Raw genomic sequence first — 107,515 nt, forward strand, 5'->3', positions numbered from 1 at the left:
CCTCGTGGATGTGGACATGATCTCCAAGGAATATCTGTGTCTTGAATTGAATTTATTGGAAATGGAACTCATGTGGTCAGAGCAGTTGTCCATTTAAACGGTGGTTATGTTGTCCTGTCTTCCTACATGTCCAGGAGCTGGAATTAGGCCTCACTGAGAAACACTCTCACTCTTCAAAATATAAAACCTATCCATTGGAGGAGAATGTAATTTTACATTTCCAGACAACACAGAAAATCTCAACATTTCTCAGAAAGCGCTGTGGCAACATGCTCAATCATGTTCCTGCTAGTTTTAAACTGGCCGAAACTGGCTATGTTTGGAGGCTGGAGGGATGGCAGGGTATTGAGGGCTATAGCACAGTTGTTGCTCGGCTCACTTGGCACAACTTTGAAAAAACATGCCACTTGTGGGCAGTCCCAAAAGTACATGGAGCAATCTGAAGTGCAGAAAAAAAAACACATTTTTAATGAGATTCAATATTAAAATACATCTTAATTATTGATATAGTGACTCATAAAATCCACTACAAATGACTTCATATTACAAAACACATCACTGAATCTATTTAGTAGTAATATTATTTGTTTACTTTAATAAGGGGTTGGAATTTGCGAGGGATCCGATTTCAGCACAATATTGGCTTGTCAATCGGCAGATCTCGCATTCAGCGAAGCAATTTGTTTACTCCCAGTAAGGTTCATCTGCTTTCTCCTTTTTTACTGTCTCCATCTCTCCTCCACTAGATTTGACCGTTCTTAGCCAGAATCAACCAAATTTTCCAGGCAACATTGTTCTTCAACTGAAGTAATGGAATAGCATATCTCCCAAGATGGCGCGACAGTCTTGAATTTTTCTGTTGCTGTTGCTAGTCCTTGAACTTTCCCACCCAAATAAAATGAAGTCATAGTGGAGAAAGATCTGCTTTGTCATACAGTAACACTATTAAACGTTATATATATCATTTGATAGTGTCACACACATATATATATATATATATAATAAGATTATTCAGCTCCTCTTATAGCTACTGACACTTGGAGCCCCACTGTGTCATATTTGAACGCATAGTTTACCTACAAAAAATGTCTTTTGGACAGTTTTTCCCAAACAGGAAATGGAACAATCAGACGCGGTGAATGTGCCAGCCAATCAAATCGACTAGTTATGTGTCTGCCAGGGCCATCTGGTGTCTGCTATGTCTAAATGTTGCAAAAATTCAAAGCAATGGGCACACTCATTGTTGAGTGTTAAAGCATTGCATCAACCCTCCTTAACATAAGCTGGTAATGTGCAGATGTACAGCAGCTTCTGCGCACTGGAAAGTGATAGTAAAGGGGTATGTATGATGGAAAAAGTGACTGATGGAAAAGACTCTTGGGAGTCAGTATGTGAAATGTAAGAGATTAGGATTGGTAGTCTGTACTTTTCAACCACACTTATTTGTTAATTGTTATTTATGTTCCAGTGTGATGGAATATGTAGTGGTCTTTCACCCAATCACATAGACGTTTCGCTGTGAAACTGTTGGAACTGTGGGTTGCTCGTTGCTGTGTTGCTGGTCCTTTAGTTTTGCTTTTATGTGGAAAAAAAAACAGAGGTTTGTGGTGGAGTGATCCTACATGTTAAATTATAAAGATTGTTCAGTGCAGCTGTTGTCTGAGGTTTTCACCGGTGCTTCTTTGCCATCTATGGTTTTTGGCACCTCAACCTCTTTGTAGTTAAATCTTTTGTTGTCAGCTACTCCTGTCTCTGGCTACCTGGAGCTAACTTTCAACCAGTATTCGACCAACACACATGTAGTGTCACCCGGAATCTACGCATTAAATCTTTGGAGGACTGCATCTATCTGCGTTAAAAAAATGTCCGTCTGTGGAGACTGAGGGAGTTGCAGACAGATACGTCTGAGAAAGTAAAATGGCCCCCAGCTAAGCAGTAGAATAAGTATATAGTCATTTAGCAGACTTTTATACAGTAGACTTAAGTGTGATTGCACTTTGTTAACATTATTTTTACCTTTTCACCTTATTTTTGCCTTTTTATTTTCCTAGTTAATTGTCAGTGAATTGGTTAGGTTTAGGCACCAAAACCACTAAGTTTGGTTCAGGATGAGATCATGTTTAGCTGGGGACTCGTTCGATAGTGGAACATTGAGCTTATTTGTTTATATTGTTTCCAAAAAGGATAATGTTTTAGTCTGGTAACTGGACAGATGAGTCATTATTCTGTTTATTTTGATGTGACACAGATAAAAATAATATCAATATCCTGACCATCATTATCTTCACTATCGCCATAAAAATGATAATCGCCTTCATAATGATTGTATAGTGGCCTAAGATGACTCTTTGTCGTCAACTGATGCTATATAAACAAAATTGTTTGAAATTTTCATTTAAAAAAAACAACAACATTGGCGTTATTAATGTGGTGATAATCAGTTCATCTTCACCACAATCAGCTTCATCAGAATCAGCTTCAAAAGCAGAATCAGGGACATCATCATCACCAGAGTTTAGGACATCATCATAATGGTCATCATCAACATCATCGGCATCATCTTCATCTACACAATATACATCGTCATCGGTGGCATCGTGCAGCCAATGCCAGTGATGATGTTGCTGTTTTCAGCATATTCAGTGACGAAGACGATGATGAATATCTTTCTCCATCTTTACCATACACCATCAAAATCAACGGCATCATTCTAATGTACATACTCGTTGTCTTTTTTCTTTTTTTTCTAAGGCAGTGTTGACATACTTTTTTTCGGACTCATTGCAGTCATCAAATAAAACGCGCACGCACACAAACACACCCCTCAGGTGTATGTTGTGGACAGATGGTCAACTTTTCTCTCTCTCCTTGGCTGATACAAATGGAAGATTTGTCACGTGATCCCTGGGGCCGTTTTAATGACATAAGCACCATATGGCGCGTGCCGCGAGGGTGTGGCCTCGATATGCTAATTACCCCGTCCATCAAGTGTTTAGTGTGTGTGTGTGAGAGATGCTGAGTATAAAACCAGCAGCATCCCACACACACTACTCACGAAGCTCACATCAGTTCCCGCACAGTCACACACGGACACGGACAGAGCGCGAGGGATGCACGCGGTCTGACGGATAGCGGCTTGTTACAACAGGTAGGTTTTAAACAGAATAATGATGATAATGACTTGTGAATCCCACCTGTGGCTGGTTCCACGAACTTCTGTTAAGTCTGAGTACCTGGGGGACTAAACCTAATTTCTTTTATATGCTCATTTATATTTGTATATTGATCCGTTGAAACAAAAATGATTTCATCAATTGGAAGAAATATTTCGTCTCAGTCAGAAACGGGGACAGACTCGGACAAAAATCAGCCCTACTCACTCAGGAAAAAGCTGCGACAAGCTGCAACAAGCTGCGAAATAACCCCTAGATCCTTATTACTAAATTAAATACGTCCTTTTTTTTATTTTTCAGTTTGATTTTGTTATTTGACTCATTGTCCACTTAATATTTTTCCACATTTGTTTTCCTTGATTTAAAAACAGCAAACCTTTTAAAGAACTTTTTAAATAAGTAGTTAATTTGGCTTTATCTACAGTTTTACATTTGATTAACCATTCTCGCGTGCACCTGTTTCATCTGACAGACTGTTGCAAAACGGAGCAGTCAGCAGAAGACGGGAAGAAAATAACGGATCATCAACGGATCAAAACAAATACTTTCATATCGGTTAGAAAGCATCCTCTGAATAATCTCGTATAGGCCCGTCGAAATTTCCTTTTATTAATTAAATAAGGTTTTGATTCTTAACTAAAACAGTTTTCACAAGGAGAATATATATATATATATATTATTGAATAAACTGTACTATCGCTGTCAGGAAACTTTTGACGCTGTTAAATGTTCTTGTTGGTTTTGGTTCTGTTTTTGCGGCAGCTTTATATATTTTTTTAAATGTAAAAAAAATGATCTGGGGGTTTGCATCTTGTAGAAACTGTAGTCGTCCGAGGTAAGCGAAAGCTTTGTTTGAATAGTTTTTTACACTTCGTTTGTTAGTTTGCTTGCCCATTCCCTAATTTCTTCTCAACATGTCCTGAACAGATTTTTTAAAAAAGCTGTGGATGTTTAATTTCTTTCTTCTTCTTCTTCTTCTTTTTTTACCTTAACACACTTCATTTAAATTCTTAAATATCAAACATAAATAGCCGACCACAAAAATATCTTTCTTTCCGTTTTTTCTTGTTCCAAGGAACTTAAACGTTGCAACCCTCGATCCAACGTCGCCCATGATTCTTTTCAACACACACACACACACATAATATATAAATGGACCGGATATTCTTAGCTTGAACTATAAACATAAAATCATAGATGATTAAACGTGCAAACTAAAGTAAATTATTTCCAGGCATATTATTGCTATTTGAAAGTATTTAAGATTAACCGTAAAATAACTGCCTTGTGTTCTTCCAAATTTGTCATTAATCCCTGAAAAGTGTTTGTCTGCTTGTAACTACGGACAGACCTTGAGAGGGTGTAATTTGAGATTCCCGGCGCGGCTCATCATTTTCTAATGAATATATTTCTTGTGTTCGTCAGAGAATCGGCATCATGACCAGGTCTGTGCGGGATGAGCACGCCTCAGTGGAGTCGGAGGAGCAGCAGGAGCTCCGCAGCCCCTCAGAAAGAGAGTCGGAGAGGGGAGGAGGAGGGTCTGGAGGAGGGGAGGAGGACGAGGACCGATTCCACCAGCTGGAGGAGGACGACGAGGAGGACGACGAGGAAGAAGAAGATGATGAGGAGGAAGACGGTGAGAACAAACCGAAGAGGCGAGGGCCGAAGAAGAAGAAGATGACAAAGGCTCGTATGCAGAGGTAGGGTTCATCCTCTGTGGAGCAGGATTTGAATGAAACGTCAACCATTTTTGTGCAGATCTGGTGCTCTGGATCAACGTGTTGGATGGATTAACATCATTCTAAATTTAAAAGGGGAAAACATTCTTAAGCAGGCTGGTCATCTTATTCCTGAGAGGAAAATCAATGTTAAATATCTAAAAACGTTGTCCGTTGTGCATTTTTAAATATGATAACCCAATACAGAACTTCTTTTTGAAGATCTAGCAACTCTAAATCATCCAAAAGCCTCACCAGTTCAAGTTTAACAGCAACAGTGATATTCCAGTTGACCTTTTCAAAGGATAACTGACTCATTCCTTATTACAGAAATCTCACGTTTCTCGTCACTCTTACAACTCTCACTGAAAACAGAGAAATATTCTAAAAAGAACTCCCGGCTCTGACAGCACCCATTCTGCAGAGGATTTTACCCCCAGGTGGTGGAGACCAAACAGAGCTAAAAGAGACTGAATAATGGGCTCAATATTCATCAGACTGACAAATAACAGTAATGTTGCTCTTAATATGTCAGCTCACAAGAATGTCACAATTTTAGATATGGAGAAAAATACAGAACCTGAAGGATGACCAAATTGTGACAATTCATTTTAAACTGAACTAATTCAATTGTGCTTTTGCACAGTCCTTCAGCCAGACCTCCTTGCCACTTTTAAAGGTTTTTTGAGTATGTAGGATTCTGTATTTTGCTGCATGAAACAACCATCTCACGTTATGTAAGCTAAGAACGCTAAACCAGGTTGTGACGCTATTTGATACAAAAGATGAAATGCTGCTTTGGGAAACGAGTGTAGAATCACAATATATTTAATAGAAATATTCTTAGAAAATGCTCTGGTCAGATAGATGGAAGTACAAAAGATGAACCCACCTTTCACCAAACAACAGCTTGCAGTTCATATAAAATCAAGAGGATGGTGTTGCAAACCACTGTCAGAGCCAAGCGGTTATTATCACTTAAATACGTACAGCTTGATTAACTATTTAAAGTCTGGTTTCAGTATCTCAGGCATCAATACAGAGTGCTTATAGCCTCAATTTGTTTGGAAAAATAAAACTTTCTCTATATTTTGGTTCAAAGATGACGTTGTGTCCTAAACAGACATTAGTAAAACATAAATTAAAGACAAGGTTGCAAAGTCACTGATTTCATTATATTATGTTTTTAAAACCTTGAATGTATTCAAAAGTTCTTAGGGTGGTCAGGTATTATGAATCTATAAGATTGTTGTTCCATTTTAAGGGATACGTAGCCTAATTGCCTGGGTTTACCTACCAGTTCAGTTGTCTGACATCTGTTTGACATGCAAGTTGCAAGTGAAGGCACCATTTATGATTCAAGACTATTTATCTTATGAGCAAATTTGGCTGACTTTCAAAAAACAATAGTGCAGAGTAGAAAGGATATTAGCTAACATGCCAACTTCTTATAGTTGCAGATATTTCTTTTGCATACATGCTAGCTCATAAATTATTCATTTGCACAGAATATAACTGTAACGAATTCCAAATAAGATACGAAATTGATCATTTGTCTAAAGATGAATCTGCTCTCTGTTTTGTGCAGGTTTAAGGTTCGCCGGATGAAAGCTAATGCCCGGGAGAGGAACCGCATGCATGGGCTGAATGACGCTCTGGAGAGTCTGCGAAAAGTTGTACCCTGTTACTCCAAAACTCAGAAACTGTCTAAAATCGAGACACTACGCCTCGCCAAGAACTACATCTGGGCCTTGAGTGAGGTTCTGCGCTCCGGGAAAGCGCCCGACCTCATGAGTTTCGTTCAGGCACTCTGCAAAGGTTAGAAGCACCTCAGTGCGTTCGGTCTCTTAGGTTAATAAGAACTTAAGGTAACAGGAAACATTATCCACATGGCTTATCCAGCAAGGTCTTCATAAAACGTTTCTTATTTATTTAATTGTGGAGTTTTTTTCAACTTCAGCTCATAGGTGCTAATGTAAATGCTAATGTCAGCATGCTAGCATGCGCACAAAGACATTTAGCAGTTAGCATTCTGCTTGCTGTTATGCTAAATTCATAATGAGGTGAATACTGAAGGCTATTAAATTAAAAAACAATGCATCCAGTAGTTTCAGAAACATTTTCAGAAAAATTTATGCGTACAACCTGCTGTAACATTAGAGAAAATCAGGCTATCACAGGCGCCACAAGAATTTGACCTCTGTGGGACAAGGAACATGTGGTGGTTACCCATAGTTCTTTAAATAATTGGACGCATATTAACTTGGTTCAGGCTTAATTCAATTCAATTCAATTTTATTTATATAGCGCCAGATTACAACAATTGTCATCTCAAAGCACTTAAATAAAATAGTCCAATTCAAGCCAATTGGAATTCAATTGCAGAATAAATTATCCGATTTGCTTAAAAGACAGCCAAATTATATGCACCAAATGTAATGAAATAGCAAAAAATTTCAACATACACATTTGCTGTTTTTTTTATTTTTCTTTTCACAAGAACTGATAAATGCTAAACTGTTACTTATGTCACCATTAATGAAAGCATTCAATAGTTATTACTACGTATCAACATATAATCAGCAAAAACATGAATTTACCAACAGACGTTACATATCTTCACCCACATCTAGAAATGCAAGTGTAAATGAGTATCAGTATTACATTTAGTAACTGGTATTTACTAAATACTAAAACACAGTAACCATTTTTGTCTCGCTGTTCTCAGGTCTGTCTCAGCCAACCACAAACCTTGTGGCAGGCTGCCTGCAGCTGAACCCTCGAACGTTCCTTCCAGAGCAAACGCCCGATCTACCGGCTCACCTTCCTCCTGCTGGTGGAGCTACCTATCCTGGACACTTCTCCTACCAGAGTCCTGGGTTAACGGCTGGCTTGCCCAGCCCCCCTTATGGTACCATGGACCCCTCCCATATCTTCCATCAGGTGAAAGGTCAGCCCTACGGCCCACTGGAGCCCTTCTTTGATGGCGTCTTGGTGTCGGACGGCCCAGCATTCGACCCGCCCCTCAGCCCACCCCTGAGTATCAACGGAAACTTCTCCTCATCCTACAAGCATGAGGCTGTAGTGCCGTCTGACTACGACAAGAGCTTCTCCTTCAGCGTACACTACGGAGGTGGAGGAGGTGGAGGACACGCTGCCATCTACAGCAGTGGGGGGCCCAACCCGCGGTGTGGTGAGCTCCAGGTAGATCAGCTGATGGGATTTGACGGACACTCACACCACGAGCGGCTGATGAATGCCCAGCTGAACGCCATCTTCCACGACTCCTGAGGAAGAGGAGGATGAACTACTGAAAGACTGATGAAGACAGAGAGACCGTTACACAGGAAGACAGTCGTGTGTACTTTCAGCATTTAATAGCTGTCCTTCAGTCTGTCTTTGCTTTTCTTCTTTCTGTCTGCGTCAGAATCTGCAACTACACCTACTGTGATGTCGACAGTGATGTCACACCAATGATGTAACCTTCTTTGTAGCGCTTCATCCAGCAAGAAACGCACTTTGAATGTCTTGTTATTATTCATATTATCATTTTAAAATAATCAATAAGCAATAATCTGGAGAAAACTATGCAATTTTGTTGAAAACTGAGTGATGCTCAGCTGATAATTCCGTAAGTTGAAAGAGTACAGATTTCTCTATTTTTTGGTCAGTGTGTGGGGTGACATTGGGCCGGCATTGTGCCGGCGTTGGGCTGAAGTGGTCATGTTGTTCTGTGGTTTTTACTTTTGCTTTTTATAACGTTCCTGTAGCGTTATGTTAGCATTTCATGTGATTCTTGTTCATATTTTATAAAATAGATGTTTATAAAGGCCTTTTATTAAAAGGAATACCATGTGATTGACCTACAGGACTCTGTTCATCTGCAACATCACAACAACATGACAAAACACCTTTGTTCTGACCAAGTCAGTGTCGTATTAGCTCAACAGATAGTTGAAAATACAAACCAGATGAAAATCAGTTTGAGCAAAACATTTGTACTATAAACCACATATATAAATATAACAACAAGAGGTTACGTTTAATGCATATTTATGAGTATAATAATATTCAATAAATGCTTTGTAAACTGACAGAAATTCCAATGCTTTAAGCCTTTATAATGGCACTACTGAATGGTTCATATGAATTTTAATCATAGAGAATTAAATATATGTACACAAGATATTCAAGTACTTGAAAGTTTAAATAATTTTGGTCTGTTGTACGGAAGTTAGAGTTTCCAATATGAGCTTTTAAATATTTCCCGTGAAAGAATTTTAAAATTGTAATGAGCCCATTTTTAACTTTAGATTTTATTAGACTTTAGTATGGTACACTGAGTAGCTCACAGACATGCAACCTTCATGATGAAATTCCCACACAACAAGAATGAATGAACATGAATAGGGATTTATAAGGTTTCAGTGGGTGAGATGTTTAAGCTCCAAGAATTAAACTAAACACATGGGGGAAAAATACATAATGTATTTGCTTACAAAACATTATCCCACTGTCTGAAGGACAAATCCAGGATTGCTATGTGTGTGTGAAGGGCACAGATGTTCGTTCTGCAGGCGAGATTTTAATTTATGAAAATGATCTTGTTTATGCATGAGAGCCCCACTCCAGACACACTGATGTCCTGCTGTGTGTGTGTGTGTGACAGTGAGTCAACTGGGACAATATGGTGGCCATATCCCACCATTTAGCCTCCCTGTTAAAGTGGGATGATAATGAGAAAATGACTCCAGCATAAAGATTCCTCCTTGTCAAACAGTGCACAAAAAAACTATTCATTGGAAGATTTTGTGGGGTTATATCATGGATTCCATATCTGAAACAAAAACGTCAAGTTATTTAGTCTAAATGCAGAGAAAAATTACTTTTTGCCTTTTTCAGTCTTCGCTATAAGACAGTGGAAAAGATTGGAAACAATAGGCAAGACAGGTCAGTAACTGCGCTATGATTATCTGGATGCCCAACTTCTTTTATGCATATAACAAACTATAAATAAGATATAGGGAGAAAATATTAATTAAAATTAGTAAAAACAGATAGAGTGTTTACAGCATAAACTAATCTTTATTCTAACTGGACCATTTTAATAATGTCATATACGACATTTCTTATTGCATTTAAAATACAGTTATTGTAGTGGACGCTAAAGTATCAGCAGTATTAATAGTAGTATTATCACCAGCCTTTGTGACAGCAGTTTTGTGTTTCAGTCTGTTGGCTGATCATAACACTGATTAATGCAGCTTAAACTTAGCCATCTGTCAGCAACACACACGCTGTGTGTTTCTCATAACATGGTACTTATACCACAGCTACCCTCCTCCCTTATTGGCTGGCAGGTGCATGCTAAATCTTATGTCACCGGACATATAACTAGACAACAATCAAGGTGTATTAAACTGCAGGCAGCCATAGCAATGGCAGTGATGTGTCATGCTCTTATTAATGAATACTTACTGAAGTCAGGATGGTGTTAACTGATTGAAAGTACAGCATGAGAGAGGATTTAAACACGACTCAGATAGGATCATTTCCACTGTGTCCAATCAGAAGCAGTAATGGACTCATCACTTCTATAATAACAGATGAAGTAATGTTATATAAACAATATTGTAAATGTTTTGCTTCTTAGTTCTTTCATACTTTCTCATTTCTGTGGAACTTAATCTTGATGAGCAGATGAAGAGTCTCCAGCATTTTTATTCCCAACTCTTAACATACTGACGCTTGCTCAAGAGACCTTTATATCATATTTTAATGTAGCAGGGATCCCTTAAGCATAACTTTTCTAAGGGGAAGGTGGTGATCAAAATCATCACCTTGTTTATTAAGGACTTTTTACAGACAAAAACTCAGGACTTTCACCCGGGAAGCTGAATTTTTGGTTCTGTTATTATATTTCTGTTTTACATTTTCATTTACTGTTTGATTTGGTTCAGGCACTTTAACAGAGCTATTTGGCAAGGTTTCGTAACAAGAAAAAACAGTGATAACTCCAATAAGAAAGTTCACACTTCACAGGAACCAGTTTAAAGCTCAGTTCACATAGATTAAAGCGGAATGAGTTTATGATCATAGTTCACCTTTCAAAATTCTGAAATAAGTTCACATTCCAAAAAGAAACAGTTTACATCAATTTATCACTTTTTTAAGAGAATTCCCTGAATCATCTTCTCTATATAGAACTTAGTGTTCTGGATGGCTATGGAGTACTGGAACATGAACATGAACATCAACCCACATCAACCACATGAATCTCTTATCTGAGAAGATGCATGCTCATCTTTAAATCGTTCTATTTTATTTCTAACCATAAAGATACTCAAAATTAAATTGTGATAAAAATAAAAACAAGTTTTTAGTGTGTTGCCTACACTATTTGATTTAATTTCTACGCACCAATGAAAGCATATTAACCAGCAGAGGCCCAGTGACAAATGCTTCAGTCTCACAACTGACATCACAATAAACGTAGCTTCAGCAATGACTGAAAATGCAGCTTAAAAAAACCCCAAAAACAACATGTCACATGCCTAAAAGAATCTAAGAAAACACACCAGCAGCTGTGAGACAAAGTCTGGAGTGGGAGCACAGGACACAGGTGAAAACCGTGTGCGCCAAGGCCAGAGTGTTCTTCACTGGCGTTCTGCTTTGCAAAGTCGTCTATTACATCCTTCAGCTTCAGCTGGCAAGCCTAACTGTTTATTCTTTTGAAACATCTTTCTGTTTTGGTACTTTGGTACAGTTTCTGTTTTGCTATCTGCTGTGGAAAAGCTGCTGCATATTTCTTCATGTATACATGTATACTTCAGAGTGAGTCTCCCGGGAAGATCCATTGCTTCCACTTCTATGGTTTCCTTCCGCCACAACTTCTGCAACCTGTTGCCCACCCACTTCTCCTCCCTTGTTTTTTCCTCTCTTCTGACCTCCAGCACATTCTCCTCCCTTGATGTTAATGATGCCACAGAGTCCCTCTGCTTTACACTGAGCACTGATAGTCTTTGTCCTCTATCCACCAAACCTGCTCAATCCTCCCAGTCCCATCCATGGCTCAATGATACCTCATTGCATTATTGCTTCACTAACATCGAGTACATTTCCTACTACATTCAAGCACACTTGGGTAACACCGCTGCTCAAGAAACCTTCTCTCCGAACAAGTGGAGAACTATTGGCCAGTCCCTCTCCTCCCATTTCTGTCTAAGACCATTAAAAGGGCAGTCTTCAAGCAGGTCACAGAATACCTCTCACAAAACAACATCCTTGACCCAAACCAATCTGTGTTTAAAAGTGGCCACTCCATGGAAACGGCTCTGTTGGCTTTGATGGAGATAAGTGACTTGAGATAACATTTGTTGTGATTTGGCGCTATAGGAATAAAACTGAACTGAACTGAAAAGAAGTCAGAGTGACAACTAAGTCCTCAGTACTTATCCTGCTCGATTTATCGGCTGCATTTGACACTATCAACCACGATATCCTTTGGTCCATACTCTCCAGCATGGACATCACTGGGAAAGCACACTCCTGGTTTGAATCGTACCTCACTGGTTGGTCATTCAATGTATCCTGGCTTGGTCCCACTTCTGCAGTGCACCACCTCGCCACAGGGGTCCCCCTAGGCTCAGTACTGGGACCTCTTCTCTTTGCCATATACACCACCTCACTGGGCCAGATCATCCGATCACATGGCTTCACATACCACTGCTATGCTGACAATTCCCAGCTCTGTCATTGACACCTGACGACCACACGGTCTTAGCACAAACCTCAGAATGTCTCTCTGACATATCGACATGGATGAAAGCCCATCACCTCCAACTAAACCTCTCAAAAACTGAATTATTAGTCTTCCCAGCCAAACCAACAATACACCACAACATATGCATCCAAACTGAATCCCTATCTCTTGCTCTGTCAAAGGTAGCTAGAAACTTGGGTGTCATGATTGATAACCAACTGACCTTGACTGATCATGTTGCCTCTGTTGCTTGACTGTACTGCTTCGCATTGTTAAACATAAGAAAGAGCAGGCCATACCTAACCCAATATGCCACCCAGCTCCTGGTGCGTTCTATGGTCATCTCCTGCCTTGACTACTGCAGCACCTTCTGAACTGGTCTCCCGGCCTATGTTGCGAAACCTCTACAGATGGTCCATAACTCAACGGCGTGCCTGGTCTTCAATCAGCCTACAAAAGCACACGTCACCCCTCTGTTTGTTGAGCCCCACTGGCTACCCATAGCCACTTGCATCAAATTCAAGTAACTGATGTTAGTCTACAAAATGCTTAATGGAATGTCTCCCATCTACTTGAAAGTTCTTGCAATGGGTAATGTCACGACTCCATCAGTCGTCAAAGGATTGTCATAGCAGTGCAAAATCCAGACTCTTTTCATGTGCCGTTCCACAATGACCTACCAAGCGCTACCAGAACTGGGGCATCCCTATTAATCTTCAAGAAACTCTTGAAGACCTAGCACATCAGAGAGTATCTCCTACCCCAGTACTTACTCTGTACTTCCGTACACCCTCTACTGCACATTCTCGTTCTGTACTTCCCTCTGTGCCTGCACTCTATTTCTACGCTGACCTCTGACAGAGACTGACAAGTGGTTATCCTTCTATGTAGCTTATTATTAGCTTTGATGTTAGCTGCATTGTTATATACTCATTTGTAAGTCGCTTTGGATAAAAGCATCTGCCAAACGCATAAATATAAACATACAGCTGATCAGTAGCAAGATTCCTGGAGCAACATGGCTGCTGTTCAGTTGAGGAAATAGAAAGCAACAATGTGATGCAAAAGGAACTATTTTCTACTTTGCAGTGTTCCTTGAATTGCTATGAAATGTTTGAGGTTTGAGTTGTTTTGAATGGTAAAAATTCACTCTTCTTTTGTCCCTGCTCTCACTAAGTGTTAGCTTAGCTTGGCTCCACCATAAGAATTCCTCCCTGCTTTTCCAAGCAGAAATTGATCTGAAGGTACAAATTACTCATGAGTATGCCAGACAAGACCACTTAAAAAAACTCAAAATAGTTCAATTCAATTCAATTCAATTTTATTTATATAGCGCCAGATTACAACAATTGTCATCTCAAGGCACTTAAGTAATATAGTCCAATTCAAGCCAATTGGAATTCAATTCATTGTAATCATGATCCAATTAATTCTTATAGAGCCAATTCAAAAAATTTATATCCTAGCTAAGGAAACCAACAGATTGCACCGAAACGTGTCTTCAGTCCAATCTCCCGTCCTGAGCGTGCCTGTGGCGACTGTGGAAAGGAACGACTCCCTTTTAACAGGAAGAAACCTCTGGCAGAACCAGACTCAGGAAGGGTGGCCATCCGCCTCGACCAGCTGGGGTTTGAGAAGACAGAAAAGAGGGAAAAGAGGGGGGAAAAACACCATAACGCCATTCAAAGGATATCTGTTGGAACAGGGAAACATAGGTTAATAATCACAATAATGTCACATGTACATAAAATCAATTGTGAAATTAAACAGGGGGAAAAAGAGAGCAAAGTGAGGAAAGGTGTGACAGATGAGGTCCCCCAGCAGTCTAAGCCTATAGCAGCTTAACTATGGGATGTTTCAGGATTACCTGAGCCATCCCTAACTATAAGCTTTATCGAAAAGAAAAGTTTTAAGCCTAATCTTAAAAGTGGAAAGGGTGTCTGCTTCCCGGACATTTACTGGCAGCTTATTCCACAAGAGAGGGGCCTGATAACTGAAGGCTCTACCTCCCATTCTACTTTTAGAAACTCTAGGAACAACAAGTAAACCTGCAGTTTGGGAGCGAAGTGCTCTGTTAGGAAAATATCTTACAATTAAATCTTTAAGATATGATGGAGCTCGGTCATTAAGAACTTTATATGTGAGAAGAAGAATCTTAAATTCTATTCTGAATTTAACAGGGAGCCAATGAAGAGAAGCTAAAACTGGAGAAACATGATCTCTCCTGTTAGTTCTCATCAGAACTCTGGCTGCAGCATTTTGGATCAGCTGGAGGCTTTTCAGAGAATATGTGGGACAGCCCAATAATAAGGAATTACAGTAGTCCAATCTTGAAGTAACAAATGCATGGACTAGTTTCTCTGCATCACCCTGAGACAGGATGTTCCTGATTTTAGCAATATTACGAAGGTGAAAGAAGGCAGTCCTAGAAACCAGTTTTATATGTGCGTCAAATGATAAATTCTGGTCAAAAATAACTCCAAGGTTCCTCACTGTAGAACTAGAAGCCAAGGAAATACCATCTAGAGTAACTATATAACTAGACAATCTCCCTGAAGCGCTCAGGTCCAAAGAGAACAACTTCAGTTTTGTCTGAATTTAAAAGCAGACAGTTCTGAGTCATCCAGGTCTTTATGTCTTTAAGACAGGCTTGTAGTCTGACCAACCTGTAGGTTTCATCTGGTTTCATAGATAAGTACAGCTGAGTATCATCAGCATAACAATGGAAATTTATGCCATGCTGTCTGATAATGTTACCTAATGGAAGCATGTATAAAGTAAAAAGAATCGGTCCAAGCACAGAACCCTGAGGAACTCCATGACTTACTCCAACGTGTGAGGAAGATTCTTCATTTACAAGAACAAACTGGAATCTATCAGATAAATATGACTTAAACCAGCCTAATGCCGTTCCTTTAATCCCAATAACATGTTCAAGTCTCTGTAACAGAATGCTGTGATCGATCGTATCAAATGCAGCACTGAGATCCAACAGGACAAGCACAGAAACAAGTCCGCTATCAGAAGCTAACAGGAGATCATTGGTAACTTTCACCAGTGCCGTTTCTGTGCTATGATGCACTCTGAATCCTGACTGAAACTCTTCAAACAGATTATTTCTATGTAAATGATCACAAAGTTGAACTGCAACTATTTTTTCAAGATCTTTGGACAAAAAAGGGAGATTGGATATAGGTCGATAATTAGCCAACACTTCTGAATCAAGAGTAGGTTTTTTAAGTAAAGGTTTAATTACAGCAACCTTAAAAGTCTGAGGTACATATCCTATCAACAAAGACCGATTGATCAAATCCAAAATGGAAGTGTCAATTAAGGGGAAAACCTCCTTGAACAGTCTGGTTGGGATTGGGTCTAACATACAAGTTGATGGTTTAGAAGAGACTATTGCTGTTGTTAGCTCAGAAAGATCAACTGGACAGAAGCTGTCTAAATACAATTCAGGTTCGAAAGATACTTCTAAAGCTGCTCTACTTGATGATACATCAGTGATAATAATGGGAAGGATTCCATTAATCTTCTCTCTGATAGAAACAATTTTATTGATGAAGAATCTCATGAAATCATCACTGCTGAGAGTTAAAGGAATACATGGCTCAACAGAGCTCGGACTCTTTGTCAGCCTGGCAACAGTGCTGAAAAGAAACCTGGGATTATTCTTATTCTCTTCTATCAATAATGAATAATAAGCAGTTCTAGCTTTACGAAGTGCGTTCTTATACGTTATTAAACTATCTTTCCAGACTAATTGAGACTCTTCTAAATTAGAGGAACGCCACTGTCTCTCTAGCTTTCTTGTCCTCTGCTTTAACGCACGCAGCTGTGAATTATACCAAGGAGCCAAACTCTTCTGACTGATTACCTTCCTTTTCAGAGGGGCAACATTGTCCAGTGTTGTACGCATTGAAGCTGTAGTGCTGTCAACAAGAGAGTCAAGTTCTACTGGAGTAAAATTTAGGTAGCCGTCTTCTGTCATATCAGCACATGGCAGTGAAGAAAAGGATGATGAAATCAACTCTTTAAATCTGGTTACAGCATTCTCTGACAGACACCTTCTATATGTAGAATTCTTCTCAGAAACCATGTAGTCAAGTAATGTAAATTCAAAAGTTATTAAAAAATGGTCAGACAAGACAGGGTTATGAGGGAACACTGTTAACTGTTCACTCTCAATGCCATAAGTCAGCACAAGGTCTAGGGTATGATTAAGGCAGTGAGTAGGTCTGTGAACACTTTGAGAAAATCCAATAGAGTCTAATATAGAATTAAAGTTAATATTTAGGCTGTCATTTTCAACATCTACATGAATATTAAAGTCACCCACTACAATGACTTTATCTGTACTCAGCACTAACTGGGATAAAAACTCTGAGAATTCAGATAGAAACTCAGAATAAGGGCCAGGTGGACGATACACAACAACAAACACAGGTTTTTGTGCTTTCAGAAACTTTTTCTTTCTTGCAAGAAAATGTATCTAATCTTTATTTTATTTTAGTTGAAATATTCTTCAAAAGGGAACTTGAATCCTGTCACAAGACATATGTTTTGGGGACTTATTTTATATTTAAAAGGGTTAATAGAATAAAAGTGATATGAGCAGACTTTTCTGTTTTATCCCCCTTTAAGAAAACAAACCATAATCTCAAATTACTTGATGAAAAATAAACCAAACCACTAAGAGTGACAGCAATAAAACTATTAAAAAATATAAATTCAATCACTGTTCGCGCGTTCCCGCTTGAAAGCTCACCGGAGCGCGGACGCCCTTTGATAAACACACAGTGGATCTGCCGCGCGCTCAAGCTGTTCGCCCGGTAAAGCCGCTGCCTGTCACCATAGCGACGAGACCCCGGAAATACACCGTGATCAGCTTACTGCATGTTTATCAAAGAGGAACAGACTAATAACTGCCGAGTTTGTTTTGTTGTGTTTGTTTGTTTGTCGATTGATTCAGTAAACATGTCGGAGCCCGAGGAGGTGCTGAAGGGAGAACAGAGAGACGGCAGCAAGAAAAAGAAGAAGAAAAAGAAGAAGAAAGAAGACAAGAAAGGGGAGAAGAAGGAGGAGGAAGAGGAGAAGCGTGAAGAAGAAGGACAGGTGGAGGTGGAGGAGAGGTGAGTAGTTCCTGAGGTTTCTCTATTAAACCACATGGTTCAGAACTAATGAGATTTAAAAAATGTAATACTTGAGTTTACACCGACAAGCTAAAACTAAAACTAAAAGCCCTCTACCCAGAATGCATTTCTCTTCTTTTATCGAAAACCATAAGCACCTCAAGATGAGATAAACTCTTTACAGCTGTATAATGCAGTTTAGTTTCCATCCTATTGTGGCACAAGCTGCAGCTTCCGCAGACAAAAGTAACAGTAATAAAAACCGTCTACACAACACAAATTATAGTAAACATTGGGTTTAAGAGCACTATAAAGAAACAAGGGATTACGTGTGGCTCACATTATTTGGAGAATCTGTAGTATCTTCATCACCAAACTTCGTCGTGTGTCCCTGCTTATGAAATTAAGTTGAACTGTGAATAGATATTATTGCACTGATGGCATAATTTTCTAAAATAATTGTTGTGGGGTATCTTTTGCAATCCACAAGCTTTACACTACTTAATGGTGTGTAAGTATGAAGAATTTGACTTTGCACAATTCTAACGAACTTGAAAGTCAATGTTGATATGAGCACCTTTATTCTTCAACACAGCCTGAACCCTCATACCAATAGACGTAACATTGGTTCATCCCGAGAGTTAGGTGCCTTTTTTAGTGTTGAATAATTTATAGGTCAGTGTTAAGTGGCATAACAATATATTTCTGCCTGAAAATGGTACAAGGACTGGACCTTGAAAGATCTTTAGAAAACCTGGAGAACTATTGCTCAAGACCATTTTGAAAGATTACAAGAAACATCCATAACTGTATGATGTCTGATGAATAATGGAGAGTTTCTAGGGGCAATACACATCACCAGAAACAAATGGTGTCTCCACAAATGTCAGAATTTTTAAGATACATTAAGTTTCACATTGAACATAAAGAGGCATACAATGTGTAGCCGTTTATGTAATGAGTGGACTGACTTTTCAGCATCATTATTTTTTGTTTCAGTGCAATGGGTGATATTGATTTATTGTTATATTAATTGATTATGGTGTTTGACAGCAAAAAGAAAATCCTCTGAGAAATGTATCAGTCACAGTCAGGCTGGTGGTCTGTATCGAGCATCAAGCTGGAGTTAGTTTAGGTTAGATACTGAGCAGCTTGATGGATACACTTTAATTACTTGCTTAACACAGAAGCTTGTTGTACCAACCATGATCCCCACTGATTCATGTGCCCCTCAGGATGAATGGTAGGAACACAGGCAAACCTCTGATGTTTCCTCATCATCAGATCACACATCCAGTTTGTGTTATTTATTATTTATTTGTTTAGTAAGCTTCACTTGAATACTGAATGATGACTGTTAATTGAACATTAAGTTAGAGAAATATTACACACCTTTACAAAGTTAGAGTGCAAAATTGCATGTTAGTTTGTGTAAGTGTGAGGAAATTCAGTTTCACCCCTTTAGCTCCAAGGAGTGTGTTTTTAGTGATTTATCTTGAAAAAAAATACCAAACATTTGTTGCTTTTAAATGCCAGAATTTAATGCTTTCCTTTGTCATGTGTGATAATTTACTGAATGTTTTTTGGAAAACAAAATTTCTAGTCCACCTTATTGAACTGTGCTTAAGTCTAACTAGCATTTTTTTGTTATTATCTGGCAGAATTACCATTCAAGCAGTTCGTTCATTGAACTGAATGATTAGATTAATCAATTAAAACAGTCTTCTTCCCTTGACCTCAGTCACTTAAAGGGGAGCTCCGGTATTTTTAAACCTAGACCTTATTTCTGGCATGAAATACGTTTATCTACTCACTGAGAACAGTTTGGCGAAAGTCAAAGTAGCTACTTTTATGTGGCTACTTGCAGCTATAGGAGAGCTAACGGAGGGAATTCTACACACACCTCTACTGGGACCACTTCATCCACACGCATGGCTGCAGCACAGCTCATTCACTCCGATAAGAACGTCCATCTTACTCAAAGTCGTCGTTCACGTTTTCAAACTTTGATAAATATCCTGCCATGTTGCACAAAACTAGCAGTAGCAAACTCCGTGTGAAGTTAGCTGACTGTCACAGAGCAAGGAGTAAATAAACTGTGCTCCAGGGGGGCGTGTGGATGAAGTAGTCCCAGTAGAGTGCCTGTGTAGACATTCCTCCGTTAGCTGTCCTCACCAAACTGTTCTCGGTGAGTAGATAAACGTATTTCATGCCAGAAATAAGGTCTAGGTTTAAAAATACCAGAAATCGCCTTTAATTGATAAATAAATGTAGATAACATCTGATTGGTTGAGATAAAATGTGTGTTGGTATTTTCTGATGTGTCAGTGAGAGTGTGTTGCTGCATGGAATCTTCAAAGTGGGGAAGAAGAGTCACGATGTCCTACTCACGAGAACCAGACTGACCTGGACCCCCATCATTCCTGAGAACCCCACAAGTAAGTTACCATGGGGACGGGTGTTCATTGCATTCAGTAATCCTGCCGCTGTAACACAGACAGAGTGTGTGTGTTTCTGTGTGTGTTGAGGCAGCTGGTGTTGTAATGGAGAAGTTTTGCCTCGCTGAGACAACTTTAATTGTCTTGACATCTGAGCACACACCTTTGCACATATCCACAGTATAAGACAATTTGGGTCCCTCATATGAGAGATAAACTTTGCTAAGCCACTCTACACTGAAACTTTCTCTGTTGTCAAACTAGAAAATAGAGTTTGAGAAGAAAAATTAAATACAAAATACTCTTATATGTGTATTTGTCCATGTCTGTCTTTGAGTGTGCGCTTGGGTCCATGTGGTTGACAGTGTACCTTTCATTATGACTGCAGTAAAGGGCCACAAAAGTGAAATACATTGTTACCACTGGTCGCTCACTCTCACATTCCTGTCCTCTTTTTTTATCTACATAAATCCTAGTTAGCTGATAACTGTGTGAAAATATATAAGCATTACTTAGAATGTTGCAGACACAAGTTATTGAGGGACAATGTTTTTCTTTTCTTTTGTTAAAGATGGTCCAATTGAAGTAATTTTTCCATTTTATGTGTCCTGAAATGATTTATGAATAAAAAAAAAAAATTATACATGTTGCAGTTCACCCTTTTAACAGTTATGCCTCCGCACCTCCGCTTCAAAACAATGTGAGCAGTAAATATCAGAGGTGAAAACAAGTCACTGTTTTGCAAGTCACAAGTATTCTCAAGTTATTGAAGTCTTCAATCAAGTTCCAAGTAAAGAGATGTGAGTCCCACATCGAGCCTAAATGATTAAGATATTTAGTCATTCGACTACTAGTCATTTGACTAAATATCTTATCAAATATCAAATTCAGAATAATTATAAATCATTTCCAGAAATAATAACTGCTTCTTAAAATGTGCATTTATTTACCAAAGTAAACAGTAAGTGCAACTGAATATGATAAAGAAAAAAAAATAGCACTGGGGTTGCATTTAACAAGAAATAATAACCTAGGACTACAAAAAATGTGTATTAAATGTGTATTAAAAGCCTCCATTATTACATTAGCAAGCTAGAAAATGTCCTTTGCCATTAAGCTAATGTTAACTACCCACTTATATAATTATAACTCAGGAGTACAAAAAATTTAAAAAATGAAAAGCCTCCTCTATCAAACTGTACCTTGCCATTAACTACCCACTAATCACCGTGACTGCCTTGACTTACTGTTCTTTAAGTAGTTTCAAATGTCAAACGAAGTTGGATGTTGTTGCCTCCCTGTCCGTCATTTTTGACGGGCACGTTTTACATACTGCAGTTCACTTCTTGTTAAGCACTTGGCAATTTGTGTAAGCAAACGAAATTACTGAAGGTATCATTTTTCTCAACTTGGGACCCAGTAATCTTTGTACATCTCCTCTGTGACTTGTTGTGTATGTTGTATTGGATCTGGGAATTCTGGGTAGTTGGTGCAAACGGACTGGAAATTAATAAAATTGATTGATTTGAATTTTGAGTTAGTTGATATGATTAAGGTATTAGAAATAAAAATAAAAAAACAGACAATTTAAGCTTTTTGTTTGCTGTGAAATATCAAGTATTTTCAAGTCAAAAGGCTCAGGTCCAAGTGAAGTCGCAAGGGATTGATGTTAAAGTCTGAGTCGAGTTCAATGTAATTTATAACTCTATTGAGTCAAGTCAGAAGTCATTAAAATTATGACTGGAGTCCATGTCATCTGAATCAAGTCCAAGTCCACACTTCTGGTAAACATGTGTGTCAGTCTCATCCACACATCCTGAGTCTATATGATTTTATCTGTATGTGAGCTCAGCTGATCAGTTGGGTCCAGTAAGTACCGTAGGCTCAACTAAAGCACTTGAAAAATACTGGCAAAATTGTAGCAAAACATGTGATGAATTATATTGGCTGCACTGACTGAATATTCTGATTAGATGGTTTATGTCTGAAAACACCAGAAGCCGTAATGTGACGACTATGCAGTAAAAATGAAAAAGTCCTGGGAAAGCGCTGCTTTTTCCCATACGTCACATAAGCATAGTATTTTACCTCAACAAATTAACACATTCTTATTCAAACTAGACTTTTTACAGCAGAGTTATCTCTAAGATATATTTCAAATGCAAAAACGGACGAGGTTGTTAAGTAGACATTGGATAATGTTAATACTACTTAATACAAACAAAAGCAAGAGTGGGCCATAAAGCAGCCATGCTATGAACTACGGACTTGAGCAGCTCCCCTAATCTCAAAACTTCTAAACCCATAAAACTAACCCAACTAGCTAACTTAACTAACTAATTGACCAAACTAACCTAACTGACACAGCCAAAACTGAAAACAGGACTCCTGCTAATAATGACTAAGCAAAATCTAATAAAGCAATACTGCCTGGTTTAGAATGCCAGAGGAGTCCAGGACATGGCCTTCTTTTTAAAGGCCCATCCAAGTGTATGCAGCCAGTCATTAGAAAGAAAAAAAGACAAGTTAGCCACACTGAGAACATCACAATAGTACCCTGACACAGAGGCATGGTTAAGAACAATTGATGTTCCAACTATCTATCAGGAAACGGGCAGATCAGTCAACCGGTCTGTTTTATATTTCAAATTTGTCATCATTTTGTCCTGCTCTTGTGAGCAAATTTTGCAAACTGCAGGGGCAGGAAGCCTTGGCCAGTGGCTGCGGCTTGGCCTTCTGCCCTGGACTGAGAGTCAATGAGACCCAAGAGCCAACAAGTCAGCAGGACTTCTCACACTATGAGCTACGCAGCTTGAGAATAGGAACTGCTGACGAGACCTGGGCAGCGATATGCGAAATTTGAAAAATAACCTTACTATTTGATCTACACGTCTCCTCATACTGGAGATGTCTTCCAGATAAATGGTTGGAACAGCATCGGAAATAATTGATAAGTAGCTTGTGTTAACCTCTCCACATAGCTTGCTAGCTTCTGATTTCACTGGTTCCTCACAGTGCATGAAAATTAGCCCTACAACTCCATCCTGAAGGTAGTCAGGATTAGTTCCTCCAATGTTATATGTCAGACATACTGATGTCTAACCTCACCTTTCAAAGCAGAAATCCTCTTCCATAGGGTAATTACGCTCATGATGTGTCTTGTAACACTTAAAAATAGCACCTCATTGGACATGTTAACAATGTTAAAACTTGATTTTATTCGAGGGGCTCTTTAAATACTTAACAGATCTAGCAGTAGTGGCGGTAGCAGTTTTGTCTTTATCTTAGTTAATTTTCTAAATGTTATCGTAAACATTGCTACGCTTCATTTTAAAATGAAGAGTTTGTAGAAACCAAAAACATCTGGTGATCTTTTATGTTTTGAGATGGATAAAAAACATATAATAATAATAGGACCAATAATAATAATAAAAATAATGATAATAATAATGTGTTGTTGTAAAAAAATGGGGACTATGTCTTTCCAGTTGAATTGCAATTGTTCAAATTCTTCTTTGAGGTAAAATTGAACAGTTTCCTTTTATAAATCCACTGACAGAAAATGCAAAAGTTATTTATAGTCAATATTTCATACAAACACAGCATTGAAATTTAAACTCAAACGAAATTAACAAACAAAAAGCAGAAATTGCTACTGGTGCATCTCTAGTCTTTCAAGATATTCCAACCAATGCAATGACCCCATTTTTCATTCCATGCGACACCATCACCCTGTTTTTTCAAGTATGATAATAATTGATTGCCACTTGAACCCTTCTCATGATTATAAGATTGTGAGGTTTTCTCACATTGCCAGTGAATTAATTTATGCTGCAGGTAAAGGCTGTGGACCTGTATTGGAGTATGCCAGGGACACACTCACGGTGATTAGGTTTGTTGTCCATTTCATGTGCCATTGGCAGCTTTTTTGGGGGAAGGGATGATTTTAAACAGATGCAGCATAAAGGGACATGAAATGTGCAGAAAGACATGCAGAAAAGTCAAGGTGAGGACTACAGAGGGCATTTTCCTCAGTGTGATATGTCTCCTTACCACCTCGCCATCAGTCTGCCTCCATTTTTAAAGTTTGATGCTCCAGTACACTAATGTCTATCGCAAAATATGTCACCTTCATCTTGCAAAGCTGATTAACAGATTATTAAGTTAAAATGAAACTGAACACTTACCTTAATTAAAGATGAATTGGCCCTTTTAATACCCGGCCAACATAATCCTTTATGGCATCATTAAATATCAGTTTTTCACTGGAATGAGAGTTGGGACGTGATTGTTATCTGAACCTTCTATTCTGCCCACACCCTTTCACCTAGCACAGACTGCAGGTACTGTATCGGCCTACCACCATCTCTCACGCTGTGTATCACTATATCTCTAGCTTGTTAAAACAAACACATGCTCTTTTAGTTTATATAAGAACTGAAAACGAGCCCTTTGATAGGCCCTTCACATGTCAACAGATGCTGATTTACTCATGTTGTGGTTGCATTTTGGTGTCACAGCAGTAATATTTGGCTATGTCCTGTTGTTTGGTAGATTTTTGGTTCAAATCTTTTCAGACAGAACTGGTAAGTGAAGCAGGATGAAGGTGTAAATTCAATGCGTGTGAGTGGCTGAAACCAATCTGTTTTCTTGTATTTCATCCAAGTTAATGTCATTAAGCCAGCAGTGTGTGTGTGGTGTGTGTGTGTTGGCAGTAGTAGAGAGCAGTTGGTTCGGCCCGTGGGGGGTTATTAGAGTCTCTCAGTGTGAGGAGATTAACACACACACACAAACACATAGCCAGCCTGTCAGCATGCTGAGTATGTGTGTGTATCGATGAGATATTTCTATATAAATGGATCAACTGATATTGTTTATTTCATGCCAGAGGAAAGTGAAACCCAAGCTATTGTGTTTTATAATTGTGTTTTATATCCCTAAAGCAGTATGAAAGAACTACATGCTGTATTCAAACACAAATACAAAACTGAAGTTGGAGCAAAAGAAAACTGATTTGATGTTTTAATGTGAAAACGTGGAACAAGCAGTTGGATTTCAAAGCAGTTTGACCTGTCCAGCGGAATGACAGAAACATAGCTGAAATAATTTAAATTGGTGGCCATAAAAGGAAACTCTGAGTGGCTCCTGTCTTGCAGAAATGCACAGAAAAATGCTTCTTTTTTCAGCTCTTGGATGAGGCAGACAAGTCATAAAATGTTAAAGTCAAATACAATGAATACGATATGGCAAATTAATGAAGCATTCGGCTTTTACACTTGTCTTTGACAGAAAATGGCAACACTACATAAAATCAGATTTGTGTGTAACCCTCTTCATATATGAAGCTAACACTCTTCTAGCATACTGTCAATTGTGTCATAACTCATAAGGAGAACGGTAATAATTTACAGTAAACTATGAATATGGAAGCTCTTTTTATTTGCCGTTTCTGTCTGTTTTAAAGGCTGAGAAATTAGGTTTTAGCGAATGCTTTTCAGAAAACCAGGTTTTCGGAGGTTGTTGTCAAACATGATTAGGCTTTAGAACACCTTTTGAAGGAGGTTTTACGTCTTAATAGATTAATCGCCGTGCTTCATTCTTTATCTCAAGAAAGCCTTCAGTAGTGGTTGGAAATGCACAGCCATTACCACAGCCATTACCACCAAGAAAGTGTCACTGTCAGTTATTCATTTATTCATCGTAAACTCCAAAATCTTCCGTCCATGCCAGTTTCCTCCTTGCGGTGTGGGACACACTTTACATCAACAATAGTGAACCAGTTTTTCAGAATATATGAAACTTTTTCAGTTTCACTACACTCAAAAAACTGGCTAGATATTGTATCTAAAGTACAAGTTACATCCAGTAGAAACACTACCTTTCAGGGGACAAGCCTGTCAGCTAAAACAGCATGAAGGGTAGACATTACACTGTATCCTGTAGTGTTGGACAACAATTTCTGATAATTACAACTTTCTGAGACAATTAGATAGGTCATTTTTAAATGATTGTTGACTGCACTGCAAACATGAGACACACCCCAATAGGTTTGAGAGTTAGCTGCCAACTGTCTTGCGGACAGGAAAAAAGTACAAATTTAGTCTCTTTTATTGTTGCTGACAGCTTCAGAGCTTCCATATGAAACATTATGTTTCGTAAACCTGTGTTTCTGTCAAAAAAATTAATAGAAAATTAGCACGTGCACCCCAATTTTGTGTTCCTATCATTGCCAAATGTAGTCAGACAAGGAAAATACCCACGACTACTACAGTGTCCTCCAAAGCTCGACTGAATGCTGTTTTCTCTCAAAAGCCAAATGTTAGCAGATGTTTGCAGGGTTTTGTTGACCAGTGTAAGAAGGGCTTCAGAATGGAATTCCCTTGTTTCTTTCAGAGAGCTGAAACCCTCCCAAACAGTTAAGTCTCTTTGTATGTTTAAGACTAAAGAGAGGATTGTAAAGGGGCTGTAAAAGATACATTTCTAATAAACTGATCATATCCAGGTGATGGTGCAGTTTACATGATCAGAGTTGTGATGCTGAAAAACTCTGCATTTTCCATGCTTGTATTTGTGCTTGAATCATTCGTTTAGTGGAGGATATAAATGAACAGATACACTGAGGAGCCGCCTCCTTTTAGGGACAAAAAAGAGCAACCCATGACATGAATTATTTATTTATATGGTGAAGGCTTGGTTTATAATTTAGTCTCCAGGAAATGGATGAATCGTCCTCTCAAGTGATGCAAGTACAACTCTGTGTGTGTGTTTGTGTGTGTGTGTATTTGTATGTAAACTAAGATCCACAACTCCCCACAGTGACCACATGGCCTGGTCACCATGAGACTGGACTGCCACTGGGTGTGTATATGTTGGCACAGTGGGTTGTGAGGTCATGATGGGAAACTTACTTCCATCTGGAAGCAACCAACGAGTGTGTTAGTAGCATCTCTTTAGGTTTTGTCAGCACAGATCAGAGTCATCTTTATTGAGGTGGATAAAAAAAAATCTTTTTGTCTGTGCAGTTTTTTTGATTTCCACTTCTTCTGTTCTCAAGATGTATTTAATGTGCTTTTATATTGATAAAGAATACAAAGAAAGGGCAGCTTTTCTCAATCTACAGTACCTTAGAGCTCTTTTTGCCTATTTTAATCTTGTGGTTTTTGGTGGTTAATGGTACATTTATTGTTGAGGAACATCTTTCACCACCTTTTATCAATCTTTTTTTCAGAAGCAGATTTTTTTTCATCAAGTGCAGTTTAATAAATGTGTAAATTACATTGCTGAGGAATTATTACAAAGCAAACCACAGCGAAAAGGAAATTGTGTCTGACTTAAAGTTATTACTTTACAAATGCTTAATTCAAGCCTGGCTGCTCTCGCCCTCCTCTGCAAGCAAAGTGCTCAGAATAAGGTGATACTTGTGGTAAGGCGCTGATTCACCAGATTTTATCTGAATATTCCCTTTCTTTTGACCAAGTCTTAAGAAGTGTGAGTGTAGAGAGGTGACAGCGATTTCAACTGATTATTGTTTGAATCCTAGCACCCACACACTGTCATTGGGTATTGACTACGCAGCCTGTGTCCAAAAATTTGCATCCCAAGAACAATCGAAACAGAACAAAAGAATAACAGAAAGAAGACTGTATGTGCAGAGAAATACATCTCCACACATTTCTAGTGGATCCAAAGACATGACTGGAAGGAATTTAAGTGGGAGTATGTATATGTATATTTTATGATATATATATGACGACTATAAACATAATGATGCTTCTCTGCTACTCATATCAAGTTGGCTACAGTTCATCCAGAAGTACAAAAACATTAAATGAAGAATTATGCATTTAACATAAAAACAGTGTAACATATGTGTAATTTATAGTTAATATTTTCTACTATTTGCACATAGATAAAAAATAAAACTTAGTTTCTCTTTGTTTCCATATTGGCGTGTTCTAATCTCAAATAAATTCACTGAAATACCAAAAAACACATATTTCAGTTATCTTCTGTACACATGGACACTGGTGTTTTGATAATTGCTGATTTTTCTTTGTGTATTTACCCATCGTCCAGATCCAAACAGAGTTTGGTCCTGAAACCAAACCTTTTGAAAATGGTATTTTTTTTGTCTTGCAAAATCAGATTGTTCACATGGCAGTAAACTAGCCAAGATAGTTCTGGTGCTAACCTCGCTGAGAGGACATTTTTCATGTTTGTGCACAAATGTACAGATAGTTGCCAGATATATAGAGGTATCAGAACATGTAATGGAGTACATTGCTACATAAAACGACTGGGCTAAAAACGTCAAATTCAGCTCAATTCAATTCAGTTCAGTGTAGTTCAACTCAATTAAATTAAATTCAATAATACTTTATTAATCCTCAAAGGGGAATTACATTAGTGCAATATAAATAACTGAGGAAACATAAATACATAGTCAAAATTAATTAAAAGAAAGTTGTTTGACAATCAGTTGACAAACTTTTGGAAAGTTGAAGTGTAGCAGAGAAAGGTGTGGTTAAAATCTCTGTCAAGATTATCATGAATGGATTGGGGTGTTGTTTTGTAGCTTGGCAACAATTTAGCTGTTACCTGCTGTCATTATGAGTGTCAGGTAAACTCCCTCAGTAGAAAACAGAAACAGAAACTCACAGCCAACAGTTCAACATCTGACATTCAGGGACGCTTCTTTTCAATGACATGTCAAGGATTATAACGTCTGTTGTTAACAAGCACTGAACCCCTTCATCCTTTATTGTTACCTCTCTTTCTGCAGTATCCATCTGCCTGTATAGTCTGAAATTTTGGAAGAGAGATCTTAATCATCTGGATTTGGGGTCTTATTCCTCAGCGGTGTAGATCACACATTTATTAAACTGTACTTGATGAAAAACAAATCTGCTTCTGGAAAGAAAATTGATAAAATGTGGTGAAAGATGTTCCTCATCAATAAATGTACCATTAACCACCAAAAACCACAAGATTAAAATAGAAAAAGAGCTCCAAGGTACTGTAGACTGAGAAAAGCTGCCTTCTTAAAGATTAATACCTTCTGTTGTGTCTTTGTTTGTATTCTTTATTGATATACATCACTTGGGCTTTGGAAAGCTCAGTCAGCTAATCCCACATGTAAACAACTTTCCCGTTGCCATGGTTACACATCATAAAAGATGTAAATAAGTGTCAGAATTACCAGCTAAAATCATTATAGCAGCACACCATTAAAATCAGTTCAGAAAAATATATAAAAATCAGGCTTCCACTGGTATGCTACCATTCTTGAAATCCCGACTAGACCAGTTATTCTGGCTTTCTGCAGTCAAACTACTTAATGATGCAGCCTTAAAAATGCAATAACACCTGAATACATACATTTTAGTGAATAAAAAAACATTGCTGTTTTTTTTTTTTTTGCTGCAGTGTCTCTAAGAAAAAATATTACTGTAGAATTTATAGACAGTACTATTGCATATACAATCAATTGAACAAATTGGAAGACAATATGCCAATTTTGCTTTGGTAGGAAATGTAGGCAAAGACTCTTTTTCTCACTTTAGAAGCAAATAAGTATTCAGATCAAGTTGAAATACTTGAAAATAAACTTGTAATGGTGTTTAAAACTGAAGGCACTGCTTTGTTTTCGTTAAGATTTATCATTATAGGTGCTAATTTATCAGACAGAAATAACATGATGTACATTAACTGAACACAGTGCATGGATTAAGAAGCAGCCACAGCAACAGACCACCACCACAAATACACTGTGACCTCGACATACGGAGGATGGGCTCTATGGGGTGACAAGGGTGGTTGGTTAGGGGTATCTGGTGTTTGATAACAGCAGGAGGGTGTTTCATAGATAGGAGGTTAATCAGCTATCATTTATAACCATTTCTGATGTAACTGTCTGCCCTGAGATGTTTACTCTCTCTTCCAGGTTGTTGCTGGTGCTCGCTTGTGTATTTTACTGCTGTTATTATCGAACAGTGTTAGTTTCTCAATATTGACAAAGCAGCAGCTTAATCGATCTTTTCATACTTTATAGCATACCATTCCCATTTAAGTGTGCTTTTTTTTTCATTCTATATCTGGTATAGAACTTTTAACCCATACCTTACTGCATTTATTAGTAATTGATATTTGATTAATACAACATAAAACAAAACAAAATACAATCTGATTATTTCTTATACTACTCATTTGAGGGACTCATTGAGGAATCTTAATAGACTTGGCTTGTGAATGATTTGAAAAAGTTTGAATATGTGTTGGTGTAGATACTTTTGACAAGTAAACATTGAATAGGTCAACCTTGGTTTAGGCTACATCATCTGATCAGTATTTTGTACAATATTGTGTACTGTCTGTAGCAAGGCTGTAAGTGGATTTAAATATTTTTGATGATTAAAGTGGATTGATATGTTTTTTTTTTTCCTAAGCATGCATGTTTACCATCTGCCATGACTCTTTGTCCCTAAAGTCAGTTTTAGATTCACCATAAAACCCATTTTCATGGCAAGAATACAACTAAAAAGGGTTATTTTACTATCATACAATTGATGCTGTTTGTTTTATTGAAGGAAATGATGCCTGGAACTTTTATAAATTATTAATGCCAGATAGATCCAGATAGATAGATCCAAAAATGTTGGTTTTGACATTAGATTCAGTTTCACTGGTCTTAAAACATCAGTCAGGTGTCGGTATGTCCACTAGAATAAATCTCTATAATTCTATAATCGTAGTCATTCCTCCTTTTCACACTGTTATTTTAAAAAAAAAACTTATCTTAAGTTAGTACTGGACTCTATCAAATAAATCAGCTATACATTGTGCAAAGTTAATGTTATTTTGAAAACAAACTGAATTTGTTTTGTAAGTGTTCTTCCACTGCAGTTCAGCTTAGACAGACAAAGAAAGTGTTTAACTTTAGATAAACCTTTTATTTAAGGCTGTAACGGCGCACCAATGTCATTGATTGAGTCGATTGCGCAATTTTGTCAATTTTCTTAGCATATGTTACTGCATCGCACTGCATCACCCAATCACATAATGCATCACTAACAGATTGTGAAAACACTGCACTATGGATAAAAAGGCTGAAGTATTCTAGAGACTTGCAGGTATCTTGATAATCCAGTCAAAACTCACATAGTACTTTCTCCTTTACATACCTCCATAAAACCTAAGCTTAACTATCAGTCAGTTCCCCTGTGTTGCTTACCTGGTCTTCTTTTAACCAAAATGGTAAATGACAAATGAGAATTTCCAACTATCAAATGTAAAAATAGAAAAATAAAGACTGACAATTCTGAGTCAGATATTCTTGTTAGGATATAAAACATCAAGAATTTGCAGAGAATTATTCGCTAATTTCTTTCTTTGGTCAATTTATTGGCTGCTAATGAGATTTTCCTGTTGATACCAAAGGAAAAAAGTAAGAATAAAGAATGTGAACTTCCTAATTCTGAGGTACAGGGAATGCGGCATGATTTGAACTTGAAGGAGGCTGGGCAGCAAAAACTGGACGGCTTATAGCTGGGAGTTCTATGTACCGGTACTTATTCTGCAGATCTGCTTGCGTCAAGCGCTTGGGCAAACTGTCAACAAGTTCACTCGATTACAACGTATCAGCTTGGCTTGTAATAAGAGTGTCATGGATAAAATGTGAGTGTTATGTAACTCAGTGTACTGACTGAGCTTTGCTGACATTATCCTCAGAGGATTGAATGATTATTCTGACGTGGACCAATCAGATTTCAGAATTCAGAAAACTGATTATACTGATTGATGTGACAGGTTCCATTGTGTGTTCCACTGATTAATACATTAGTGATGAAGACTGTGAATGATTATGTAACCAGTTGCAATGTGTGTATTTACGTTTTACTGACTGACACTGGTGGCTCCCACAAACTCCTCAGCAACAGTTTATTTTCATTGGTAGTGATAATTTACTTGTGTACAGTAAATGATAATATATGATATGGTCAAATTAGAGGGGTGGCTGTTTAAGAGCTGACAATACATAGTGATTAATTTATTAAAGAATAAAAGTCGTCATCACTATTCGACACATCAGTTGCATCTTAGCTAATCTACATTCAGATGAGACATATCTGTTCCATCTTTTGGTCTTGTTTGGCATGTTGTGCTCACATGCTGCGTGTCAACTCTGTCTGCAGGTGAAGTGAGCCTGCTGCAGCCGGGTGTGGTGCTGCTGCAGGATGTGTTCGCTGTGAAAGTGAAGCGGCGGCGAGCAGCGGGCCAGCAGTCGGGCGGACCCGTGCTTGGCGTGGCTCTCTTCTGCTGCAGGAGGAGAGGGCAGAAGCTGGAGGAGGACACACTGCACCTGCACAACGCCTCTGCAGAACACACAAACATCTGGTATAATACTCTGAAGGAGCTGCTCACAGGTAACACACGTGCCCAGATCATCATGAATGTGAAGAGTAAGCACAACAAGTGCCTTGAGATGACATATGTTGTAATTTGGCGCAATATAAATAAAATTGAATCTAATTTAATTGACTTGAATGTGAACACTAAAAATAAAAGAAAGGCTGTCCTCATAGTGAGATGGTATTTAATGGCAGGTTTGCAGCGCCACTCCCTGTGGAGTCCCTCACTCTGAAGGACTCATTGAGCATCCAGGCTGATAGAAAGTACGGCGGTTTGTGTTACGTAAGCTGGAACAATGGAAACATGGCTTATTGTTTCTGTGGTTGTCATCCAGTAAGATGATTATACATGCACACTGCTAAGCAATGCTGACATTGTTAGCACGAGCATTGTCTCCATCCAATAGATAGAAGGAATTGTAATACCTCTTTAATAAACTTTTTCATCCAGTGTTAATCCACTTGAATTACATTTTTAATAACGTTATCTTAGATATTATCTACAGTCATACCAGAAACAAAGAATAACAGGCAGAGATACAGTATAATCATTTTTAAGGCAAAACCGTTGATTGTGGATTATGGTGGCTCTGAGGTTAAAAACGGCTAAGCCAAAAACACAGCAAAGTTTCATGAAAAGCCACAAAAATAGAAGAGGAATTGCCACAACACTTTGGAAAAACACAAAATTTCACACGAAAAAAAAGAACATATAACAACATCTCACAGAACAAACAACACGTTTACAAAAAACCTGAAGGTTTGCAGGATCCTCTGCCATCAAGAAAAGCCAACAATGAAAGCAAAACCTGAACAGTATTTCATAAAGCACAAAATAACGCAACATGTTAGAACTCTTTAATATGGTGTTACAGTCTACATCCTGCACATGTGTGTGCATTTGGCCAAATTAAATCAAATATGAGACTAAATCAATTCCTCTTGATGAAACTTCTCAGAAGCTTCATTAGCTGTTGTTCAATTTCCAATTCATATCTTTCTGGTCAGGCTGTTTTCATGGTGATACAGTGTTGTCTGAACTAAACATAATCCAGGTACTGACATGCATCCAAACACCTTTACTCAACTTTCTAAGATGATTTGCTGTGTTTGTTTTAATTTCAGCATATCCAGATTGAAAATGTTGATATTCATTGGTCAAAGTATCTCAAAGTTCACACTAATCCCACATCAGGTCGACACGACCACAGAGCTAGTGCAGCAGGGCATCTCTGAGGATGCAGTGTCGCTAATGCTACTTTGTTGGAAACAGAATTACAGCATATTATCAGCTGTTGGAGGAATTTTGTCTGGAGAGGGAGGGAGTTCTACCATAACTACAGAGGGAGTTCTTTTATCTTCTATTGTTGTTCAACAACTCTAAACATATGTTGTTATTCATGTCCTCATACAATGAGTTTTAATAAGCTTTAATCAGGTCTAAATCCTATCCAATAAAATGGTTTAAGGACCGATTTTCTGCAAAGTAATGACATGCATTCCTGCAGTTTTCAACAGTTAGACTGTATACAAACCTGTGAGAGATTCAATTGTCAAAATCAGTATTGTAAAAGGTGCAAAGGATCAGAGGTGGTCACCACCCTATACTCACACCAGGGATTAAATATGAAACATTCTACTGCCTTGCTTTATGTAAAATATTGAGTTTAAACCTTTTTCAACATTTTCCAAACTCTGCTCCTGGCAGAAACAATTAGTCAGCACAGCAGCAGCCTGTAAGAGTCACACTGGGATATAAAACCCACACCTATGAATGCTTTATCTCTTTGAATGGCTTCCATTTGCACCATTGTGCTCTTGGTGGTTAGCTAGTTGTTAATCAGAAGCGATGCTAGCTGTTCTGATTAAAATTCTAATGTTTTCCATCAGCCTGTTCAACACTGGGTTTAATGAAGTGAGTCACAGTTACATCAGACAGGAAAGCTAATCTGCTAATCCACAGGAAAGACGACACTCAGATTACACACACAAACATATATACGTGCAGCAGTACTTACCAACAAGCAGTTGAATCATGTTGTCTGCAAGAGAGATTAGCTGAAATACTACATGAACACGTGTATGCATCCCGCTAGATTTCATAGCATTTAAACCATATTCCTCCGATTCAGGCACAAGAGCTAAAGCGAAGTCCAGTAACTAGAGTTAGTTAAGAAATTACATCTAACTATGAGAAGGAAGGCAAATAAATATATTGCATAAACCTGAAGTAATTTCCTTATTGCTGCACCACTATTTATTTTTCTATTGTAAAAGTAGAACTTGTTTTTTATTTTGATTTTAACAAAGCTGTGTAGATTATTCCAACTTCTTACTTAGTTATTTTAGTAGTGTTAGTAGTGTTACATCAGTTTATTTGTACTTTGTAAAACATATAAATCAGTTATCTCCAGCCTTCTTTTAGTCTATGAAGTAAAAACCACTTGAGAGGTTCAACATTCATCTTTTATTGCCATATTGGCTTTTCCCTCATGTTTATTAATTTAAAAGAAAAGGTTAATTGTGTGTCTTGAAAATACTTTACATGTAAACATATAAAAATGCATATTATCTGTCAGGTCATAATGGGTTAAAAGAATGCTAGTAATAATCTAATAAACTAAAGACTATCTGAAGATGAATGTGGAACATTTTTCATTTAGAAATAAATAGAAAAGAAAGTGAAAAAATAGAAAGTGTTGGCCTAATCAGGTGGAAAGAAAAGTGGCTTCACATTAAAGTTAATAGTGCTCTGTTTTATTAATAATTTGACAGTAAGAAGGAAATAGGCAGCTGCTCGCCAACATGTTAACACGTTAATGTGTTTGTAAAAAATACAATGAAAGTAGACATATTTGGGCCTCATCTGGGCTACTTTGGCACTATGCATCAGTTACGGCATTCGATGTCATGTGGACTAAATGTGGCTCAAATGTCATAAGCTAGCTTTTACAAGGTTATGAAAAGTGACATAAAGGCCAAAAGTGGCCCACACTTGCAAAGAAAATGCAGATTTGGGACACTTTTGGGTGGTTCTTTGGCTCAACGCAGCACAGGCGTCACTCAAGGCCATTTATGGGCCATATTTGGGCTAAATCTTTTTTGGTATTAGGTCAACTTCATAAAAAATTGGGCAACTTCCTCAGAAATAATCCAACTTTGTCAGCAACACAACCACCTGCTATCAGGACCTTTTTAATGAAGTCCTGGACGTTACTGCAGACTGATGTTCCCAGGCGCTGGTTTCCCAGGTGCACTGTAGTGGGCAGTTCCTGGCTGACAGTTAACACACAATAGAAATGTAGGAGTGCTGTGTTTATGGATTTAATTCTCAAGAGTGTTTGTCCAGCGATGTCGACCCCAGACAGAGACATTACAAGTTTTTGTTAAACGGGGAAGTCAGAGTTGACACTATAGCTACCTTCGCTCTTTCACCATGGCATTAGTCTGACATGTTATCGCTGGTCACCTGTCTGTCTGTGCGTCTGTCTGTCCATCAAACCAGATTACCCATGAGGCCCTGCAGCAAAATCACAACTTCTTCAAGAGTGTGTCTTTGGCCTCAAACTTACACCCGTAAATGGTTCACAGGTTGTGCGTCAGCTCGAGTGGTCACACTGCACATCAAACTGTGATGGCCTTTGTGACTTTGCACACTGCACTGGAGGGGTGTGTGCCTGTGTGTGTGTGTGTAAACAAAGTCAGTTGCCCTGCTGCTGTGCGGCCATTAAGCCTATTTTCCAGGCAGAGGTCAGTGTGAAAAGCATATTGTTGTGTGAATCCTGGTGTCGCAGAGCGGGCAGTCTCGCCACTGCCGACACCACCACCACTTCTTAACCTTTAGGTCTGAACATTCAGTTGCACAATGGTGAGCAGAGCAGCCACTTCCTTTTTCCAGAGCGTTATTCTGTCCCATTTGCCGTGTGAGGCAGCTGCAGAATGCTGTGCAGAACATGAATAGCAGTCAGAGTCACAAAAGGCAAGCATGCTGTATAGAGACCATTTCAATAAATGCAGTCAGATGGCAGCAGGATACATTGCAGTTGTTTAACAGCTCAACACACTGACAGGCTGGAGGTGGCGGTGAAACTCTCAGGGCTGCCAAACAGAGCTCGCCAAGGCCAACAGGTGTCCTCGATAGTTGAATTGTCTTGTTAGTCTTTTCTTATTTCACTAATCTTTGACTTAGCTGCATGTCTGGGTTTGTGCCAGTATTTATATGCCATCTCTCTCACGCATTAAGTCTGTTACAGTATGTGAAAATCAGGCTTAAAATCTTGTAGCATAAATCTGATTTTATGGAGGTGTTGAGCCACCAATGTTAGGGTGACAATGCAGAAGCAAATGTGTATTTTTCCTGAATACTTGTTCATATTTTTGCTGTAAACAAATAACTTTTGCCTGGTCATTTTACAATAAGTAAACAAAATAATGTGCAAATCTTTCAAAATACAGATTCTCAAAACTGAACTACAACACCCGGTTTGAATCACTCCTGTATGTATATACTCAACTATGGGTGGAGGTTCCCTGTACATGCTCCAAAGTTCAATCTGTTTCCATCTTTTTGTGAGATCTAAAGCATAAGTGTATATTTTACAGTCGAATTCCCAAATAAAATTTCTCTCATTTACATATAGTTTCTTTTGACTGCTAAATGCGCCCAAAATTGTAACAGAACAGCAGCCCATTAAGACAGTTTGTCAACATGGGGGGGTCACCTGAAGCATTGCCAATCGCTCTGCTGTAATAAAATCCAGTTTTTATGACTGCAGCATCATCTGACAAAATCAACATTCAAGTAGCTTGACGTATCTGTGCAGTGAATTCAGCTATACTTGCATGTATGATGACCCCCCCACAAAGTTAGCGCTTTTAAGTAACTCTCTGATTATTTTCCTGATTAATAGATAGATCTATGAATTCGAAGAAAAAAGAACATGCAAAGAGCAAAGAACAAACTGTATTATCTTTGTCTTTTGGTTTGTCTCTTCACAGGAGGGATCATTCTGATGATGTCTCTATAAAGCACTTTATGACTCCTTCTTTGTGTATGTATGCAGCTCTGTGTTGAATATTAACAGGTCTGTCTGTAAAACAGAGTGTATCCATAGAGACTCGATGAGAGTAAGCTGCTTACCTTTCTTCCTCTCTTTCATATTCAGTTTGATCGCTTTATTAGTTTGTCAGGAAACAAACTTTTATTGTAAAGCAGGACGTATTCACAGCTCAATGAAAGTCAAACATTTGGATACTGCCTTTGTTTTAGTGCAACTCAAACATAGAAAGAAAAAAAAAACAACTGCTGGCAGTGATTTATCTATATGCCAAAGAGTTACTGTGCTCACATCAGAGGGGAATTTAAAGGGTTTTTATGTTGTTGGGGCTTTTTTTCAATCAATACTACCGTGGCTCTTATATCCACTTACACATACTAAAAGCAGCATTTGGCTCAAGGGTCACTCTGTCATGTGAACGGGAGTTGTGATCAGTCCAAAACGTCAGCTTTCACTACCATTCATCCACAGGCACCTCTTGGGATGCGAGTATTGATATATGGCCAGTCAGTTCACCATTTTGGTACCGACTGCAATATCTCAGCAATCCTTTGGCAGACTTCAATCCATATTATTTTTCCCACTGCCTTTAATTATCCCCCAACTTTTCTTTGCCAAATATGGGATGAAATGCAATTCATTTTTATGCTGATGTTAATGTTCCTGTTAGGAAGAATAGAAATTCCTCATCAAAATATCAATTTGTTTATCTATAACTTTGGGTTATGACTAAATACCTGCAAAACTATTTATTTTATTTATTTCCACTTGCCTCAGCTGTGAGTTGACAAATAATTATAAACTAACCTTCTAAATCTAGGATCATGAACTCAGAGCACCACATGACCGAAACATATAGTCACATAGCTGTCAGGATGGCTGTAGACACCTCAAGCCAATTAATTTATTCTGTTCAGGCTCTAGGCCTGTGTGATGCAAATTTCGTCATCTGCAACAGTCCACCATGGACTGAGCATGCAGACTATGCATGTGCCTAGAGTGATATTAAAAAAAAGAAAACATACCAGATTAAGAAGACGATCACCTGCCATTACATAAGAAGCTTTGGTCCAGCTGACCCAAAAGGTAGTATGAATAGAACCACGTGCACATTTGAAGAGTCCCAATCGCAAACCGATGTACGAAGCCTTATTCTCCACCACCAAAACAAGTTGCAGCATTTCGACCTCTCCATTAGTCGTATATTATGAATATCAAGTGAAAATGACCCATGGTTAAACAGTAATAGAAAAATGGCAAAAGTGCATAAATGAAACCTCCAGCTTTTCCCAAGTCTGTGCTGTGGAAGTAGTGCAAAAATATTAGAATAACTTTAAAAGTGGGTGTGCGCCGATTGTGAAATTCTGGGCATCATATATCTTATAGCGATGTTAGAAATATTTGGCTGATATATACATATCATAGGTGTGGACTCCAGTCAGATGACTTGGACTCGAATCGTAATTTTAATGACTTCTGACTTGACTTGATAGAGCCATAAAGGACTTTGAACTCGACTCAGACTTTAACATCAATGACTTGCTACTTTGACTTTAGCCTTTTGATTTGAAAATATATTTCTGTCATTTTTATACTTCACAGCAAACAAAAAGCTTATGTGTATTTTTTTAAATGTATAATATCTTATTCAAATCAATCAACTTGATTAATTTCCAGTCTGTTTGCACCAAATACCCAGAACTCCCAGAACATACCGTGAAGTCATAGAAGAGATGTACGAAGATTTACAAGATTTTAAAAAACAAAACTCAGGTAATTGTCTTTGAAGCCAAAGAGAAACGATTACAGGTCACCACAGAGCTTCAATCTATACACCTAAAAACTACCAACCAGGCCAGAAATCTGGGTGTAATGATGGACTCAGACCTAAATTAGGAAAAAACACATTAAGGCAATAACAAAGTCAGCCTACTATCACCTTAAGAATATATCAAGGTTAAAAGATCTGATGTCTCAGAAGGACCTGGAAAAACTCGTCCATGCATTCATCTTTAGTAGGCTTGATTATTGTAACAGTATCTTTACAGGTCTACCTAAAATGTCAGTTAGACAACTGCAGCTCATTCAGAACTCAGCTGCTCGAGTCCTCACTAAGACCAAAAAAGTGGAGCACATCAGTCCAGTTCTGAGGTCTTTATAATGGCTGCCTGTCCATCAAAGGACTGATGCTGGTCTATAAAGCTCTGAATGGTCTAGGACCAAAATACATCAGTGACTTCCTGACCTAGTATGAATCTTCCAGACTCCTCAGGTCATCTGGATCAGGTCAGAACCAGATATGGAGAAGCTGCATTCAGCTTCTATGCTCCACATGTCTGGAACAAACTCCCAGAAAGCCTCCGATCAGCTGAAACACTCAGTGTATTTAAGTCCAGGTTGATGACACATTTATTTTCAGCTGCATTTGAATAAAACTCCAAATAAGCTTGAGTTTCAAAACATAATTATTTTAACTACTGATTTTATCATCATTTACATTTTTATCATTTTTATTAGTTTATTTTATCTTATCGTTCATATATATTATTTTATTAGATTTTTATTCAATCTCATCTTTATTACTCTGATTTTATCTATTGTTCTTATTTTTATCTTTTTTGTTTAAATTTGAAATCATGCTTTTTATTTCTACTGCTTTAATGTCTCTGTAAAGCACTTTGAATCACCTTGTTGTTGAATTGTGCTTTACAAATAAACTTGCCTTGCCTTGCCTACCGTGATGTGACTGGGTCCCAGTTGGAAAGAATTAAACCTAAGGTAATTTTGTTTGCAGTATGCAAAACGTGCGTCTCGAAAATTACAGACAGGGAGGCAACAACATCCAACTTCGTTTGACATTTGAAGCTACTAAAAGAACGGTAAGTCAAGGCAGTCACGGTGATTTGTGTCTAGTTAATGGCAAGGTACAGTTTGATAGTAGAGGCTTTTAATTTTTTTAATTTTTTGTACTCCTGAGTTATAATTTGTTGTTAAATGCAACCCCAGCAACCAAGTTATTTTATTTATTTACAGTGGCAAATAAAGACACTTTTTAAGAAGCAGTTATTGCTTCTGGAAATGATTTATTATCATTTTGCATTTGAATTAGATATTTGGTCAGATGACTTGATAAGGACCCTGAAAAGTAACATGTAGGGCTTGGACCTGACTCTGGACTACCGCATATTGACTTTGGACTCAACTTGGGACTCATGTCTTTACTTGGGAGTTGATAGGAATAACTTGAGTCTTACTTGGGACTTGCAAAACAGTGACTTGTTCCCACCTCTGGTATATTGGTATATATGAATATATATATATATATATATATATATATATATATATATATATATATATTTGTATATAATACATGAAAATGCTCAACAGTTTTAAGGCATCTCAGGCCTTCGTCACATCTTTAAATGAACATGAATTCATTAACTCAAATGTATCAAAAAAGACTTTATAACCTTTCACCAAAAAAGATTCTTTCTTTATTAAAAAGTGAAAAAAAATCCATAAGACTTTTTAGACTGTTGAACCACTGCCAACTCAATAACTTCTCCCTACTTGCATGGCTGAACAAAATCTTTTTATGCACAATGAATTTAATTGTAAAGAAATATTTTCAGTCTCAGGGCAAAGTCAATGCAACACAACCAGGAAAAATAGCAGAAAAATACCGGTAAGTGGCGTCAGTTCATGTTTTCTTATTTGCAGACGAACAAATTGTTGTCATCAAGCTGAATATTGGATGATACCAAAAACAGAAATGAAAAATTAAAAAAGTATATTTAGTTTTACATTAAGCTCCATGATAATTGCTATTTATCCTTTTGTGGTGATTGATTAGATTATTTCATGTTTAAGCGCTTGTTTAAGTGTCACTGACCTCAGAGAGAATCTGTTTTCGTCAACAACGTTCAGCAGCCCAGCCATAAGTCCTCTGTCGGAAACTCAACACTCTTCTTTGACAACACTGGGATTGTTTACCATGGTAACGTTTCAGTGGCTCCACAGCAACCTGCAACTGATTGAACCTGGGAGATGATCTAATGGATACTTGACCTCTTTCCATCTATGTGTCTGTCTGCCTTTCTTCTAAGAAACATATCAACAAATTGAATGATGTCATCTCCTGTGAGACTTTATTTTCGATAGACAGAACCCCATTTATTTCCTGTGCACAGCTATTAGTCTTTACAGAAGCCATGTGAAACTGATGTTGATATATGCATTTCAAACACTGTGGGCATTAAAAGTAAAAGGTGTAAAATATCTCACAAATACTTCAAAGGTTCCTTGTCCCTGTAGAAAGTTCCTGCAGTCTAAAACAAGACTAAAGTTTCAAGGATCCGAGTATTTATGAATCTCAGAAATATAAATCACCTCCTCCAACAATGACTGAACATAGCTGGTGAAGGTCCGAGATACTGGTAAAAGTTAACCAAGCTCAAGTCTCTTGTGGTGCCCAAACTTTTGCTGATGCACCTTTTCCTTCTTGGACTCTAAAATTCTACAAATTCAAAGGTAATATACACAATTTAGAAACAAATTTTCATCCTCGACTCATCTATATCTTACAGAATTCATGGCAACAAAAACTTTTCCCTGACTTGCTTTTCACACTTCTATCCTCTCATATGTTTATTACAAATAAAACTCTATAAATCCACTTGAAATATAAGATTATTATCAATATGAAATGGACAAAATGTAGTCTCTGTCTTAGGCAGGATTCACTTCTACATGATGGAAACGACTGACGTTGGGCATGGGTGGCATTGGGAATTGTATCAGTTACGGGATCACAAACATGAAACTTCATGTTCTTTTGAATCAGTCAGCTCCTGCACTGCTGCTTAAAAAGATGAGCACTTTCACTCTGTAAGAAAAGCAAAGCAACCGATCCGGAGTTCAATTTGGCAACGCAAGACGTCACCCATTTCGAAGTGAATGAGAAGCAAGACCATAAGTCTTGTTCAAGTTGTAAATTAAATCTCTGTTCTCTAATTCACTAAACAATGTATTGTTCTGACACGAAGAAGTTAGATGAGGGGCAGAAATGGCCTGCAAGGGTTGTGGATTTGGTAAACAAAGTTATGTGGTCAAGTTACGTTGATATAAAGAGTCAGTGATGTTGTCAATATGAAATGTTACAAATTCTGAAGTGAGTAAAAAAAGCTTTATATGACATATTGATAATTCATTACTTCCTCTGAAATATCAGAGCCACACAGCACACACATGACCACACACACAAAGACAAGACAAACTAAATTTTTTAAAAATATTAGCTCTGAAAAGCTACTTATAATGATAATAGTAATGATAATAATGCTAATAATAGTAATAACATAAATGGGGTCCCAACACTTATTTAGTTTGGGTGCCTTACCCACCATCATGACTCCTGGTACTATCAGTGCTCCTTGAACAAAGATCATCTGCAAGTATCTTTTACTATTCTGAAAGATGTGATACTTGTAAACCAGATTAGAAACCAAATTTCTCTTAAACTGCAGCAGCTGGGTTAGAGCTGTGTTTTCAGGGTGACAGTGGGGTGGAGCTTCTTGAAATGGTGGGTGTCCAGTGAAGAAAAGGGTGGTGGAGGTGTCGGGTGGCTCCTCACAGGATCTCCGGAGAACCCGGTCAGAACTGTAGGGTGGAATGATGATAGGAGGTGCACTTTGTGTGTGCATGAGGGGTCATTAACAGGGCGAGGTCACAGCCATTTGGGAGCAGATTATAGTCATGAGCTGGATAATGGAGCTGGTGTGTGTGTATTGATCTGAACGAGTCTATGGGGATTTATAATGCGGTCTCTAAATCTGCCTAATGATGTGATGTACAGGGGGTCTGTGTGTGTATTTTGGAGTTCACACTATAAAACCACACACACACCTATCAACTCATGTTGGATATTAATGATATTCTCAATGTGCTTCATCTAACAGGCCATGTTCACATCTTGGAATTGTGTGCAGCTGTATACTATATTTATTCATCTCTCCAGACTTGTGCTGATTCAAGTGCTTATTTCTGATCCAAATGAGTTCACATATAGGACTTCAAACCACAAGACATAGTTCTTTACATGTGTTCAACGTTTCAATGTCAGGGATGAAAGCAGAATTTTATTTTTGGTCAGTTTTAGTACCAGTGTTGGCTATTGACTGTCTGGAATAAAGATTAATGCCATTATTAATCGGTCAGCTAATATCTGTTTCAATTCAGCCAATAATAACTCAAAAGAGAGTATTTGCAAATCTTGAGATTCACCCCTGAAAAAGTTTGAGAGCTCCGAGTGACTGAAAAAACTGTGGACAACTAATGGTATTTAATGAAGAATGATACAAATCAAAGAAAAGCAGCAACTCTTCACACTTGAGAGGATTTTTTGTTATGGGTTATTTTCCCTGTTTTTAAGCTTGTTTTTGACCAAAGAAAAATGATGTAATAATAATAATAATTCTTTAAAAAAATACATTTTATAACTCTTTATTTTTTCCCTACTCACATAAATGATTCAAATTCCTAAGATGCAGCTACATTTAAATACAAACAATCTTTTGGCCAGTCGTATGCAAAACTGCAAAGAAAATTGAAGGAGGGGACCACGTTCAGTCAAATAAAGTTTTTTAGGTATAAACATTCCAACCCAATTGGCCTTTGTTATTAGTGTCCGCCTTGGTGATCTCGTCACAAGTGAACGACTATGTAGGTACATTCACATCTGGCTTCATAGTGCGTTCTCAAATGCATCTGAATTGACCGTATCTCACTCCTACAAATATCTACATCATTTTTATGCCAGAGTCCTGCTTGTGCCAAAATTTTGCAAACCTAAAGGGAACACAAATACATGCGAGTCAAATCAAGGCCAACAACCCATCCTGGGATTGAACACACTGGCAATGTTTCTCAGTTTGAAGGACTTGATTTATACCTGTGCAGCTGGTGAATATTATTATTTTTCAAAAAGCAAGGCTTATAAAAGTGGAACAGGACTCTGCCAATGTATAGTTGTTTCTCAATGTCCAAATACAAGTTTGCTGAGCTGCTAATGTGGTTCAGGACACATTGATAGACACACTGCCAAAAGAAAGTGGCTGTACAGTATATAGTTCAGACCATAGACAAAAACACGTAGGTCGATGCCTCATCAACAGCCTGAGCCCAATGCTGCGATACGTCAACTCGTCTGCCACATAGGCTGTTGACAAGATGGGCTATTAAACCATTAAAATAACACAGTTGTACAAGGAGTTGTGTTTTACAGGATCAAATACAAGTTTTACAATTCAAAGCTTATTTGTTTTTCATATTCAAGAGTTTATTGTGTTCCAAACTGTATGGTGTTTAGTAACCTATTGGTGGACCTATATGTGGTCATAGGTCATTAGTAACCTATGAGTGGTCATGTACAACTAATTCATCAAAAATAAGAAAAATCAGCAAATACAAACAAAACAAGGGTGGTCTGCTGTGGTTATTTTATATGACTGAAATACTCCAAAACAGACAACACAATAAACAAATGGCAGCAAATTCAAGCGTTAAAAGTGTTACAATTTTATATTTGCATGTCATGGTAAGAATAGAACAGGGTGAAAATAGAGCAGGTGCATTCAGATGTAGTTCAGACAACATTCAGATATTGTTCACATCTGAACATTGTTTGTGTCGGCTTTCAAACACACATTTTAACGCCCACAGTGAACATGTTCTTTGACTGCTCCCTGTGACACTAAAGAGTAATGCCAGGGGAGTGGACTATGATGGGATTTCAGACAAGTGAGCTGCCTTGCCAGCATGTCTTAAATCAGACCAATTCACTGGATAGACTATGTACTCTGTTTCATGCTTTTCTGTTCATCAAACCTCAGCCTGATGCCAGTGATGGAGCTGCTCATGGTGCATATGTTGATGTGTGTGCAGGGTTCAACAGGCGTCCCAGGTATCTGAAGGTGTTCATCAACCCCAGCAGCCACAAAAAGGAGGCTGTGCACATCTACAGAGAACATGTGGCTCCTCTTTTCAAGCTGGCTGACATCCGCACTGACATCACAGGTCAGTCCATCCATGTATTTACTTACCTGTATTTATCTACCTACAGCAAATAAGAAAAAGCAGGTTCATTTATTAGTTTTTGTCACCTGTATTGTAATAAAACTTTATTTAAGGTTGATAGAACTGTTGCAAGAGGACAATATGAATTTTGTGTGAGTGTATGTATGCACATGGAGGTCCAAAGGTCAGAGATAATGGGAGTTTCTGGTTGCTAGGTAACCTGATACAGAGGGTGGAGCCTAGCCCATCTGTTGTGACAGAGGGACACAGCCTCTCCTCTCCTCTCCTCTCCTCTGTTGTTTTCTTCCCTCTCCTCTTTTCTCATGGTTACTCCTCCTCTTCCTCATCTTCCTCCTCTCAGCAGATGGTGTGATATCCGTTGTCCCATTTTTTTTTTGGCAGCTATCGAACACACACTTCTGTACATCTGACCACACACACGCATGAACACTTTATCTCTGTCCATCTCAATGTCTCTCCATCTGCTTACCACTCTTTTTCCCCCCTTTCTGTTTTTACCTGTCTTTCTTACTGTCTGTCTCCCCAGTAACTGATAGGAAGGGGCACGGTCTCTCGGTGATGAAGGAATGCAAACTGGATGAATTTGATGGGTTAGTTTTTTTCTCTCATTTATTATCTCACACTTTGTTTTGAATGACAACTTGTTTGAATGAGTGCTCTTTTCACAGGAAAATTTTAATTTCCTACTGTAACTTTTTGTGGAGGATTATGCAAAATATGTTGGTTATTTTGATATTCAGGTTTTTTTTTTTCTTCACGTACATTGAGTCATGTAGTTCTATACTACATGACTGGGCCAGTAAGACACTTAGTACCTTGTCATTTGAATAGTGAAAACATTTGTTATGCTTATAGCGTCACTTGAGAATTTAACAATTGTCTGCTCTTTGGCTCCCCCTACAGTTGTGTGGATGTAACACTTATGTCATAAAAAACAAACTTCCATCTGAACCCTGTACACGCACAGCTATACAAGTGAATTTGTTGTTATGCTGAAGAGGCTGACAAAACCACCTCAGAAATATCTAAAATGCTTAAAAATGGACAAGGAAGGGTAATGTTACAGGACCTAACCAGAGTAAATGCAGCATATTAATATATACTATATGTATACAAGGTATCACATATACAAGGTATATGTGATTAAAAAAAAAGCATGCTCACATTTATCTCTATGAAGTATTTGAATGTGGCATAGGTGTGAAAGCAATACATGTGTATCATAATTCACATTGCACTACAGTGACGTGTATTGAAGATGGCAGAGAACATTGTGAAAGGCCTGCAAATTTTACTAGAGAAGAGCTTTTTTCCATGATACTCTGAAATAGAACTGAGATCGCAAACTGAGGCTTCATCTGTGAGGTTGAGACAAAAATGATAAGATTAGAACTTATGTTTCAACTTCTGATAAATAACACACATGAACATGCTACTGCTGTAATGTATTGTGTCTCCTCTTAGTCATGATACAGAGCACTAAATAAAGGACCTGGAGCACATAAACATATTGTATTAGTTTTATTACAGGAATCAATCACAGCTTCACTCTCCTCTGATTTACGGAGGGAGAAATTATTGTAACTGTTATTTTCACAAATTCAAATCTGCATGTTGGCAACTTTAGCAACAGAGCCAAGCAAATCAACCGCAGCAGAACTAGAGAACTAATCAGTTATTATTTACTGATCACAACAGCAAAGCTAATTCTGCATCCATCTGTCATTCTGATTTTAATCTGAGCTCCGTTCAGCTGCGAAATCCAAATATGATGTTTACTCTTCTCCCTTGTCTTACTCATATAGTTCCTCTTTTCTTCTTCACTTCCTCTGGTAGCGTTGTCTCGGGTCTTTTCGCTGCATCTGCATCTCTGACTGAGTTTTTTTTTCTTTGAAATTTATTTGAAATGACAACAGTACCTTTTTTTTATATTATAGCTAAATTGTGTTGGGGTTTTTTTCCCCGTGTTGCTGGTGCATGACATACAATAAATCAAAACCGTGCTGGGCAGGAAACCAAAATTCTGAAGTGTGGTATCTCAGCCCCTGGGTGCTCTGGGGTAGTTTCATACCTGGGGATGGGCATAACAAAGGTCTGTGTACTTCAAGGCAAGTCAGAAGCACATGGTTTTAAGATTCAAATTTTCACTTGTGTTGATTTTAAATAATACAAGAAGAAATGTCTCATGAAAACGACTGATAGAACTCATGACTGAAAATATAAAAGTTGTGTAGATAAGACAGAAGTTGCCTGACTCCACAAAACCTTTGCAATTATACTGTGGAAAACAACATCTGACATGTTAAAGGTAAATTTGACTTGACTAATCGTGACATAATCCTTCCAAAACAGACCAAAGTGAACCCTGTAATCAAACAGCAGTTTACTGTCAGAGGCTGACACTAAAACACACTGACCCAGACTGATCTCATACACACACGCACACACGCACACACACACACACACACGCACGCACACACACACACACACACACACACACACACACTGATGTATACACAGTTAAGGTAAAATACTAACAGCTAACTGGACTAACAATATTGATAAAGTGTCAAAACATTGTTGTGCTTTTGAAACACTTAACACAACAACAACCAACTGCTAGCACAGAAGCAGTCATCACACTGTCATCACTCTATTTGTGATGGTCGGTGTGTGTGTGTGTGTGTGTATAAGCAGCTTTTGTGCTCAGCCCCTATAAAGCTTAATATGCTTAGAGAAGATTAGCTCAGCGTTGCTAAGCTAGCTGCTGAGTGTGTGCGTGTGTGTGTGACGCTACACTGGTGAGGGTTTGGTTGAAACCTACATTTGCCAATTGGCAAATTGGGTGGCTGTCACCGTGGCAACCAGAGCTCCAGGTAATCCCATGCACAGGAGGAGGAGGGGCAGAGCCTGGCCATCTCCCATTTCTTCCAAGTAGAAACTCTGAAGATGAAGCCTCTCGCTTTTGTTTGATATGTCTACCAAGAAACATAAAATATTTTCCAACCTGGACAACATTTAAAAGAGCTCAACCCGTAATACCAAACCAACAACATAAACAGATAGTAATCGTAAAAGTAAACAAAAGATTATACGTAGTGTTTTAAATGTTGCTCCAGAGTCTTTTCCAACATACTGAATACATACTGTAATAAATGAGCCTCTGTTGATTATTTTGGAAGTCCAGCTTCATGTATGACTATGCCAACATGATTCAAGCTTCAAGCTGATTGTGCAACGAAGAGTGCTGCACAACATAGTGATGAACATAGTGGACAATACTGCCTACCCTCGACAGAGCATAGTGTTGCAACGACAGCGAGTGTTCAGTCAGAGGCTTCTTCACCTCCACTGTCACACTGTCATCCTTGCCAGCAGCATTAACCATACACAATGACAGCTTATAATGCAAAATAAACAAACAAAAAACTACTGCAACATTAGAATTTCCCTTTGGGATGGAAATGTTTTTAATTTAATTTAATTTAATGTCTATATGTCGTATCTGTCTTAAAATAAAGCCATCCACTGTTCTTTCAGTTTTATGAAGAATTACTTGAGTTTTTGAATTTTTTTGAGTTTTTGAACATTGTTTTTTCTGAATAAATGATTTACCAACAAAGCTAAATGTTGCTTTTTTGCCCAAATAAAACAGGCTTAAAATGCACAATGCAATTTCTAAAGTACAATTCTATTTTTTGTTTCAAATCTATGTTTTGGTTATGAATATGAACAATGTTAAATGAATACATTCAATTGATTGAACACCTGATTGATTAATCAGACGTTCACTTTCTGCACTGTGTTATCAAATAAGCATTTAGGTTTATTCCAAAAAATATTCAAGTTTAGTAATACATTATTATTCAGTATAAGGCATGAAAGCCACAGCTTCAACTAGTCAGCTGTATGCTGTATTTGTGGGGACCTTTGTGGGGATCTATTTCGGTGATCAGTGAAATGCCTTCATCTTTACAATAAAATCTCTGAGGATTTGTTATTTGGATGTCCGTCTCAACCTGCCTGTCCCGACACTGTTTTCCACCTATCTGTCAGGGTTGTATGTGTTGGTGGGGATGGATCAGTAGCGGAGCTGTGCCACGCTCTGGTCCTCAGAGCTCAACTGGATGCAAATTCTCCAGAAAAACCAGTGAAACCAGTGCTGCCACTGGGAATCATACCTGCTGGTAAGCGATAGAACATTTTCATATAGAGCCACAGCATGAAGCATGCTGGACATGATGTAATATGCTTCCTATTTTTGATTAATTAATTTTTTTTACAGGTTCAACAGATGTGGTTTCCTGCTCTGTTCATGGAGTCAGAGATCCGGTCACTGCAACCCTCCACATCGTCCTGGGTACAGACCATTAGTTCTATATCTTTAATTAGATCCTACTGGTCACATGTGTTTTTAGTCTCTTCTCAACTTAAAGTTCCAGTGTATCTACGCAGATTTTCTTTTGAGTGGTTTCTCAATAGCAGAATTCAATGATTTGCCTCTCTTTGTATTTGTTGTTTCTACCTATTTTATGTCAACACACGAGGTTGTAGATTTATTGTCAGAGCACACGGGAACTGCTCTACCTGTTCTAAACCTACACCTGCTTTGCACTGGAAGAGTTCACTAGTTTGTAGATCTGTAACCATGAACCTCTGCATGAATGCCAGCTCTAGATCGACAGTCGTCTTGTCCCTGATACTTTGTAGGAGATTCCTATTTGAGAGCTTTACCCGCTCTACAATGAGTGTGACGTGGTCCTTGGTATATTCAGCCTGTTCTACATGCTTTCCCTCTTGGACTCTTGAATTGGTTCTGCCTGTTCTAAATATGTGGTTGTTGTTGTTAAAGTAGACTGTTTTTTATTTATCACCACAGTATATCCTGAGCACAGTCTGCTAGTTTTAGATTTATAATCTGTACTTGTTGGATAGGTTCTTCCTGTTCTCGTCAAGACATCCTGTGTGGGCTCTTTTACTGCTATGGGTGGGGCATCTGGGATGGGGTCTACTTACTCTTGGGATGTAGTAGAAGCATCCAGGATGGGGCCTGTTTTAGGTCTCTAGTCTGCTCTTCATGTGTGGGGTTTACATGCTGTAGATCTATAGTTGGGACATCCTGGGCAGAGTATACCTATTCTAAATGTGTAGGTTGACTGTTGTAAAGCAGGTTGTTCACTAAATGGAGGGCCAGTGGTGTCCTCCCCAGCTACTTCTGTTTAGATATCTTTGGGCCATACATTGAACCCCAGAAATTCTGAGATGTATCATTTATTTGCATGTGAGTCCGTACAAGGGAGGTGGTAAGTATGGATGTGTGTGTGAAAGGATAAATGTGGCTTCTGGTGCAAAGCGCTTCAAAGCATTCTAAAAACATAATGATATCCATTTGTTATTGATAATAGTGTAATTCTGGATCATTGTTACTTTTTCTGTATGTATCTATCATGTTGTTATGGCTGCTCTCTAATTGATCAATAGATTATGTGAATTTTACATTCATATGTGTGCTTACCTTTAGTCTGTAATAGATCTATTATGAAATTTGATTTAGTTTAATTTCCTGCGAGGGAACCACTCAGGAGCTTGTGACGTTGATAAACTTTGATGTGACTTGCTGTTGCTTAATCAGAGCGACAATCCAACCTGCATATAGACTGTGGTAGACTGGACTCTGCATGGGTAAACGTAGCAGACAGATGTCCAACAGCAGGATCAGTTTCACTAAGTCACAGGTTTACTCTGCTCACTGTAGCCACGCCCCCCTCCTCACCCCTGTTCACCCCCTCTCAGGCAAACCCGCTGACCAATTAGCTGGCAGCAGGACGTGTTGATGTTTTTGTTTGACAAGATGTGGCGAGATGGTTTGTTATAGCTAATTAATGCAAAGCACTTGATTGTTTTTGTGATAAAGAGATGGAGAAAGTATTGCTAACAGGACTAATACCTGAATGATAGATAACATACCCACAATGTTCTTATATGATGTGTTCTCAGTGCAGGTTGAGGAATCACCTCTGTTCCTATGGTTACCTGTTTTTTTTGTTTTTTTTAAATGTTATCAGAGCCCGAGAATAAGTAATATGGCAGTTAAACTATTAACTACTTCAGGTTATGTCCTTGTGTCATGACTTTGAATCTGCCAGTTAGCTTGGCTTTGCCTAAAGAAAAGCAAGCCAGTAGTTTTGAGACTCACCTGCCAGAACCAGTTAAGCTCACCTTTTGATATCAATTCGATCCTTATGTTCACATGTTTGCAAATTGCTTTTTTTTCTCTGGCTAATGATAAACTGCTGCTTTTTATAGACTAAACAGACTTTTTAGTTTTAGTCTAATCCACCTGTCTACACAGGCTGTATTAGCAGCCTTTTCACACACCTAAAAACACGACCAAAAGCTTACTTTTACACTGCAGGTCTGTATCCCTGTATTGTCTGGTAATAGGACAGGACTTTCAGCTTAATTACAGTTTTGGCGTGATACATATACTCACTTAAATGTTAAGGGGTAATACTAGCTAAGAAATGGCCTAATAAAGTACTCAAATGTTGGTCCAAATCGGTTTGGTGACCTGCGATTTACCAAAATCCAAAAGTGCAATATATTACCTTCTTCTCTGGATTGATAGAATTATACAGGATACGTTTTTAATGTGAGAAAGTAGTCATATTTTGCTTTGGAAAAGAATTGAGGTTAATGTGGACTTTTGAAGAATTGAGTGTTGGGCATACAGTGTTTGCCTAAAGTAACCCTTAACACTTATTTTGATCTGGTAATCTGTATATTGTTTGGACTTTCGGTACTAATTTGGTCATTTAAAATTCGTTAAAAAAAAAATACAGTTGGGGAAAAAAAGGACAGGGATTGGGCCAAATCATGGATGAACTGCAAATATTGTACCATAGAAATCTTTTTTTCCCCATCTCTGCTGCAGCTTTCTTCAACTTTAAAGCAACCTTTGTTTACTGCAAACACATTACAACTGTTTTAATGAGAATTAGGTCCGATTCATGACCAGAATGACCAGAAATCAACCAGTTCCTGAGTTATCAGTGAAAATCAAGTATGGATTAAGTGCTCAGTGACACATAGAGCTAAAAGTTTCCAGTCTTCCTCCATGAACTTTTCAGATGTTTTGCATGTCTCTATAAGTCCATCATGATGTGACCACAGCAGGTGCTCTAACACAGTTTGCTCAAATTGGTGCAGAGCCCATCTTTTTTTGAGGACTTCATACGAAATTAACAAGAAAATCTGGTTTCTGATTTATTATGTTTTTGTGAGGCTACTGACACCTTTTTTCTGCCAGTTATTTGACAAACAACACAACACCAAGCCTTTTTTTCCAGTTTAACACATTTCACAGCCTGTTTTAGAAAAGCTCCATTTTCAGGTGAGAAAGTCAGACTTTCAGTTCATACTGAGAGAAAAAAAATGAACAAGTTTACAAATTTCCCTTGCTTCTTGTGGACTAGTTTTCAGTTGTTATTGTAGAGTTGTGGTGGTGCTGTGTAGATCCAGTTTATAGTATATACAGTGAAATCAGTCACCTTTTTGTTTGTTTCTCAGGACAGTCCACATCCACAGAACTCTGTCCAAACTGCTAAATAAGTAAATAAATTGTGCATACTTTCTCTTTTCTTAAACATGAAAACAAAGGCTTTGCAGGCACCAAAAAGTCTAAAGTACATATGTGACATCTTGACATGTCGATCGTTTTAGTTTGCTGTTGTGAGACGCTGCAAAGTACCTTTGCACTGGTTATTATTTGTGCAGTAAAGGAAATGTATGAACATTAGTTGGACATTTGAGAAGTGCTGCAGGTTTGATCTTAGTGACACACTGACTGTCTCAGCATTAATACCCACACAAACACACTGTCGGCATGCCATATGGTGAGGAAATCAGATTCTGTCCAGAGAGACAGACAGGCAGTCAGTCAGACAGGTGGAGAGACGCTGCAGTTCAGTAGGTTAGAGCAGGTATGTGGCCAGATGGCACACTGGGTGTGTATACGTGTGTGTGTATAGCTGTCTAAGAGCTGATCAAGCATCTTCCTTAATGCTCTTGATGAGGAAATTTGTTGTTTTTCATTCCATTTGCTCTTATGCCTTGTGCTGCATTCACACACTGTGGGTAAACAGAAATGAAACAGTGTTAATAACTGGTTCACCCCATACATTTAGCATTTCAGGGAAGATTTTCTTACATTGGAAGGCTGAATTATTTGAGGAACAGCATCTGATGGTCATTGCTTTCTCACTGCATGGTTATATTCTGTTGGTTAAACACAAGACCTGTACAAAACACAGCTGCTGCAAATGTTATCACGTGTGTATTGATAAGAAATAAATGACAATAATTCATTTGATCTAGTTTTCTTTTTTTTTTACATGACATGGCTAGTTTTAAGTTGGTATCCTTTAGCAACACCACAAGGTGAATTGGTTTTTTTTTTCATATCATAAAAGAAGAAGCGGTGGTTACACCTATCATCAAGAGCTGTTATTTCCAACTTTACAGGAATAACTTCAGGTGGGCATTTTATACAGTTTTTTTCTAGTGTCGTAATACCTGCTTGTTGAGATTTTCATCCACTCCTATCGTCACAGTGATTGTTTCTGGCACAGCACTTTGTGCAGTCCCTCAAACAGCAAAATCAAAACATAATATTTTAAGCATTGTGGTTCACTTTTCATAAAATGTTCTTCAACTCCAACTTTGGTCCAGAGGAGATTATTCCAAAAGGCCTGGCCTTTGTTCAAACTGGCAAACTCTACTGACTTGCATCAGACAACTCTTGACATGATTTTGCTGCAGCTGCTTGTTCTGGTCGTGCCTCTCGCCCAATGGCAGCTGGGATCTGTTTATCAAGTAATAAAAATCTGGTAAATCAATCCGTTTTAGGGCAAAGACATGATTTTAGTGGTCATATAATGTCTTCAGAGGTTATGGAAACATGTTTCCTCTCTCTGTCTGCAGGTCACCTGCAGCAGGTGGACATGTGCAGCTTCTCGTCTCTCGGTCAGCTGGTTCGTTTTGGTTTCTCTGCCATGTTTGGTTTTGGTGGGCAGAGCTTAGCACGGGCGGAGAAGAAGAGGTGGATGCCATCATCACGACGACGAGAGTACGCTCTGGTGAAGACGCTGGCCAGGCTGAGGTGACCTACATGCGTATTAAATTATTTATTTACTGTCCAGAGATAGAGGGCATTTGTTGTTCATTTGTTGTGATTTTAAAGTATTCTGGAACAAAAATCATAATGTTATTTAGATAAAGTGCCTTGCATTAAGATTCAAATAAGTGACATGAGTATATTTCCAGCATGTACACCATCATATTCCTTTTTAGCATTTAGCGCAAAGCACGGTGGTCTCATAGCTTCTCATTTATTTCTCTCTCTTTCAGACCAGAGGACTGTCAGCTGTCTTTTTTACCAGCAAAGAAGTCAAGCTACAATTTGTTCGGGCAACGGTGAGACACAATAGACAGTATGCATATGTTTGTTTTGTTGTCTCAGTTATCGACTGAGCTCTGACTGAAGCCAGCTACAGAGGAGTGTTACATTTACATTTGCTTGGTTTTTGTCTGTTCTTTGTGACAATTGGGTTTTTTTCTTGGTGTACCCACAAGCCCACCATATTAAGTCAAGTCAAGTTAAATTTACTTATATAGCACATTTCATGTACAAAACAATTCAAAGTGCTTTACATAAAATAAAAGCATTGCAGCAGGGAGTGGAAGAAGCATTAAAAATATGTAAAAGAATATAAAGAGAAAGAAATAAAATAATTAAAATGAATAAAAACAAGCAACAGTCTAGATAAAAGATATCATGCAGATTTAATGCATAGATACATGAGAAAAGAAATGTTTTTAACCTGGATTTAAAAATGTCTACATTTGGTGACAGTTTCATCTCCACTGGCAGTTTCTCCCACTTGTTTGCAGCATAACAGCTAAATGCTGCTTCTCCATGTTTAGTCTGGACTCTGGACTGGACTAGATGAGATGAGTCCTTGGATCTAAGAGCTCTGCTGGGTTTATATTCTCTGAACATATCACAGATGTATTTTGGGCCTAAACCGTTCTGGGATTTGTAAACCATCAGTAGGCTTTTAATATCTATTCTGTGACTGACCGGATGCCAGTGTAAAGATTTTAAAACTGATGTGATGTGTTCAGATGTCTTGATCCTGGTTAAAACTCTAGCAGCAGCGTTCTGGTGTTTGTCCTAAGGTAAAACATTAATATTAAAGCAAAATAGAAGGCTGAAATGAACTATAATTACAGATAAACAGAAACCTTGTTTAGTTGCAGTTCAGTTGCTCATGAATTCCATTGTTTTACTTGATTTTTACATTTATATATATATATATATATATATTTATACACAATAAGGGATTAATTAAAACTTTATTCTCCAACTTTCTCACTTAAGTTCATACTGTATCATTTTAATATCAAACAGCCTTAAAAAAGCTTGACCTTATTAATTTTTTCAACTGAAATATTATATTGAGCTTTGGCAAGCCTTTGCTCTTTGCAGTCACTTTTTGAATAATTTTATTTGTGCAGGCCTGTTTAAAGAAGCACTTTGTAGGGAACTTTCAAAAGAAATTAGTCAAAAATGTTGCTGAAATATAATACGTCTTTCTTTACCAGTGCATTGCTCTCCTTTTAGAGTGAGAAAGAGCAAAGGGAAATCCGTGTGCCTAATGTTAACTTTACCAGCGTCCATTACGAAAAGTCAGAAGCAGAATCTTCATCTTCATGGTCTGACTGCTGAATCTCTGAGAGTCCAATAAAGAGATCAGTGCTGATCAATGATCTTAATGTTCATGCGTGGAAGAAAGTAAGAAAAAAACAGATAAACAAGCTACTTAGTTTAGCTGCCCCAACACACGTATAGATAGTGGTTTACTTACAGCTCAGCAATAGATTGTTTTTCTGTACTTGTCAGTTGTCACCTGTCTGCAGCATTGAAACAACACCAACATTTACTGTTGTTTGACTGAAGTGCGTCTATGCTGCCAATCTGATTAGCACAATAGATAATAGTGACTCACTATCCCATCAAGTGACATAAAGTGGTACAAGAAACCGCTGCAAAGCAAGGCTTAGTTGTTCAATTTTAATGGTTCAAAAATCTATTTTTGAAATCACAAACCTCACCTTTAATGTTTAATTATAATGTTGTCTAAATGCTGTTGTGCTGGCAGAACAGCAGGCTTTATTAGTGTTTAACAGCTGTTTCTTTTGGTTTCAGTTCAGTAGAGAAATGTTTTGTGCTTGTTTATAAATCAGTGTCTCCCCAACCTTTCAGAGACCAGGATCAAGATCAGGACCAAGAGTCAGGTGAGCGCCATTTTTTTGCTCTTCAAATGGACCCCTCTCGAGCTGGTTCCGATTTCTGTCAGATTGTCTGTTTTAACTTTGGCTTTTTCTGATCGGTCGCTGCAGACGGGGAGGAATCTTGGACCACCAGTCAAGGCCTGTATCTGAGCATCAGCATCATGTCCATTCCTTGTTTGAGTCCACACGCACCTCGAGGACTGGCTCCGAACACCAGGTAAACTGCGTACAGTGAGTGGTCGCTTCCTCTGAGCTGTGACCTGGAACGGATCACACTGCAGGTTAATTCATGTTGTGTCTGCTTCTGCTAACACCCATTTCCACTTCCTCTTTTGTGACAGTTTAGCAAATGGCAGTGCATCGCTGATCGCAGTAGGAAATGCATGCAGGTCAGAGTTCATCAAACACCTAAAGAGATACAGCGGCTCTACTGGACAGGTGAGAGCAGCGTCAATACATATTTGCCATTTCAGAACAACCTGCAAATAGAATTTATTCTACGCCCTCGTTAGTGAAGTGGCATTTGCTTGTAACTTATTCAAATCATTTATTGAATCTTTTAGTTTTAGGGTTTAAATATTTGTAAATTAAAAGCTAAAACAACTGCAACCCATGGATGTTAAATCATCTTTTACTGGTTAAAACTCATCTAAATCATATCGTCTAAATAAACTTATCTCGTCTAAATACTGAAGGCCCAGATTCAGATAAATAAAGACAAAAGTGAAATTTCAAAACTTTTTTCAAAGATGCTTGGTGTCACATTGCCACCCCTTAGCTGTTTTTTTTTTTTTCAAATGCAGGTACAGCCACTAACACACTCACTAATTAAGTCTTTTTTCCATCAGTCATTTCCAGTGATAATACGCTCATGCTCAGAGCTCTGGGGGCTACAAAGTACTTACAGCCTGTCCAGTAGCTGCCTCTGTCTCCCAGGGAGTAAGCCTGTGACTGCATTAATGTGACAAAACGATTATATTGTATTCTGCAGGCTGTGTTGAACCACAGTCTCTAAGAATCACAACTTTCTGAAATAATTAGGCTAGTTTATCGTTTTGGATTGAACGTCAGATGTCAGAGAGTGAGCTGCCTGCTCTCTTTCAGACAGTAAAACCGTCACTTTTTGCCAGTAAAATGTTGCTGCGACAAATACTACGTATTTGTCCATAACACAAACACCCCTGCATGTTACAGAAAGTTTTCTTTTGGTGTCGAATATCCACACAAACCAGCATGTAACAATTATACCTGAGAGCGTTGATAAATGGGCAGCATCTGATGCTCAGGAATGAGAATGTTTTGACACATTGTTAGCAATCAGCTTGTGAACATAGAAGAGCATTTCATTTAGCACTTGAAGAGACAAATAACTTGCTTCAGAGGATGGTTGGAACCAATAACTGAGCTTTTTTCAGGGATGCGGAGCACAAAATCTTTGCTTGACTGCCGACAGCACCTTCACTTTTAGAGAAAGGCAAAACAGGACACAAACAAACTGGAGTCATCCGTAAAGTGGGTCCTACCAGTTATCTCACTCCTGACATCCTTCTGGGGTGAAAAAAAAGAGTTAATCAGTAGATTAGCCTGGTTCCACATGGACTGATGTGGCCTGAGACACCGCACACTAACCCACTTTCTAAATATACTGACAGCGAGCAGTTCACTGTCCTGCAGAATAAACAGGCTGTTTACTGACTGACCTACATCCTGTTAGCCTCTGTTATAACAGTAAACATGACCAGCCAGGGCATCAAGGTGGAAACGTCAGCATATAGACCTGATAGCTCGAGTCTGTCGGGTGTGTTTTGTTCATTCTCTGTCCTTTAAAAGGTTAGACACATCTTTACTTTTGGGGCTCTTCCAAAGTTGCAGGCCTTTTAGCAGAAATCTTCCACCGCGTCTGTGTCCCCTAATATAGTCTCGAGGTATAAAGATAGAAACAAAAAAAAGATTGTTTTTTTCACTGAAAACATACTTTTTCTTTAGCAAAGCACAAAAAAACCTTTAAGAAAATAAAAGAAAATATCAGCTATCTGTGTAAGTTTTACAAGGGAATTGTCTTGTAAATGAGTGAATGTATTAGGTGTATTAAAAATCACCTCTTTAGGAAACATTGATAAAGATTATGCACAGTAGATCTGATGGTTCGGGAGGATGTGGACAATAGAAGACTTTGGGTAGGTCATATAAAGGAGAGCATTTAATTGCTTGAAACAGAGCTACAGTGATTTAATTTCTAAATGAATCTGCTTGATATTTTCCTGATCGGCTCATTAATTCATCAACTGAAAATGTGACAGTAGTAGGGTCATAGTCGTATTCATCATTTGATCAAAATGAATTTTGCTATCATTAAAAAGTAAAAGCTAGAAATGGCAGCTGAAACCTGCAACTTGAATAGACTAAGCTTTTTTAACATGTTTTATTGAACTGACCAAAAACTCAAAAAGCAGGAAAGCAGGATACATTTATTCACGTGAATCTCTCCTTGAGGAACAGATTTATATAAAGAAGAGAGCAAACCTGCAAGACAGACTAACGGGCAAAGGACGGACTGTCTGCTGGTCTTTGCTGCCCCCTGTTGGAGATTCATGGTGTTACAGCAGAAGACAGTAAACCGGAAGGAGCTCAGACACATTTACAAGCTGCTTACTGAGGATTTTAACAAGCCTCTCTGCCTTCCTGGAATTAGCTCTGACACACGCAAACTTGATTTTCTATTTCTCTATCCTTCACCTTGACTTAATGCATTTCACAGTCACAGCTTCATGCCTAAACATTACCATAACCTAATTATAACCCCAACTATAAAACCAGCTATTTTAAACCTGTTGGGGCCCACCATTTGGTTCCCACAAAGCATTTTGATCCAACAATTGAAGTGGGGTCCTTGTTTTCAGACCTTATGAATTTAGAAAAACAAGTACACGTACACACACACATATTTTGACCATCTGATTGCCCCTCTGCAGTTCAGCTTCGCCTTCGTGGAGACGCATTCTGTGTCAGCAGTGAAGATCCGCCCCCACTCACTGATTGGCTGGTCTGAGGAGGAGAGCGAGGAAGAGGGCGACTCCAAAACCACACCCATCATCCAATCCGAGGGAGCCGCCTTCCCCTGGAACATCGACGGAGAGCTAGTGGAGATTGCTAATGAAGTGCTCATCAGGTGGATTAATCAGTGACGTTTTTACCATCATGTGTCAATGCGGCGATCAGAAATGTTATTACACTAAACAAAACAGGGCTTCAGCTATCAATTGATGTAATTATTGACTAATTTACTGGATATCCTTAAAATTCTGCCCTTAACTGAAGTAGTGAGAAATTACAACACTTATGTGTATTTTCCAAGAGCAAACAAGGCCTCTATTGAGGGGTCAGTTTACCCAAATTACAGTGTTTTTCCTCACTTTCATCTTTCTGTGCAGATAACATTTGCCCCATTTGTAAAAAGACATTTCAGATTCAACATAAACCGTGTCTGCACTAGTGCTCTTCCTCCTCAGTGTTTTTAGTTTTATACAGATCAGGTCCGTCAGAAACTGGCCAGCATTGTGTGAGCGAAGCTGTATGAAGGATACAAAACACGTGAACCGTCTCCACTGTAATTACTGACAGGTTTGCAGCATTACAAGACGGGTGAATTTGGGTCATTTAGAACTGTTATTTTAACCGTCGAAGCCTTCAAGGTTAATTACATGATCATATTCAGACGATAAGAGTCACAGTCAGGAATTCAGCTAAAACTAACTCTGAAATACAAGCAGATGGTAAATTAAAGCTTAAAATATCCAATAACTTATATTACGATGACACAATACACCGATAAGACGCTGTGTATATGCACAGATTAAATAATTACTGTTGTGTTTTTTCTCTAATTCATGATCACTGCACCCTGTGGATTAATTTTTTTTCTTCTCAGGAGTTTTTTTCATGATGTGATTAATGCGTCTCAATAAAGTTTTTTTTCCCTTTCATTTCATCCATATGGGTTGAAATGAAAAACAAAATCTGTACTGATAGTCTCCAACCAGCCTCTGTTAGCACGAATACGGCGTTCTGTGTTGGGTTTTTTACTGTTTAACCTCAAAACAGTTGCATAACTCCACATAACACTTAGACTCACAGATAATGTGGCTGAATGTTTTAATTACTCCTGTGTGTATAAAGTCACTGAGGCTCAGACTGTGTGAGTAAATCAAGTGAGCAGAATGTACTGTTAAGATGTCCAACTCAGAAAATCTTGTCAGTTATTTTGATTTGAAAGGGGGCATATCAGCGTTTTTTAAGCAGAATTGTAAATTCTCCTACATCTAGAAATCCGTTCCGTTCTGTGCAGGGGGGTGACAGCAGTGGTCTAGTTGAACTTCAACAGTAGCTTAACCACGCATGTTCACATACTTGATGACACGGTATATTGTATGCAGGTATTCCTCCTCCTTTCATGCCCTTCAGACATCTTGAAGTCATCGTAAACTTGAACTAAATGAAACAAAATGTTTAATTTTCAAGGGTCCTCGTTTCCAGTTTGCATCATTCTGACAGCCACATGCCTTAAGGTAAAGGAATGGGAATAGTGGGATGGATTCACATAAACATCACAGTGATCTACAGCAATGGAAAAACGGATTTCTCACAGGACAAACTGTTTCCGTCTCACAGAGAGGAAAATTATTTACGAATCAGAAAGGTTTATTCTTTTAGACACTGTTACATTCACAACATTAAACCGCACATCTGTAAACATGTTTTTGTTTTTTTTTGCATTCAGAGTCCATCCCAGACTTATCACTCTGTACGGGGAGGAGGTGGACGAGGCCGAGTCGACCGTCTCCTGCAGCTGCATCTGAGACCAGGTGGCGCCGATGCGTGCTGAGACCAACCCGCATCGCCGGAATAACCACTAAGACCCAACAACACCATTTCTGGACCTTGTTTGGTTTCCATGGCAATGTGACGGCATGGAAAAAGTACAGGAAAAAAACGTGCGTAAAGTTGTGGAAAAAGTTCTCCAGTTTCACGTTTTGTAAAAGCTTTTTAATCGGAGCAGCTGCATCTCTGAAGCTAACTGTGCTTCTTCATGGTTTATGTTTTAGTTGTAAAGCTGGCTGAATGGGACTATTTTACATTCAAACAATGTTTACATTTTTCCACGTTTTAACGACCCATTTCTTCTTTTTCATATAACAAATTTAGTCTTGCATTAAACAAATATTCCTCTGTATAATGAGATTCTTTATTTCAGCCGATTCCTGATTTTATTCCTCCTTGTTCGAATAATCTTTGTGAGTCTTTTTCTGTTGACAACCGGTGCGCAAAGACTGTGCCGGTGTTATGTGTTAATATGTCACAACTCTTTACCTTTTTTTTTCCTTTTTAAAACTCCTGAGGATGCTGTGATCATAATAATAATAACAGAAAAAACAAGTTGTTTAAATAGAAAATCTTTTAATAGAAAAGTATTTGAAAAAGCAGTGTGACTCTCCAGTGCAGAACAAATCCTTATAAAAACAAAGTCATTTCTGAAAATATTTGTGTCTGTGATGTGTATTTTCTGATACTTAAATAAAAGGGATGGGTAGAAGCTGTTTTAACGGTTTACATTCACAGAATGCAAGAAGTTAAAACCCTGATCTGAACATATTTTATTAAACTTTTTTTCCATGCTGATTTCAAGTAGTCATCCATTATTCAACCCTGCGTCTAATACGTCTTTTACAGCACTTTCACAGACAAAAGCACCTTATAAATTACATTTTTTTTAAAAATCATTATTTATGTAGACTTCATGGATGAAGCTTCCCAAGAATCAGACCTTTTCTGATTTGGTCAGATCACCCTCCTGACTGTGGGTGGGGGTCAGGATTCAGGTGTGTTTTCTTTAGAATTCAAATTATTCCTACACAACTGGGAGTCAAGATGTTTTGTGACATAATTATCTGTCATCAGTGATGCCAAGGCAGTTTTTTTTAATGCGTAAAATATGGAAAACATGTGCACTTGCAGTGAGCAAATTGTGCCTTAAAATTCCTGAGTTTAATCGATGGTGTCGTCGGGCGTTTAGGGGAAACGCAAACAAATTCTCGAGTGAAAGCAGGCTAAAGGGCCAAAAAGCTGTGTTGCATTTCCCAGCATGAGGCTCCATCCACCTTCAGAGCACATCAGTCGTGTTTTATTCCTTTACCAGCACTTATCTTCTGTCTGGACGACAACCAGCCGTCACCTGACGTAACGCGACCGGTGTGTGTGGCTCTGTGGGTGCCGGTGAGCAGGTAAACAAAACAGACAGACAATCTACACAGACTAAAGGAAGGTTCTCCAGAGTTCTGAGTCAATCAGAAGTGAGGTTTCCAGCCCCTGAGATCACATGAAAGTTACTTCCTTTGTTTTTTTCTCTTCAGAGTCAAATCCACATCCCAGAAAGCCCCAAGGCCTTCTGATTGGTCCAGATTTGACAGCTTTAGACGCACCATCCATCCATTCATTGGTAGTCTTTTTTTTTTTTTCTTTTTTTTTAAATCTTTAAATTAGTCTTTTCTTTGTGAAGGCACATGAGGCAAAATAGTTTGAAAGGCCACGGTGTGTTTCAGGTGTGATCATCGGTAGCTCTCCAACCCTCTGAGTGAATGATGTTCACCTGTATTACACAGCACTTTTAACCCTGCTATCGGTCAGCACCGCATTTCAAAACAGTTACACAGTCCCAGTGTGAGCTCCGCTGAATGTTCAGAGGTCACAGCAAGAGGCAGCAGTTGAGGTTAGGAAATGCTCTCTCTTTGGTCCGCTTTTGAAACAAAGTTCCAGCTGTCTCGAGCTCTCTTGAACTCCTCCACCTCCGTCTCAGGGTAATTTCTCTTAAAGAAACCAGCCTGCAAATCAGATAGGAAGTCAGAGACATGAGGCAGGTGTTGATTCTGAAACCAGGACACTGTAACATAAGAAGTTTACGAAAGGTGTTTTTTTTCCTCTAACTGAAAGCACCCAGAACTTAAAATATCATTTTCCTAATAGTTAAAAGATTATTCCAGCCTGTAGCTGTTTGCATAAAGTCAGTTGAAAGTGTGAAATGTCAGGATGGCAGCTCCAATTGAAGCAGATGACGCAATAGAGCAAAAAACATCGTTATTGGGAAAAGGGGTTTATGGTTCATTCACGATCAACAGAAAACATACCTGCAGAAAAACTAATTGATGTTAATATATATTAATAAATATATATATATATATATTTACCTTCCACAGACACCAGATGAGAGCTGCCAGGATGATCAATCCTATAATTAAACTGACAACAATGATGAAGATCTTCACCGCTGTTGAGGGTTTCGGGGAAAAAACAGCTTCCACAACCACCTGAAAATTTGCCACATGACATGTTTATATATCAAAACACAACAACCCTCAATGAGGCTTCATAGCAGGTAAAACAATGCAGAGGGAGAGACTCGTCTCCAGCTCAAACGCACTGATAAGTCTGAGTGGCTGCAGGGTGTTTTACCTGTGCGACAGGTTGACCCTGGATGAGGACGGTGTGAGGATCTTCTCTTGGATGTGACATCGTTGCTGTGTTCTCCAACTTCATGATGCCATGACGACCCTGAGACAGAGACAGACGTCAGGTGTTCGTCTACATGTGAAGCAGCTTGTTGTGTCTCAGCACAAAATTATTGACTGAGGTGTTTTACGCCAAGTTCCAGCTGCTGCCAAACACATTAGTGCCATTGCCCACTCTGTGATTAAGCAATCAGGTTACCGTAATGCAAGATTAACTCCGACTTTTAGAGTACATTTGACTTCTTGAGATTCTTCTCATATCAAATCAGAATACAAAGATTTTGTTTATTCCTCCAGGTTACAAACCTGCACACTAATCTGACCACTGGACCTGTGAACAACCATGGAGCAAAATGTGAAGAATTGACCTTATGACATAATGAAATAACAGTCTTAAGACATTTTGGGTCTCTAACGGGAGATTGAGGTGTTCTTTAATATGTGCATTTTCATACAGACGCAGAGAGTGGCCTTGCCTGCAATTATTCAGCTTATTTCTCAGAATCTTAAGATCTTATGTTGATGAACATCTTATGTTGTTATGCTGAACAGTGTGTGTGGTGGTTAGCATCGTTGCCTAAAAGCAAGAGGGTTCCTGGTTTGAATCCTGGCTGGGGCCTTTCTCTGTGGACTTGTTCTCTCTGTGTATGTGTGGGTTCTCTCGGTACTACGGCATCCTCCCACCGCCCAAAAACATGCATGTCAGGTTAACTGGTGACTCTAAATGGTCCCTAGGAGTGAGCGGGAGCGTGGATGTGGCCCTGTGATGGACTGGTGATCTGTACACTTCACACACCTCACACGACCCTGAATTGGATTTACCGGGTATAGAAAACGTATATCTGTATGTGTATCTGTATGTGTGTTGAGTTTCTGAGTGCTAATCAGCTGAAGTTAGTTCAAATTGAAGTTTTATTGTCATTTTTGTTTAGCCTATCAGTCAAGAGTGTCGCCAAACCTGTTAGCAGCAATCAGAGTGTAAGAAGCAATGTGATTTTAAATGAAAAAAAGACAAATAGTAAGATATTCAGAAGCCTGAACAAACCAAGAGCTGCAAAACAGTCTGTGTGGAGAGTTTTACTCGATTAAAATAATTCTTGATTATCTGGTCACACTGTGTGTGTGAGTGTGTTACCGGAGCTTGCAGCAGCACATCAGGGTTTAGGCTAATCTCCAGTTGGATGGTAGCATCTCTCCCTGCATCCAGGTTACCGAGACGACACACCAATCGCTCACACAGCACATCTTCGTGGCTACAAAACTGCACACACACATAAACCAATTCATCCACTGGAAGTCAGTGTGCAGTCTAGAATGTTGACCCATAATGTGTTTCTGAAGAATGTGTTCCTGGGGGGGGGGGGGGCATGTGTGTTTGTGTACCATTCTGCGGGTGGAGGATTCGGAGAAAAAAAAGATGAGCTGTTTGATGAAGGAAGCTTGAGGAACGTCACAGTCCTCGATGGTTGAAACAGTCGTGCTACTGAGTGAGCACACACCATGTGACGACTGCATAAAAAAGAAAAGAAAACACATGACAACATGTGGTATCACAAGCTTTCACTTGTGTTTAACTTGTTCTGTCAGTTATAACAGCTAACAAACCTCAATTATTACCACAACTACTGAAGTGATACTTAAGCTATTTTCTTCAAGTTTTGTGGATTGTTTTTTTTCTCCACCTCAGTGATGAACCACACAGACACTACAAATGGCTCATTTTTCTGCTACCGCTGCTGCTGCTCGTGTGGCTGTACCTGCCAGTCGACCACCTTCAGTAGTCTGTACGAGTAAGGTGCAAGGACCTTTGGCAGCGTAATGTCAACCACCGTGTCCGCTGACATGCTGGGACCAGAGTTTAACACCTGCAGGCGGACAAAACAACAGGAAAACCAGAAGTATCAAATTAATTCATGGCTTTGAAAACATTTGACACAAGCAAACGATGACTTGAAGAAAAACTTGATGGTGAAGTTGTGTTTGTCTATTTGTGATGGACGCCTATAGTCATGAGTTATCACTAAATCTAAAGATATGTGAACACCTGCTTAGATGTTGGACAGAGGAGCTGCAGATCCAACTTAAACAGAAATGTCTACCTTTGCTCTAAGAGTTCAGTTGCTCAAAAAAAACTGCTGAACTCTTAGACATTAACTAAATTATGACTGACGTTCAGACAATCGAGGGCAAAGTTTTAAGCAGCTAAGAAATTCTGACATTTACGAACAGCAAATGTTTGCCTTGATTTTCAGACCATATGGGAGTTAGTTATTGTTATGACAGTCTGCAAACCAGCAGTTAGTTTAAACTGACTTAAGAGAGCTATATCAAAATGGTCATGGAAACAGACATGAGCAACAAATCTATTTTATCTCCGCTTTCATTTCCTCCAAAAGGTCAGCACCGTGCTGCCAGCTTGAGTCATTTGAACAGATAATAGGAGAGGAAGTGGTAAAAGTCAAGGCAAACACGTGAATATTGTTTGCACTACTGGTCTGGACTACATTAAGATGCCTCAGTTTCAGGGTTTTGATACTGCATGCTAGCTCGAGCTGAGACGGTTACTCCCTGGGATGCTTGAATGGAGCACAGAAGCCTTGTTTCCACAGAACTTTCTATCAAATTTCATGTAAACTTTTAAAATGTCACACAACTAGAATCAAATGCATTTCCAGTCATTTTGAGCTTTGTGTCACAGTGACATCAAGAAGACAACCAAAACCAGTCTCCCTGACAAAGTGTGAAGAAATAAATGGAGAAAGATTTGACTCGTAAGTAAAACTGTCTGCTGTGGCACTGATCTGTTGGTTAATATCGCATACAGGTGCTTCAAAGTATACTTAAACTGAATGTAAAGATTGATTTAGTCTCCTTAAAGTCTGTTGCTTTTAATGGAACAGACTCTAAAGTCTTAGTTTAAAAAAGTGCCGTACGAACAAGAACTTTGTCCTCTAACATTTGTCCTCTTCGGGCTAATTAAAGGTGACATCTTTCAGCTGAGCTGCTGTGTGAGTGTGAGAACCACACCAACCTACCCTGTAGGTGTAGTTGAAATTTTCAGTGTAGCAGTTAGTTGAAATTGAGTCTTCATCTCCAAATACAAAAGAGGTGGGAGACACAAAACTGCAAACACAGAGACAGACATTAATAGTGGCTACATTTCTTAATTGAGATGTTTTGATGTTTTATCTGATCTATTTAATGACGTTCCTTTTAAATCATAAATTAGGTCACGTCTATTCATGCCGACTGACCTATGGATGGTGACACTGACTCCGTATTTGAGAGGAAGGATGAGCTTCATCACGTTGTCATGGAGATACTCCGCCATCTCATAGTTATCACTGCGGAAGAAGCAGATTTAGTGCATCGTCACACAGTTAACTTGCAAACGTCTCATCTTTCATGTTGTTTTCTGACTGAACTTTCTAATTAAACTGAGACAGTAACATTACACCGTGGATAAAAAATAGTCCCCACAAAAAATATAGAAGCTTTTGATATTCAAGTCAGTGTTACTGTGAAATCTTCCTTACTTTGACTTTAGTAAAAAATGTTTACTCATTCAAGACCACTTTCTTCACCTCTGCAAAAGGCTAAAAAGGTACTTACCTGCTGGTGTTGATGTGAATGACGATGTCACCAGGGGTGCTGTTCTGGTTGACATCGAACAGAAAGCTGACGTTCAGCTGCAAGAAAAAAAGAACGATTCCGTTTTCTTTTATTTTGTTGGAATCATTGAGTGTTTTAAAGCTAATACTGACATTCTTTGAGTTCCTCTCTTTCACATAGCTGTTAATATCTTCGTTATATGCTGAAGAAAATTATTTGTCAGAATTGCTGCTCTGTCTTTCTTCTGCAGGAAATTGCGATAGTTCAACCAATTGCAATCTATTGTAATTTTTGCGCTAAGTCATAGAAAATGAAGTTAACAAAAAAAAAAAAAAGAGAACAGAAACATGCACTGCTTTTGACCTCCAGAATGTGAAGTTCATTGCTAGTTACCAGACACTGGTTAATCATTTTGGTATAAAATCCTGGGGCTTTCCTTATTTGCACAACAGTGAGGCCACAGTGAGGTCAACACAAATTTGGAACCGTTTTCAGAGGAAATCGTTTTAATGGTGTAAACGTGGCCTTATGTAGATCACAAGGTCAGCATTTTTAGCTGTGTTCTTTTTTTAACACGCTATATTAACCCTACACTAACTCAACAGCCATGATAAAGATTACCAGCTACACTTGTGATGTTACCACTTAGCTCAAAGCAGTGCTGTACTGATGTGCAGAGCAGAGCAGCCGGTGTGCCTGCAGAGTTCTCTGATTGCTGTTGTAAAACTTTATTTAAATACACTTTTTAAAGAACAGTGTGTGATGTTACGAGGCTTACTTGGGAGTGGGCTGGAAGGACGTGGCTGGTGACGCCGCAGTCAACGCTCACCTCTGTAGAGTTGACCTCCTCTGTGACATCACAACTGACCACGTTGTGCTGCTGCTCACACAGATACACACAGGAAGTTTAAGACGTCGTTGTGCTCATTGACTTATTTGTGCAGTTAAACGCACAGATTTATACGCTGTTAAGTTTCACATTACATTTCAGATTGCTAGGAGCAGAATCCGCCCTGCCTGATTCAGGCTGCAGTGGCGATTCACAGGATATTGCACAGCATGCAACACAATTTCATGTCGCTGATATCGTCTTCATCAATGATTATCCCCTTATTTACAACAAAGACAAAGAAATGACTGCAGTTGCAGCTGTTCTTTTTTATAGAAACAGCCTACATTTGTCAGAGAGGTTCGCTGATTGTGATCATCAAATATGTCAAATAATAAAGTAATTACATTTTTTTGTGAGAGCATTTATGTTACATATCAGGCATACATGATAGATTGCTGTGTTCTGCTCAGATCAAGCATTTCCATGATATGATGGGAAAACAGACTATTCACTCATCATATTATCATTATTATGATCATAGAAGCTGATCTTCTGTTGTCCTTCTGTTGTATCTTCTGATCCGCCTGATTAACCAGGACTGAAATCTTAAATTCTGAAATCAACCTGTCTTTTACTGCCATATCTGCATGAGATGAACTCACGTTCTGCAACACTTTGATGTAGTGGATGTGGTTGGGAAACCGAAGGGTCAGTCGCGGCAGGAAGGCATCATCTCCAGAGTTCAGCAGCAAGGTTTTCAGTATGATGGTTTGTCCAGAGCCCAGAGCAAAAAACTTCTGCTTTCTGTTAATAAACAACAAGATCACTGATGCTATAGTCAGATCAACATGAAGTGTATATGTGAAAACCCTTTCAGTTTTGAGAAATTATCACTTCTGTTTTTGTTCTCGATAATGATACTGTCAACATTCTGTTACAGTGTTTCCCGCAAATTGATTTCTTTCGTTTCAGTCACTACAGTCAGTTTTAGTCTGCTGAATCTTCGAAGCTGGACGTCTACTCCTTTGTTACTAAACAAAAAACACCAAGCCTGTAGAGTGGAACAAGGACAACCAATGCCAGCTGTAGCCTGAACAGTGGAGGTTCAGAGCTAGTGTCTGTACAGAAAGTAAATAACCACAAACAAAACTTCTAGTTTAAAGACACAAACAAAATCAGTTGAGTGTGATATATGAGGGGACAATAGAGATTCTTTTCAAATGGGAACATTGTGGTTACACTTTCATGTCTTACTGCTCGTTTACTCTCTAGAAGCATGAAACAGCTGATCAAGTGATTAGTTATGTGAGCAACATCTTTGTTACGTCAGAAATGTGCATTTGTTTTCTTTTTCTTTTATGAAAAAACAAGGAAGATTTTAAATTTTTTGCAAATTGAAAATGCACTCAGACTGCACTCCTACTCCAGCTCTATTCTAAACTCTGTGAAATAAGATCCATTTAAACGTTTTCATCTCTTTCTCTTAAAGAAAAAGGATCAATATGCACACTAATATTTAACTTTTGATTCAGTCTATACTGTTATACACTGTATGTTTGTTTTTTTGTCATACCTCATTCAACAAAGATATAAAGAAAAAGCCAGCACGGTCCCGCTGGAACCAAGATAACAGCAAAAATGCTGGCTGACGTTGTAAATAATTCCTCCTCAGTGTGCCTGCAGCTAATTACATTCATGTGTTGTGAGGGAAAAAAAGCCTCTTGTTTTTTATTATTGGAGACCTAAATCACAAAAATCTTGTTTAACTTACATACACAAAACGCAGCTAAAGTGAGGCCATCACGACACTGATCTCTGTGTGACTCACATTTTTTAACAACTAAAACACAGATTTGCTCTTGTTTTAATATATTCCTCTTTGTCTTTTTCTTTGGGTTTCACACAGAATTCCAGCTGTGTGTGTTGTGTGGGTGTGTGTGTGTGTTTTCTTACTGTGGCAACACTAGTTGACTTGACAGCTGCATGTTGGTTGAGCAGTTCACCAGAGAGCATGAACGGGCAAACTGAGTCTGACAGGGCGAAAGAAGCAGAAGGTTTATGACACCAGTGATAATGAATGATTAAAGCAGTCATAATTCCCCTCATTGATGGCATTACAAACAGCTCCCATGACCTCTGACTCCTGACCTCACAGTTACAGATGATTAATAATAATGACCTCATGACTAACTCCAGCTGTGAATTCCTTCTTGTTAATTGTTCCTGCCCTGTTTTTATGAAGCAGGGGGACATGGGGTGGACACACAGGAGCAGGATGTTAGTTAATGTGCTGCAGATGAGTCGTTGCAGCTGGAAACATATCTCATTGGATGTTGTGCATCAGACCTCTGATCAGATTCAGTTTGAATCGGATACACTTTTTGACGGACAGACAGATCTGACAGTGATAATAATTAATTACCTTATGGGCTTGTACTGACAGTGTGTTTTATCAGTGCTACATTCTGGCTGTGAATTTAAAGCTTACAATACAATTCATAAAATGTTCTGTGTCGCTGTGTTGCATTAGCTGGTACCTGGTTGGTGATAGTGTTGCGGTGTCCCGCGCTCTGCTGCAGAATTGGTTTTATTGGAGGAAAACCTTTGGAGGAGGCTCTGTGGGCGCTTGTTTCTCTGAGACTGTATGAAACCTCAAACTTAACCGGAGTATAAATATCCTTGACATCCTTCTGTAGGGGGAAGAAAGAGGTAAAGAGAAGAGAAAAAATGTTGTTGTTTCTAAAGCTCATCCTGTGAGATATTCACTTTTTGTTTGCTTGTATCTAAAGGTATTACCCTTTGATAAGCCATGTGTGTTACACAAGTGAGATGGCCGTGCCGTGCTCTCACATGGCCCCTTGTGCTATTCGACGACCCGTTACCGTGGAAATAGAAGCGATGAGGGAAAGACGGTTTATGGAGGACGTCAGAGGTCAAATCATATTGAAACTCTAAGGATGAAAAAAGAAGACAATCCTTACATCTTCATCACCATTATCATAGTCAACTGCATTTTCGGTTGTTCGAGAACAGTAAGTTGGAAAACTTTATCAACATAAAATAGCTAAAAATCATATACATTAACAAACAGGAACTTCAGTCTTAGGAACTTTAAAGTACCTATAGCTCCTCTGTGGCGTCTGGATATGACATTGAAGCAGATGGTAACGTTGAAGCAGACAGTTTGAGTCGAATGTTCTCGGCACAGTGCCACCTGCTGGTCAATGTGATTGGGCAGAGTCAAAGATGCCTTCACCTGAATCACTGGACGGGTCCTACAGGGTACAATCAAAGGAACTATTACAACATGTTAACTGGGCTTCAGTGCAGTGCTACAACAGAGTTGGATTTGGGAGACATTTATTAGCTGTAGTTGTAGTAGTAGTAGTATGCCCTGTATTCCTGCAGTAACACTTAGGCTAAAAATATGTTTTCATGAGGAAGCTGCATTGTAGATTTACCTGAGAACCACGGCTGAGTCTGACAGGAACGCACCAACTGCCACATCTGTAGAGACACAGTTTAAACGTATTTAAACAGGTCAAATAAAAACAGAAATGTACAATACAGTAGAAGCTGTGACTGAATAAATCATTTACCCGGATAGCCATTATCATCTATATCAATGCCAGAGCTCAGCGACTGTCCGAACATCCTCAGGTCACGACCGAGAGAGGATCCCGTAATCCTCTGAAGCATCAAAACCACATCAAGTGAACATCACAATACAAGACTTTTTCAAATAGTTGGCACTTCTTAATTAATTACGCTATTCTACCAATTCCAGTGTTATCTGGATCACTTCAGTTACAAGTAGCTCCCTATTTAAGGTTCTCAATAAACTTTCAATATGGTGCACTGCAAAAATGAACCTAATCTACTTAGAAGTGCCTGAAAATCCATCAAGACTAACAGATTAATCTTTTCGTTTTTACACAAGACAATCAAAACTTCACTGTTTGCTCTTTAATTGTTACAGAGTACTGGTTTAGGATTGATCCGAGTCTCCATTTGTCTCATTTTGATTTGTCAAACAAAATATTTTGTTGTATGCATGTCTTCAAATTTGTTGCTGCCACTGTTTAATGTGAAGGTAAAAATAAGTGCACAAACAGTAAGTGAACCTTGTCAGTTACGTGCGATATCTAAAATATCTTGAAATAAGGTCATGTTGATATCCAAGAAAGGTTTAATTACCACCTCTCGACATTTGAAATAGTGTGTTCAACAAAACTTTGAATTGTTTCAGTGTTACTGGATTCAGCACAGTATTGTGTAAACATGCGAATTCCTCTGATCTTAATCTGTATTGATGTTTGTACCTGGGACGGAGTTTGTGAAATGCCCTCCTTCCTGCCATTGTAGATGTAGATGGCGCCTTTCAGATCCTCTTCCTGTGGGGCACCAACTGCCACATCTACACGCACACAATCATACACACACACACACAAGTATGTGTTACCATATTTGTGTAGACTCTTGTTGTCCTTTGCCCGAAATCTCAAAATGTAATGATACATGTGACAGCTTGATTGACAGGAAGACTTTTGACATTGTACCATTCACTTCAATGTCTTTTCAATATGAAGCTGATGAAAAGAGACAGTAAAGCTGAAGCTGACTCGAATGTTTTGAATTGCTTGTTCAACTGCTTTGTTGGACAAAATAAGGTTTGGTGCACAATTTCACTGTGCGACAAGAACGAAATTTAATTTAAATTCAAAAGCAGCCTGTTGAGATGCAACCTCAATTCTCAGTCTCAACGAAAACCAAAGGATTCATTCAGGGACCATATACGTCTGTAAAAAACCTCATAACAATACATCAACTAGTTGAGATATTTCAATCTGAAGCAAAGAGTTTGACAGACCATCAATGTCTCCTAATTAAAAATCCACAAGTTATTGGACAATTCAAAGGTTACTCTGTGTTTTGGAAAGTGGCTTGGACCTTTTATCATCTCCAAAAGTAGAAGTACAGTGCAGCTGGAAAACATTCAGCAGGTTGAAAGTATTTAAAACAATGTAAACAAACATGAGAAAATGCCAGCTTGGTCCTTTAATATTTAACCAAAGTCTTTTGAAGATGTGAAGGTCTGAAAGTCTTTTTTCCACAAAGAGACAGCCACTGGAACACACACACCGCTTAAACACAGTCCTTATTCCGTTGTTTCAGAGGAATTTATATCGACTTGCCTGAACTATAACTTAAACCTAATCTCAAACAAAGTCTTCATTCAGAAATTCATGATTACCATCTGGCTTTCTGTCCCCAAAAAACATATATGAGCCCACATGTGACATGTATGTGCAAACAACGTGAGTGATACAAGCACACACACAGCTTTTTATCTAGCTGTAGCAGATTACAGGGCATGTTCAGTTTGAGAGCAGCAACAGTTTGTCATTACTGTTCAGTGAAGTTAATAACACACTCCACCCTTCACACACACACACACAAACACAAATGAGATTCATGTTCTTGTACGTGTAAAGGCGGCGAGTTAAAGTAAAGGTGACGCTTCCTCATCAGGAAGTGACAACTGCTGTTGGGGTGGCAGGTTTTGGCACAGTGAAACTGAGTTATTGGATGAAGTTGTGGTGAGAGCGAAAGACGCTTAAACCTCCCAAATACCCACTGTTGAGGTGCCCTGAGGCAGAAATGTTCATTCACAGCTGCTCAACTTGAGCTACTAGGTGGACAACTGAAAATGTACTGGTAGCATTAGTATTAGTAATGTCAAAACCAATACAGTGGACATGATTATTAGTAGTATTTGGAATAAAAGTTATTTCTAACATCAGAAGAAAACCGTAAAGCAGTAAAAGCAGCACCGCAGAACCATTAGAGACATCAATAATCATTTTATCTGCAGCCATACAGGTGGCATTAGTAAGAAACCAAGACAACCTGGATTGATTATATTTTGTTGCAATTGCGTTTCTGCTGCATTTCATTTGCTTTGAAAGCCAGAACTCAGAGCTATGAAAGATGTCACAACATCATAACAGAAATGTTAGCAAAATAACTGTCTGATACATTTACACTGGTACAAGCAGCAGTGTTTCTGACAGTTTTGTGCACAATTTAACAGAAACTGATAGGTCAAACTATGCACATGCAGGAATTACCTGGGTAACCATCATCATCCAGGTCTCCCAGGTCAGCAATGGTCTCTCCAAACCGAGCGGCAAAGGCATTGCTGCCACTTAGCTGAAACTCCGCCTCCACCAACTTCGCCTGGGGCAATTTTGTGAGGAAACCGACAAAATTTTTGTCATACAGAAATGTCAGAACGGCCAGGAAAAATAGTAAAATTGTGAAGGCTACATTTCCAGTTTTAGGGTCCTGCTGTTGTATAAGGATTTAAGCACAGCAACCGACAGCAGAGCCTGATCCCATTGTCTGCTCTATTAATCATAATAAATGTTCTTACCTGCCCCTCATTCATGTACACGTGGACTCTTCCCTCCTCTCGAGTGGAGCCTGTCGCCATGGGAGCACCGACCAACAGGTCTGACAAACCATCAGCGTTCAGATCTATCACACATACACTGGATCCAAAGTAAGATCCCAGCTACACAAAGACAAACACACGTCAGTCAGATGCTAACTGTTCCACTGTTATGAATCAAAGATGCTTATGCTAAATTCATTCTTACTTCTTTTCCAGACACTTGGGAGACAACCTTCAGCCAGGTGTTGTCTAACGTGAAAATATAGACCTGCAACGTTCAGACACAGATTTTCAGTAACAACTATCGATAGAAACACGAGGGAGAGATGAACTGCATTGCTGTTGAAAGCACAAATACCAGGTGAAGTTGATACACAGATTACAAGTTCTCTGTTCCTACCTTTCCCTTTTGGTGAAATTGTGGCGCACCACCTACCACTTCCATGGTAGAAGGACCCAGGAAGTGGCCAGCTCCAACAGAGTAACCTGAACAGCAACAGGATACGTTGTCATGTTTTAAGTGTTTACTCAAGTATTCATATCACGTACAATTTTCGTTTTAATCATACTACTCAACCTGGAAAATACTGTTTTATTCTACAGTTTAATATGTATCTCCTATTGAGTTTAATTTTACAGGAGCAAACTGTTGAGAATTAAAGTTTTTATTCTGAAAAAGTCTTTAGTGCAGTTGTGTTGCAGGTGTGTTCTGTCAGGAAGGAAATGCATCAGTACGGCTGCTACTTCTTTTGTTGTTCACACTGCTGCCACGAAAGCTGTACTGCAGCATACTTTAACTGCTGCCACCACTGCTGACCGTGTTTCAATAGGCCAAACCCCACCCCAGCATCCCCCTCAAGGCTTTCAGTCTCAGAGCTTCCTCTTTTGGGGGAAGTTGGTTTCACTGTTCCCAGCTATTAGGTGAGTTGAGTTCCACGTTTCCTCAGCCACGAGGTCAGACGCTGAAGCTAAACTGTCCTGCTGTCTTCATTCAACATTTACAAAGGAATCCATTCCATCTGCGATGGATAATTTAATTTCTATTCGTTTCCTAGAGAAGTCCACATGGCTTCCATAGTTAGGATAATACACGCTGTTGTTTCAGCACAATCTCTCCTGTGCAGAAGAATGAGCCACTGGTTGACTCAAACTAACCACACTTTTACTGTGACTCAAAACTTTACATTTCAACTTAACTATACTTTAAGTTCTCTGCTCCACACGTCTTTTCTAAAGTTTGTATTTGTTAAACTGAATGTGACAAATTCCACTTTGTGTGAAAAACCCAGCTCTACAGAGACAACAAGACTTAAGGAAATAACTGTGCCTGCCCAAGAAGTGTGTTGACAAATAACTCCCCAGCAATCTGTCTTTTTTTATTCAAACCTTGTTTTTTTGTTCTAAATAAAGACAAGATCATATCATTTGTTTATGAGTGATATTTAAATGAGCTGGTTGGTGGATCCATCGCATTTTCACAACCAAATGCTTGCTGGTTTCCCCTGTTTCTGGCCAACCCCCTGCTTACTGTAACTTCACATATCATCCAACACAAATGTACTAATACTCAATTTTGTTCATACAACTTTACAGTATGAAACATTTTCAGAAATGGGTAGAAAAACAAAGTGGCAAAACATGATAACAGTTTCAGAAGTTCCTCTGTCAGTTAAAATAGCGTGACCAAATTTGGTAAAGACTATGGTTTTAGTTAAGGTTGCAGTGGTTTTGGCTGAGGTGAATTTCATGGAGAGGAAACTATGCTAAAACAAAGAGTGACTCCTCAAGACTGAGTGATTCTTTCTTACTATGAAAACAGATACATTATACTCGCAAGGACCCCATGCTTGAGTCCTACATGGGTCTTTGCAACACACATCTGCCCACACACCAGTGGTATTATCATCTAATCGTTCGTCTGTTGCGCAAATATGAAGATGTATACTGTGTCTAGAGAAAAACACTTCACTGTGAGAACATCACACCTTTCTGTATGGCTTCCTGTTCAGCGTACATACAAAGCGATGCATGTGTGAAACCTCCCAAAACCTTATCTTTGTTTTCCTCTTTAACACAATAAAGTCCTGACCTTGGATTTCACTTCAGCATCTTTCTACTTGCCAAAGTCCCACCAAGTTAATTGAAATCACGGTCCTCCTCAGTTTGTTACATAACAAACTCTCAGTGTCTAAACCTGTTAGTGATGTAATATGCACAACTGAGTCGAGGTACAGTTACAGCTCGCTGAACTCAATTGGCCCACCATCCTTGTCCCAGTAAACATGCAACGGGAGCAGAATCGAGTTTGTCAGAAGATGCAGCAGTTATAAGAATCGGGATTTTATTAGAGCAGAGCAATATATACGATGCCTTGCAAACGTATTCACCCCCTTGGCTTTTTACCTATTTTGTTACATTCCAACCTGCAATTTAAAATTTTAATCTTATTTTACATGATTGGATCTGCACAAAATAGTCTAAGTTGGTGAAGTGAAAGGAGAAAAAATATATATATAAAAAAATAATTAAAATAAATGAAAAACTGAAAATGTATCCACCCCCTTTGCTATGAAGCCCCATAAAGTTCTGGTGCAACAATTACCTTCAAAAGTCACATAATTAGTGAAATGAAGTCCACCTGTGTTTAATCTAAGCATCACATGATCTGTTAGTACAAACACACCTTTTCTAAGAGGCCCCAGAGAATGCAAAGCCACTAAGCCAGATGCATCACACCATGAAGACCAAGGAGTTCTCCAAACAAGTCAGGGACAAAGTTGTTGAGAAGTGCAAGTCAGGGTTGGGTTATAAAAGAATATCCAACTCTTTGATGATTCCCCCAGAGCACCATCAAATCCATCATCTTAAAATGGAAAGAACATGGTACCACAACAAACCTGCCAAGAGAGGGCTGCCCACCAAAACTCACAGACCGGGCAAGGAGGGCATTAATCAGAGAGGCAGGAGGTAACCCTGACTCACTGTAAGTGAGTGGGAGTTGACTCGTTGTCTTAAAAGAGCTTTGTAGCTTTTCAGTCAAAATTTCTGAGAGCAGCCTTATTGGAAACTCCTGTGCATTGATGTACACTTAAACTGATTGGACTTCCAATGCCCACTTGAATCTAGTTGGCTATATAGATGCAGAGTGATTTTTATCTCCAACCACGTAACTTGGATGTGTTAGCTCGGTTTTAGAAGCTTGATTTTGTACAATTTCAGACAACCAGGTTTACATGTAAGTCCAGTTTTGGTCAGACTGACACAATACTTCAATTTTTTTTTTCTACTGTCGTGCATATGTGCTTCGAGACTTCCAGAAGTCTTGCTGTCATAGTAAGGCTGAGTTTTTCAGGATCAGATAGGCAGATGGCACAAACTTTTTTTTTAATTTATTTTTTTTAAAAAGGGTTCTCAAATCAGCAAATTAAAATGCAGATGTGTTGTGTCCACTGACAAAAGTTTTATAGAAGTGGGGTTTGAAGTTTGAATATCTGCTTGCATCCTATTCTACTGCACAGAAGACCTGTTGAATGTCAAAAGGTCTGTCCATCTGATCCACTCTGTAAGATATGGATGTTTTCAGCTCTATTTTGCCACAAAATTCATTTGGAATATTAAGGTGAGCAACAGTGTAAGAAAACACAGACAATGAGCTGTCTAAATGAAGCTATGATTATAATTTTCATTTAGTAAGCAATGCTGTTGTTTGGGAAAAAAAACAGCTATTTACAAAAAACAGCTTATGTGTTTATTTATTTTTTTTATTTATTTTTTTAGGGGGTGTGGTTGGTTTCTTTGATGGCTTTGGAACATTAATGTAGTAAAAGGACACACTGAACTGAGAGGTATATTTGCATTTTCTCAGTTTCAATTTGTGGCGCCATTTCATTTGGCTTTTCACAGTCAAATTTAAATACAGCTGCGGTTCTGTGGTTTTATGTCATCCCTCAATGCTTTCACAGAGACACTTTGTACATCCTCACCTTTTGTGCATGCACATATCACAGGGTGAGATGATATCTTAAGCATGTCCGCTGATGGTAAAGAATCTTGAAAACTAACAGTGCATTTGCATTACATGTGACTAAAGTTTTGTTCAGAGTGAAATTCAACTTAAGACCATTTCAGATATCCCCTGTTTAAAAGTGATGACTGCAGCATGAGATAAAATACTATGTAACAGACTCGGGTAAAACTTTCAGCACACAAACTATGGAAATTAGGTTAATTATGCTAAATATGTGAAAGTATGGTCAGGAATACAAACTGTACAACTGTAGTGGAAACACATCATCCCAGCTCAGTTAAGTCTAGGCGCAGAAAAATACCATATTAGCTATAGTATTACATTAGCAGTACAGTTGCAGTAGCAGGTGTATAGTTACCCAGGTAGCTTCCAAAGCTGACAACTCCAGTCCCATCGTCTACATATGCTGACAACACTTTACTGGATGTGTTGAAGACCAGAAGCGAACCCATCCAATAAGACGTTCCTGGTGCTCCCATGATGATCAGGTCCTGAGGAGGATAGACCCTCTATGTATGATGCATTCTATAATCAAAGCTCTACTGCAATTATCATACTGAATGTGTGACATGTTTCTAACAATCACCAAACTTGATTTAATGTAGAAGTGGAGTCAATAAGTTGACAAACTTTGTTCGGTTTTCAAAAAGAGATCAACTTCCACTTTTCAAAATGATGAGCATGCAAAAAGCAGATGGCTTCTATAAGCTCCTCTATTTAAAAACATGATGCACTACTGAATGGATCACATTATTTTGCTGGTATAAACGTGGAAGAGAAACAAGATTTAACTAAGTCTGTAGCCAGGGTGTTACTGACCTCTGTCAGGAAGTTGGAAATGCCCGCCTGACATGATCCATAATCCTCACCAAACTTCTTCTGATGGTCTGTAAGAGACAGTTAGAGGTGTTAAGAGGTGAAGGTGAGCGAACAATAAGAAGAGAAATGTTTCTAGTCTGCAGTTTAACAGCTGCTGGTTTCACACACACACACACACACACACGTTTGTATGGCATGGTTAGGGTATCTTTATCAGGTTAGACAACAGTTCATGTTAGAGTCAGTATCCAAGAAATACATGAGCTCTAAAACCAAGTATTATCCCTCAAACAACATTTAGTAGCTACTCAGGCCTTCAGTACAAGCATTTGGAGAAAATACTAAACTGAACCACAGTAGGGCAACCTACATGACATCCTTTACTTGCAGCAACTTTTCTTTTTGCTTTCTGTATTAGTTTACAACAACCAACACTGAAACGTAATTGCCAGGAACACCCCTTAAGTAGCAACGGAATCTGTATGTTATCACTGGCCAGGTCTGACCACTTCTTGCCTTCCCATCCTTCTGTTGTCAAAAGTAAAGATATGATGATGTTAACATATTTTGGTTGTGACAGAAAGTGTGTTCCAACATAATTTACTCTCTCAAATTTCCTGCAGTTTCTGGTACGCTGCAATACTGGAAGCTACACTCAAAATTCAAGAAAGGTATTGTGGAGGTTAGAATATTTTTGTATCCTGTGTGTATATGCAGTGTTTCTCAGTGTTTTTATACCTTTGTAGCAGGGGATAATGTGCTGGAAATGTGTCAGGTCACTGCCATAGCGATAACAGACCCCATTGGGCAGCTTGTTGCTCTGACTGTCTGTTCTTGAGTAGTGGACGTTCTTCCAGCGGTGTGCACACGCCTGAGCACAAACATACAGCATTGTAACACCAGACAACATGTGACAAGGACTCATTATTAAGTCTCACGTTAGCAGCAAAGTGTTGTTACTCTGCAAATGCGCAAAAGATGTGCATCCCTGCCACGAGGTGTGCGTGGATCACCAAGTGAGCCCGAGGCAAGAGAGAAAAATAAAAAAAAAGGGACGAGTAATCTGACGCAATGATTGACAGCACGAAGCATCTGACCAATCAGCAGTAAGATGAGCCGACAGACAGTCAGATGCAGGTGGAGAGATGGCCTCCAAATGAGTCGGGAGCAAGCAAAAGAAAGAAAAGGTCTACACAAGACGAGGCTCGTGCTTCATTTGAAGGTGGGTATGTTGTTGAAATGAAAACTAAAAACTTTGTGACATGCAACAGACTAAATTGTCAGAACATTCATGAAAAAAGATTGATAAGAGTTATAAAAAGGACTGAGAACACAAATTTAGCATTTAAAGGTGGCCATTGATCATCAAAATATACATGAGGGAAGAAACACAAGCAGCCCCAATGACCAGTTACAGAGAGTATGTGTGCGCCTTACCAGGACATGCCCTCCGTTTTCTGCAGGCTGTCTGGACAGACTGACGCCCAGCCACTGGTGATCACTCTCAGCTTCACATGTCTTCCCACAGTTTGACGCTTCTGCACACACATCCACACACAAACTGACCACACTGCTGACATGACAGTATTTTCCATCTTGTCTGTGTCCTCCATGCTGCTGGTAAAACATTACTTTCATCGACCCATACTGCACTTTTCTAGGCAGTATGAGCATATCTAACATAATGCTTTATTACATACAGTGATGCAACAGTAAGCATGTAAGGTTATTTCATGTGTTTACCAAAAATCTTCCATCTTAAGACTTCCATACTTGAAATGACAGAATATTGCTGAGATAATGATGAGGAAACATTTAACACACAAACCCGCAGGCATTTGGTGGCAGTCATGGGGCTTTGTTGTGATGTCACAGCGGAAAACAGCTCCTGGAGATTGAACGGACGGACTGGACGACACATTTGCTACTGGAGCTCCAACCACCAACCTGAGAGGGAAGGACAAGCAGTTGAAAAGTGATGTGTTTTTCTATCTGAATGGAGTGCTTGTGTGTGAAGCATCAAAGAGCTTCTCTCATAGGCAAGAATTGGCTAATTAGTGTGTGTACACACACATACACACACGCGCACACACAGTGTGCAACTTAAAGAGAATTAATATAATAACTAATTGAATGTAACTTTACAATTGTCTGCATCTCTGTAAGAAAGTAGTCAATTTTTTTTTCATTTAAAGCTCACAGTTCATGAAAGAGGAGATTAATCATAAAGTCATGCTTCAAAATGTGATTCAGCCTCCACATAGATGATCTACGTCAAATAAATGCAACATTAGCAGCAGATCAGGTCACTTTGCAAACTTACAGAAAACTAATGTCAGTACAGCATTAACACTAATAAAGGCTTAGAGTTCAACAGAGGATCACAGTGAAAACAGTACTGGAAAGGTCAGTCATGACTGATTAACAAGTGATTAACAAATGACTAAAGGAGGATGAATAATTAATTAATTGAAAATTAAAAGACAATACATTGTAGATCAACAGAGGATCAATAACCGATTAATATATGTATGGTAGAGTCTCGATGGTGGATCAATAATGCCAGTTAAATTCATATCCATACCATTTTTTAGCATTATGGCGATGCAGAAGCACTGAGTATCCAAACATGGAGGAGGGGGGGCCACTGAACTCAATGCTGTGTTCCTGATCCAGACTGTAGCCTGTGCCAGGACAGACCAGGACCAGGATCTGAACCAGAACTACGACCAGGACCGGGATGCAGAACACCTGCACGCTGTCCCCTAAGTAGCCCATGCTGAAGGACAAACTGGACAAAAACAGAGAAAATACTATGATCAATCAATAACAATCAATACACATGAGATGCACACAAATGTCTATGTGCGTGTGCACATGGTGTTTGTTCAGAGCTTGTTCTCAACTTCATCGAGACTCTAAAGATCAGAAAGTATCAAATACAGAGCTTTCGTCAGCTTGAAATTCGGTATATTTGCCAAGAATAATACAAACTGCAAAACTTCTAATTAATGAATCAGATTTTGTTTGAATGTCTCGCTGTAAGAACTGCAGCTAGCATGGGTGACTAATTAAATAAATTGTCAGACATTGAACATGTCTTTTTTCAGGAATATATTGGGCATTGTGTTTAATAACTTTCTTGCTATGAGAGAATGAGGCTTCCCATAAATCTCAACAGTTAATAGAATGGAATAGACCACCAAGGTACAACAAAATTGTGGATACAGCATGAAATCACTTAACATAAATACTCAAAATTGTTCAAAAGTATCAAAAAATACCTAGCAGCTTAGTCAAGGCTCACTAAGTCGCTTGTGCTGTATTCAATAAAGGAAACAAATCAAGCTGCTGTTTTGCCAGCAGTTACACAGACAAACCCGGTCTATCAAAGTTCCATGTGACAACTTTTTAGCTGATGCCTTTCAGTCTGACATTTTTTTTCCTGATGCTGTTCAGTATGACAACTTTTGTGCTGATGCCTTTCAGTCTGACATTTTTTTTCCTGATGCCGTTCAGTATGACAACTTTTGTGCTGATGGCGTTCAGTGTGACATTTTTTTCTGAGGTTGTTCATTGTGAAATGTTTTTTTATGATGCCTTTTGGTCCGATGATTTTTTTTATGTGGCTGTTTGGTGCGAGGTTTTCCTGAGACCTTCTACCTTTTTATCTGAGGATCTGACTCTGAAGCCTGATGCTGAGGATGTCCTAAAATGTACTCCTGGCTGTAGCTGAATAGCTACCACACCTCGAAGTGTGGTATCAATCATCTCATCTAAAAATAAGCTTAAAAAGGCAACAGAGCATATTTTCCAAATTAATAAACTGTCAGATGTGCTCAGAGTTTTCCACGCAAGTTTATGTCCACATTCTAATCCTGACTCTGAAGAAAACTGGGCTGCAGCTCCTCTCAGAAAGAGAACACATCATGAGTTGTGAAAATGTTGAGAAGTGAACACAGATACAGGCTAATCAAATGTCTGATGCTAGTGAACTAACTCGATGCGAGGCTTGTGTATTCTAGTGTTCATGTTGACTGAACTTTTAATGTTTGATGACGAGTTAACATTTCAAAACGAGAATTTTTACTCTGTGGTTAATACATCACTCCATCGCAATTATCCCACATTTGTTTAGATTTTAAATGTGATTACTGAAGTTACTTTCTTCAAATGTTTAACACCAGCGTCTTCAAAGTTTATTTTTCAATCTGACAAACTATCGAGGTAAGCGGTTTAATAGAAAATTGTCGAATGAGAAAATTATTTGTAAGCGTTTTTAAGAGTATTTATCGATTCTCTGCTCATCTAGTGATTTATTTGTTGACTAACGGTCTTAGTTTTCGAGGTTACATACCGCTCAGACAGCTGGGAGCCTCTCCCGGGTAAGACAGCAGCTCTCCCGGGTCAGACTCTGGGTCCACTCGGTACTGTCTTAGGCAGACTAAAAAAGAGACGAAGTTTGTCGATTAAGTCCCCTTCCACGTTCCCGGAGTGACTTCGGCGTGAAACCTCCTGTTGCTTCTCGGTCAGTTAACTGTCTTATTCGTGAGCAGGTTGCGCACTCGGTGTTTTATTTAAAAAAAAAAAACTAACTGTGTTTGAAATAAAATAACACTTACGAAATAGTCAGTAAAAACTAAACTTAATTTGAGTTTGAATGAAACTGAGAGCTGACTGAGCGCGCGGAGACTCTCCCTCTGTATTCGTGTGCGCGCGCGCGTGTGTGTAACACCGTTTCCCCTTCAACCCAAAATCCGCCCAGACTCAGGGCTCGAGGAGAGCACGCGGCTCCTTCGCTCTCTGCTTGTGTGTGCGTGTACGTGTGTGTACGTGTGTGTGCGTGCGTGCGTCGGAGCGCGTGTTTGTGTACGCCCCCGCCGTTGTGTGTTCCTCCTCAGTTATCGCCAAAGTGTTAATGCACTAAGTGTGGTTGTAATCTCATTGTGCTGTCTGAACGCAGAGGCAAACATGTACTCAACAAACACAGAACTGCTTCGGAAACAACAAATAAGATAAATATGCGGAACATCTTCTGAACCATGCTCTTGCTCTTACAAGTACATGCTCTACAACCTACTCTTTTTACTGAAAACTTGAGTTTTGGGGGGGGGGGTTTGTGTTTTTTTCAATACACAGAGATTTAAAGTGTATTGTGTATTAAATTGATAATTTGTCAATGTACATATCATTCATAGTACTTTTTTTAAAATGGGAAGTCCTGCTGCATATTTCTGTTTCATCACTTTCTCAAATGACGAAAATTAAAGCAGTTTGTTAAACTAACTTTAGCAAATAACATTGAAAACTACAGTATTTTTCTTTGTAGATTAGTTCAACAGATAACTAACGTTGTATTAAACGTAGTATTTGTGTAATGTTATGCTGTCCACTTGGTAGAAAATCTAGGGGCACATGTAGCCCCTACACAGTTGGGTCCTGGTGGGCCCTAGACAGGGGCCAATTTGGGGACCCCTGTGGCAAGCCCTGTACTATAGTTCTTGCTAATATCAAGAATTGCAGTGCTCTTCTGGGTCCCCACAGTTAGGCCCAGGTACGTGGGACCAAGACAGGGTACAAATTGGGGCCAATGTGAGCCTTGCCACCAGCATGTAATGTGTGAGCATGTGTTAGGCCCCCACAGATTTGGCCCTATGGGACCAGGTACTGGGACACCCCATACCTGGCCCAGTAGGTATGTTGTGGTCCCACGGTGCTCCCCGCCTGGCAGCCCACTTTTAAACCATACTTTGGACTGTCCCACTTATGCCCCATCTCGCTCCCTCACTAAGGAGCCAGCACATACCCCAACTTTTGTGCTGGTAGTGGGGCTCAGAGTGGGCTGACCATGCAGGCTCAATTTTCTGCCCACAGTGGCCCGAATAGGGCCACAAAGGAGTGCGTTACCATTACACTGTGCCATGTACAAATTGCCATTCATAAGAGGTTAGTCCTCATTGTTCCCAGCCCAGTGATAAAAGTGGTCAAAATGACCCCTTTGTAACATAAAAGTGATGTACATGTACAATAATGAATATGCTTTTTTTTTTAATTGGGTTTTATGTTTTTAAGCAACTTTGTAAAACAGTGGTTGTCTTTTACTTGTTTAACAGTTATAAATGTAAGTAATTGTTATTCTTATTTGAAAGGTATTATTTAAAAGTTCTCCACCACTGGATAATAAACAGAAATAGGATATGATGTGACTCTGCATTATGTACTTTTTATAAGAAAGTTAAGGAGTGGCTGGGTCTGGTTAGGTTAACCACAGTGTGATGTCAAAGCAAACATGTGGCCTCTAATTCTACTCAGCTGAAGTAACACATGTGACAATATAAACTTTCATTTAGGTGGTTAACTCTGATGTTACCATTTCTAACGCAGAGATGTGTGTCAAGTGAAATAAAGAATAGCTGAAATATCCATCCATATTTTATAACCTCTAAATCCATTTTACATATTTATTTTTCTTTATTCTATTATTCTGTATACCTATTTCTAATTTCCTGAGGACTGCAACAATGTAAACCCATTGAGATACAAATAGAATATTATTTTATTCAACTCTATTTAAAAGAGAATTACAGACATAAAGTAACAAGGTCATGCACACAAGGGAAATATATATATTTTTTCTGAATATCATAGCATTGGAACCAATTATGAAAAAAAAACACAAAATATATGATCAACTTCTAAATGAGCAAAGAACATAAACCAAGCTGTGATGACAGTTCATCCAATAGTTATTAAGATATGTCACTGTGACCCCATGTGCTGTGGGAAGATGTTGAAAACAGGAAGTTGAGTGATTCAATCAGGAAAGATATAAGTCAACATTTATTTGGTAAAGTTGTAGGTGTTTAATCTGTTAGATGTGTGAGACACTGCTCTATCGTCACATATCCAACTAGAACAATGCTGATCATAGCGATGTTTGCACAAAATATAAATAATATAATTTATAGAGCTCATACTTGACCTCGAGCTAAAAGCTTATTTTATCAACAGCATAACTAAAGGGTATATTATTTTAAACATTCTATAGCCTCTTAACACAGTGTTAATGTGTCTTAAGATTGAAAGATGTGTTGTTTTGTCTGTTGGTTAACAGGGAACAGAAAACAGTTCAACAACAGTTACTCAATTACTTCATCCAGCTTTCTTTTATAAATATGAGCTGAAAAATAAATACTGAAAAAGAATTGCTATGTGTGACTCCAACTACTTTTGTTCACTGTTACTGGATTCCATAAACAATGACTTTATAAGTAGTTTGAGGTAGCCTGAAGTGATGAACAGCTGGTGTAAGCTGTGTTTATCTGAAGTTCAGGGGAGGAATATTTGTCCTGAAAAAGGCCATGAAGAATTCAAACCACTCTGTGATTCATTCCAGACCTTTAACCAGCCATCATTAAATAAACAAGAGAGACACAATGAAAAGATAGAAAGATTTTGTGGATTTCTTTGTTCTATATTCAGCATTTGTTGATTTACTGAAAATCTTTAAAACAAATTAAATTAATACAGCAAACCATATTTACATGTGCAATGAGAAAACATTAGCCTAATTTATATAATTCTAATAAAAATAGCTCCTGACTGAAGGACATTTATGGAGCAAACATGCCGTTTTGGTGAATGTTGGAAAGGAGCTCAGCTCCACACACACATATTCATTCACTCACTTTGTTTGTTGGTATTTCCTGTTAATGACTGTGATTATTATGTTGGAATCTGGCTAGCTACTGTTCCCACCCTCCCACACATTCTGAGTGTCCATATGTTGAAAAAAATGGGAGGGAAAGGCACATTTCCTTTTTTGAGTTCGTTATTGTCTGATCAGAATACAGGAAAGTCCATTCTTCCCATTATGAGCAAGAAAACATTTAAATCATTCTTCGTGTCGAAAAGTGTGTTTGTAGTCATTTTGACAATAGACTAAGTTTGACAAGTCAAGTAGACATCCTGTTTAAGAGGAGCCTTCAGACTGACTAATCTGTTAATCAACATTGTCAATGTACACTGAGGTGTAAAGGTACAAAATTACCACTAACAGGTGAAGTGAAAGACATTTATTATTATTCATTTATTGATTAAAATAGCTGCTGCAGGTATCTTCAACTCTTAAAAGCTTTTAGTTAGCTATCAGGAGATATTTGTTGGGATGCTCAATCAGGTGATTTTAGCAGAAATATATATTTATAATTTTTTTTTACTTATTATCAATATTGACATTTTTATTTGAGTGCAGTCAAGGAGAGATTTTGAGTCGAGGCCCTATAAAGTGTATACAGTGATCAATACTAGAGTCCAGGTCATATTAGTTTATTTATGAGATGACTAGAACATTGTTATATGAATATAGATGAGAAGCTGTGACTAAAATGCTGCACAAAGCTGTGCAAAGATGTTTAAAAGTATTGGTGAGGACACAAACCAACATAAGAATCCATTCATCTATCCATTTTCTATACCCGCTTAATCCGTCAGTCGGGTCGCGGGGAGGCTGGAGCCTATCCCAGCGGTCATTGGGCGAGACAGCAACACCCTGGACAGGTCGCCAGTCCATCACGGGGCCACACAGAGACAAACGAGACAAACCACCACACACACGCTCACACTCACTCCTAAGGACAATTTTAGAGACACCAGTTAACCTAACGTGCATGTTTTTTGGACAGTGGGAGGAAGCCAGAGTACCCGGAGAAAACCCATGCATATACGGAACATGCAAACTCCACACAGAAAGGCCCCAGCTGGGAGTTGCAACATAAAAATCATTATTGCAATTCAAATTTTGTTTTGACTTCCTGTTCTTAATGGATGAAGAAACTATAACTTCCTTGAAAAGTTGCCAGCTATTTTTCTTTTCTTTTGTTTCATTAGGCTTTTGTAACTAATTCACATTCAGAGACGTGACCCTTGACCTCATGAAGTCATAAATATAAAAACATGTTCAATTTAAGTAAAACCTAATACTAGGTTACTACTTTAAGCTAGATTTATTATAAGCCCCGAGTCTGTTGTGAACCCACGTTACCCATAACTTTTGCCTGTAACCTCACAGATATCACAGGTTTCTTAGATGTTAGTACTACAGTGAGTCATCATATCTGACATATGCAATTCCAATGATGAGGCTAAATGTACAACATTTTCTCAATGTTAGTATATAACTAAAAACCTTAAAAAAACTCTCTCTAAATAGAAAACGGGATGTACAACCAGATACAGGTAATGAGAGAGTTTAAAAAGTTGTAAAAAATACTGTTTTGGGAATGGGGTTTAAAGAATTGGAACAGTAATCAAACATTGTCTGAACAACACAAGCTGCACAAGGTTAAAAGTAGCTTATGTTTAAAAAAAAAAATTCTGTTCATTTTTAAGCCTTTTGCAGATCCTCTCAATGGCCATCCCCCAAAACACCTGTCATATATTCAGGCTATGTCCCTGTAAATATCAATATAAACACTAAACAGATGGTGAACTCCACCTTCAAGACTGATATTCTCTTAATATCTTGTAGAACAAAAATATGTATCCAAAATGATTCATTCCAATACAAATATGAGTCTTAACCTCAAAAACTGAATGTATCTTAACTTGGAGTTAGTGCATACTTAAATCTTAAATATTAATTAAATACTTAAATCTTATCCACAAGCAGCAAACCTCACAGGACAGTCTGTTCTTGTGGTATAGCCACCCCATATGGTCACTCAGCAGGACTGGGGCTTCATACTAAAAACAAATTTAATACTAGCATGTGTTGATTTCCTTGTGAAAAACATGTTAAGCTGTAGAGTATTTGTTTCAGAGGGTGCAAAGATTTAGCTACAGTTGTTAAACCTGTTATCTTAGTTAATAATGGAATGTGCTGGATGGAATGTTATCTAAGTTAATAATGGAAAGTCGCGGAATTATTTACAGGTTCCTAAAGACATAAAAGGTGACAAGGGCATCCTCTCTTTTCTTGCTCGAACTTGTCATTGGTGTCAATTGTCAATTAGTGCTTGAATTAAGAAATGTTTCTGTCAAAATATCACATGCTTCTCTAAGTCAAGAATGCTGTCTCAATGGGATGGTGACTCCTAAGTCATGTCTTTCTTATGCCAGGAAAAATTCCTCCCATACATTCAGAAAACACATAACGAAACAGTGAAGCATTGATCATGGCAACAGCCCCATTGTCACTGACAGCTGATACAAACAACTGCTGGAAAACTAACATGGCTGCAAAACAGTTGCTAGCTGACAAAATAACAACCATTTATAGGCTACTGGCAGTTTAAGTGTGACAACAAATACAGTGAAAACTAATAAACAAAAAATGTAATTGCATATAATGTTGACCTTGATCCATCTTCCAACATACACAAAGAATTCTGGGTGGTTTGACAAAACACAGTAGCATTCTCATCAAATCAACATTTCACCAAACAAAGGACTAAGTCCTTCGAGGGATTCATGACATCAGACCAATCCTTTTAGCAAGATTTTATGACGTGGAGTCTTAGAAATGTAGCTGTAAAGGATCATTTCTTGACTTTGAGAAGCATCTATTGTCAGCTGTAGCTACTATGCTTATTAAGCTAGCACTAGCAAGATGAGATTGTTGAAGATGATTCTGGTCTTTAAATGCTTCCAACATGTTTAGTGCTTTCATTTATTTACTTATCTTTAAGTCCGGTTTAGGTCTTATAAACACTATAATTTGCTCTTTTTCTAGTGTCATGTAAACATCCTGACATACATTAGCTCTCATTTGAACTAGCTTGGTATTTTTTCTTACATTTCTGACATTACCAACTCTCGAGTAAAACAATATACACTTTGTTCAAGATAGACTCCAGTACAGAGGTCATTATAGCAAATAGTGTAGGTGGTAGGAAAAAAGTTAATAAAGTCAGCATCCCCACCCAAGTACAAAGAAGTCATGGAAATTCTGACAGTATTATTTGTAATCCTTGAAAAGGGAACATGCATCAGCATCTTTGTACCATAGATTGTTCCTCTTCTTTCACTTTTAAAACCACAAACTTGAAAAACGGACAGCCAACAGTTTCATTTGACAAACCTTGGATGGTGTTTGCTGGTGTTTGTTGTTTTTTTTATTTTTCCTAACTAACATGTAAGCCCAAGCATTTCTAAATATTCTTGATAACCTGTTCTTTGACATGTTCATGTTCATGTTCTTCGTAGAAACCCTTGTTGTAGATGATTACGATGAGGTGCTAATAATTCAAGATTATGTTAAAATAGGTTTAATTTAGTTTAATTACATTAATTATATTTTTTCTCTTGTATTTTTGTCATTGGAAAGGGTAAAAAAAATTACACCTCAAGCTGTTAATGTTTAATTTCCATAACATGTAAAGAAATTCAAAGTTTGACATACATGGCTAGGTAGAGGTTTAACAGGAAGCTTTTTGATTTGAGCCAACATCACATGACTGGTGCAAGACAAACTAACAAAGCTTTCAAAGACAAGACTTTAGTTGTTAAACATGCTGAGACTCAGCAGAGTAACCAGACCCAAATCGTGTCTAATTCAGGCCCAGGTGAAGGATGTGATGGACCGTCTGCTTCCTAATCCTCATGTCACAAGAGGATGGACAAGACATTTACTAGAAAGGTTCAAAGTGATTGTGTTTCAATGTAGATGGGATCTTTTGAAAACTAAACAATTAAAATAACAAAAAAGACATTAGTGTGTTAGAAATTTAACTGTTTTCCGTAAACTTATTTGAACAAATCACCTTATTAAAGTGAACCCAGTAGTTGTGCACATTCAGCCTATAGGGCTCCCATTATCACCAATAGCTTTCATTTAGCTGTGTGATGCCTCCACTGAGGTCACTGTGAACCTCTGCTCAGCCTACAATTAAGACATAAGAGGTCACAGACCACAGCAGATGAGAAGCCACAAGATCTGAAGCAGATAAACTGCTGCAGCAAGATGAAAGATAAACTCTCGGGTCTGTACTGAAAGCAATCAACAGTCATGAGAAAGACCAGAAAAAAACAGGATAAGCAATTATTCTTAACAGTTGTGTTGTCAGTCTTCATGTGGTGCTTGTGTATGTTAGATATGAATTTGCTGACAGCTACAAGCTCCTGTACTTCCTCTGTTTTCTTTCATTTCCTTCTTTTTAAGTTTTTTAGAGTAATGTAAAAAGAAAAAAAAGTGGATTTGGGGGAAAAATAAAGTCTGTAGACTGTAACCCCGAGGCTGGAATTACACTCTCTTGCAAATGCACACACGGACAGCTCTTATACCATCTTATTACCCCCTATTGTTGCCCACTGAGGGGAGGTTTTCCGTAAAAGTAGAGTAGATCATAATCACTTGTACCATCTTCTTTTGCAAAAGTTTGTTTAATATCCCACCACAAATCTTTACACACTTCATTTCACTTTATAGCTCTTTAAGAATTACTTTCACAGATGTGATGATGGACCTAATCACACTACCTCTCTTTAAATTCAGTTTTGTTTTTTTGTTTTTTTTTTCTGATTTAAATAGCTAAATTACAGACACAGCTTTCAACACTACAATTAAATTCAGTGTCCCAAGCTTCAACAAGAATATAAGAAATCTTCAAGAAGAAAGCTCTTTTTTTCACCTATGAGTTAACTGGAAACTGTGTATACATGCATCCTGTCAGCTGTTTTTTTGTTGTTGTTGTGCAACACCAGCTGAATAATTTCATCACTTAACCTTATCAAAGAAGATATATCAGATTCATTAGTAACTTTATTCAGCTGTTTTTTCTCCCCATTTCACAATTTACACAAACTCAGATGCCTCATGAGTGATTCTTCATATCAGTGACTTCAAGGAAACAACTTTTCTGATAAACCAGCTCAGGATTTACTTTCTGTGAAGAAGTGAAATGAGACCATTTGACAGGAGTGTAGTCTTCATGACAACAGAAAAACAGAACCTGTCTTTGAAAACATCTGTGCTATTGCTAAAACACAGGAACAGGTAACTTTTTATCACTTCTCATACCAAGTTGAGTTTAGACGTAATTAGTATCTTCACAAAGCAATCGCCCAAAGAATGTGAATGATTTTCCGCACTTAAGAAATCAATGAGCTGATACTGCTCTTGTCCAATGTTTTATATCCCGACTAGGATATCTAACTTCTCATTGCTGTTCTCTAATTTCTTGGTTGATTGGAAGTTGACAATTCCCATTTGCTATTGAATGCAGCTCTATGCTGGGACAAACTTTCAAAAACAAACTTTATGAACCTTGTTCATACAAGCTACAGTTCCTAACATTAGCCCCAAAAACATTAAAAAAACCAAATGAATGGCTCAACAATGAAGTCCGGGATTTATAGAGTCGATATTTGATGGAGGATATGGGGATTTTTGGAATAAGCATTAGGCTGCTGGCTGGCTTTTACTTTACTCTGTGAATGGTGTTTTTTCTAACTTGTTCTAGTTCAACGCACGATTTGCAACAACACTTTGCTTTTAAAGAGGAATGAATACCAACTATTTGGTTTCAAACAACAGATGAGGGAAGTGTGAGAAAAATAACTTCTTGTCAAGTCACTTTTGGTGTGTGGTCGTCTGAGCTCAATTTGCTGGGTGTGCTAGTATTAGCTCTCGTGCCTCATCTGGACATGTGTGTGTTTGGTCTGTAATTCCATTTGATATAGGGAACAAAAACCTCTAGTGTTGGATGGATCAACTTCACTTCAGCAATGAAAAAGAGTAATGTTAGCAATTTTCCCATTCAGTTTTATGGAATATGCACACCGAATTATGGTGACAGACCCACACTTGTAATACTTATGTAGAAGTAAGTTAAAAGGCATTATTCTATATGGTAGGTAATGTTTGTGAAATATATTGTTAAAAGATGCATGAACCACTGTGTAAGCACTCCATATTTTACACAGCTTCTCATTATTTCAGTAGTAGTTTTGGATAAATTCGACTGTAAAGTTTTCACTTAAATGTTTTTAAAATATAGTGATCAGTTTAACTGTAAAGTTTGAAGTTTGTTAGTGTTTTCACAACTTCATTTTTCAAACTTCAGTCTCTCTCCAAAATCCATTGCAAAATATCTAATTATTGAAAGTACTCATGGCTAATTCTGGAGAACAAAAACGCCAAAGTTTCACACATCAATCAGCATTTATAGCGATGCTCATTGGAATGAATGACTTCTGGTTGTCTTGCATACAAACACGCATAAAGGGAAACAGGGCATGAAGCTATTCTGAATGCTCTCAGGTAATTACATACTTCAAGGGTTACAAAGCACTTTAATGCACAAAAGAGGTTATCCTGCAGAAGAGAGGGGTGGGTTGGAGTCAAGAGGATCACTTCATCCCTTAAAACAGGCCAATCTGAATAGAGGTGTAAATTCATGGTTTAGAAGTGAAGTGTTGTACTGTCTCTGTGTTTTTTTTTTGACAAAGCATGTCACAGACTTCGAATTAAGACCTCAGGAAACAGTAAAAAAGGCGCATAATTCATCTCTTACCTTAAATAGAAATAACTCAGTTTGGTAAAAAGCAAGTGACAACTGTTGATACTGATATTTAAAAAGAGAAATACATAAACTTGAACAGCAGACGTAATGGTGAATGGACTACATTTTTAAGCATTTTTCTGGACTTATCATCAAGGCTGTGTCCTATAAGCTGCATTTACAAACTCACACACAATCATACATTGTTGGGCACATCAAGGATAATTAGGGGTTAAGTATTTTAGAAGCTACTCAAGGACTTAGGGATCAAACTAGCTCTTTCTGATTGGGTGATGTGTTTTATCCTATGAGCGACAGCTATCTAAAAGTCTATCACAGCTTGCCCTCCAAAGTGACAGAACTCCACCTGAACTGTGGTATGCTAATAGAGAGATGACCTTATCTGTGTTTACATCAACTGATGACAGATCAGACTGATCTGAACCAGATAAGCTTTGATCTCAGAGTGAATGTTTGTGTGTATGTTTTCTGTTGACTCTGTATGGGGTAGGGTGGAGGAGGAGGGCGTAGCTGCTGACATTACTGAAAATGGAAGGAAATGACTGTTTATTTCTCAAAACAAATGACCATCTCCAGATTTCCCTTTATGGTGGCACAATGTGGACAAAAGAACTTCATTTAAACAAACATTAGAGAAAGTATTTTTTGTGATTGGTTGGGGGTTTTCTGCTGTAGAGGTCAAGTTACAGCCCTCTTCTAGGGGTTATCATTGTAAATTACTGATAAAACCAATATATATATATATTCCAATGTCAGTTTCTTCCTTAAACTGGAGTTTTCTAAACACTAAAATGCCACTTCAATCATTAGTACTTTTGTTTCAATGAAATCATGCTTTGCCTGTAATCTTGACTCGGTCAACAGGTTTAAATGCTACATCACACCAGAACCTAAGGTTTTAGTGTTATATAAAAGATCAGAAAGAAATTCAGGAGAATTCACTGTTGCTATTTTAAATCAAACAAGATGCTTCCTGAACAGTTACTTTGCTTAACGGCACAAAACATTGTGGCTTCAAGCAAAGGCTCAACAACTGTAAAATCATCACAAATTCCAGAGTCCAGAATTGGTACTTCATTTGCCTTGAGAAATTGTGATGTTTTGCAATTCAGTTTCAGTTTTTCAATTCAGTTTATTTATTTAGCGCCAAATTACAACAAATGTCATCTCAAGGCACTTAAATAATATAGTCCAATTCAAGCCAATTGGAATCCAATTAATTCATTTCAAAATAATCCAATTCATTCATATAGAGTCCATTTAAAAACAATATCCTAGCTAAGGAAACCAACAGATTGCACCGAAACTTGTCTTTAGTCCAATCTCCCGTCCTGAGCATGCCTGAGGCAACTGTGGAAAGGAAAAACTCCCTTTTAACAAGAAGAAACCTCTGGCAGAACCAGACTCAGGAAGGGTGGCCATCCGCCTCGACCAGCTGGGGTTTGAGAAGACAGAAAAGAGGGAAAAGAGGGGGGAAAAACACCATAACGCCATTCAAAGGATATCTGTTGGAACAGGGAAACATACGTTAATAACCACAATAATGTCACATGTACATAAAATCAATTGTGAAATTAAACAGGGGAAAAAAGAGAGCAAAGTGAGGAAAAGTGTGACAGATGAGGTCCCCCAGCAGTCTAAGCCTATAGCAGCTTAACTATGGGATGTTTCAGGATTACCTGAGCCATCCCTAACTATAAGCTTTATCGAAAAGGAAAGTTTTAAGCCTAATCTTAAAAGTGGAAAGGGTGTCTGCTTCCCAGACATTTACTGGCAGCTTATTCCACAAGAGAGGGGCCTGATAACTGAAGGCTCTACCTCCCTTCTACTTTTAGAAACTCTGGGAACAACAAGTAAACCTGCAGTTTGGGAGCGAAGTGCTCTGTTAGGAAAATACCTTACAATTAAATCTTTAAGATATGATGGAGCTCGGTCATTAAGAACTTTATATGTGAGAAGAAGAATCTTAAATTCTATTCTGAATTTAACAGGGAGCCATTGAAGAGAAGCTAAAACTGGAGAAACATGATCTCTCCTGTTAATTCTCATCAGAACTCTGGCTGCAGCATTTTGGATCAGCTGGAGGCTTTTCAGAGAATATGTGGGACAGCCCAATAATAAGGAATTACAGTAGTCCAATCTTGAAGTAACAAATGCATGAACTAGTTTCTCTGCATCACCCTGAGACAGGATGTTCCTGATTTTAGCAATATTACGAAGGTGAAAGAAGGCAGTCCTAGAAACCAGTTTTATATGTGCGTCAAATGATAAATTCTGGTCAAAAATAACTCCAAGGTTCCTCACTGTAGAACTAGAAGCCAAGGAAATACTAGAGTAAGTAGACAATTTCTCCCTGAAGCGTTCTGAATTTAGAAGCAGACAGTTTTAAGTCATCCAGGTCTTTATGTCTTTAAGACATGCTTGTAGTCTGACCAACCTATTGGTTTCATCTGGTTTCATAGATAAGTACAGCTGAGTATCATCAGCATAGCAATGGAAATTTATGTCATGCTGCCTAATAATGTTACCTAACGGAAGCATGTAAAAAGTAAAAAGAATCGGTCCAAGCACAGAACCCTGAGGAACTCCATGACTTACTCTGGTGTGTGAGGAAGATTCTTCATTTTCAAGAACAAACTGGAATCTATCAGATGAATATGACTTAAACCAGCCTAATGCAATTCCTTTAATCCCAATAACATGTTCAAGTCTCTGTAATAGAATTCTGTGATTGGTTATGTCAAATGCAGCACGGAGATCCAACAGGACAAGCACAGACACAAGTCCGCTATCAGAGGCTAAGAGGAGATCATTGGTAACTTTGACCAGTGCTATTTCTGTGCTATGATGCACTCTGAGTCCTGATTGAAACTCTTCAAACAGATTATTTCTATGTAAATGATCACAAAGTTGAGATGCAACTATTTTTTTAAGAACTTTAGTCAAAAAAGGGAGATTGGATATAGGTCGATAATTAGCCAACACTTCTGAATCAAGAGTAGGTTTTTTAAGTAAAGGTTTAATTGCTGCAACCTTAAAAGTCTGAGGTACATGTCCTGTCAACAAAGACAGATTGATCAAATCCAATATGGAGGTGTCAATTAAGGAGAAAACCTCCTTGAACAGTCTGGTCTGGACTGGGTCTAAAATACAAATTGATGGTTTAGAAGAGACTATTGCTGTTGTTAGCTCTTTTGCATTATGTGACACTGTCACAAAATGAATGCTTGGCACTTTCAAGATGCCTAAAATATGGTTAGGGTTTGTCATCAAGTCACACGAATGCCAGTGCAAAACAACACAACAGGTGAATAAAATGTTGCCGTCTCAGTTTTTTTTTTCTTCAGCCCTTATCGTGACTCCACTAGGTTTTTGAGCTGTAAGAAAATATGGGTGTTACAAAATGAGACTGAGCTCAATTTTCATTCCCTTACTGCCACTGATCCAGTTTTATAGAAAAATCTGCTATGCAGTTATTTGGAGAGCAACAAGCACATTCTAAAAATACATGACAGTTGATTGGAAGAGTCAACTTTATAATCTTCTGTGACGTGGCAGACAAATCTGATAGAAGGCAAAGAAGCCCAGCTTATTGTGCTAATTGGTTTAAAATGTGTAAAAGTATGAAGCATGACTAAATTATATTCTCTGATTTTCTATTCAGCAAAAATACGGCTTACATAGCCATTTGCCACTTTGTGCCTGGCAGTTGGATGATTGTAACCGACATGAAACTCGGAACTTGTAGCTAGCTTCTCTCCTGAAAGTTTGACATACACTAGCATTTATTGTGTACCTTCCACTATCAGGGCACCATATATCTTGTTCACAGGGCTTTATAGCTACACACAAAGAAATTGCTGAACTGATTGCACTTTTAAAAGGCCATGTAGTGATCTGACACCAAATCCATGCTCTTAAAAGGTGCCTAAAAATGTTCTTTAGGCAATCAAATGTAAAATAAAATTCTTCACATGTTTAAATGGGAATTCTGAAGCTTTGGTCCAGCAGGTTTTTCCTTCTTTAGGAGCGGGTTTAAGTCTTAATTCAAAACGTGCATCTTTGTCATGTCTTCTGATGACAGAACTGGGGGAGAGGTGCTCCGACTCTGACTCATGCAGCATTTTTTGATGGGGAAACCCAGATAAGTTTTACTCTTTCTTGACCCATGAGTGAAGCTTAACATTCTTGAGTTGTAAGGCAACAAAAAGCACTACAGCCTCTTTTCATGTAAATTAAGTAAGTTTGGATTTGAAGGAGTGACATGTAATGTGCTGATTCAACAAGTTCCGTGTTTCTTTAAAATCTGTGGGATGTCGCACAGCACTTTAGTCAACGTCTGTTATAGATAAATGTGCAATTTAAATAAATATACTTGAGTGTGAACATACTCAGACAGACAATGGTCACATTTTCAACATGAAGACACACAGAGTCCAAAGAAGCTCTGTGTTTCTAACCATATTTGGAGAGGTTCCTGTGACTGAGGTCATTGACAGTTAGCCATGACATCAGTCACACACACACAAGCACATACAGAAACACACAGACACAGAGATTAATGTAGGTCAGTCATATAAACTGTAAAACACAGAGGACTGTAAATATTTTAGCAGTGATGTATGTGAAGTGACACAAACACACACGTACACACACACAGAACACCCCCCCCCCCCACACACACACACACACACACACACACACACACCACCCCACCCCCGGCAAAAGTGGGGATGGGTGAGTGTGTGTGAACAGCTTGTGACGTCTCCAGGCCATGATAACGTCTGCTAATTGGTTCCATCAGGACTCTCAGTGTATGTGTGTGTGTGTGTGTGTATGTGTGTGTGTGTGTGTTTGTGGGTGCAGTCACAATCAAACTCATACTACAAATATGTTTCAGGTACAATTTATGTAAATTTCGTCCACATCATCCAAAAATACAGTGACAGAAAGGGAATCAGACATCTTTGGCATTTAAAATTATGACGTAAAGTGCAGATGAAAGATTGTTTGTATGTTTTTTAAGTTGAAAGACCTATTTGAAAATGATTCCTTGAGTTGGCTCCTTCTACTGAAGTGACACTCAGACAAATTTGACCAACAGATCAGAAGCTTGTGAGAGTAACATCACAAGCCTTGTTGTGTTCACCTGTTGTGCTTTATGTTTCCCGCAGAACATTACTCACTAAGTGGTGCTGTGGTGGGAAATTATCATGGAAAAAAAAGAACACTTAATCACGGATAGAGAATTAACCAGCATAAGAGGCATAAGTCAGCTGTATCGCGGTGCTCTCATAAGATGAGCTGTGCCTTTAATCCACAAGTCAAGCCAGGAAACAAGGCCAAATACTTGGGATGGGCTAATACTAGCATTTCACTGTGCATGATGGAAAAACACCCCAACTCACTAATGAACTCCAGTTAAAGAGTTTTGGCAGTAACAGATGGCTGCATGCAAGGAAAGAAACACTAGAGAAAATTATACCACATAGATCAAACCCACATGAAATGTGGTGGGGATACTCAAGTTTGGGGTTGCCTTTGCCCCCTGGAAACACCTGGTTTTCATCTTTGTGGAGGATGATTCATACTGCAGAGGCATAATAAGCCTGTAACACACCTCAAAGCTTTGAAGAATCCCTGGAGGAACAGATAAGAACAAAGAGTTGGATTGTCATGGACTTTCTACTAATCTTCTTAAGCTTTAAAAAATCCAAAATTGAAGTATTTTCCACAGTACTTTCCATAGTTTTTGACCTGTGTGAAGGTGTGGTGTTGTAGATTTAGAGTTACAGTCAGTTTGTGCATAGCCACAAATGGGTGGGGCCTTACTGTCAAGGAGGAAGGATGAATATCCGGTGCCACATCCTCAAATCCTTTCTCCCCTTCTTTTTTTTTTTGTTCAATATTAAGCCTTTATTCAACCAGGATAAAAGTCCATTGAGATTGAAAATCACCATGCACCAGCACAAGTTAACAGCAACCCTGTCTCACGACGGTCTAAACCAGTGTTTCTTAATTCTGGTCCTCATGACCCACTGCCCTGCATGTTTTCGATGTTTCGCTCCTCCACCACACCTGATTCAAATGATCAGCTCGTCATAAAGCTCTGCAGTGGCCTGATAAGGAGCCTTTTCAGACACTGGTCTAAACCCAGCTCACGTTCCCTATTAGTGGGTGAACAATCCAACGCTTGGTGAATTCTGCTTCACAATGATAGGAAGAGACAACATCAAAGGATCAAAAAGTGACATTGCGATGAATGCTTGGCCACCACAAGCCAGTTATCCCTGTGATAACTTTTCAGACACCTCCTGCTTAAAACTCAAAAAGTCAGAAGGATATCATATTGATACATGACAAATACAGAAAAATGTAGACCAAATGCAAAAGTGGCTACTTTAAATGAAAAAACTTTTGAAGCTAAATTCCATTAAATAAGACGAGCATGTTTAAATATAAGTTGCAGAGGGTAATAACAGATGTATTTGAACTTGTCTGAGCATGATAATGATATAAGATGACCGTAATGGGCACATCTGTGTTAACCCCAGCATTTTTCAGTGACTATCATTACTCTTATCAAAAATTTCTGGAAACAAACCTGTCTGAGCAATCTTTACCACTCAGTTTACGCATACAATGTTAAAAGTGTAAAAGTATATGTTATGGAATTTATTTTTCATTCATCCATCCAGTTTCTTTACCTGTTTAATCTAGTTTTGGCTTGCATGGAAGCCGGATTCCATCCCAGAAGCCACTGGGTGACATTGCAGGGCATTTCTTTTACAAATTTTGGGAATTTTTCATGAAGCTTTATCTTCACTATTTGTTAGAAAACATTGATTCTATGTTGTCCTAAAGAAATTAAAAAATGTAAGTATATTAGTATATTAAAAGGTTAAGATATTTGTTACTATTGCAGCAAATAGTGTTTTAACAAATTATTATAATTCAAAGCAAGTTCAGCAAAAATCTAGTTGTAGTCTGCTAGCATAACCTTCCAAGCTGGAATTGAATTGATTTGGGAAATCGGTATCAATACCAAGCCCAAATAAATTTTTACAATCTTTAAAAATTATCTACAGTTAGCTGGATCTTAACTAACTTTGCTAAAGCAAAACTTTAACCCTGCTGTCAGGTTGGCAAAAATGGGCTTCAAAGGAGACCTGAAAAACTTTAACAAGCTTTTACATGGAAAGTTTGCTTGGTATGGGGATCGAGGAACCAGCACGTTGGATGCTCCTAGTCAGTCTGATGAGGAATAGACCACGAACCAGTTCTGGATGTTGGGGGATGGGCTGCAACAATTCTGATATGATCCAACTATCACTTATGGAATTAAATAAATCTGCTGCTACAGACTTTATGTCACAAGAAACTTTCACTGAGTCTGTTTACCTCAGTTGTGCAAACCTATATTAACAGGATATTTGGTAGAAAGTAGTCATAATTTTTTGGCTCATCTGTGTTTAAGTTGATTAAATATTGCTTAAAAGAACAAAATGGACAAAGTTAAGTTGAAATAAAGTGAAGAAGATGTTTATTGAAGTGGCACAAATGAAATTACTCAACTATCATTACATAAATGAATCTTCTTGCTTTTGACCAGCTGAGTTAAGTTAACAGTCATCTGATCATTTCTATATCTAAATCACAGACAAAAAGGCTACATCAGTTATCTCATTTACTTTGCCTCCTCCTAAAATGTCAAATTTTGTTAGAGTCACGTAAAAAGATTGTTTGTGCAGCTCAGATTTTATTATAAAAGTGAATGGATCAACATGTCTTCCCACAGTAGTGCAGAGTACATGCTGCTTACCATATCCAATATGTATGAGGGTCTTTGGAGACTAAGACAACAAGGACTTCAGTGTTTGAGAACTGGATGTTACTCGCAAGGCGGAAACATGGGGGGGAAAAAAATCCCCGAAATAGAAAACACTATAATAGAATTCAAGCAAATTCTGAGAAGAGAGATACATCTTTCCAAGTGCATCAGCAATGTACAATGACTTTGCCTCAATACTCTGAGCTGAACAGTTGAGAAACCTGAATACAGAAAACAGAACTGAACCCTGATCTCAGTGTAACACCGTGCAGTCCCAACTGTGAAACTCAACATAAATAAACTCAGTCTAGTAAACTGGGTCAGAGGTCGCACAATCTGTCTAATTTTTAGTATAACAGTAATTAATAACAAGATCATAAGAGTTAGATTACTGTGTCTAAGTGGCCATATGTTGAATTCTTAATGAGCGACAGGCCTGCAGCATTTATACTGTGTGTCTGTGTGTGTGTGTGTGTGTGAGTCTGCATGTTGTCCCACAGGCAGCACAAGCTGTTACTGAAGAAGATGCCTTTGGACAGATACAGTCACACACCCTGCTGACTGAAGAGCCAGACTCCTCTGCAGTCTTTTTTTGTACGGAGTCAAATGTCTCCTAAGCTAAACTGAGATTCGCAAATACCTTCATCTAAAGGTTTAGTCTCATAAATCAACACATGTGCAGTCCTGATCCTTGTGCAGTCATATGAGTAAACCAGTTTTGCATAATCAGGACTTTTTTGATAAAACGTCATATACTGAAATTGTATAGAATGTAAATAATGTAGAATGTGCTCTGGATGCTAATATTATGCTGCCCCTTCAGTAATATTTGGCTGCAGAACCTTTGGTCTTGTACCTGTTTGCTGGTATTTTATTTCATTCCCTCATTGCCATTTGTACAAAATTTTTTAAGTTTAGAAGAGTCGTTTCTGCAAAAGCAAATGTCCGCTTTCTACAAAGATATTTTTGATCAGGAGTCATTAATATGCTGTTTTAAACAGCCTATTTAGTGGTGGAATGAGGTAGCGCAGGAGTTTATATTGGAAAAGGTTAGCTTAGAAGAAGTGGGACCCCAAGAGGACTGAAAAGGGTAGGCAGGATTATAGGGAGAGGCAGTATAAAGTGAAGTTAGAGATGGCAAAGGCCAAACAACGGGTGTACGATGACTTGTATTCTAGGTTGGACTGTAAGGAGGGAGAGACTGATTTATACAGGTTGGCGAGGCAGGGAGATAAAGATGGGAAGGACATGATGGAAATGTTTTGACAGGTACCAGAGGTGTGATGGGAAGAGTTTATGAATGTACTTTGAAGAGTTTATGAATGAGGTAAATGAGAGAGAACGAAGGGTAGAAAAGGTGACGTTTGTGGACCAGGAAGTACCAAAGATTAGTAAGGATGATGTGAGGAAGGCATTAAAGAGAATGAAGAATGGAGAGGCAGTTGGTCCTGATGATGTATCTGTGTAGATTTGAAAGTGTCTAGGAGTGGTGGCTGTAGAGTTTTTGAATACGTCTTTGAACAAGATCTTAGAGAGTCAGAGGATGCCAGAGGAATGGAGGAGAACAAGGGAGACGTGCGGAGCTGTTGCAGCTACAGAGGAAGAAAGTTGATGAGCCATACAATGTAGTTATGGGAAAGAGTAGTAGAAGCTAGATTCGGGGCAGAAGGGAGTATTTGCAACTAGCAGTATGGTTTCATGCCAAGGAAGAGTAAAACAGATGCAGTATTTACTTTGAGGGTCGTTGATAGAGAAGTACAGAGAGGGTCAGAGGGAGCTGCATTGTGCCTTTGTAGATCTAGAGAAGGCATACGACAGGGTGCTGGGAGAGGAACTGTGGTACTGTATGAGGAAATCTGGAGTGGCAGAGAAATATGTTAGAGTGGTGCAGGACATGTATGTAAGACAAGATAAGTGGTGGGGTGTGCTGTAGATGTGACAGTTGAGCTCAAGGTGGAGGTGGGACTGCATTAAGGATCAGAGTCCCTTCGCTATTGTGGTAGAAGGATGCTGAGGTTGGAACCACCAAACAGAAGACTTAGAAGAAGACCAAGGAGGAGATTTATGGATGTACTGAAAGAGGACATGAAGTTAGTTGGTGTGAGAGAAGAGAATGCAGAGGATAGGTTTAGATGGAGGTAGATTATTCACTGTGGGCGACACCTGAATCGAACAGCCAAAGGGAAAATAAGAAGATGATGTTTCAGGTCTTTGTCAATTTGATACACCTGAAACATTTGCTTCAAACTAAGCTTTCTGACACTGGGTATCACATTTTGTTACAAAATGCCTTGGGTATGTTTTGATTTCAAACTCCCTTTGATACACAAATGCCTCCAGAACCAGAGGTAGTAAAGCAGTCCCACGGCATGACAAAACATATTACTGTTGGTATTCTTTTCTATAAGAGCCTCATTACGCTAGTCGCAGTCATGAGTTTATTATTCCTTTTCTTGAGAAAACACAGCTTGTTTTTGCATGATTTTGTTCTGATTTCTCAAAATTGCAAAGCATTTTTGATGAGCTTGAAAATGAGTGGTTCCTGTGTTACCACTTAATTTAAACATTCATCATCACAACCATGACGCTTTGGGAGGATCTGTAACTTTGAGTCAAGGCATGCATGTGCAAGTCTGTGTGCTGCAGTGAGTTGGATAAATGTCCCTTCTTATTAAGCACAAACGGGGGTGTTTGTGGGCACGCCCTTCATGCAGACCCACTGTTCGTGAAGACAGGAAAATAGAACTGACAAGGCTGAACTAATATATAAATATATAACTAATACATAAATATATTAGCCCGTTATATTAGAAAGCAAAATTATTAGCTTTCTTTATTAAAATTTAAATATTTCGAAATCACGAGAAATCAGTCCTTGTTATCTTGAGATAATTACATAATCAACTTGTTATCACAACAGAATGAGCTTTGTTATCTCTAAGCGGCCTAAGCGATTCTTCTTTTGAATAATTAAGGAGCTAATAAGTATTTTATAGAAACATGTAATTTCATCTTCTATTTAGTTTTTCACCTTGTGATGTCAAAAACATTTGGATCTCTTATCAAAAATATTGACTGGCTTTAATTTATCATTTTCCAGTTATGTACTTACAGTTCAGGGATACAATCAATTTTTGATAATAATTCCTAATGATGAAGTTTAATCATACAAGTCAATATGATTTGAAAGCCAAATCTGAATATACTCAAGCAAGAAATGTAAAACAACAACAAGATGAGACTGTTTTAATTATTTTATTCGGCTAAGAATGGAAAATTTAAATATAACAAGGAAATTTCTATGAATTGAATTGAAATTCTGGACTGAATTAGCGTTTTTGTTGGTTGTGTCGTTTTTGGTACTGTACTGCAGAGAGGGGAGAACAGAGTTTTTCTACATATTTCAAATCATACTGAACTATTTTTACTTTCTTTTGAGATAATACAGAGGTAATAATCGTATAACAATACAATGGTTTTGTTAGGCTGAAACATGACAAGTCTCATGCCGCCTTGTGAAGCTGTAGCCTTGTAACTGTAGCTGTGTAAATCCTGACAAAATAGACTATAACATAATTGTAATGGATTGCAATAAGAGGACCTGTGCTGTGCTGGTGGTCCCACAGACACTCACAGAAATGTGAAAAGAATTGTCCTGCCTGTCCATAAGGTTCTTTGGCATTTTCTTATCTGGCTAACTTACAATTTGAAGATACACGTCAGTCTGATAACTTATCATATAATGGCTCAGGGGTCTGGTATGTGTCTGAGTGTGAGTTCAGATCTTTATGGTTAGGACAAGCTTTCATCCTTTTAACTAAACACATGTGGATTTATTCTCCAGCTTCAGGCTGGTGTGGAAGCTGTGCCGCTTAGATGATTAACTAAAGATCAGAGCTCCAAAGATGGTGAAAAGCAGGAACAAGAACAAGACAAAGACTGAAGAATAACAACATTTGACCTCAATAAATGAGAAATCATAAAATAGTAGTTTTACATGATTTTCTTCAGTTGCCATCATATTGAGATCCGGCACTATACTACTGAGTGCGGAGACTAGTTTATGTAGGTTTACATATAATCAGTGTATTTGAAATTTCTGACCAAAGTGCAGGTCACAATGTGTCTAGTTTTCCCTGCAAACAAATTCCCTAATATCTCCAGTGTAGTTTTTAAAAGCAGACAGTCCTCAGCTGAGATGCTGTAGACTGTGTGACTAAACATTCAAAACAGTCTGCTTTTTCTAACTTTCTCTGTAGATCATAGACTTTTAAGTGTAGAGGAATTCACTGCACAGATTCTGTCTTCAAGTAACTTGAATGCGGATTTTGTGAGATGACGCTTTGACTTTGAAATCTTTATAGTCTCTGCTGGACTTTATTCCAGCTAAGTGACAGTCTGGAAACGCTTTAAGAGAGAGCGAGTTGACTTCTAGTCTTGATGGACTGATTTTCAGACAGTACTATGTGAATGAGAACATCTATTTTGAGATTTCAGCTGTATTAATATTCACTTTCACTTAACTGTGTAAGTTAAGATGCAAAAAGATGGACTTTGGGAATACTGAGGCCCATTTGAGTCCAGTTGAGCATATACATGAATGCGTGATTGGATGCTCAACTGCATGGTTTATATGTCCAGTTTTGTGAGGTTTGATTTCAGACTAACATATTTGCATTTTAAAAGGTTGGTTTTGGTTGGACCAACACAATTGTTT

General features: G+C 38.4%; 3 protein-coding genes across 3 annotated transcripts; 2 read left to right on the plus strand and 1 right to left on the minus strand.

The window, feature by feature from the left end:
• The first annotated feature begins 3,049 nt into the window (after nt 1-3,049).
• Nucleotides 3,050-8,754, plus strand: neurod1 (neuronal differentiation 1). The gene is made up of 4 exons (XM_072396571.1): nt 3,050-3,148; nt 4,599-4,873; nt 6,480-6,709; nt 7,620-8,754. Exons 2-4 carry the CDS (start codon nt 4,611-4,613, stop codon nt 8,180-8,182), a joined length of 1,056 nt encoding a protein of 351 aa, XP_072252672.1. The 5' UTR covers nt 3,050-3,148; nt 4,599-4,610; the 3' UTR covers nt 8,183-8,754.
• Nucleotides 8,755-17,439: 8,685 nt separating this feature from the next.
• On the plus strand, nt 17,440-62,901 carry cerkl (CERK like autophagy regulator). The gene is made up of 14 exons (XM_072396573.1): nt 17,440-17,788; nt 20,117-20,226; nt 32,418-32,648; nt 45,632-45,763; nt 46,311-46,374; nt 49,841-49,971; nt 50,070-50,144; nt 54,767-54,944; nt 55,193-55,258; nt 57,111-57,142; nt 57,248-57,356; nt 57,481-57,577; nt 60,112-60,308; nt 61,917-62,901. The coding sequence occupies exons 1-14, from the start codon at nt 17,553-17,555 to the stop codon at nt 61,993-61,995; spliced, it is 1,737 nt and encodes a 578-aa protein (XP_072252674.1). The 5' UTR covers nt 17,440-17,552; the 3' UTR covers nt 61,996-62,901.
• Nucleotides 62,902-63,392: 491 nt separating this feature from the next.
• Nucleotides 63,393-85,148, minus strand: itga4 (integrin alpha 4). The gene is made up of 29 exons (XM_072396572.1): nt 84,803-85,148; nt 83,030-83,236; nt 82,274-82,392; nt 81,883-81,983; nt 81,184-81,316; nt 80,446-80,513; nt 79,985-80,117; nt 76,000-76,085; nt 75,805-75,867; nt 75,579-75,719; nt 75,274-75,382; nt 73,465-73,559; nt 72,742-72,832; nt 72,604-72,649; nt 72,263-72,417; nt 71,939-72,093; nt 71,680-71,832; nt 71,096-71,172; nt 69,805-69,946; nt 69,089-69,190; nt 68,311-68,387; nt 67,953-68,042; nt 67,734-67,821; nt 66,456-66,563; nt 66,082-66,207; nt 65,834-65,959; nt 64,643-64,741; nt 64,378-64,497; nt 63,393-64,014 (listed from the first exon to the last, which is right to left on the minus strand). Exons 2-29 carry the CDS (start codon nt 83,221-83,223, stop codon nt 63,904-63,906), a joined length of 3,108 nt encoding a protein of 1,035 aa, XP_072252673.1. The 5' UTR covers nt 83,224-83,236; nt 84,803-85,148; the 3' UTR covers nt 63,393-63,903.
• Nucleotides 85,149-107,515: the final 22,367 nt, after the last annotated feature.

Source organism: Leuresthes tenuis, unplaced genomic scaffold (genome assembly GCF_036924035.1).
Source record: "Leuresthes tenuis unplaced genomic scaffold, fLeuTen1.0.hap1 SCAF_12, whole genome shotgun sequence".
Lineage (NCBI taxonomy): Eukaryota > Metazoa > Chordata > Actinopteri > Atheriniformes > Atherinopsidae > Leuresthes > Leuresthes tenuis.

Coding starts and splice junctions, on each gene's coding strand:
- neurod1 (XM_072396571.1), top strand. CDS start 4,611: ATGACCAGGTCTGTGCGGGATGAGCACGCCTCAGTGGAGTCGGAGGAG. Junction 4,874..6,479: donor ACAAAGGCTCGTATGCAGAG/GTAGGGTTCATC, acceptor TGTTTTGTGCAG/GTTTAAGGTTCGCCGGATGA. Junction 6,710..7,619: donor CGTTCAGGCACTCTGCAAAG/GTTAGAAGCACC, acceptor CGCTGTTCTCAG/GTCTGTCTCAGCCAACCACA.
- itga4 (XM_072396572.1), bottom strand. CDS start 83,223: ATGGGCTACTTAGGGGACAGCGTGCAGGTGTTCTGCATCCCGGTCCTG. Junction 80,118..80,445: donor TTTCCAACTTCCTGACAGAG/GTCAGTAACACC, acceptor TATCCTCCTCAG/GACCTGATCATCATGGGAGC. Junction 72,833..73,464: donor TTTCACAAACTCCGTCCCAG/GTACAAACATCA, acceptor TTGATGCTTCAG/AGGATTACGGGATCCTCTCT.
- cerkl (XM_072396573.1), top strand. CDS start 17,553: ATGTTTATCAAAGAGGAACAGACTAATAACTGCCGAGTTTGTTTTGTT. Junction 57,357..57,480: donor GGACTGGCTCCGAACACCAG/GTAAACTGCGTA, acceptor CTTTTGTGACAG/TTTAGCAAATGGCAGTGCAT. Junction 57,578..60,111: donor ACAGCGGCTCTACTGGACAG/GTGAGAGCAGCG, acceptor GCCCCTCTGCAG/TTCAGCTTCGCCTTCGTGGA.